Source organism: Psittacula echo (assembly GCF_963264785.1).
Source record: "Psittacula echo genome assembly, chromosome: 1".
NCBI classification, from domain to species: domain Eukaryota; kingdom Metazoa; phylum Chordata; class Aves; order Psittaciformes; family Psittacidae; genus Psittacula; species Psittacula echo.
In genome coordinates, this window is record NC_137735.1 from 47,962,775 (window position 1) to 48,106,953 (window position 144,179).

Genomic DNA, 144,179 nt, shown 5'->3' on the forward strand with positions numbered 1-144,179 from the left:
AGTCAGTTCACTGAAGAACATCTCATAAAACCCTCTTCCATTTATAGCCATGATTCTAAGATTTTAGCTCCTTTGCCCACCTCATCTCTAAAGCTTTCAGAGAGCAAGGGCCAGTCACAGGTACCACACTTCTGGCTCCCATAGGAGTGTGGCATGGAGAGAGAGCAGCATTCACTCTGTGCCTCTTCCCATGCACAGGTGCTCTGGCTTTTTAAAACCTGCTCAATAGGAACATATCTGTATTTCCAAGATTACCTAACCCACTGCACTGCAATCTGTTGAGACACCTCTCTCAAAGAGCAAACCTTGTATCATTTGCTGCACCCGGGCAGCACCACGCACACTGCGGGTATGACTCAAGAGAACAGTGCAGCAGCTAAAGTCCTTTCAAAAGGCTCCAGATTCACCTCCAAGGAGTGGGCACAGAGTTCACCGAGCCCGAATTTGGTGTTAGTGCCTGATGTCATCATGGTTGCAGCTCACTTCCTTAAAGACCTGCAAGCCAGAACAGCTAGTATTCATGGAGGCCATGCAAATAGTGCCCTTGGTGCTTCGGCTCTGGCTTGGGCCGTGCTCGGATCCACGCTTGCACTAACAAAGCAGCTGGTCTGGAAAAGGCAAAAAGCCTTTTATCTGATAGTTTCCATCTTACCTGCAAAATTATTACAGAGCTTCCCAGGTCACGCAGTGCATCCTGCAAGTGCAGAGGGATCCTTTGCTGCAGTTTAGCAGCCCTTTGCTTTTACCAGGGAAGCAGTCAGGCTGCCCCAGGAGGAACAAATGTTATAAACAGACTGGAAAGCTGAACGGAATGAGGAAAACATACCAGGCCAGTTTTCCCAGGTACTTTCAATATGGAGCCTGATACCTTTGAACTAGTGTGGTGCTGCGAACCACCACATTTAAACTCAGTTGAGATTTTCACAAGGATTTTCAGTGACACATGGCAACATTGGGCCTGGGGAAGGGAAAATTCGTGGATGTAACTGGAGGTGGGCTTGGTGGCACGGTCTGATGGTCTGTGGTGAAGAAGTCCCATCTGGGATCAGTTTCTTCAGCTTCTTCTCTCCTATCAGCACGTAGCCCAGTGATTTCATTTTCTAACCAGTGCTGTTAAATGTGGTTAGCCACCAACATACACCTAACAGAGCCAAAGAATTGAAAGCAGCTGACAAAATATTACTTTAGATATTGTCAGCACTATGCAATCAGCACTGACACATGGGGATGCCTTGCCCAGGAAGAAGTATAGTGGCTATTGCACTCACAGCTCAAGGAGCAAGTGCATGCAGGAGTTGGTCCCCACTGACTGCTCCTCACTGCAGCCCACTGGCTTCCTGCAGCCAGGGTGCGTGCCTCAGAGCCAGCAGCTGCAGCACCTTGAAGCCTCAGGGAGCTCTGGGATTAAGTTTTCTCCTCTTTCTCCTGAGGTCTGAGCTCTAGCTGCCAGCAACAGGGGCAAGGAACAGCTTTGAGGTGCTTCACTGTCACAGACACAAGTTCCAGCTTCATCAGGTCCACCCCACCAGCCTTTCTTAACAAACCATGAGCTAACTTTTCATGTCTGTAAAATTCTCAGTTTGGTACAATTTCAAGACAGTAAAAAAAAAAAATCTACAGATATCTGCACTGGTCTTGATTTTACAAGGTCACATATATTAAATAAGTAACTAGCACTTTTCGTAGCATTTGCAGATTTGTCTTAGGAGAAGTGAAAAGACCACTTGATGCCTGTTCAGAAACTGGCAACCTCTTCGAAATAATGACAAATCCAATGGACACAGAAAACAGTTGTGAATTTATTTTTTAGCAGAGGCAAAAGCCCTTGATTTCAGCGGGAGGTAACCTCTGTCAATCCTTCAGCTGGGTTTGGCGAGTCAGTTTGAACCATTATTGCAGTAACTGAGCTCCATGGGCAGGGCACGTTATGCAAAGATTACATCATCAGACTTCACGTTGTGATCACTCAGGATAGGCAATGCCACTCAGAAAATCATAAAAGTAAATGAAAACAGGCAATGCAAAGAGATATACTAAAACTAAGTCTTTTGTGGACCTTGTGCCGTATCATTCCTCCTTCCCTTACAGGTTTTGTTATGAAAGCCACCTCAGATTATTTGTGTGTATCTTGCAGTCTATTCCTTCCTTCCCTGCAAAAAGGATTTTTGCATGGTCTGGTACCATAACACTGAATCGCATGCCTGGTTAGGTCACCTACAAGCTCTTTGCTGTGATGCCATTTTCCCCGGCTCTGAGAGCAGAGCTCCACGTGACTTTATCCTTATTCACCCCAGCAGGCAATGAGATCATCCTTCTGGTGGCCCAGGAATTGCTGCAAGTCTTCTCAGGCTGCAGTGATTCACGTGGAAGCTGCCGGAGGTGACTTTGGTGGAGCATGGCACCCTTCCGTGACTCACTGCCGCCGTGCTGGATAAACACCTGCATCACAGCAAGCTGACAGGGTGCTGGAGTAGGGCTGGTCCTACACTGCAACTGCAGAGTCCTTCCTCCCTCCGCCCTGCTCCAGCTCCGAAGGCTACAGCTCCTTTGGTTGCCATAGCACAGGGCTCCACAATAACATCAATAAAGAAATATGACCCAGGAGGAGGCCATCTGTTTTATAGCCCCCTCGAGACATTGCAGCAAAGGTGTTGCACTCAATGGAGAGAGGCGTTTTGCTTCCACAGCACAGCAAGCACGAGCGACTGGGGAGTGGTGCAGCTCGTGCAGGCTCAGAAAGGAAAAGCCTGGGAAAAAAACTGAAAAAGAAATAAGAGTCTCCTCTTTCTAAAAGGAAGTTTTTACATAGAGAAAATGGTCAACAATGTCAAAAAATGGTCAACTGAGAAGTAAATGGCATCGTCACCATTTAATCTGTAGAATAGCTCCAGGCTCATCACCAGCCTTGGGTAAGGGAAGGAGGGAAGGAAACCCAGAAGAGGTGACAGTCTCAGAGCTCCCTTTTTAAAGGATGTCAGTAAATGAATCATTTGATGTTATCGCTGTTTGCTTAATTACAGAATGCTCAACACAGACCCAAGGGGGAAGGAAGAGAAGTTTACTAAAAAAAATGCATATTCCTAGCTTAAGGGACAGCAGGGCAAGGCCAAAGAGCTGCAGGCCAGCTGCAGAACACAACAAGGGGTGAGTCAATAGGGTTTGTCAGCATCCACATTGTCTCCATCAGGGAGAAAGGAACAGCCAGTAGAACGGGTGTGACCAAAGAGTCCTAGTGATTTCCAGCAGCATTAGGGCTCTGTAATTGGCCAGATATTGGATGTTAAAAATAAACATTTAAACACAACCGCCGTGTAGTTCTGAAACAAGTCCCTTTTGTTAGTCCCATTTTTAATGTGACAGAGGCTAAACTTGGGTTAGCAAGGGTGGTTTTGGGAAACCACTGCAGCCAACACAGGTCCAGCCTTCCAGAGCTTCCACTCTGTGTCACAATAAACTCTGAACAGGTTTCTGGATCACTCCTGGCGGTACAGATTGTATATCTACAGATGGACAGGCCAGAGGCCAAGAGCCAGCACCTGTGGGCAGGAAAACTGCCCCCAATGCCAGCAGTCACCATGGTCCACTAAGAACAAGGTACCCCCTGTCCCCACCTAGCAGTGGGAGCACACTGGGACACCCTCTCCCATGGTGCCATGTATTTATTTCTACACCCCATGCTGCCCCTACAACACTGGCTGGCCCCAGAGCTGCTACGGGTCTTCACTAGGGGAAATCACAGCTCCTTTCCTGCAAAGGCTTAATCCAAGAAGCAGAAATCCGATAATAAGAGCTTGCCAGTTTGGCACATAGCATTGTAACAGATCCAGTTACCAGCAATTAGACACTCCACCCCGATTAATTTGTGCTAGAAATACTATGACAGTTTTAAACAGAGAGCTTGATTATCTGTTCAAAGTATTTACCAAAGGTTGGGGTGACTTTGTCATTGAAAATGTCGTATATTGAGGCTGGAAATTTTATTCACAGATATTTACTGTACTTTAAATGAGACTTATTCAGAGAAGTATTTTCATTAAACAAGAGATTAGACTTGATCATACAATGGACCTCTGTGATTAGTCATGGACCCACTTTGCCAATTCATGCTGAATTTTCAAGCTACGCATTCTTGCAAATCTCTGCTTTATAGTCTTTTATAATACTGTTGGTTGCTTCTACAGTTACAAAATGTCTCCTGCTGTACTTCCACATGCCCTTCTCCCACGTGTTGCTTATGCCACGTTTCACACTACTTCAGATACTGACTTTGTGCAGGCTGAGGACACTATAGCCGCTGGGACTCCTAAGGCACATGGCTGCATGTGGTGGCCTCACTCCTTTTCTTGCTGCACAGGTGAAGAGCAGCCCATGATTTCAGGGATATTTCTCACCATTAGGAGCTCCCACTGCTAACTCCCTGCTCCCGGCCGCTCATCCCTCCCTCTGTGCTGGATCTTCAGATGGAAACTCATCTGTAGGCTTGCAGAGGTTTTGGTTTGGCTGGTTGTTTTATTTAGTTGTGTGTCCAAGTGGCTGGCAAAAATTGGTTACACCTCTACTGCAAGGTGCACGCAGGGAGGGCACTGGTTAAGATTTGGCTTGAGCATTCATGCTTTCCTTGCTCAGTATGAGGACCTTGGGAGCATGAGCTCTGATCTCCGCAGGGACTACCTCCATGGGGGCATGAAATGGTCTCAGATATTGCAGAGGCCACTAAAAGCACCAAAAGGTGCTGCCATGTGGTCCAGCCCACACTCCATCCAGTTGAGTTACAAGTAACAGATTGCATTGAATCCTTCAGAGCAAGCCAGGCAGCATTTTGGTGCAATGAAAAAATATTTGCTAGATTTGTAGGCTTAGCAGTTAGGTCCTGCTTTACACACTCTGTATGAGCAGTTGTATTACTTGGGAGGACCACAGTGGTGCTACTGGAAGTGTGGGGGTGCTGGCTTCTTTAGTAAAGTCACGTTGCAAGAGAAGACATGCATCAGAAGTATCAGATTTATCAGACTTGCTGCTTAGCTGCATCCACATAAGCAGGCACTCCATCCTGAGGGACACAAGCCAGTCATCGGGAATACTTACAGTAATTTACTATTCTATCTGGCCCTTAATTCCCTTAAGAAGAGGGTAAACAAACATCCTCCAGGAAGGGCTGAGCTGTTGAGCTTATGCAGGTCATTCCTCAGTGTCCCACAGATCAATGATGGCACCTCCAGCACCATAAACAATCTGTGCTCAGGTGAACAGTGCTGGGCCAATTCACAGCCTGGCTGATGAACATCTCTCACCTCTTTTTTCTCTTCATCCAAACTGCAGATGGCCTTTCCCAAACTGCACCCTTTCCCACAAGCCTCTGCAACCTGAAGTGGTTTTTTCCCCTCTGGTTTCTCTTAAGCCAAACTTCCTCCTTTCTTGCACCCAGCAGGTTCCCTCCTGCTTTTGAGGTTTCTCTCAAATTTCTTTCCTGACTCCTGCCTTTACTTACTTTACTGACTTGACATCACCATCGGCCACCTAAGGCAGACCAGCATTAAAAACTGCAATATATTCCTTGGACTAAGTCTTGAACATTTTTCAAGCCATAGCCTACAGAGGACCAGTGTTTCCTTAGTGGTTTTCCATCTTCAGTACCCTTATTTCAGTAGCAAAATCACATCTCCCTCTCATAACCACTTTGTGCTAAGAACAACACCCTACAGACCTCATCAAAGCAACCTAGGTGTGAAGTTAGCCTTTCTTGGAGCAGGAGGCTGGGCTGGGTAACTTCCTTCTCAGCTCAACTAGTCAATGGCTTAGGCTATAACCTCCTGAGAGGAAAGACTGTCTTAAACAGGATTCAGTTCTTGTTAGAAAGAACACATATGAACAGTGCATACCCTCTACTAATACACTATGCACACATTCTAAGTGCTGTCCAGTTTATCCAGTGGCCAGTCACTTCCAGCAGAAAGAAAATTGAGTACATATTCTACAAGAACCAACTCTGGGCTTCCAAGTGCTATCTCTTGTTGTAAAAAGGTCATGGTCCTTACCCTGTAAGAGGAAACCAAACTCTATGGAAGCCTTAACCTGTACCATGAAAAGCTACGTGCTAAGTTAAGAAACAATAATACAATTATTTTGCTCTGATGCACAGGAATCAGCACTGAACTGACTGCACAAATCTATTTTGCTTGTGGTACCATGATGACGGGCGGGGTCAGGAATCACTTCGCCAAACGGCTGTTTAAGCTGTCGTCGAGACTCTTTCATTAGGGCTTTTTAGACACCGCAAAGCTAAATTACTCACACCTTTATTTGAACAGACTTTCTCACCCACCTCTGCAAAATCACCCCATGCGCTCAGCTCTCCAGCTCTTCCCCCTGCCCCTGCGAAGGCTGCTTGGCGTAGGGGGTGAGAGACGTTCACAGAGAAAAGGTGCAAAGATGCACTTCTGCTTGGTGATAGCCTCCCCCAGCTACTCGCTCGCAGTGACAAGGCAAAGCTGCGAAGTACAGACACGTAAACCTTAAAAACTGAGTCCATTTTGTTGCTCTCTTCCCACATCTCACTGGAAGCTGGCAGCAAAAAGACTCAGCTTGCAGATTTTGCAGACGGGCTTTTGGGGAAAGACTCGCATTGGCAAAAAGAAGCAAGCAAGGGATGGAGCAAAACGGCCACTGGAGTCAAGAAACGGACAGAAAGGGGGATGAAGTGAATGGAAGAGCGCAGAAAACCTGCCATGTGAAAAGGAGATAAAGGAGAAGGATGAGTTATTAGCGGAGGTTGTAATATTTAAGAGGATGATGGAAAATTATAATAGAGGAAATAGGAGTGGGAGGAAGCAATCATGGGAAGTAAAGGGGCAAATACAGCTGTAAAAGGGTGGGGAAAATCAAAACCACATTTACACCCATTTTTCATCCCAAAAAAGGAGATTAAAGATTTGCATAGGGAATACGTCTGAATCAGTTTAAAATGCTGCGTGAGAGACACCAGAAACCAAAACACAAAGCTAGCAGCATGTCCTGTTCTTAGCCCCAGAACTGAAGTGATTCCAGCAGTTCTCAGTCAGATGCTTTCTTGCAGTGATTCAGAAGAATCCTGATTTCTCCTGGAGAATAAGGTTTAAACCCGGGCTTACCAGAAACAGCAGACACTCAGGGAAGCATGAGGATGCTAATGTCAGAGAGAAAAGTACCCATATGGCTTTTGAAAACTTGTCTCCAGTTGTGCTTATCTATTTGTCACCATCACATTTCCCCATAAGCACACATCCCTAATTTCCATAGGCACCATCAGCTACCAGGCTTCAGTAATTCGTAACACCTGTCATGCCTGTATCCATCTTATGGTATTCAGTTCCTTCCCAGAAGTTGTGCTAGCCCACCAGAAACAAGGAAAACCTTACTCTGTTGAAGAAACTATCAAACATGCACCTAGGAAGTTCATTTGTTTCCCTAAGGCTACAGGGCAGGGCCCTGAGGGCTAAGCATCAGGAGAAGCAAGGTAGCTGTGGAGTGTGTTTACACCCATCAGCCCTGCTTTACTGCTCTCTGTTGAAGGCAGCTTTTACTCCTAATGACAATGCAATGGGATAAGTAATGGGAAATAAAATTCATTGTAAACAGTAATTCAGAAGTGGTATCAATATTTTCTAGCCGGCCCCTTTTGGGTGCCTGAATGAACATCACCTGTGCTCAGTTGATAGGATTTATATTTCAAAGTAAAGAGGAAACAGTCATTTGGATGTGCTCTGGAACTAAACAGAGCTTTTGCTCTTGTGCATGCTTTTTAATTCTGGATCACTGCAGCCACTGAAAATATGTGGTGCCTCTGGGCAGCAGAGGGATATTTGAAGCTACCACCTCCATTTATCAGTCAAAATCCTATTGTTTAAAAAGAAAAGAAGAGTTCATGTATTTCCTCCACTTGACCCAAGAGGAGGCATCAAAGTGTTTTGCCTTTCTTTTTTTCTCCTCTTCCCAATAAATAAGGATGGAATAGGATAAAAAGGAGCTATTGTTCAGACCTGATCAAAAGCAAAGAGACATATCCCTGTTCAAAGGGAGCCTGTCCACAGCCTCTGCTTCAGATGGGGTCAACAGTCTCAGAAACACATGTAACCCTCTCCCCTCTGTGCAGACAAAGCCACCCTTGCTGAGCATTTGCTTGGCCACTGCAAACCTCACCCTGAACACCACCACTAAAACCAATATGCTCAGGTCCCCTCGGTGCTCCTTAATGGTTCAGTGCCAGCAGAAAGGACATCGGCAGCTGGAGAGTAATGAGGATTTTTCTTTCCCTTTTTTTTTGTTAATCAGCGCAAGCTGCAAGCTGCGACTGCACCCTCGGCCTTCAGCCTGAAAACACACAGAAACCAACCCCATGGCAAGGAGCAACCACTGGCTGGAAACAGCTTTCTCCAAGTGCAGGTAGTTGACGCTGGTGGTGGTGACCAAACGGTGGGAAGATAAACACGCTGTCCTTTAACAAGAACCTTCACACGTTCATTGCCTCAGTGCCACTTTCTTCCACAGTTGCAAGGATATTTGTGCAGATGCCAGTTTTGACAGTGTACAAGATTTCCAGAATGCATCTTTCAGCCAGGAGAACATGACATGTTTTTTAATACTGGCTTACGAGTAATGAAAAGGTAATGTATTTCTGGCTATTTGGACAGTGATGTGGCTAAAACAAACTCCTTTGTTTTCAGCAGCTGTTAACAATACCTGTAGGGAGCTGTTCCCAAGGCAGTTATCTCTGGCACTGGCGGCAGTAGGATGTAAACAGCATGGATCAGCTTAATGGAAAACACTGAGCAGCCAAATCTGAAAGGAGCCGTGTTTAGCTGGGCTTCTCTTGCAGGGATTACATTCTCATGTGTAGCAGCAGCAGCAGTGATAGCTTTTGGAGGGCAGGTCTTTCTTGGGGTCGGTGTGTGCTGAGCTGGAGGCAGCAAGCCTGGCTGAGGGTGTGCAGTTACAGTCACAGTATATGAGCTCAGGGTCAGCACCCAGCTAACGTGCCGCACACCTCCAGCATAGAGCTGGCCCAGGTCTGGTTAGGTCGGAGCCAACGTGTGGCTGTCTGCATCCGTCCACGCAGACATACCCTAAGATTAGAAAGATACAGATGGGTTATTTTGAATGACATAGTCCAGACTTGTACACTGTAGGAGGTGTGATGAGAACTCTTTCTGTCTTTCTTGATAATTTAATGAGCTGTTGTAATGAGGGATACATTGAGCCCCTCATTTGTATGCAGTTCCCACATGAGATGTGAATATTAAATTCCTCTAAGTATGAATCAGCACCTCTTACTCCCACAGTTCTTTCGCCTATCTCTCAATCTCCCCAAGCTCCACAGCTCCAGATCCCCTCGTGGTCCCCTGGACCCCCCTACTTCACTGCAACCTCAACAGCCACCAAAGGAGAGAGATGCGCCCCATCTGCCCCCAGTGACAGTCAGAAGCATCAGCCACATGGCAGAACAAAGCTGGAGAAAAGTCCTCTGTTGCTTCCTGAAAACTGACTGCAACTGGGCTAGCCCTGTGGCCTCTTAGTGTTTGAGAAACTTGCATGACATGGGAAATTAAACCTAGAGGGCATCGCTGCCTCTGACAGCTGGTAGTTTAAATAATGAATTGGTAATTATAAACCCTTTTGAAATAAAAATGAAGTTTAAAAAAACATAAACTCCTGAGACACACCTTTTGATGGTGAAGGGTTTTCCCACGTAGATTCCACCAGCAGCCATCACTCAGCACTGGCAGACAGCAGGTGCTTGCCACTCCATACGGGGAGACACACACTCACCAAACAAGAAAAGTCAGGAGCTAAACAAGCTTGCAATAGCAGCAATTCCAGTCCAAAAATCATTTCCATAGCAGAGGGGAGGAAGTGCTCCCTGAGGACAAGGAGGCTGGGCTGGCTTTCGCTTTTTTCCTGCTGAATAGATGTTCTTTTGTACACAGTAAAGAAGGAAAACTAATGGGAGAATTGGGTGAAAATGAGAAATTCAGAATTGCAGTGTAAAAGTCACCACCTGCTCCTGCAAAACAGGCTATTCTTTATTTCCAAAGTCCTGGGAGTTGTAAACCCAGATTTCTCAATCAAGTGTGCTAAGCTAAAAGGCATGAAGATAGCGACAGATCCAGACTTGTTAGTGCCATGAACATTTGTCTTGGCCACAACATACAATGTGTACACAGCGTGCTGCATCTACCAGTATAATACCTTCCATGTTTTACCCAAACCTGCACAGAAAGTCCCGCTCAGAAATGTTTGGAAACTGAAGTTAAACTGCATGTCTTAGTATAAAACCAAACCTCAAACCTAGCATTTGAAGAGCCAGGATTTCTGCTGTAAAGTCCTTCCTTTTGGGACTTTACCACAGTGACCTACACCCAGACTCCAGTTGTGTGAGATCTCCAGGATTAAAGCCAAGAGCATAACAGGAAAGAGAAAATACAAACCTCGTACCCAGTAAATGGGAACTTTATTAAACTACCGAGTTACTCCGAAATGTATAAATGCTCCATTAAATACATTCAGTTCTCTTTTACACAGATTTATAGAAATTTATTTACATGTTCCAAACACATTTAAATTATTTTTCAAGCTTGCTACCAATAAACTTTTTTTGTTGGTTTTTTTTCTTAAAAAAAAAAAAGGGAAAAAAGTCAATCATCTGCTCTTGCAGACGTGCATACATACACACAGATACAAATAAGGGAGATGCTTTTGTATCTAAGCCACAGGGGAGGCAGTATCCAAAAAGCTGATAGGGTTTCAAGCAAAGATTTGCTCTTGCCGAAAAGTGGGCTATGTAAGTTTTCCTTGTGGGACAGACTCAAAGAAGAGGCCCTGTGCAATTCTTAACAGGGTTTGGGTATGACGTCTGCATCCAAATTTGCTGGTATGTGGGAAAAGCTAAAGGCCCCTTAACAAATTCAAAACACAGAGTTAGCTGGGCCTGATACCAGTCCATGAGAAACATGTGAGCAATTAAATGGCTCATTCTCACTGAATTACGCTCTCCTGGACAGATCACCCACTAGTAAGTCAACGCCACTTGTCCGAAGAGATTTTCCTTTTATTTTCTATTTTATTCTTAAATGAGGCTTCATTCATAAGTGAATAAAAAAGCAACTCTTTAAGTAGGATGCTTGGGAGAACAGCAATCAGTTTCCCCGCCTACATATATTTCTCCTGGGAAGATGCACGGCATGCTGAACAAGTTTTCCCTCATTCTCTGTACCTTAGTCTGACTGGAGTTAAAATTTGTATCTGCAGGAAAAAAGAGGTGCTTTTATTTTGTAAAAAGCTTATCAAATACTAGCTTAATTCATCCCTTAGAGTCTTTAAAACATTAAAAACCACATTCAAAGCAACCAAGGAAGTCTACAAAAACATAGTCATGCATAAGCTCTGTGTTTCATGCTAAATATTCATGTTGACAGGGAGAGGGAGAGGAGGATGAGGAGGCAGGGAAACTCATGGCCCAATCAGAGCCATTGCAACATTCAAGTAATTTGGTAGTAGATAAACCAGTGGAAACATGGAACGGTAAGAAAGTGCTCAGCACTACATCGCAGCCTTCCAGAGTTGAACTGCAAACATCCTTGATATGTATCATAAATATATGGCACTTCTGTATGACCAAAAGCTGGCGAGTTTGCTTGTGACCAAAACAGGTCAGGAGTAGTCATCATCCCAATGGTTACTGATGGCCCTGCAATAGGCACAGCTTCCAGCCGTGCTACTTGATGCAGCACCAGCCGTATCTACTTGTGCATGCAAGACAATGCTGCCACATTCTTGGAGAATAAGCCTCCTGTCCAGCAGAAAGCCTTCTCCAGACACACATACATTCATACAACATGCTATAAATTCTTCAGTGAGGTTAAAGACAGCCACAAACAGCAAATGTTTTGTTTTACTATTTTTTGGCCAGCAGTTCTCAGTCTGTCCAATTGCCAGCAATGGACTTTGCAACAGGCAAAAAGAGTTCCTGAATCCAAGGAACTGAAAAGCAAAGGAAAGCACAATCACCTAAGTTCGTTTTCAGTACTGTTCCACAGGATTCACTTTGACATCGAATAAGGAACCAACCCGCACAAAAGCTTGAGTCCTAGCAATAATCTTATGTACACAAAAACTGGCCTTTATCCATGTTTCCTGTCACAAAGCGTTTCATCTTGTAGTGTAACTTCTTAAAAATTTTGGCTTTTGGTGACCTTCTGTATGACAAATATGCACAGATTTGCTGGTACGCTCGCGTTCCATCACAGTAGCTTCAAATACATTCAAATTCATAAAAAAGGATTTAGACCAGAACACAACTATTTGCCCTTTTCCAACGGTGTGCTGAATTTCAATGAGCACATGATGATGCTTAGCAACAGTGTTACTGTTTCAAGGAATTTCACCATACAGACATCCAGTGCTTGAACAAGTGTTCACATTCCAAGAGTCAAAAAAACCCTCTCCCTTATTTCAGTAATGGCTTCAATATTTTACCAATTGCAGTCCGGTTTGCATCTTTCAGTTTAAGAGAGGCCTTCTCCCCTGCTCCTTGCTCCTTTGGTGCAGGCTCTACTTTAGTGCTGACGGCTTCTCCCTGCAGGATGCTTCTTCCAACCACTCTGGCACTACTTGCTCTCTTTAAGGTACTCACACTGTTCTCTTTTGGACTTGGATCATCAGAGGTCGTTGCTGGCTTTGCTTTAGGCAGCCTCTGGGACACAGACCTTGTGATGGTTGGAGGTCTGGATGAGGTGGATAGATCCACTTTTGCACGCTTTGAAGAAGAAGCCACCGTATTCCTTGCAAAGTTTGGGACAGCAGATGGTGTTTTGGGAACACTGACTGTGGCAACCTTGGTGTCATCTGTAGGGGTCTGGGGTTTTACACTGGAGCGACACATCTTCATTTCATCTGTCTTTGATTTGACATTACTCCTAACAGGTTTAGAGCTTGGCTTCTTAAGAGAGACTCTGTCCCTCTCAAAATGGGCACTGCTCGAGGTGAAAGTGCCTCTCTGTAACCTTGGCTCTTCTACTGACATGCTGTGCCTGTAAGGACTTCTCGGCAGTGTGTCTGTTGTGCCTCGGACAGAGCTGCGGTGCGAGAGCCGGCTTTCCACCGTGCTAGTTTCACGAGGTGCTGGCTTGGCTTCTGGCTTTTTCACACTGCTCGGTGCCCTGTTTGACCGAGAAATGGGCACCACTTTCCTCATACTTTCATTCTCAGAGGCATTCAAAGTTCTTACAGGCCTGGAAGGAGCTGTGTGGTTAGAGCGAGTGCCACTGGATTTTGAGGAGCTTGGAGATCTGTCTTTCAGAGAGTTTCTCTTCGGTCCTGCTGAGTCTCTGTTTCTTATGGGCTTTTCTTTAGGAAGCGCATGCTTGCTATTGGTATCATCATTTGCCGAAGTGTGAAGATCCTTGGCAGAAGCAGAATTCAGGTTTGAGAAGAGTGTTCTAGCCCTGCATTGAGCGTTATTCCCAGGAGAGCGTGCTTTGCCAGCCCCACTTCTTATTTCATTGCCTGCAGATTTAAAGTCATTTCCCTCTTCAGAATCCAGTGTCAAAGAACAATCAGTTGTTGTGTCTGACACATAGAACATTGGCCCATCTTCCCTACTTCCTGAAATGCTTGTATCCATAGATACGGGGCTGCTACTGCTGGGCTCTGAAGCTTCACTCTTGCAACCCACTGCTTTGGCTTTATGGTCATGAGCCTCTCTGGAACTTCTGCAAGCTGGAAGCAGGTCATCATCAGCAGTGCTAAGGGAATGAAAGCTTAGATCATCTAGAGTCTCCAGGTCTGTTCCACCAGCATCCTCCAAATAGATTAAAGGTGTTTCCTCTGCAGGCTTTGCTCCTTGAATATCAAACTTATGTAATCCTTTAACAAGTTCACGCTCCTCAATTGCAAGAGCCAGAGCATTTATATCTGTGGACTCCTCACAGGACACATTGGCAGTGTGCACACTGTAGTCGGTGCTTCTTTGTGAGTAACGGGTACCAGGACCGGTTGAGCCACTGAAGTGACTGGGCTGAGCAGGAGGCACCTGCAGTAGGCCACCACTTTTCACTTTGATTTCAGACTGTTGGTCTAAGTGCAATGTATTTAGGTTGAGATCTCTTGTTTCTTTGGATTCAGTCCAGGCTACATTTGGTCTTGCTTGTCGGGTATTTGCACGGGGAAGGCTGTTAAACTTGTTTGGATCCTCATCTTTTGAGATTTCCAGGAAACTCTGCAACTCCCTGTCTGCAGTAATCCCCAAAGAAAGTCGAGAGCGTCTAGAATTGGGGTTTCTGTACGAAGGGCTTTGCGATCTCTGTTGCAGGAAGGGAAGAAATTCTTCAAGTCCTTTTTTGGCCAGCATCTCCACATCATTTTCACTGCTGCTCCTCCCAAAGCTCCCAAGCTCTCCAGCTGCCCAGGATCGACGCTTCTCCTCCAGCTCCTTTCGCCTCTGCAGATTATGAAGTTCCTGGATCTCTCGTTCCCTATTTTCCTGATGAGGAAAAGCATAAACACATCTCAGAAGAAGTGTCCCATGCATGAGAACAAGTCACGCTCCTTCATCTTCCTTTTTATTTCTTCCCATCAATGTTAGCTCTTATTGCTATCACACTGCCCCAATCCCTAACACATACACAGATGAAACTGCAGTGGCACCCACAGCCCACAACCATTAATTGTATGGAGAGCAGTTCCCTGTGTAAGTAACGCTGGCAACACATCAGCCTGGTCAGCGTCAGAAAAAAATGTGCAAGTGCCTGCAGAGACCAAGAACGTGACCTATCAAACCCAAGCAGATGGCAAGTCCAGACAGAGTTCCTGTTATAAAATGGAGAGTTTCAAGCCCCCAACAAGTTTAAAGTTAGCAGTTTTATCAGGTGAGTAAAGCTCTACCTAATCATTACATTCATATTTTAAGACAAACTTGTCTGACGAGCACACAGCCAATATGTTCCTTCCACCCTCCCTTATTACAATTGCAATTGTTCCTCAGCAAGTGCAGTGTCTACAGGGCGCTACTTATCTCTGACTTGAACATTATGGGTTGGAAATGTTGTGAAAAGACATTACTTAATTGCATATGAAAGCAAACAGAAGTTTACACAATGCCTTACAATCATTACTTAGACTGCAAGTGAACCCTTCAAGGACCATTAATCAATACTTCATTCCAGTTTTGGATCTCGTATTCACTGTTGGCTTCAAAAACTGGCAACTATTGCGTAGAAGTTGCCCAGGGCAAGCTGGAGTTTTTGGCAGCCAGGCTAAGGAGTTTGGTTCAGGATGCCATAGGAAGAGGTAGTTTGTGTTTGAAAGACAACACAGTATAACACCTGTTTACTAAAATCATTAACAGTAGATTACTGCAAATATCAACCTTTTAACTGTCACCTCTAGGCTTCAGATTTAATCTAGCTGAACCTTTGGTTGAACTTTCCAGGTTCTTGTCTGAAATGGAGAGCCTGGTTTTCTAAAGCCAGTATAAGCTGTAGCAAAAGAAAGAGGAGGGAGACCAGTCTTGACAGAGGATTCAAAAATCACATTATTTCCCAGCATGTTATTTAATCTGTTCAGAGCAATGACAGGCTGTTTAAAAACCCCACACCTATATTTGTTTGAAGCACTGTCTAGCTTGATCTTCCCATTGTTGTGACAACAGAAGAGTGCACAACTAGGAAAAGTTGCCTAAAAGCTTTCAGTAAACAAAAGCCTAATGCTGAAGCTCTTCTTGATGAATGGGTTAATCTATACCTCTTAAAGTGGATTTGAGACTACACTGGTCTCTGAAAGACAACATGCATTAAGATACCCAAGAAACCTGAACACCTAAGAAAGGATAAAGACAAAAGCTTGCAGGAAAAATGGCTGTGGCAGAGAGCTTTCTTTCAGGTATGGAATTACAGAATGAATTCTTGCCAAATGCTAAAGCTCAACTTTAAATATCCCATTGTGAAGAGAAATGGATAAAAATAGTTGTAGATATTATTCTTATATACCATATGAGACACAGAACATTTTAACCTCACCCAAAACATGTTTTGGGAGATCTTAGTCAAATGAAAAAAATCTATTTTAAGTATATAAAGACATGTTTAAGCATTTGAAATACATGCACATGGCCACTGCGTTATAAACCATCATTTGACTGCTGGCTGCGCAGTCCACACATCTCAGTCGTTTGTCAGAACTGTAATCTTTAGTGTGAATTGTTCTGTTAATATGTAGGGACAGAATTTAACCCCACAAAATACATAGTAAGCCAAACCTCTCAGTATTTGCAAATAAGAGACTAATTTGTCATTTTTATTGTAACTACTTACTACAGGAAGAGGAAGAAAAATTCCCATTGGACCTTAAAGTAGTATCTATCCGACAACCAATTGTAATGTGTGACTATGAATTAAATCCCCAATCCTAAATAATTGAACATATATGCACGAAGTCATCTCTCATTAAAATGCCTGCAATAGTTACCACTATTTGTATTTTATATGTTTGTATAATGTTCACACAGATGCATAACTATGTGCTGTCTTGGGTGGTAGAGGTTAGGCAAGCTAAGGGTACAACAAGCATGTTAGCTGAACATCCTGTCAGCTTGCTATAAATCAGGATTGTTCTCTCTTTTCTGAACTAAAGCTCTTACACAAAGTGCTGTCAAATGCAGATTGCATAAGGAGGAAAAATGAAGACGTGGATCAATCTAATTCATGCTTTTTATAAAGGCATAAAAAATATCTGTAACAATAGGCAGACTTTGCTGAGCCAAAACTGTTGCCAATGCCAATACTGCTCCTTCATCTTAATATATTTTGCAATATCTGGGACCAATTCAGGGTATATTGCAAATGAATGGTGATACTGGGGAAGAGGTATCTTGCTTCTGTATGCCTGTTTAATTTCTTAAGTTTTCACCCACAATAAGCATTTGAAAGAACAAAGTAGAATATTCAGTCCTGACTTTACATGGCCAAGTGTATCTAGTCATGTAAAGGAGGGCAGGGGAGAGCTCGAGCTACTGCTGATTCAGGCTGGTATGCCCATGCAATGGGGTGCCACATCTTAAGGTCTTTCCAGTGATCTAACACTACAAGTCCAAGGGCTGAACAGCAAGCACTAGTCAGGAAGTCTGTGCAATCTGTCTCACTGCTCAGCTAAGCAGTCACCAGCCTCCTCACCAGAAGAAGAGGAAGAAGCCCAGTTACAAGCCAGCCAATAGACTACCCTGAAGTATCATCTCAGTGGTCTAGTTTCCTGCAGCAGAAGATGCAGAGCAGTGAGGCTCCACAGAGTGCTGGGCACTGTGATCATTTCCCACCTGGTTTATGGCAAGAAATGCCTACAAGAGGGCAGTTTGCTGTAGCCATTTGAGCACGTATGTCAAATATCACATATAAAATGTCCCTTAAAGCAGGAAAACAACTTAATTCATGCGAGCAATGTGTGAGAATCTCATTCAGTGCTCTTACCTTAACAGCCTTGTTGAATCTTATGCAGAAATCCCTGAATATCTGGAAACATTCATCCAACTTCATAGTTTCTTTGTCTTCACAGAAAAAGTCAATAAGAGCATTTCCTTCCTTTTGTAATTCTAGTTTCTGGTGTTCAAGCTCCTTTAGATGTCTTACAGCAAACTGTAGCAAAAAAAAAAAAAACCAACAAAACAACATACATGACATGAACCAGACATAAAAATTAAAGTCACAACAGTCCATGTATATATTAGGAACTTGTAAAATTCATGTTCCAACCTAGGGTCTGTTTCACAGCCCAAGAAATTAACAATTTGAAGGATAACTCCTACTAACAAAAGAAAATGTGTCATTACAGGACAGTCAGATGGCAACGTGTATTTTAAGACATCCAGAAAACATCTCATAAGGTAGCACTTTGAATCGTAAGTGTAGAGCTATACAGTCATGGTTAGAGTAGATCAGTGGAAAAAGACTCACAAGGAAGAGAATAAGGCTGTGGTTAGACTTCAAGCAGCAGAACTGCTTAAAGCACTTTCAGCAGCTGCCCCTCTGTCTCCCCTATCTGCACCACCAGCCATTCACTCCTGCACAATCCCAGAGGTGAGACCACCTGTAGCTCAAAGTAACCCAGGGAGAAAAGTTAATCTGTTCTCTGACAACGTCTAACTCATGATCACCTAAATACGTTTGTCACTGCAGCACCAGGGTGGGAATATGCAGCTGGAGGCACTGGTGACCATTTAAGCCAATCTTGCTTAAGTTACTTGGCAAATGATGGCAGGAAGATAGAAACAAATCTTGTTAGTCTTAAAAAGAAATGCCCAATAAAAAGATGGACTGAAGATAAACTGGAAAATTGATAAAAGCATCCATAGAAAATTAGTCCCTCCCACTTATTTCAGTAATTTATTCACAAGGTTGAGATAATGAAAGCTGACTTTTAAATCAGCTTGGTTATCACCTGTAATTTAGAAGCAAAAACCGGAAGTGTTTATGTAAGGTATGCATTTGTAAAATGATTTTTTCCCCAATGCTTCTTTTGGAATGTGGCCTGAACAAGATTGTAGTGTTACATAAAACCAGCTATCGAATTGAAAAAAACCCAAAACATGTTAGAACAGAACATTAAAGAGTCTGGGTGCAAGGGATGAAAGCCAACAATTTGGAGTGCGTGAGGACAGGTATTTCAATCTTAACCTGCCCCTTTCTTCATCAACTTCTCATCTCCTGAAAAACTGCAGGGGCTATTAACTACATTTGCAAGTTGAAAATCAGGGCGGGTTAAATTCCAACACCTGCTTTCTTACTGTTAATAATTATCTATAGTGTGAAACAGAAAAATCATGTAACTGAAGTATAATATGTATTTCTTCAGGCATCGCCACACACTCAGAGAATACCAAGAACTCTGCTTCAAAGTTAAGTGCTATACACATTCACGTCTATAAAGCCACTGCAGTACTAAAAAAGAAAAGGAGAACCCACCCAGAACTAATGATATGGCTCAGAATACTGCACTCTGTGCTAAAGGTAAGTAAGTAGAGAAAATAGCCCCTTAACCTTCCAGCTTCTAACAATATTTCTTCAGTCACCCAACATCAGGATTCTTACGCATAGCACAGCCTCAGCTAAAACTGGCATGTTCCAGTATAACGTAACAGGCAGACACTGTGTTTTGGGCAGCTGTGAAGTACAAAACCAGTGACCAGTCCAAATTGTCTTCTATTTTAACCACTGATGTTCATCAGTCATTTCATAGGCATTAAACACACTTGCCTAACAAGCCTTGGGCAATGTACGCTCAATATCCCTCCCTGTAAAAACATAGTCCTTCCAACACTTACTTGACAAACAGCGCGTAGCTGGAACACCTTTGTACAACTGATAGGGTAGACATATTAAAACAATGCTTCTGTTTATTACTATGCCCACATGTTTATTACTATGCCCACAGAAATTATATTCAGCTGAGGAATACTCCTGTATTCAGGCAACAATATAACACATTAACACAGATATCCCACAAACCTGGAGAAAGCTTTCCATCTGGTGAAAGAGTTTTGGGTCTCTCCGAATGCTGTCTTTAACAGATCTTGCCTTGAAAGACAGTGAGTGGAGCTCTGCTTCTATATTATCAATGGATAACCTAAAAATAGCACATACAGAGAATGTTTATCAAGGGGGAAGGAGCTGCCTACAGGTTATCCACAATATGCTTCAAAAAATGGATGTTTAACATGAGGTGCAACCTGACTATCAAACAAGACCTGCTTGTTCAGGACATCTTTCCAGAGTAGACACTGAAAGTTAAGAGAGAGATAAGCAGATTTCTTCTTATTTGCAACCTGAAAAGATTCCCATGGGGTGTGGTTTCACCATTAAGTCCAGCCAGTCCTACCCCTTTACCATGAGAAAGGGGAATGCTGCTCTGCCTCTGACCAGGTGTTCCTTTTCTCTCCCTGGTGCTTCTGTTAGCACTCATTTCTAGACAGCCAGCCATATCTGTACACTGAAAATCAACGTAGGAAAGGGAAAAAACAATTTGCTCCCAGGTGGATCATTTGCTTGGTCCAGCTGATTACATGACTGTTCAAGTGCAGGAGTTGGCATAAAAAGGGGGTCACAAGGGATTGCCAGCCAGGACTACCCATTTTGGAAGCAGTGTCTGGCATCATGAAATTGCATGTTATGTTCTTCTAGGCAGCCTACACAGTCTCAACCCAGGAGCTGTAACATTCATCCTTGTACCACATACCAGCAGCAGAGCTGCTCCTGTGGAGAGTTAACTTGGAAATCGAAGACCACAGGAAAGAGCTCTGACCTGACATAATCTAAGCTTTATCCTGTGAGATCCACATGCCGTACAACAGGAGCTCCCACCCAAATCTCTCAGTCTGAGGGTTAAACGCTTCTAAATCTATGGCACTTCCTTCACAAAGCAAATGAGCTTTGCCTAGGAGTTGAAGAACTACAGCTTCTAAAATGATAAAAACTAAAACCATGCTCCTAACTCAGGTCATTTTACCAGCAACATGACTTAAAACAGTGAAGCTGAATAATAAGTGGCAGACTAACAAAGCGCACATAGCAGTGGATGGTGACAGCATGGTCAGTGCACACACAAAAGAATATAATGTGGGCTGTTTTCTTCTCTGCTTACTTCATCTGCAAGTTAGTTCCCTGTTCAGGACAGATCATGGGTGGTTTTGCAAATAAGAAAAGCAGTAGAAGATACATGCTATGTTTTTCTGCCTGTGAAGGAGAAAGAAGATAGCCTACAAGTAAAGAAGGCAAGACAGTAAGAAAATAAAGCACATAATGGTGGTTGTTTTAACATGATCTAATTGGAAGGATTTATGAGCAACTTGTGTATGACAGTTGTCTCTAATAAAGATCTTCCTCATGCCCAATGGTAAGACAAGCATTTAATTTTGTTTCGTTTTCCTGTACAGAGTGCATTCCCTGAACAGATTTCAGCGTGATTTACAACAGAAGTTGTTCAGCATTAACAAATGTGATCAAAGAACAAAGTGGCTAGCAAAAATATGGCCAGGTTTGGGATTCTGCCTGTTCCCCTGCTGTTTGCCAGGGGGCTTGCGTGCTGAGGGAAGCCACATTCCCCAGCAGGCCACAAGGCAGACTGCCAGAAAGGTGTGTGGGCTGGATGGCAGAGAGCCACACAGGTGGTCCCTCAAAAGTCTTCTGATTAACTCCATGACCACTCCTTCCCTCAGAAGATTTCAGTCTCCTTTGCAGACATTACTTAGCCCTGCATCGGATCTAAGAGATTGGATCCATTTAACAGCTGGGAGAAGAATGTAAATAGATTGCCCAAAGCTCAAGAGTTAAGGAAGTAGCAAAAATGGGAACAGAACTTCAGCACTGCTAGGTTCCAGTTCTAACAGAAGCCAGGGTCAGTACCTGTACCTGGTACCAGATCTGGGAAAGTACTGCAGCCTGCTCAGAGACACATGAAAATTGGTATAAAGAAAAACAGTAACATGCTTTTATTTCAATCCCTTAAAAATAGCACACATGTACATGTATTTGACAGAGACAAAACTACCAATAAACCATGGAGATCATTTCATAAAATCCCTCATACCTGAAGGCACATTGCAGGCATACTTCTGCTAGCAAATGGAAATGAAGCCCTCAAAGCTATAGTAAACCTCGGTAAAGATCTCGGGTTTTGTGCCAAGATTTCTCTGAATAAGCCTCACTGCTTCACAAATAAGAACACAAATAAGTCAGTTTTACCCCAAGTTCTCAGTTTTCTTTTGACTTACCTGGCAGCATCATGAACATCCCTAATTTTTTCTGAGAAGTTGAGAAGAGCAGCATCTTTCTTTTGGGCTTCCTGAAACAAACAGAACAAAACCAAAACACACACAATCCATTAACATTCCACCACCATGCCGAAGTCCCTAAGCCCAACAATTCTAAAGCCTCTGGAAGAGCACTTAAAAGTTTCTCTCCTGCACTGTTTTCCTTCCCATCCAATCCTAACACAATTGAGCAGACGACATCACTTAACAAGAGGGAAGGATCAGAACTGGAAACTTTAAACAACAGCTTCCACTTCCAGTGTACAATAATAGCTGATTCTGCCAGTGAATACAAGTCATGTATTAATAGGGAATGTTAGGGAAAGAACAATTTAGTGATGTCCATTGTTTCAGCCAATACTATGTTTCCTGCACAAACATCAATTAAAACCCTATTGTTAGATGACTGGAAATCTGTTAAGCCAGTTTGTACACAGATAACCAAGTCACAGATAGAGGCATTTAAATTCTCTCCCTTCTGAAATCCCCTTGTTTAAATTTTCCTTGAGAACGATGAAATTCTGAAAGTTTGAAAGGAAGGAAAAATAACTTGAAACTTGTCTGCAGCAGCTTTAAAAAGAAAAAAGTCAGTCACCGAGAGAGAGGAAAAACACCCACCCCTCTACCAGTAATGCTGCTCAAAAGACTCAAAAGGACACCTGAATGAGTATTTACCAAAATAAGCCACTTCCATGGTTTAAGAATTCAGGACAATAAAAACTATAATGAGGAAGTCAGATGAAGGCAAGTTTTTACATGATATAAAAAGCTTAAGTTTTCCATATGCTCCTGGGTAAGATGACCAGACATAGGTGAACTGGTGAATTTCATGGCAGGAGAAAAAAGGTGAAGACTTGGATCAAAGCTGTAAAAAAGCTGCTTTTTCTGAGGCACATGGCCCCTTCTACTGTCTATCACCTATGGCCCTACAATTGTAGCAGACACTTATACCAACAAAATAGCTTTTCTATACCAGAGCAACAAAATGGAGCAGACTCATCCCAGGTTTGTTTGCTTTTGTGTCCGCCAGCTTGAGCAGTGACGAGAGTTTAAATCCAACAGCGTTGCCAGCATAACCTCCCTAAAAAGAAAAGGGCAAACAGCTGAGGTGTGACATCAATGGACTGCAGTACTAACAAGGAAGTTTGGTCAACCAGCTATGTCCATTCTGGATGTCACTTACCGCATTCATAATATTCCCAGCCTGAAGGACCAAGTGCAATATGGAATGCAGTTCCTCACAAGTCATTAACTCTGTAAGGAACAAGAAAACTACTGTCTAACAATTGTTTGTTTAGAAATATACACAGTCAGTTACCAACTCCTCTTCATCTTCAGCTCTTAAAGGTGAAAACTTTCATTTTAACAGGAAACTACAACAAATGGAAAAGGTCATGGGGAAAAAAAATGGTACTATAAAATTCAAATTCACAGGCACAGTTGATAAACCTCAAGTACAGGTTCAGACTTCAACTTAGCAAGTGTAATATTTCCAAGGCAACCCCCTAACAGTAGCAGACAACCGCTAACAAACATTTTGGGCCTAACGCTGTCATGTGCAACGTGTCTTATGCAAGTGGTTAAGTATGCTCATCACCTACTAACTGCAGTGTGAGGTAAGCGTTCTGCACCCTGCAGGATCCATTTGCCATCTGCCAGGACTGGGCTTTTGAGCAATTATTCTCTTTTTGGGAGACTTAGCCATCAGTCCTGAAAAGATAACAGGCAATGTCTAAATTTTCCTTGCTTATGCCACTCCAACTATGAATCATAATTTTATTTCTGTATGCTCACCAGCTCAGAGCAACGTTTATTTCACCTCAATCGCGTCACAGGTGATTTAGCACAGTTGCATTCAGTGTGATGCTAGCAGTCCAATGGAACAAAACTACCTTTGAAAGCTTTTCCGTCACAGAAGCCTGTTTTTGTACATATTTCCATTTTTTTCCAAAATGCACAGTAGTGCTCTATCTGAATTCATACACCTTCTCACCCAGCCGCATCTGAACACAAACCAATACATGTGCTTAAAAGTCACCAGATGGATTGCCTTAGGAATAAGATACAGAAACGCAGAACTGTAAAGCATTAATGAATTGGCATTACACAAGTGGCAGAGCAAACCAAATAACTCCAAACTTGCAAGTGCTCATAGAGCAAGAAAAATAACATGAGCTGGTTTTAATGTAATCTAATTTACAGCCGGGGCTTAAACCACGACAGGTACTATAGTTTACACTAATGATAAAAGGTGAAATCCTTTTGATTGCAGTGTAAGTTCTTTTAAAAGCTATTTTGCTTCGAAATTCACATTCTATAATCTATCCTGCATTTGACTGTTCAGCAGCACAATATGCTAACCTATCATTCTGGAAGCAGACAGCCCTTGTATCTTCGGATTTCAGTATTATCAGCCTAAAAACATACAACTAATTAAATAACCTTTGATCTAACAAGCTGTAAGTGAGGAAGCAAGAAAGAAAAAGAGTACACAAGGGAACACCAGCTTCCACAAGGCCAAGAGGGCAACTTCTAAATATTTTGCATAGTGAAAGCCTGCTCAGCGTCACTAGGAGATACCTCCATTCCCAGGCTAGATGAGAATCCATCAGGTGATTTAGACCATCCTAACCCCTAGTGATTATCAGCTTTAGAATTTAAGTAAATATTCTCTCAGCTTAATTACAAGGAAAGAAACACAGGAGACGGGAATAGAAAAGTAGACATAATTCCTAAACAACTTCGGGCTATCAACAAACCCTGAAGTGGAAACACCAAATGGAGAAGAGCACATGACACAAGTGGACTGAAAACAGGGAAGCTCAGTCAGTCTGATTTGCATGACTGGCCTGATGCAGGAGCTGGAGACCAAAGTGTCTCCTCTGGATGGAATGAATTCATCAGTTCACAGATGTCCTGAGTGAAGGACATGAAGGACAACAGGGCGCGGTTGCTTTCATACATAACAGATCCCCTCACCTATGTCTGTTGCTCAAAACACAAAGAACGACGATTTGAAAGAGATCTCAATAAAGGCCAAACTCAAAACCTCAGCCTAAGCTAAGGCACATTTTTCTAAGTCCAGAAGGACCAGCTCAGTCCCCACTGGTGGGAAAAACACACCAGGCTTTTCGCCCTTTCCTTTCACTAGAAAGGACTGTCCTAAGCACCAGCACTCACAGTGGAATATTTTTACTACTGTATCTTTTTATACCACCAGAAACAGTTTAAACAGTGCTCTAGGAGCCTGCCAAAAAACCTGCCAGCATTAATAGGAATTTCATTTTGAGGAACAGGACAAATGTGCGCTCAGAGCATTTGAAAAAGCCAGCATTAATGTTTAACTGAAACCAGGAATGAACTGTTTTCCTGCGGAGTAAAAGACACCAGATTACCTTATGAATAATCAGCTGCAGCATTTCAAAACTTGTGAGATTTAGAGACAAGAAAGAAACGTAGAGAAACACAGATAACAAAAACAGAAAACAAAGGAATAGCACTAGGTCTCCACAACGAAGATTTCTGCCCAACAACACTGCCACCTCAAAAGGCAACGGCATACAGAGGAACTGGGAATGACATACAGTGATTTTCTGTATGGATCTCAGACAGACTGAACAGAGGGGTGTAACAACTGCATTCAATCACAGACACAGCAATGCATGAATGAGCAAACTGTACTCAAAAGATGATTTATCCTAATTTGGCCATGGACACCTTTGCTTCTGTCAGGTTTGGATAAGCTGCGTGTAGGCCTTGGTCATGAACTCGTTGCTAGTGTGTCCAAAGTCTCCAGATTTTTGACTGTGGAAGCAAAGATTTGCCAGGCACACCCTGATGGCCTCTGTCAGAGGGGAGTTAGCTTCTTTTTAATAGCTAAGGTACCTGAAATTCAAGCTCTAGTCTTCATAATGCAGACTAATTAACATGCTAACAAAAACAAGAGTATTATGCGTGTCTCAACATGCTTAATTACCGTTTGTTGCCCGTCTTATAATTTTCATGTCATCCTGTAGAGAAGCACAGGAGGGTGAGAACTCCCTCTCTAGCACCATGGCTTCAATCCTAAGAGCGTAGCTGGAGCAAACAAACAAACACGTTTAGAACTGTTTAGAACAGTTTAGAACTGACAGCCAAAACAGAACAATTATTGCTAACAGAATAAACCTATCTCCTTACTTTGGCACCTGGATTAGTAAATACATGAAGGAATCAGCTTGAGACAGTTTTGATACATCTCCACCAAAGGCTTTTAATTTCTTTACCTGGAAAAGAGAAAAAAACACATGAAAAGAATTTTATCAAAGGTCAAGATTAACTTGACTTCAGAAGGAAATACATCTTGACGAGCAGTGAATTTAACAGGAGGCATTAGAGAGTGCCCTCAGTAACCAGTTGGATGGCTTCACTGTCCAAGCTCCTGTAATTTGTGCACACCCCAATCACAAAAAAGTAAGAACAGTAACATCACTTTTCTCCCAAAAACCTAGCTACACATCCCAGTGGAAAAAATACAATGCCGTCGTTCTGATTGGTGATTCTGATCAATGTTTTCTGATTTCTGATTCATCATTCTGATTCATGATCAATGATTGGTCTCATCACTATGTTTAGGACACTGTTGTTTCAGTTTCCCCACGAGAACTCTTCTTTCTGACTGGTTGATCTGGTATTCTCTAGCTGTTTGCCCAGTAAATAGCTGCTTAAATGATGATCTGCACAAATGATCCTCGACTCTTCAAAACTGTGATATACACTTGGGCATAGCTTTCTGTGTGTTCAGCATTTCCAGCATAGGACTGCCTAGATCTCTCTGGCACAATGCAGCTAAGGTTTAAGTTACGGGTCTTCCAGATACTTGCATCAACCATTTCCTCTAAACCTCTCTTAAGGGGCAAACTTCATGATCTTGAGTTTGTATTTTCATTCATACAAAATATTTTAAAGATAAATGCAACCTTGCCTTTAAATTACCTATTTTCAGTACTTTGAGAAAGCCATTTACATGCAAAGAAAATATCACTGCATTAATTTTCACAGTCTTCCTTCCCAGCTCCACCAAAATCCATGTATTTGCATGATCTGGAAGCCACTGATCTGCCCACATACTTACTATTTGTTTATACAGAAGAACTGGAAAATACATGCACATATGTTTAAGTGTAACTGGAATTTCTTCCACATCTTCCAACACAGCAACTGTGTCCAAAAGCAGCACTCACTCTCAATTACAGTATTTCTTCATTCAACCAACAAGTTCACACCCAGTACCAGTTGTATGTTTCCACTGACTTACACACCAGTTATTATCCTTCCTTTTTGTAATGCTACACTTAAAACCCATTTGCAACCACTTCTACAGCCGTCAATTTTAGAAAGCATATTAAGCTATCTTGGAAAGAGCCACACTACATCAGAGCATCAACAGTTACGAGGTTGCCACGATTTAGCAGGATATCCAGAGGTTTTTAAAAGTATCAGGCTCTAAATTCATCACTTTTTTACTGTGAAAGCAGAAAAAGAACTGTTCTGTAGAGGAAAACAACAAATGCTATGCTAAATCAGGGACTTAAAATAAATTCTGGACTAGCAGAAGAAAAGGATTCTTTTCCTTATAAAAAACCAGACATGTTGAGAGCACATTAAGAGAAACCAAAATTAAAAATAAAACCTACAATAGAAATAAACTTGCTTTTCAAAACCAAACAAACAAACAAGCAAACAAAAGAACCCACCAAAACCAACAACTCACCTTATGACCCAGAAAGAGAATTCTATATCAAAGAGCAATCTTTATTCAGGCTATCTAACTCCTTTTCCTAACAGGCACACACACCCTCTTTTAACTCACGACACTCAGACAAAAGCTGCTTCTAAAGATAAACAGCATACCCATTTTTTGAGGCCTGAGAAAACTCCTAATTTAGAGTCATTCAAGACATCTGCCAACAAAAAAACAGGAAAGACCAGACTTGACATTTCTGGTATTTCTAAAATGTTAAATGACCAAAGAGCAAACCAAGACCAAGCACTTCTCCATACATCGTGAAGAGGGCAGGGGGAGATGCCTACTATCTGTCTTTGCAGGTGTTCTTTAACCTAGCTTCCAAAAAATAGTGGTCTACAACCTAAACAACAAAAATGGCAAGCTTTCCAACCTCATTGTAGTATGTTTTCAGTATCAAAGTTTGCCTGAACAGGAGAGAGGCATTCACATTTGGGGTGGGGGGAGGAGGGAAAAAAAAAAGGAAAGCAGCTCACCAAAAAAGCCACCCCAAGTTACCAAAATTAAGATCATATAAACCACAGGAAGATGCGATTTTAAGATTTAAATGCACAAAACAAGAGATCCTGAGATACTCACAGGAATATTAACTTACTTGTGCTACCTGTACTACTCTTAAATACACTTTTGACAGTAAGTAGCAATCAATGTTATCTATATGGAATGTTACTTTCACAGACACTGGATGAAATCCTCTTTCTCCTATGCTATTATATTAGGAAAAATGCCTGGAGTGGTACAAGGGAGTACTAAATCCCAGAATTCATCCAGAGGAGGAACTTTCCTATATACACACAACAGAAGACACTGATGGGGCTGCCTTCTGGTGGGTAGGATGGGGTGTGAATGTCACAATGCAAAAAGCTTTGGGCAGCAGTCAACCCAAAAGACAGCCAGTGTAATCAGCCTTAAAACAAAGATGTAGTCACTGTCATCTGGTTACGTCGTACCAGCCCGTATTAGCCATCTTACCCCCACTGTCTTTGCCTCAGGTGTCCAAAAGAAGTAGCACCTGACTAGCCTCAAACCCAAGCAAGGAGAAGGATAGTGACCCATTCCACAAATGGACAAAACAGAACACAAAAGACTTATAAGGTCCTTTTCATCCTGGAATTCAAGAGAACATTGCCTGGTTCTTCAAATGTGTCATATGTTTTTGGCACAGGAGACTAAATCCTCTGTTAACTTGGCCTTAAAATACTAAATGGTCTGGGGAATAGCTAATGTAAAGTTGGGACAACAATTTATTTTGGTTCCCTCTTTCTTACAGACTTCATCATTGGAAAATACCAGATATCTCACCATGAAGCAGAAAAAAAGGAATTATTTGACTTAACTGACACTACCTGCAAACTAAAACTGCTTCTGAATCCCAAAGCTAGAAATTACTGAAACACATTTTGGGTGGCTGCCCCTACGCATTCCAAGGGAGGCTAATCAAAAGCTGGTGGGATTGGCCTCCTCCCTCTGCAGCCAAGTTGTCCAGGTCTTCCCAAAGAGAACTAAGATTCTCTGATGGCTCCTAGATGTGGGGTCAAATTCAAACACCAAAAGCAGCCAGGAACTGCAAAGAAACCATGGGGATTGACAATAATGCTCATGATTAATCATGTTAACAGATAGAGTAGATAGGTTTATAATTAGTCTGAGAACAAAAGAGCTAAAAATTGTGCTTTATTTTAAAATCACAATAAGGCCTTGACCTCCTCTCCTCAAGCACAACAAAACCTTTTCCACAACAGTACACAGCCACGTACCAAGATATGGCAGTGTAATGTGTAGATGCAAGAGAGCATAATTACATCATACACTTAGTTCTGTATTACTCGAATTGGGCACAGAGCTACTAATTTAATTTTTCATTATATTTGTATATGGAATATGCACTGGCACTGCCCATGCATGCCCATGCACACTAAATCACATTTTAGATACAGAAGGTTCTCACATATGTAATTTGCTTCATTTTAAAAACAGCTATGAAACAGAGAAATATCTTTGATTTGGTTTGTGAACAATTGGAGTAGATATGCCTATTGCAAGTATCTTGTTATTCCCCACAGACAGGAAAGCTACTGCATTCCTGCCACGCCAGTTCTCAGTTATTTTTGAGCTACCAGTAGCACTTTCTTACAACTAGTGGGATTTTACGTTATGGCATCAAACAGGTATGTTGCACTACTGTGCAGGATCTTTGAAGAGTATAAATCCCTACACTACTCATCCTTATATATGCTAGTAACTAAGTATTTCCCTGCATTCTGGTTAAGTCAAGTATTCCCTTCGTTATAAATGAATAAGTAAAGCCAAGTGCAGTAGTCCAGAGGAATAAACATCACTGTGTTTTGGTGTTTGGTTTGGTTTTTCCACTATTTCCACACCACTGCAAACATTCTGGGAGAATTCACACTAAAGAAAAAGTTAAAAAATATCAAAATCCCAAAAGATTTCACAGTGGAATCCAACTACAAGAGCATGTGGGAAAGCAGCTAGAACATCAGGTGGGGAGGCACCATGGAGCACATGCCTGAGCGGTGGCAAACCTCCATCAGCAAATGATATGAAGGAAAGGAGAAAAACCTGCAGCTACCAAAGGGGTGAAGAAGGAAGCAGGAGATGAAAGCTGAGACAGATGCTCAGCCACATACAGCGCTAGCTAAGGAAAGGAGGGGGCAGTTAACTACAAAAACACGGTTTGATAAGGGTAGAGCTGACAGACAGAAACAATTCCAGTAAAGCAGGTGACAGATGACTAGGGTTTTAGAACAGAGTATATGAGCAAAGGACAGGCATGAGACATTATAAAGGAAGTTAAAACACTGTGTTGATAACCTGGGCGTACATGTGTGTGGGTGAGCTGATTAGCAGTGTGATATGCTCCTTTCTGTATGTATTTAAAGTACAAATTCTAGCTATTCTAGCTCATTAAACACTGGACTCTCTCAACTTTTACCAGTCCGGGCCTGCTCAAGAGTGCAATGATATACACATAAAAGCAAAATAAAGCTTCTCTGCTTTGGTCAGGATGTCAGTAAATGACAGCTGTCAGCCATTTTAACAGGGTATCATTAAGAAACACCTAGGAATCTTTTCAGAAGTGCTACAGCAGAGAAGGTCATTGCTTCAGTAAAGACAAAGGCTCCCTGACAAAAAAACATGAGCTTCAAAAGGGACGAGGCAGAGGAGATCCCAAGGAGGCTTTTCTTCCTCTTACAAAACTGCCAACCACAGTAAGGCACAAAGAGCAGGACTTCTAGCAAGGCTTACACTAAACCAGTGATCGTATCTTACTTATTAATGTATGGAGAATTTTTATACCTTTCCTTGGTCTGTTTTCTTTAACCACTGTATCACGGCTGGGCTGGTGCCACACTCACAGCCCTAAACAAAACATTGAGTGGAACCCTGCAGCAAGCTCCAGGTTTGCCAGCGTCAGGACCTTGTCAAGTTTCTCCAATGAAACATTTAAAAATACTCAGACATTTTCGGTTGACAAAAGACTTCGCAGCGGTGCCAGTATTTCGATAACGGTCTCATTCACTCCGGCAAAAACATCCAAAGAGCCAGCATTTGCCATTTATACACAAAAATCCCAACAGCTTTAACAGCTGCTGGGGTTTTTCATAGAACACAGCTAGAAAATTACTAGCACTGAGACCTATTCCTGCATATAAAGTCGCCACGTTACAGTACTCCAAAAAGGTAGTTTTAAAGACAACGGATTTTACATCTATTTGTTAGCCTGGGACTTAGCCTCTGCTGTTAAAAAGCTGATCCATTTCAAAGGTGTTCTAACATCCATCAGAAGCCTGAAATAATATAGGCTGAAATTATGTAAAATATGTCACATACATCAAACTGGTGACCGGGGCACATTCAGGTAACGTGACTATGTATCACACTTCTTGATAAGATAACACTGGAGTATAAAGCCAGTGTTTACTCACACTAGACAAACGGAAAAGGTTGCCTGTAAAGAAAGAAGAAACATGATGGCCCAGTTGCCCTTTCTAAAGCTATGACCAGGAATGGTGCTCCTCTCTTCCCATCCTTTAACTTTCACAGCCTAAGGATTTATGGTACTGTATAAAAGAGAAAGTAGATGACATTTCCAAACACTGGGGTGGGGCCCGTGCCTGGCAGGGGGTACTTGGCTCTCATTCCAACCTGCAAGACAACTATGCCATTGGGAAATGTGACTGTAAATACCGGAGCTGCTGAAAAGAAGTGTATACAAAGACACACTGCAGAAGCCCACCCATGGTCACACCACGAGTTAGCTCTGGTAACTGAATAACAATTAACCTTTTAGCATCTGACTGCTCAAGTCTCTGCTCAGAGTAATTCTCAACCCCTACAAAAACAAAGCAGGTCTTCAGGAAAACGGTAAGTATCCAAAGGTAATCCCAGGGAATCCTTGCTGAGGACAGGTACAATGTTCTGTAGGGACAGGCCAATGCAGTAACACTTTGCCAGTTATCTCTCGTGATACAACCACCACATCGGAAAGACATTAGAGACTATTAAACAGAATAGGGAACAGCAGAACAAATAACACCACCTCATCTGACATCTCTAGTGATTTTGGATTATTTATCTGTGGAGAGGGACTGTATAGTTCTGGTGGCTTCCCCTTAGTAAATAGTGAATCGCTATTCCAGGAGACAGGTATTCAGACTAGGAGACAGACAATAAACTAACAAAAAAGAAAAGAGAACAATGAACATACATTTAGGTCAAAAAAATGCTGGGAAAGATGAACAACAAAAGTTCTGAAGCTCCTAAGGAGAATGAGCGATTCTACCTGACTAAACTAAAATCTTAGGAGCCACAGCAGTAAATGGGTTATTGGACCCACTTATTCTTTGAAGCATGGAGGACATGAAGGCACTGACCTGTTTTTCCATACCTGCTGAAGCATCAGTACTTAACGCTCAGGGTCTTCTCCCTGTCCTGCCCCTCCACCCCAGCTCTTGAGAAGAAAGCTCAAGAAGTTAAACAATTACGGGGAGAATAACATAGGGAAAGGGGTTCTCTCCCTTTCCTGACAGTGAGCAATGAGATCTCTGAAGCACGGAACTAATTATATACATACAAATACCTGTACACTAGGAACAAGCCTCTTTCCAGCCTTCTCTTGGGCACACCAACAAATCTAACATCTAATGTACCTTAATTTCTAATACTCCTCTGCACCATAAGATTTATTCTATTAATTTCTCAAGTACCTTCTTAAAAACGTTTCTTAAGTGCTCTGGCTCCACTTGAGGGGGGACCCTGATGTCAAATCATCTAATGGGAAATAAATATTTTTATTTAATAAAATACTTTTGACTCTTAGCAGAAACTACTGGATATCTAAAGCATCTAGCCAAGTATTGCAGATAAAATTCTGACAAAATTCAGCAACTTCCCATGCTAGCTGAATTCCGTTTATATCACACACAAGTACTCTATTGGAAAGATTTTCTACTTGTTGCAAAATATCAACCAAGATCTAAAAGAGAAAGAGGAAAAGAAGAAAAAATACCTTTACTTCTAGTCTAATTTGCTGAATTTACACAAAGCTAGCTAGGAGCCACTTCCTTTTACTGTTCTCCTCCATATGACTCTTTCAGAGGAAGGAGATAAATTCCATTCAAATAGATGAATATGTACTGAAAGTCAAATAAAGACATAAGGGGGAATAGTTCTAAGCTCCCAGAACTGTCATCTTTTTTTTTTCTTTAGATTAATTACATTTCAGCTTGTTGATATTGTCCAACCTCAGAAAGTGTATTAATCAAATATAATAACACAACATCGCTTTTACAACATTCCCTGCAAAAGCAGCCCGATTTAGGATTATATATTTGACAGCAACATGATACATGTTTTGCTGTTGACTGGATCTGAGGTTTGCAGCTGCACAGAGGAAACAGACACAGAGGAAACAGAGTGCTTTGACAGTATGACCTTGAAGTGGTAAAGCAACGTGTGTTGAGGTTGATCTCTATGTGGACATTAACTAGCAATTTCCCAGGTTTCAGCCATCACTTTGATGTGAAGCACTCAAGCAATTCTAATGCTAATTTTGTCAAGTTTGTGGTATACATTTCTCTCAAGTACATACAAATGGGTCAGTGCAAGTATGTGAGCAGACAAGGAACTTTGCATCATTAAGCAGGGCTCTCAGGTCAATGAAGCTTCACATCTTTAGTCATGCGAATGGACTTGAAGGTTGGAGCTGGAAGGGGAGAAAGCAGCACTTGCATGTTGCTCATATGGTGAGTATGGAGATGTTGCAGAAGGTGCTGCTGGTAATTCTGTGCCTCCTAACACATCTTGTTTGGAACACTAAGCCATGTTAGCAAATTCTATGGGTGCTGCACAGTGGAGCAATCTTTCCTCCCTGTTGGAACCCAACAGCCCAGGCGAAGGAGCGGGCAGATCCCAGATCAACAAGTAGACAGCATGCCAGAAGGGAGAAAAGACAGTAGCATAGGACTACCAATACTCAATTTGCAGGCACTGCAATGGGAAAGCATGAGGCAGGTGCCAAGAAGTGAAACTTAATTTGCATTAGGATGTACTTTGATTCTGAGTTCTCTGACAACACCACCAGCCCACCCAGCAGAGTTATCTGCACACAGGAGGGTTCCAGGTCTTATTAAAATGTTTATGGGACAAAAGGTACATTGTAAGGAACATCAGAGAAACAAGAATACCTTTATCACTACTTTCATTAAGAAGCACCTTACAAGTAAGTGAAACTACTTGATGTGAAGGGAATGACTAGATTGTGACCTCAATACCACATATCAAATGAAGATGAAACCCTTGCACTCAGTGGTTTCCTACCCCTGGCCTCAGGAAGGCTTTGGGAATCCCAGGCAGGAGAACCCTACAAAACACAAGTTCCATGTAAAACCATTGTTTACCTCTTCTGCTTCTGGTAATAATTTAAGAAATTCATGCAGCAGTTCAGAACCATAGGGCTCACTTCTTCCATGATAAATATCTTCAATGATGGATTCAGCAGACCTTGAAAAAACAATTGAGCATACATATTTCTAACACTTGCAGCGTGAATAGTTAAAAAGAACCAAAAACCCATGCCAGGGCTACTCAAAAGAATTGAAATGAGGTTATGTATCGTTGTCCACAGCAGGACTGTTCTAGTACCACTTTCAGTGATGCCTTTACTGAAGGGCAACATTATCAGTGAATAAAGATAACACTGAAGCTGCTAGCTCTTAAAAAGGAATTCCCCACCTCACTCCTTTCTATTAATTCTTTATAAAAAAAGGAAGCCAGTGAAAAGCAGCTCTCACACAGTATTACATGAGATATAAGGATTCCCCTTAACTATACCTGAAAATTCACTTCAAACACTTCAGCAGCAAACTCTAAATGTTTGGAGCTAAGTCATAATGGCACTCAAAATTAAACATCTTAGAAAACAAATTATGACAAGTTACTTATGACAACCCTGCACAGAACTATAAACTCCACAAGGAACAGAGCACAATATACAATAAATTTAATGAGAACATCTATAATGAGAACATAAGAACTACTACTATAATTTTATACATCCATAGCTTGCACTAGCTGCGTGGAAAAAACGAAACTTACTTTTTGAACTGTTTGAGAAATATCCCAATGTTCATACTTCTTTTTGCATCCAAAATAGAAACCTGAGAGAGAAAGCAAGAGCGATTAATGTACCAGTACCTAACAAAATAGCATATAATGCAGGTATCATTTCTTAAATTGTTACAGATAATTGTTAGCAGTTGCCACCAAATCACAGGCCAAATGAATACACAGTCACTTCTTATCAACAATCATATATTACAGAACTATTTTTTACCAGGGAAATACGCAGCACGCCCACAAAAGCCTTTTCCAAGTGAAGAACAAAAACCATAGCAACATTCACAGAAGGAAGGAATCAAGATAAGTTTTATTTCATCACAAAGTAAAAACATTCTTCTTGCTTATGTGACAATGCTGCATCTGCAAAATGTTGCTTGTCAATCCACTGTATTGCATTTGAAGGCCACATGGTTAGTGAGCACCCCACTTCAAACCCCACTTATTTCAGAGGGTTTGTAACAAAGGTGGATGGGTGTTCTAAGCAGAGGTCAGTATGCACCACTGACTTCAGACATGCAAACTAACAGCCACGCTGATCCACAGGAAGGTAAGTCGATCTTGAATCGAAACCTGAGACAGATAATGCTCAAATCCACTTGCTCGCAAACAGAAACCCATAATAATAATAGTCTCCCCACACTTTATATGTTAAAGCTGATTTGCTGCATCATCTTGAGTGTACAATTCTGGAGGTTAAGAGACAAAAAAACCCCCACAACACTAATTTTTTCCCCCTAATTAATTTTGGAAAATAATACCTTTTATACCAGTTTTTGGGTTTTTGTTCCTGTAACAGCACGCAAGCTCAAACCTGAGACGTTTGCTCTGTTTCGGTGAATCGCATCCTAAGGGTTACAATTTTACCACAGCTATTTTGGTGATAACGGCTACAACACTCATGAGATTTACAAGGACAAGAGAATTGTTTCACATGAACAATGCCACCCAACTGCTACAATAAAACAAGTTGGTACACACAGATGTTCAAGACTGCTGTTGGACTCCTAATGTTTGAGGTTTTGGCAGCTGGAAAGGTGTCTTGACCTCTGTGGCAGCACACAAATTAGAAATACATATATAAACACAATGTTAGCATTGTCACAGAATTGACTTAGTCTGCAGTTAGCTGGTGACAGTGATTAATGCGCTATCCTCAACATGCACCCAGGAGACAGCCTCCTCAGCTACTGAAAAGAGAGAACCAAATTCAGGAGTTTTCTGAAATTTTGGACTTTCCTCTCTTCTGAAACCAGCAAAAAACTGGAAAACACAGGATCTATCTATCAGCATATTAGTTGTAGTTAGATGACGGCTAGCCTGAAGCCCTTCAGTTTTAGCATATGCCAAGATAAGCGGACAGATTGTGGTTTATTCTCCTGTTATCTCAGGAGTTGAGAGGCCCCCAACAGATCATTAAGGAAAAGCCCCTTAACATAGGACAGGTTATGCCTCTCTCTCCTCCCGCAGTATCTAATCTTTTCAAATGCTTTACTGCAGGGACCTCTCACTGACCTCTCAAACTGCAGCTCCAGTCTCCAATTGCTCTGGTCACTCCTAACTCTGATTTCCCTGCACTATAAGCTTTGCCATCTTGAGTTTGCTTTTGGTTTGTTGCGGTTTTTTTAAAGCGTATTCAACCTTCTGTACCTATTATTTTCAGGCACAGCAACTGTCACAATAAGACTGGTCATCAGCTGGGTAAGCCTTCGGTTTCCATGGCACAACTCAGATTTACAGTACAACCTCAGACAAAACTGGAGAATTTTTCTAACATCTTCCCTTGCAGAAAAACAACAGATGGCTACAGATCCAGCTGCAGCTGCCTTATCAGTACAACATAAAAATGTCATAGCTGTTCTTAAGTACAAGAACCTTACACACACTTCTTGCTCTGTATATGACTGTACTCTATTTTTCCCTCTGATTTCTTGTTCAAGCACACAATCAAAACACATGGCTCGGTTTTTGGTCACTCTCTGCTTGGCACCCACTTCAAGATTATCAGGAGTGTTTGAAAAAGCTGTCATTACTTAACCACCTTCAAGGTGTTTCTAGATAGGAGCATGAGGAGGAGAAAAGGGGAACCTGGCAGATACTCCATAACTACAACTCCTTGCACAAGAGTACAGTATCCTCCATCTCACATGCAGTTGCATATCAGATTCATAATCTTGGCCTTAACATCTGTCTGTAATGTCTACTCTTCTTTCTCACCAAGCTTTCATTTGATTTTGTCCTTGCAGAAAGCTGTCTGCATGACTTCCAAACAAGCTGTTGCTTTTTACCCTTTAAACATTACCCCAGCTTCTTATAGATTCTGCTCAGCTTGCTCCTATGTTCTATTCATGCACACTTTCAGCACTGGTGCCCATACAGCATGTTCCAAATCTCTGTTTCCCACCTAAGCAGATCTTTAAAGTGCTGCCCACCAATAATACCCTTGGACTTCTTGACTCAAAAAGTTACACTGGACTGTAATTAAAGATTGAGAACAGACTTTCCTAGTCTCACTGAATCTGCTTCTCCTCACCACAGTATTCAACTCAGCCTATTTCTGAAATCTGCAGCAGGCACAGATCATGTGGGGTAATAACAGCATCAGCTGGACCAGTGCTAACCCACCACTGAAACATTCACTGTTGCAGGTCTATCAAGGGACAGGGAAATTCAGCAAGAGTACTATGGTGAAGTTGTTATGACGGTAAAAGGAAAGCCGCTCCTGAACTCTGACACAAACTTGCAATCAACATGAAAGATCAAGGAGTGCTTTGGGAGATACATAAAGGCCCACATCAATATTGACTTTGTGGTGACTGCAGAAATGCCATAGAAGTTTCTTGCGATGAGATTGTCAATGAGGAACAAGAACATGACAAAGTGGATGACAGCTTTGTGAAAGCAAAACATTATGTGTATTCTTTGGATAAGAACAATGGAGTTTCACATGGTGCGATAGAGTAAAAATTACAGCAAGCATAGAACAGCCTGGTGGCACAGGCTCAGTGCTGGAGGTTAGGAAGGCTATGAACACCTTCCTGCTTCAGCTGCCACTTCACTTACAACACATCCTCGTTGCAGAGTTTAACACTTTGGCCTCTATTCTCAGAGCCACACACACTGCTTGGAGTGGTTGAGGAAAGGTGCACTTCCACAGCGTGGCAGCGCGAACACAGCAGCTTACTACAGGGCCATTCTGCTCCATGTCATCCTCTGTTGTCACATTCCTAGCCTGCTCTTTCCCTTAGGCAGGCACTGGTACTCATCTCATTGGTTTTTTGCTGTGCTAGTCCTTTGCTGGATTAACAGGTTGAATCAGCTCTCAAGAAGATGGAATGAGCACCAGAGCCAGCACAGGGAAAATAAGAGAGCGGGAATGGCTAGGAGAGGGCCAAAGAGACATCCTATTCGCCCCCTTCCATCTTCCTCTCTCCTCCTGTCACTAGCTCCTTGCACAGTGCTCTGGAATTCGCTGCACCCTTTCCCAAGCCATCAAAACTCACTAAAACACCGGAAAACTACTCCAGTAGAAAACAAACAAAACACCCCAAAAGCATTCTGCTGAGCTACTTAAATCTGTTTACAGAGGGTCCAGTGTCTGCCAGGGCCAGCGCTCAGACTGGGGGGAGGTGAGGGACAGGAGCAGAGGGGCAGCTCAAAGGAGAAAGCAAGACCAGCTCCCTTGGCTGGCAACAAGCTGTTCTGCCCACTCTGCTGCCAGGCCAGGTATAGCCTGGGTGAACGCATGTTGGGCTATACTGTGACACCACTAAAGGATGGGGAAAGTAAATCGGTGCATAAACTTAACTCTATACCCCTTATTTTTCAGAGGCTCAACTTAGATGAAAACATAGGGCAAACTGAGCCTTTAGTCAAGGAAACATGTTAATTAATCTCCTAAGGGTTTGGCAAGGGGTTGTTTACAGAAAGGAAAGCATTTGCTGTAGGAGCTTGACTCAGGTCTCCAAAGGGACTTCTGTTATAATGATGATGTTTAGTGCAACTAACCTGAGCTGAGCACCTAAATTCCCTGTATAAATCACAGGGACATGGAGTATTGTAAGCTCCTACATGAAGTGAGAGCTATTCCCCAAACTGTTCGGTGGGAACAGTTTTGCGATTGCATAATCAACAGCGATTTCTGGAGATCGCTAAACCCTTATCTCTACCACAGTCTTTGGGGAAGTGCCCTCAACACTGGCTAAAGGGTCACTCCTCACCACTTCCACTGAAGCTATGCCCTCGCACCCAGGAGCCCTGCTGAGCCAACAGGGCAGACACTCTCCAGCCACGCACTTCTGGACATGTGCTGGCTTTTTTCACATTTGGATCTAAGTGATTGCCTTGAATTTATGCACATGAATTTACCTTGAAAATTTGCTGTTAACATATCACACCGACGAGTCCAATTCCACTGTTTGAACTCCAAAGAACAATTTTCACCGCTAGACCACAAAGCGCTTTCTAAAGTCAGCTGTGTTTTACACGAAAGGAACAGAGATACTGACACACGAAGTGTCTTGTCCAGTTTCCGAACCTGGACAAGGGGGAAGCCAGGGCAATGACACAGCCAGGAGCAGAACCACAGCTTCCTCAGTCCCATGGTGACACGCTCTCCACAAGGTCACACAGATGTTGTGTACCTCAGCCCGCCCCAAACTCCTTTCAACCTCCTTAGGTACAGTGAGCTGAGTATAACCGTCATACATTAAAGTAAGTGAGCTGCACCTGACAGCACTGATGACGGAAATCACAAGCATTGCTTATGCTTCAAATGTCCATACTCCTGCTGAATGAGGTCTGCAGTAACGTTAAGCATGTGAGCTGTTGCTTATCTGTGCTTCCGCACTTCCAATAACGCATAGCTCTTGCGGATTATCTCCTTCCCTCCTTGCTAAGCAGCTAGTGCTGCAAAGACCATTAACACACACCAGAAATGGCTCACCGCTGTCTGACACACTGCTGCGGCATGCTCGGCACAGCTTAGCAACGGAGTCGCACATTTTGTCACTCAAGTAGCATAACTCGGAGGGAAGTCCTGCTGCCTCACTGCTGCCACGTGCTATGGAACTGCGTGCGCCCTGAGCCAGGGTGGACAAGCATCAAGCAGTGGAGATGCACTGGACCACCGTATCAGCTCCAGGCAGATACACAAAAACGTGAACTTGCAGCAAGGCAGGTTTTTGTTTCCAAGGCACTGAATCCTGGAGAAAACCTTATTTTGCAGGCCTGTGATCTTCATTTCCCAAAATCACTCTTAGGATGCCGATTTCCAAGCTCCACATGAAAATGCGTGAGTTCTGGAGGGAGCATGTTGGGGTCTTCTCTGCTACTGTACTAGGGGCCACGTTCAGTTTATGAACTGATCATCATTTTTACTGTAACTAGATCTTCACCACACATCAGTCCTGAAAGAGGGAGCTTCTAAGGAAACACATGGGGCTGGAGTTGTGTACATCTGTATGCCACACAGGAAGTCCACTCACTGCCATCCTGATTTGAAGATGAACACAGCCTGAAAACAGCACAGAGGTTAATGACTACCTCTGACGATGGCCCCAATTACTCCTTCCCAATGTCAGCATTTCAGAGTCTGCAATACACACACCTGTTTTAAACCCCTTATTTTAGTCTATGTACAATACGCACACTATCAGTACATTGGTTTCTCACCTAGTCCCTGCCGATCTTACTTTGACATCATCTCCAGGGTCCTGCAAGACAGCACCAACTTCAAGCTCCTATTTTCTTAGTAAAAACTAATGCATCATTACAAGTCTTAACTTTGTGCCCTCTGTATTTTGTTTACAAGCCAACATGTATGAAGAGGCACACCAGTGATTAAATCTACATTTCAACCCTCCAATTACTTCACAGAATGATCACTTGAGACAATTCAATTCAGGCTTCACAAAGAGGCTGTCTATAAACCAGGATCTAAGAACCAGACAAGCTACTTATCAGTTCACTGGGAAGCGTTTGAAGCTGAAAGTGCTTGGTATAGACCTTCCTGCCACCAGAACAGAAAGCAGGAACAACCTTCAGACCTTCCTGGAAGGTTATTTTAGTGTTCAGAAAAGCAGGGTAGATGACAAAGTTTTCATGAGCAGGAAAGCTACATTTATGAAAGTTGAAACTTTAAAATTATCTCAATTAAATAATAAATTCCCTTAGCCACTATATTACGCTTTATTTCCAAGCTGTCACACTGGTACTTCCCTTCCTTGACGCCTCCAAGGCATCATGGGTATATACAGCATTAACACTTGCAATATGCTTCTCTTCCCTCTTGCCTGCTTCATGTTTGCAGGTAGAACGTTTTGTTCGCACAACAGACACAGTGGAAGAGCTGAAAAGTTACAATACACCCATGTTTCCACTGAAGATTCAAGAGCTATCCAACATAAGTAAATACAAATGCTTTCGGCTCCCTTCACTTATTAACAGGTGATCAAATCACAGCACTTACCAAGTTAAAATAATAAAACGCTCCTTCAACAACAAATCTGTGCCACTAAGAATAAAGAGGTTCTCCGCTCCTTCAAATCAACACACATTTGCCATACGGATGAAACATGACAGAGAGGAGACAGATGCGAGTCAGAATTCACACCAATTCCCACAGCACGATGTAAGAGAGGTTAGACTTCAGTTCTTACCTCCTCTTTAGTCTCTTTAAATGAAGACTTTGAAGACCGACTCCGGACGTCCTGGGGCTTGGTTTCTTCCTGCTGCCCAAAAAGCTCCTCAATTGTCTTTGTGTCGATCTGATATTGCGGTCTTGCAGCAATCGTCCAGATATTGGTTTTGCCACGGACTTGCTCCTCAGGGATGGTTTTCCAGAAAAAGCTCCGCATCCGTTTCTTTTTGCCGTGGCTGTCGTGCCCGTTTATCAGCTGTGGAGGCAGAGGTACGTTTGGCCCAGGCAGTGGAGGAGGAGGTGGTGGTGGTGGTGGCATCCCCGGGGGGAGCGGAGGGGCTGCGGGTGCCCCTGCGAGGGGACATGGTGGAGGGGGCAGCGGTGCTGCAGGCTGAGAAAGCTGAGGTGCTGTTGTCGTATCCTCGTTCATTAATCCCGTTGCGACTGGAATAGCCCCATTTTCTTTATCATTGACCAAGGAGAGACAATTCATAACATGCATTTTATGGCCTCTCCAAAGAGGAGAGTGTTACTTCCTTGGATCGGTTTGCAACATTGAATAGTGAGTGCAGCAGCAACCGATCTCACGCACTTTCAAACTCTAGTCTGCCAGCAGCTGCAACGCAAGAGGGGACTGTACCATCTTCGCAACCTGCAACAAAGCACAATAGGAAACTCAGATCAGAGAGACTGGATCTTGTCCCTTGTGCTGAAAAGACACTAAAATTAAGGTATAACAGTTACCAAATGTTTAATCCGGAAGGGAAATCCAGTGAATCAAAAGTGTTTGCCAGAGCAACTGTATGAAATTTATCCATACTAAGACTTCAAATAGGTTTGGGTACCTAGATTTCAAAAACACATCTAAAAATAAGAATACCTCTCATATTACCCACAGTAGACACTGAAAACATCTGTTAATCTCAGTTTAGTTCAATTCTGTAAGAGAATATATCTCTAATTATTAAACCAAACAAATATCATTTCATTCCTAATTTTACACACACTGATTACACACAGTTAGAAAATATAAGTACTAACTAGGGTAGTGGATTAGCTGTATCAAACAGACCCTGTTTGAATCCGTTTAATTCATGGCTTAAATCCAAGCTGCATCAAAATAACGAACAATAAATATATTGATGATTTAACAATCCAGGCCAATGTACTGCTTTTTTGCCTTCATATTTTTCACACAGCTGTCAATAAGGGAAAAGCAGTGAGCAGTCCCTAAACAACCCATGTTCACTGAGAATAAACTTACAGTATTTGCATTGTACCATTTTTGGTCTGGTTACATTAACTCCCAAAATGCACTAAGAAAACAAAGACCACAGTTCAAGCTGCCCCTTAAAATTTACTTCAGTATCTAGGTTAACACAGCTGGTTCAATAAGTGGAAGAGACAGAGAAAGGACAGAGGAGCTGACAGAACAGTAACCTACACTGAAAGCTTTCATATTTAGGAGAGCTTTTAGATCTACACTACCTCATGAAGGAGCTCAACAGGAACCAAGACAGTTTTGAGGAATTTTTACTATACTGTCACCTCCTAAATGAAGATGCTGTTGTTGACAGCAAACCTTCAAGTAAGAGGATGACTTCAGCAAACCCCACGATTGGTAAGACCAATCCATTAGAACAAGTACACCTTCTAAGTCTCTGAGAAAACAAATCAAGGTGTTTCAAATACGGATCAATGAAGAATCCCACAGCTGTATGGACATTTGTAGGTTACCTCAAAAAAAAAAAAAACCCAGGGAATTCACAAATAAAGATCAAAGGTAGCACACAACAGAAATTTAGATAAAGACAGGCAGTCCCTCAGCAAAAACCAGTCGCAGGAAAGCTCGACAGAAAAAGCTGAAGTAATGCACTGGCACAAGAGCAGTATCAAATCAGAAATTTGGCACTGATTTAGTTGTCTGTCTCTTCAGCAGGGTTCACACAGAGCTAATAGCAACCCAGATCAATTTAACATTGTACAATAGTAATGAAAAACCTTCACTGTTTTTGCCAGAGATCCATCATTAGGATGTACTCAAACAGACCCAAGTCACAGAAACAAGCCTCAGGGCAAATTCTCTCTCGGTCTGCAAGGATGCAGCCACTCACAGCTTCACTGAAGTCAATGGAAACCAACCAAAATGATCCACTGTTACCTTTTCTTCTCAAAAGCTTGCATAGGTAGCAACAAACTCCTTTTTCCTGCTTCAGATTTTCTAACATCATATCCTACATTACCAAAGTGTTCACAAGAACAGAAAACATACATAAAAACCTGTATGAGGTTTAAGTCATGGGAATGATGGAAAATATTTTAATGGCAGGATGAGAAGGGGAAGAGCTACAAAGAAAGTGGGTTGGGACAGAGAGTTTCCAATTTAAGTCAGCATTAATACCCAGCTGCTATTACAGAGCTCTGTATGTTCGTGCCTCTCCTCCCAGGTTCATGATCATAGAAGCAGAGAGGCATAAAAAAAGCAGGTGCAAGGTGGTGGAAAGACATTAACCACTCAAAGCAATTAAGTGTTGCATTCATTTAAAGAAATACTCAACTAGGAAAAAAAGATTTCCCTCCCTACCGCTTATTTAAAAATGAAAAATGCATTAGCTGATTTTCCACCATCACAAAGCAGCGTCCAACAGTTATTATTTTCCCGCTTGGGTTCCCACAGATTTCAAGAAAGAAGGAAAATAAGAGACAGACAGAGTGACCGACCATGCCCCCAGGGCAACGTGCAAGAACCTCATTTTGAAACTTCCAATAAATTTAGATGCTTTAAGAAAAATGGGATCAAATCCTAGTGGAACAAAGTTGTAGACAATGAGTCATCGGAGTCCCAGTGCTAACACACGAGTGAAAAACGACTGATCTTAGACCTGAGCGCTTCCGAGTTAGATGAGGAACACTCCTAACAAAAGGAGTGGAGAACACAAGGGGAAGAAAACATCCCAGCCTAAGATGTAAAGATAGAAACATAGATAGGAAAAACTGTTTTCAAGCCAATGAGCCCTGTACCGCTTTGGATGAGGTAACCGTCACCCAGAACCAGGAAAGGGGAAGAATCAGCATTTGGAAGGCAGGCATGAAAGGAAAGGCACAGCGTAAAGGCTGCACATTCAGCTTTGTCTTCTGACAGGTAAGCACGATGCAGGTGACAGAGATCACCGGCTTGTAAGAGGATGGCAGGCTCCAGTTACCAGGAGACCGGTCAAAATTCCCTGCTCCTGCAGCCTCCTGGAGGAGCGGCTCCAAGACATTCCCAGCGCCCCTGCCATTACCGTGGGTGGGAGAGGAGAGAAGCTGGCAGCCGGGACAGGCGCTGGGCCGCTCGCTGCTATCAGCAGGTGCCTCCAAGCAGGAAGTACGGCAAGAGGAGGTGGGGAGCAACGCAGCCGTTCCAACTGTGAACTACAGATTACCGAGACACGGCGGGAATGGGATGCGTAATAAAAGCCAAGGAAAATTTTAACTCCTGAGGAGCCTCTCCGCACTTTTCAAAGGATTAAAGGGGAAAAAAAGAACAAACGCTTAAGGTGTCTCAATTGCACTTCATTATTGCATGTTTATCATCCAAAACAGCAGAAGTGCAAGAGCCATAAAGTAACATCTTCGCTGCACGTTTTAACTGTGTCCATATTCGGCATGAAAGAAATACCTTATTTCTTTGTCTCATTCATTGTCTTAGCCAACCTAATCATACTTGGAAATGCATTTCAAAGTTAGAGGGTGGCGACAACTTTCTCCCCCGGTAAGACGACGAACGCTCTAAAATAATTTGCTTCTTGCAAAAATGGTGTTGCCACCGAGATGGACATACATTATATTTGCATACCCAAATGAGCAGGTGAAACGCGCAATGCGTTGCGCTGAAGGGCATTTCATAATTCATACTGCAAGATATTACTGCCTTTCACTCACACCTTATGTTCTCTGCTGCCCACGTTTCTGTTCCAGGCACCCTCCAAATTCTCACGAGAACAACACCGATTTTGACACCAAAGCCCGACCACAGCATTTGGATGTCTGGGTCTCAACAGCAGCCGTACAGAAAAGGTAAAGTCCAGCTAAAGAAATTGCTACCATCACCTCCCTCACCTTGCCAAAGCACGTAGGTTACAAAGAACACACAACTCGCGCTATCGCTGCAACTCAGTGCTTAACCACTTAATTCATCCAATAAATCCCTCATGCGGCACGAGGTCCCAAGCTGGGAAGGGAACCCCAGGCAGGCTTACGACACGAGCCACATGGGCAGAGTACCCCGGGCCACCACCGTGAGGGTTTGGTCAGTGAGCTCGGTTCCAGCCATTTCCCCTTCCCTGCCGTAGGAAAGGGGACGCCAGGGCTCAGCCCTCACCTCACCGTCCTGCTCTCCGTCCGGTGCGGATGTGTGGCCGGGGTGCGCACGGAAGGCGGGCAGCGCGCCCAGGTGCCCGAGGAGACCCTTACCTAGTAGCTCCCCTCAAGCGCCGCCGCGGCTGCGGGCAGCTCGGCCGGACCCGGGGTACAGCCGCTGCCGTCTCATCTCAGGATCCCGCCTGCCGTCGGATCCCGGGCACCCGCAAGCGCCCCGCCCCAGCGGACGGGCCCCGCCCCGCCCGCAGGGGGCGCCATGGGGCCCGCTGCTCCGCGGCGGGAGCTGCCGGAGATCCCGTCGCGGGAGGCGGCCGGGCAGGGGTGAGGGTCGCGCTCACCCCGGCAGCAGCGGCCTCGCCGGGGGTCTCCGCCGAGGACACGCCCGCTGTGCGAGCGGAGCGGCGGCGGCTCCCGCCCGTTGACAGGGACGGCTGGAGAGGCGCCGGGGGACACCGGACCCCGCGGACCGGCTGGGGGAACGCGCTTCTCAGGAGCGCTCTCCGCGCTCCGCCGCCTCGGGAAGGTGCAGAAAGACCCGCGCAGGCGGCGGGGAACCCGCTGCGCTCCCTGGCCGCTCTCCCCAGACCCCCCCCCGCACCGGCAGCGCGGAGCCCCCGCCCGGCCAGGAGGAGACCCGCGCGCAGCCCATCACCACCCCCCCCCCCAATCTCCTCCGCGCCCCTCCCGCCGCCGCCGCCGCTCACCTCCGCGCCCGCGGGAGCACGCGGTGCCGCGCGCAGCAGGGCCCGGTGCCGCCACCGCCTCCTCCCATCGCGCCGCGGCCGCGCCGCCGGGGCTGGCGGGGGCGGGGCACCGCGCAGGCGCGGGCGCGGCAGGTGACAGCGGCGGTGGCACCGCGGAGCGCCCCGCGGGACGGCGGAGCCCCGCGCTCCTCCGCACCAGCACCGCCGAACCGGGACCCCTGCGCGGGAGGAGGGCGGCCCGCTGCCCAGCGCCGGGGCTGCCGGGGGTGTGCGTGGCGGCCGCGGGGGGCTTGGGCTGAGCGCGCTGCAGGTGAGGTGGGTGAGAGCTATACATACATATATATATATATCACATACGTATATACATGCTGTCACCAAAATCAATCACAGCAACTGCTTCTGTAGGAATAGAACAGTGGTATCAACCACGCTGCCCGTTAGAAGGAGAGGGTTCCCTTCCGTGGCTGAAGCCTTTCATCCTCTGCCCTCACCCCCAAGGCAAACATCCCCTTTTCCATCGTCTTCCCGCACCAGGCACTGCCAGCTGGCTCAGCACCACAGGTGGCAAGCCAGGCACACCAGCAGGCTGTGGGAGTCCCACGCATCAGCAGCAAGCTCAAAGGTCATCTCCAATGAAGACAGCATGAGAGAACTTAAGTCAAATGTAAGAGGTCATCACACCCTGGGTTATGTGGCACCAGGATTGTGGCACTGAAAGCCAAAGTGCCATCCACAGATGATCCAGCAAACAAATACATAGTTCTAAAATATTTTTGCAGAGAGATTGAGCCACATTTCAGAAATAAAACCATTTTCCCAGAAGAGTGAAGGCAAAGGACTTCATTCAAGTAAGTAAGCAGTCACAGCTGCAAGGAACACACACAGACCACACACCCCCAACACTGCTTCTTACAAGCGGCCGATTCCAAGGCAGAATTAGAAATGCTTCCTTTCCTGAGGAAGGAGGGAGAAACAAAAGCCTCACCTCCAGCCTTGCACAATCACCAACCAGAACTGCTGAGCTGAGCACGAGAGAGAAAATAACACCTTGGCATGGCCAGGGCTGGGAGGGCAGGTGCAGAAGGACAAGCGTGTCTCATCTGGTGTGGAGTGCCTAACCTGGGCTGCTGCTGCCTCTGCCTGGGGGTCAGCTGGCTGGACCAGGGGAAGAGCAGGAGGGCAGGCAGCCTCCTCTGTCCCCAGACCTGGAGCCCAGGCCCTGTGTCCCTGAGGTGACACCCTTCCAGCTTACAGTTCTGCAGCCAGAGATGGGACCTGCTGGTCTGGCAAGACAGCCTGCTTGACTCACTCAGTCTAAAAGGAAAAAATGCATTAGAACAAAGACAAATTTACAAAGTGCGATGTCAGAACCTGGTCATTTAAGCTCCAGATTCACTGAGCCAACAGTTCAGCTGCAGTGAGCGGCAGGCTCCGGTCACGCCACACATCCCCGCTTGGCACGGCTAGCGGCAGCTGGGGAGGGCAGCCTCAGCACAGAGCCAGCGTGGACATTCCTCGAGAGTGTCGGGTCGCCCCTGAGGTCACCCGCGAGGAAGCGCGCTGCCGCTTGGACTGTGGCTGCTTGTGTTGGAACCAAGGAGGCTTGTTTTCATTGCTGCCAGTCATGAGCACAAATGTTCGCTCCAAAACACGGAAAGAGCAAGCCAAACAGGAGACTTGCATAATGGCATTGTATTAAAAAAACCTCAAAACCGAACAGGGCAGCAGAGGAACCGGGAGCCAGCCCGGATATGAAGTTAAACTCTTAACTTTCCCTCACCCTGCGGGTTGGTTTTTTTCAGCAGAACTTTTCGGAAACACAATGTTAAATTAATTTTATGTTTTTATCTGATTCTTCCCTCTACCCCCAAAAAAGGTGAACACTCAGCAGGCAAAGATTTTGCCCACATGGTTAAAATTAATCCGAGTTACAAACAACTGAAAACAGGTCTTTACAGTAGGAATTATTAAGCAACTTTAATAATAGGTAGATCCAGCAGCCCCACCTATAACAAGCAACAAATGCACCTCCCTAGAACAGATAGCATTTACGTGAGTTGGTATGCTACAGAAACAAATCCTATCGTCAGTATTTCAAGGTTTCTAGTTAATTAAATGCTCGGGACAGTTTCAAGATTATTACTCTTTTAATGCATTTTCCAATGAGAGAAGGGGAAAAAAAGGTTTTTGTAAACTTTGCTTTTCTTTAGAGCACAAAGAGCTTCCAGTGCTTTAGGCTGAACATGGCTTTAATGACTGAACAGACCTAATATGAACAAAGCAACTTATACCACCTGAGCAAAAGGTGTCCTCATCTTTGTTACAAGCCCTCATCTCCACAGTGTTCGGACAAAGGCGGGAGAGAAAGTTAATTGTGGCACTCCAGTCACATTACAACCAATTTGGTTTCAAAATTAAGCATTGTGGTAGTTAACCTCCCAAAACACAACCCTGCAATTAATTACCTCTATCACATAAAACTAGCATGATGCATACACATATGTAAGAAAGGCAAATCAAGACCGAACAGGCAACACCAGGTTTTAGCATAATTTAACTCTCAAGTGCTTGAATTTACAGCCTTCAGTAGCCTTTGAAAGGCAGCGAGATGTATAATTATTTAATTAGCCCAGTAGGACATACCATTTGTTAAGCACCATTTACTGGGAACACGTTGCTGATAGCAGAACTGTTCCCGACTGAACCGATGGATTTATGCTGGCATGAACAGTAATAACAGGGTAAACCCAAACTAAAAATTTGTTTCAGGTAACTCTGTTCTGTATCGGATCTCTGCACTTAATTAAGAAATGTTATCATCCAACCACACCGGTACCCATCCAAGTTCTACCAACCAGGAACATGCAAGGGAACTCTGCAAAGATACTCTTTGATCTCTTTTTCTGCTTCTTCTGGAATATCAAATATTTCCATTCTTCTAATAGCTATTACCTTTAAAATGCATTCTCACGAAGAGATGAGATGGAGTGTATCTGCTGAGAAAACTTCTTTTACCTACAGCAATTATAAAAAGTTGAGCACACATTTTGCTGAGTACTTACCAGAAGGACACTACCAATAGTGGGCAGCACAGAACTGTCCCTGCTCCTGCCCTGTTCTGAAATTATTATTCAACTGTTTCTAGAAAGGCAGCTGAAGTGTAAAAGGCAATGCTTTTGTGCCAGTACTTCCAGCCATCGGAAACAAGGTCTGTGAACCAAAGATTGAGCTTTTATGCCCAAGGCCATTGCTCTGCAAAGGTTATACGCTGCTTCTCTGCATTTCGGTATAGGGACTCTGATGAAATAGCAACACATTGCTTTTCCTTCCCACTGCTCCTTTTACCAATATATGCCCTTCTGCTCCAAGGCAGCCACAAACCGTCCTAACTTGCCTCTCTTGTAATTCCTTAACACATATTGCCATGATGACAAAATGCGTAAGTGCACCACATCTACCTGGTTTCCATGTAAGACCGACAGAAATAAACAGGAAGAACCTTGGTGAAAAAAGGCAAATGGTAAGGTGAACAAGGCTGCTGTCACAGACACAGAACTGTGTTTTCTACACATCACTAGATTAAACTAACCAAAACAACCTGAAAGAACACAAAGATGTCAAACAGCCGCTAACAAGGCCAAGTAACAAGGATAGAAGATTAAAACATAAACCAAGCAACAGTCAACTCCTCTGTGGATCTTCTCATCAAAAAACCCCAAACTTTCAATTTCACAAACTTAGGTGCCAGTCGTTTGGTAAGTTTGGGGTGGGCAGCAATCACAAAGCATGAAAAGAATCACAAGTGATTAAAAAGATCTGTGACTAGTACAACCCCCACATCAGGCATGCAGCATGAAACGATATAACCAGACTAGAGAAAAAGCCTGAAGATAATTGCAGATGAGGAATGCTAAATAATTATAATACCTTATTATTCTTGTAATACCACAACAAGGAAAAAGAGCAGATAAGCAGAGAATACAAACTGAATATGCCCCCTGTTCAGTTCAAAATGGGGTAGAGGGGAACATTTAGCTTTCCTTTTATATTACTTTGATGATTTTTTGAAGCAGAGACAGAACAGAGATAAGCTTGCTGGGAAAACCAGTTGACAGAAGATTGGAATCAAGCTGTTAAGTTTAATGATACTGGTGTGTTACTGTGCTCTACTTGCATAGACCTCCCTTCAAATATAACCATAGATACATTTTGTAACCAAAAAGGTTCTTTGTAAGGACTTGACAAAACATGAAGTATGCCAAAGAGCATTTTTAGAGTAGAAGGGCTGTTTGTAGAATTCATAACAACAAAATAACAGGACCTACATGTTTCAAACAAGCCAGAAGCGTGGATAACTTACAGTATGGTCACCAAGAAAACAAACAGCTCCCTGCATCTCTGCTTGGTAGAGCAGCTACAACAGTGTATCTGAAACACTATAAACTGCTTTACATTCTTCTTCCTGAGAAACCTCACCGAACACTAGAAGCATTCATGTTGATAACTTGTAACAGAGATGAAATCTTTCACAGACAAGCCTCTACACTAAGTGGGTATGGCCCCCTCTTCAGACAAAATCCATCCTGACAACTGTCTTACCTAGATAAATGCCAGTATTACGACCTTAAGATATGTATGCAGCTTTTGTGTTAGTATCAGAAAGCCTGACAACTGTAATTACTTCCCACTAGAGACTTCAGAAGTGTCTTGCTCTCATGATCTCCAAAAGCAAAAGTTTCTAAATTTGGTGAGATCTAAAGGGCTAACTTTGAATATAAGACATGAGTTTGAATTATTTCATAAGCACATATATTTGAATGGCAGCAAAGAAAGAACGAACTAACAAAAAGGCAATCAGTTTAATATCCTATTGATCAGCTTAACACAGAACCCTCCTCCCTGAGGCCATCAATTAGAACAACTGCTTCTGTGAGTAAAATGGAAGTAATTCTCCTTGGTATTAAACAATACACACACAGATTTTAGCAGGTCATCTCTTTTGTCCCACCTTTCTTCACAGTGAAGAGACTCCAGCACTTTTAAGCCACTGCAAAAGCTTGACGGTTACACAATGCCACATGGGTCATTGCTGCATTAGGCAATTTCAGATTCAAATTCACTCTTACCATTTCTGACAGATCGGCTCCTCCTGCGCAGGGACTACTCTCAGCAGGAGATGCGTGAATTCGAGATAAAAACTGACAACACATGTTCCGTATGTATCCTTTTCCTGAAGCATTCTGAAAGCTAGCATTTCAATTGTAGTCAGCAGGTTTGCATTCTTCATCCCTGCTATAATGGTGCTATCTGCATTTCCTAGTTCAACTACAGTTATTATAGCTAATTTCTTTCTTGCACCATCATATCATACGCATGCCAAGATCTGGAATTCAGTGGCTCTGTAAGAGTTGTAAAGATAATGAAATTTCTCTGAAAGTTTAAGTCAAGAATTACACATACTAAAAGACTTGTTTCACTGTGAGTTTCACTGTGAGTTTCCATTCAGGTTGAACTTGCACACTATTTAATCATCCCAAAATAAAACAGCAGTGTTACCACCTACTACCTTTTTACCAAAAATTCTTGGGCAGAGGTGGTAACTCAGAAAAATAGGACTAAGCTTTCACTGCAGAAGCTGAGCTCTACTCTTAACCATGACAAGGCAAGGCAGTTTGACTGCAAACACCTTTAATATGAATACAAAATTCACATAAGATATACATTCTGAGGAACATAAATGAACTATTACAAGAGATTATGACAGAACAAAAACATAAAGAAGGCTCTGTCAGGCCCAGAATTTAATGAGGAATGATTACAAAGTTTGATTTACAGTTACATTACAGTTGTGTTAAGCACTGAAAACTTTAAGAATGTCAGCTGAAAGGCATTTGAACATACAGTACATAAATCATACAATCCACACCGCTGTAATTAACGTATTTGAAGTATTTCATTTTACTTAACAGAACACAAAGCAACATAACGTGCAAATGAGGACTCCAATATACTGAATTTAAAATGTCTATGATAAAACTGACATAAAATTTTACATTTAAGGACTACACGATCAATGGAGAAACTAAAAAAGTATCCTCCATCCCATTACCAAAGTATGCATTTCAACTAAACAGAAAAACCATACTGGCCCGATGTCCTCTCTCAAAATCACATCTGTCCATAAAGGTTAACCAGAGCTTTAACTCGCTCGAAGTGTATAACAAAACAGCATTTACACAGTCTCCTTCCCCTCACTGGGAACTGACTAAACATTACATGAAAGGGTTCTTGGATTATGTACACTGATGGAAAATATTATCTTATAAAAAGGCACATACCTGTGATTTAAGGCTAGTACGGTATTTGTTTCATACAGAAAGTAAAATTTTAAATGAGATTAGTACACTGAATGGTTGGCTTCACTCAGCAAACCACTTGGTGCAAAGCAAAAATGTGTGCTTAGAAGCCTCAGACTGGCAAGTGATTCTTGCTTTAGTGTTTTTCTGGGTTTCCCTGAACCTATAATGAAAAGTTAAATCTTTTAAAAATGCATTTGCCGCAATTCCACTAGTCAATGAGCCATCTGCTAGAGTTGCCTTACATGCAGATATCACATATAAGCCTCATATTATTAATCTGCAAAATACTCTTTTCTCTCCTTTTTAAAAGTCATATGAAAATTACTAAAGATGTTTTCTATATCATCTATAAAATACCAGATGTTGGTACAAATCATGTAAACCTCCATTTGCAAATATTTTGACTAGCCATCAAAATGACCAGAAATCACAAACACCATTTGTCAGTGCAAATCTATTATAGTTTTGCTTTCCCTCCCTCCCCCCCACCCCAGTTACAGAAACCACCAACCACCAACCTTTACATACAAAAGGAGTGCACATGAAATGACAGAAATCATGTTTGGTTACCTTTAAGTCACCCACTTTCCCACCAAATTCAGTTTTACAGTATTATAAAAGGGGTAAATAATTAAAGCTGTCTGTGCAAGAATCACTACAACAGTCCTTCAACCCCCAACCTTTGATTATTATCAGATTTAAAGATTTAGGTTAAACATTGGGTCCTCATCTCTGATCCAATTACTGTTCTTCAAGCCAGGATGGGGCATCTGCTCCAGGTGTTTTCAATTTGATGTGGAACTGTTTAAGTGTCTGTTCAAGCTGTTTTTGATTCCCAGCAAAGTACGCCGCAATGGCATTGTGGAACAGAACAAGCTGATTGTGCAATACCTTAACCTGCAGGCAAGGATACAGATACGTTAAGAAGAGGAGGCAGACGTCAACAGCAGCACAGGGCGGTTATAAAAATTAAATAAAAAATAGGTGTATTTGAGATGCTCAGGCTTCATACAGATTTATTTAATAGAAGTCTGAAGATATCAAATGGAAATACAAAATTCTTTAACCTGAGATTATGCATAACAGTCAATACCAACTCAGTACGTATGGACCAAAAGCAATTTATTAAACAGCATGTTATTTAATATTGAACTCTTGATTACAAGTACTTGATTCCTTGAAATTATATACCAAACCTCTGTTTAAGATACCTACCTGCAGGTCAAATGCACTTCCCTGACACAATACATAACAAATGCATTATCTAAGGATACAGTTCATTTATTTATCCCCCTTGCAGACAGTTGCTGTTTTCCAGCTCAGGTATAACTAAACCAAATGAAACTTCTGTTCTTTGCCCAGCGATATTTCTTGCCTATCTCCTGTAACACAGTATTATTTAAAGCACATTGGTCAATACCTTGACCATTAACATTTGTGCAAAGTAGTCATGAAACACGCAAGTCATAGCAGTAGTCAAAACCTGGGGAGGACACCACAAGAACAGCTGGAGGGCATCACTGTTATTCTCTTCCAGTCTAGTCCATGATTACAAGCTACAGCACTAATGAAGTCAAAGTTAAGTTTTCATTCTAGCACACCAGTAAACCTGAAGTTGTGAATGAACAACAATGGTATGACAAAGCATCTGACCAGTTTCTGCTGCAGCCAAAACCCATCCTTTTTATTCTTGAGTGTACTCTCAGTCCAACACAACCTCATTCTTGTATCAAGAGTCCAAATCCCTAAGGTGGTGGCCCTGTGCCTGTTTTCAGCCTAAAAGACCTCAAGCCCAATAGCATGTTGCCAGCACAGAAGAGAACAGAGGAACAGGGTGGCTGACAGAGCCCAAAGGAACGATGTGGTAGGTAGCAGATTAAACTTTCTCTAGTTGGATCATGGCCTCATCTCTCAGCAGAGTCCACAAAGGACAGTCTAATCCTGTCATGCTGGGAAGTAGAAGTGTCCTTGGACCAAGGTTGGCCTATGCCTACCAGTTGTCCATGCCTGTTCTAACAAGTTACTTGGCTAACATGCTTTTCTGAAATGCATACATTTCTGACTCAATACAGAAATACTTTATTGCCTTCATTTAAGAAAATATCTCAAATTAAAAAAAAAAACCAACATATATTAGACATGCTATTACACAAGTGTAATAGTTATATTATTACACAGAAATGTAATAATATACCTTTAAAACAAAATACTTCGATAAAAAAGGGCTGAGCATGTGTATGTATGTATGCATGCATGTAGGTGTATATAAAAGTTTCAGCACTAAAAGTTGAAATTTCTGAGTACACAATGTTTTTGAGGGGTTTGGTTGGTTTGGCTTTTTTCTGAATAGTCTCATTTCACAAATTAAGTTTTGCCCATAAACTGACAATTGTACGGAGCTCAGTATCCTACTTGTGATAACCTCTCTTTGGTGATCAAAGTTGCTCTGACAATTTGAAAACTGGTACCCCTATGTTTTACCTGCTAATAACGCAGGCTAACTTAATTAATATATGTCAAAGAGGAGGCTTTTTGCCTCATTAATGGTGTAATACAGGAAAAAAACCAACCCATGAGAGGTGTGTATGGTTAGAAAGGAGTTCACTGTGCACATCATATCTTGAGATTTTTTTCATTTATAACAGACATCATAAAATTCATCACATACCGATGTTTTAGCATTTAGGAGATACAGAATTTAGCTAGCTACACTTGTTCAACATAGTTCAGCTTTTCTGAGTCATAAAAGATGGCTTCTTTTTCAGTTTGTGTGGGAGCATGTGTCTATAAATACTCATTTTTTTAGACCTACAAAAATTTTCAGCCCCAAACCATTATGAAAATGTCACAAGTGGAAAATGCCACAGCAACATAAAGGGTTTGCTTTCAGAAGTTTAGAGTGCAAAAAAATTAGGAGGTACAGACTTTGCTTGAGCAAATTCCTTCATCTTTGACACGCAAGACTTCATGCAATCCAAGCCAGGAATTCTAGACAGAAGTACACTCACTGTTGTAGCATATTATTAAAATTCTGTAAGAGTTTTATTCATACTGTTTATAGGAACTCAAATAAAACAGGGGTAATTAATCCACCCTCTCAGCCCAAGTTCATCAATTTGAAACCAAAATTGGTACTTTGTTAGTAGCTTATAACACTAAGCTTCTGTGAACTGCCCTGAAGTCTCAGGTAACTGTATAAATTCAGTCAGATCTAGAGTCAGGTATGTGTGCGCACACACACACACACACACACACACACACACACACACACACACAAAAAGGCAGGAACTCACAGTGTAGAGACTAATGATTTGGACTGAAAAAATATGTTCTGTTTTGGTGGGGTTTTTTGAACTGCCAGAGCTACCCCATTGTATGAGGTTCTATCCTCAAGCCGGATCATTGTGATGTAGATTTTATGATTGTTATCAAATTTGTTGCAGAGGTAAAAGGTGTTACAACTTCTGCTCTCCTTCAGGAGCTGATTGCTAAGTGAATCCCAAAAGTCATGGTGGGATCTTATCCGTAACTTTATTCAGGTAACTAAGACTGAATTTCTAGAAAAAGACCACTTAAGCTGCCCGACACCGTACAAAGCTCTGCTGAGCTCTACTATGAAGTGCCAGCCAACTATGACAGAAAAAACTGCATCGCAAATCACCTGATGCCCACTGCAAAAACACCTGCAATCACAGCTGAGAACTGGACAAGTATTCACTTAAAGCCAAGTTCAAACCTAACCAGTTTTCCCACAAAAGAATCTCAGACTTACCCACTCCCATATCCAGCCATCGATTCCTACTTCCACACTATGTTCCACCTTAGCCCTCTGTTGGCAAAACATTCATGCAGTTATGTAGTCAGTTGGATCAGGGAACAGATCTAGATTAAAACTAACCAGACAACAACATACTTGCTTTAACCTGGATCAGTTCCCCAATCTGATTCTCTGCACAGCTACAAAAACACTTCTGTAAACGTAACAGAGGAGCCAATGTGGAGAAACGGGGATAGAGGGTGAAAGAACCACACTTTTTTGCAGCAAAGCTTGAAGTGACTGTTAGACTACAGTGCTAAAGGCCAACCCTTGAGGTCCATAGCACCTATTCCAGCAAAGGAGCATTGAAGATTTGCTTTTCAATCAAAGAACATTAGTGGTATGTTGCTAAAAATGGGTTCCAATGTATGACTAGCATGCCTGTCAAAAAGCCATCATGTTTTACACCTGGACAGCATTTAAAATAATTGTTCCTTGTTAATTAACTATATACACCTATTTGTTCCTAATTACAAGCAGAGTAAGCATTCTATAATAGACTAGGCAAACTTAAGTCTCAAAACAAAACTGAACTTGGTGGATAAGCATAAAAAAATGGGCATGCCCTAAACAGAAGATTAAAGTAGATACTATAGTTGGATTTAAGCTTTCACATTTCCTCTGGATGCTCTTCATATTTCACTCTTAAAGACTGTCCTCTTTCCCCCACCTCCCTCTGAACACCAGATTTTCTGTGGCACAGTAACTACAAATTTCTTTACAACCTCCTCATTCAGACTGTTTCACCCATCTCAACAACCAGAAAGACTACCCCATTCTAATCTCTGTACCTCCTCACAGCTATCATAATCCTTTCCCCTAGCTATCTTTACTTGAAGTTATTTGGTCTAAACAGTTACATCATCTGGGTTTCCACCACATTGTGCATTGCTTTCATTTGCAGAAGTAAGCATTTACACATCCAGCTCCAGAAGTATAACTCACAGCAGCTCATTCAACCTCCTTCTGTACACAGAATAATCAGTTCTGACCTCAGGATCAACTGCTATAATGAAAATTAACAGAAACCTTGTATACGGTGGTTTTGCAGACAGAAACTTGCAGCTTTACTTGCTGGAAGTAATGAAGTTCTCTGAACTTTTGGGGGCTTCTAACTGAAACATTAACATGTAAAACCTAGAAGGAAACAAGAAGACAGCACAAGGAGACTGCAACCACATGATGCATGTTTTCCTCTAAATGTAGGGCCCAACCAGAGCCCACCAGCCAGTTAAACTGGCTCTTTAGTTCCTTTGCAGTGACATCTTGAATCACCTCCCAGTTTTCCCTGCTCTCTTCATATGTCATGCTTAACCAAATATGGGACATACGTTTTGAGTGTGAATATAACCGAGGGCACCTAGCGGAGGTGCATTTACAAAAGAACATCTAGGATTCTGTTTTGACATAAATTTGTCAGACAAAAAAAAGATTCAATTTACTCTTTTTAAATGTTCAGTATTGGTCAGACTGTAATAGCATTTATTGGGAGGTAATAATGAACTGATTTATCTAATCTAAAATTAAACCCTAAATTACTTAATTGCTTAGCTCGGAAGGTTTCATTACACAATTCTGTTTTCAACACAGAAGCGATAACAACAACTAAGCTTGAGACTACACTGTACTACATCCTGCATCAATATTCACAGGACTTGAAGTTGAAAGGTTTACAATCTACAACAGAAAACTTATACAGCTACTGTACCATTTTCTTATCTAAAAAGACTTCTCTAATTTGACTCAGAACAAATATTAATTCACATCCGGATCCAGCACCATAACAGTATGTATTAATAAAGTTGATGATTAGAGATCTGCATGTTCTAGTATATAATAATATGAGTCTGGCAAGGCCATGCCTTGATACAGCTGCTTAAATACTAATCTTCTATTTGCCTTGCAATAAGCCTGCAACAATACAGGCTTTCTAATACAGGCTACAAAAAGGCTCTTTGTGAGCAACTGAGTAAACCCAGCATTTTGTCCATCTGACCTTCCTTTATTTTGATTCTATTAAATGGACACCAACATGGACCTGGGGATAGATACACAAAATGGCACGTTCCTGTTACTAGGAATATAGCATCAGTATAACTGGTATAATTCCCTCTCTGGGACTACTGTAACAGCTTCACAATACCAAAACTGCCCTTCCATTTGGGAGTTCAGCATCATCTAAGGTCATCAGCTTAAGCCATTTCCTAAACAGTGCACTACTCCCACAGCTGAAGTAGCTGTGTTGCAGACACACTCATAAGACTGTGCCCATTGTGTTCTTTCTTCTTTCTTCCTTCTCCTTCATGTTTTGCACATGCTGTATTTGTAGATGTTTAAATTATGATGGATTGTTATCATCAATACATGAACCCAGGACAGTATCTTTCAAAGAAGTAGACCATCTGAGATTATTAAATCTGAAATTAAAATCTAGTTCCTATACTGATCTTATACTTATTGAGTTAATAATCCTTTAAAATGTAGTAAGTAATTGACTTAAGAGAAGCCACATACACTTTCTATGCAGCTAAAAATCAAAAGTAATGTTTATAACAGTTATATAGTTGTCCGGCACATCAGTTGTGCATCCCAATTTCTTATTACTAGCTGTAGGACAAGTACGAGCTCTAACAGGACATCCCCTTCATTGACATTAAAGATAATAAAAAAAAAAAATCAGCTGACACCAGAAAAAGGAATAAAGATGTCAGATTAGTACGAACATCACCTCTCAGATAACCACCACCTCCCACTACATCCCAGGAAGCAGTCTGGGAACAGAAGAACGAAAACTACCAGAGACAAATGCAAGCTGGGGAGAAAAAGTGCTCCTGAAATGAAAATTTACAATCAGGATTAAGATTACATTTTGTATAGGACTCTCCATAGTAAACAACAAATAGAAAACACCGAAGTAAAGCATACCTGAGTAAAGCTCTCAGTAATTATATTTAAGCCAGTATCTGACTGTAAAGGAAGTCCTTTCTATGCCTTATTTGGGAAAAAAACTACATACACCCTTTAGTAAATATTTTGACATCTTTAGTGTCAAAACTGAGAAATGTCCATCAGTGATAAAAAGGCTTAAGCATGTGAAAGTTCCCTCTGTATTAATCTAAAAGAAAAGGCAGGAAGGAAAAAACAATTGCTTTCAGAAACAAAATTTGTAGGCTGTGACTGCTAACAGGATGCTTGGTCTAATTCAAGACTGTCACTACAAGCACAATCTCTTTAGTGTTCCCTAAATTATCATCTATTTTAGTTTTTTTAAAAAATATGGAAACTTTTTAATATGAGATGGAAATAAAATGTTTTCATTGTGCAGCTTTCCTATCTGCAGAAACATAAATTGATCAGTCTCCCATACAATTAATGCAAACCAAGAGGAAGCTGGGTTAAGTGCTATTTTCAACCAATCTGAACTTAAGCAACTGAATTCCTGTACAGGAATCAAACCATTTCAACAGAAGTACGTTGTATGAATAGCAAAGTACTTAGTAGAAAATAAAAACAAAGCGGGGGGGGGCGGGAGAGATGGGGAGAAGACACACCTTCGGTATACCCGTTTTCAACCTAGCACTGTTTTAAAAATCAGTTCTTATGAGTGTTTTCTAATTCAAGCATAAATATCAACATTTAAATTAGACTTCAGCTTGTTCGAGAAAATTAATTTCAATATGGATTTTTTCAATTTGAAAGTTAATGGGCTACAAGATCTGCAAGAAACATACATGAGAAGTCAGTTTTCAATCATCTAATGATCTGGTTCATCAGCTCTTAATTGGCTATGTGGTTCCAGAACCCCCAGTCCTAATGCAAATGCCCATATGAAGTATCAGTGCTCACGAGCTACATTTTTAGCATGTATTGTTTTGGAAACCAAAAGGTTTGTTGATTTTCTCCACTTTTTTCTTCTTCTGATCTGTTGACAATTCATGAGTCTTCCATTGTCATTTGGGGCCACTCCTATATTCTCTGACAGGCAGCTGTTACCTACATACAGATAGAATCATAGAATAGTTAGGGTTGGAAAGGACCTGAAGATCATCTAGTTCCAACCCCCCTGCCATGGGCAGGGACACCTCACACTAAACCATGTCATCCAATGCTCTGTCCAACCTGGCCTTGAACACTGCCAGGGATGGAGCATTCACAACTTCCTTGGGCAACCCATTCCAGTGCCTCACCACCCTCACAGTAAAGAACTTCTTCCTTATATCCAATCTAAATTTCCCCTGTTTAAGTTTTAACCCGTTACCCCTTGTCCTATCACTACAGTCCCTAATGAATAGTCCATCCCCAGCATCCTTATAAGCTCCCTTCAGATACTGGAAAGCTGCTATGAGATCTCCATGCAGCCTTCTCTTCTCCAGGCTGAACAGTCCCAACTTTCTCAGCCTGTCTTCATATGGGAGGTGCTCCAGTCCCCTGGTCATCTTCATGGCCCTCCTCTGGAGTTGTTCCAACAGTTCCATGTCCTTTTTATGTTGAAGACACCAGAACGGCACACAATACTGCAAGTGAGGTCTCACAAGAGCAGAGTAGAGGGGCAGGATCACTTCCTTCGACCTGCTGGTCACGCTCCTTTTGGTGCAGCCCAGGATACGGTTGGCTTTCTGGGCTGCGAGTGCACACTAAAGCCAGCTCATGTTCATTTTCTCATTGACCAAAACCCCCAAGTCCTTCTCCACAGGGCTGCTCTGAATCTCTTCTCTGCCCAACCTGTAGCTGTGCCTGGGATTGCTCCGACCCAGGTGTAGGACCTTGCACTTGGCATGGTTAAACTTCATAAGGTTGGCATCAGCCCACCTCAAGAATTAACTCACGCTGAAAATGTTAATCCACTGCTAGACATGAACAAACTGAGAAACTACGATCTTTTATGTAAGTTTTGACCATATTTTCCTTCCTCCGAAGACACAGGAAATATAGTCAGAGATTATTATAACCATTCCACTTACTATGAGTATGAGCAAAAATGAGATCTTGAAAACCTATCATTTTTACATCTAATTAGAAACAATTTAGAAGGACTTGTTTATCAAAGAAAGCACAATTTAAAGGTGTGTTCCGTCTGGCTAGTCTATTTTTGGCTGGTAGACAGAATAAGAGGGGTAAGAATCCTATCATTAAGTGGATATAAATGAAATGGTACAGTTGGAATAAACACATATGGGAAAAACCCTTCAAACCAACAGTTCAAAAGCCCTGTTTAGAATTAAAACTATAAAAGGCATTAATTACAGAAAGTTGTATTTCTCAGTTCAGGCTTAGTTCAGGTTATCAGTTTAAAGAAAGCTTAATTTTGAAGAAGCCTACTCACAGTTCTCTTACTTTCTCTGTGCATATCCTCCATGTCAGTGTTGACAAATACAAGTTTTAACTCTGAATCTTAAATCAGTAGTTATATGACTCATTTAACCGTTAAATGCAATAAACTAGAAAAAGAATGCTTTTCCAAACTTGAAAATTAACACCTTAGTGCCATGTTTGCCATTTGTGGCTAGAACAGCTTGTTAAGGGACTTCTAGGGCTGCCTGCTCTAATAATGTGTCCTCCAGCAAGAAGTCAGAAGATGCAGCTTATTTTCTTTGCTCATTCTACTTTTCAATTCAGATACACTTTAAGATATAACAACTAAATTATTTCCCAAAAAGCAGAAACTTACAGGACAAAACTCCTAAACATACAACCAGAAGTTGTAGCCTACCTTATTTTCTTCCAAAAATTTCAATTTGATAGATACATCATTACGCATTTTGTCGTATTTCTCTTTATGCGCTTGAAACAGTTGCTGTGATTGCTCAATCTTTGGCAGAGTGTTTGCATCACGAGGGCCAAGATTCAGCTCTTCTAGGTCTGTTCGATAGGCATCATATTCAATCCTGAGAAGAAAGAGGAGGAGGTAAAAACAAAAATTATAAAAATCTAAAGGTAATGTCTTCAAAACAGACCTCAGATACAGGGCCAAATACAACAGAAGATAAACAAAACAGTCAAGTACAGAAGAAATAAAAAACCTGGCCAAGTTTTTTTCCCCCTCCTCCTATTCATCAAGCAAAACCACCACTGTATAAAACTGCCTCAAAAAGTATCCTCCCTCTTCTGTTCCTGCCTTGGTCACATGCTCCCAACCCTCTGTTTTATGCTGGCTTCAGTGGTCAGAGCCTTTTCTGCAACATCTCGAATTATTAGCCCAGATAAAGGTTATTATTCTGCTGTTGAATTAGTACAGTGAAAAGTTTGTATTGAGAACAAGAGAAGCACCAAGAGCAGGACAGCCCCTTCAAGCAGATGTTTTGAGCAATGGCTCACTTATACGAAACTCTGCACTGAGGCTTTCTCAACATGCTCTAGGCTTCTCTGTATGCATTAACTGGAACAGTTTTATAGTTCTTCAACAGTTAGTTTTGTGAGAACTTGTCTGCCCTATGGATAAACAGGCTGCAAAGAGATGATGCATTATTTATACTCTATTGAGGGCACATCTTATTTTCCTAGGGAAGTCAGACTCTACAGATCAGTACCACCACTGAAAGAGATAAGGGAAAAGAAGAACAGGAGGTTAAGAGTAACAGCTGAATAAGTATTAAAGCTAACTCTGCACCAAAGGTATATATCCTACTTCCAGATAAGACAGCTTAAAAGTATTTTCTAGTTCACTCTTGCCCTCTCCAAATTACCTATCCTGCATACTGCTAGCAAAACCAGAATTAATGTTACAGTATGGGCTCTTGCCTGCAGATACCTGTCAACTTCTTAATTGAACCAGCTAGTCTTCATATACTACTATTTATTTTAAAAAGTTAAAAATGTCCTTGATATGCTTCCATATATTAGACTGTACCACTTCACTGCATCACTAGAGATGAACCAGCCATATCTTCTTCTCATTTTAATGGAAAAAATGAAAATGTCTTTAAAGCATGTTTGAATATTCAGTTTGGTTTTCGAAAACAACTTTTTTTCCCCAAGACAATTTAAGTTAAGCTTTCCATTAATCAACATCTAGCATTTGTAAGTGGGAAAATGTTAGTAGTTTAATGATTGTATCACTAAATTAATCTTCTGTTTCCCAGTGTTACATATAAGCCTATGGAATACTGGATCCTTGCCACAAACTATTTTTATATTTTAAAAGATCATCGCAAGTGGATGAGACAAATGTAGTAACAGCTTCCAACCTTTTTCTTCTTCCCCTTATACAACATGTGCTCCCTTGTTCACAGCCACCTAGCACTTGACCAGGTAAAGCAACAGACAATAACCAGAAATGACTCCAAGGTCTTGGGCAGCCTAAAGCTGCACTCTTCCTTCCATGTTTCTTTGCAGCTTTCAACTAATGGAACCTGGCATCTCAGCGTACGATACATGCCAACTTTAATGGAACAAAACCAACCTATTTCTAGCTTTTCTAATACACTTTCTCACAGACACACCTAAAACTGGAAGCAAATCAGGATTAAAAACTGCTTAGAAAAAACAACTTTTCAGTTGGTGTAACTGCTCCAAAGTAAAATGTAACATTTTCAGAGGTAAAAGGAACAATTATTCACAGGGCTCTTACTGATTCTCATCGCCACTATGATTCAGGCTTTATTTAAAGAGCTTATGACTTAATTCCAAAAAAGTAACAAATAGGGAGTTGATAAGAGGAGAACAGATGAATGCTGAAGTACAAGTGAGGACAGGGAAGAAGAGACATAGAAATGACCTATTTTCACATTGCCTATCTAAATATCAAAACAATAAGTTACTATTTTGCTTAAAAATGGGCATTAGAACAGAACAGTTAAAAAGAGGAGGAAGAACTTAAACTCAATGCAGTTTGCATTTCTTTTTTACTTGAAAAGAAAAATCACAAAATATTATAAGCTACAACCTTCGGCAAATCAACACATTTTATCCTATTAAGTCAAAGAAAGACAGAATGGAACCAAGCATCAGAAAGGACAAGTCCAAACCCAGGCTTTAGAGTACTTACTCTGCCACATTCAAAAGTGACCTTCTTCAGAGCAGGAAACCCATTATCTACTGCTACGTGTTATTCACTAAGAATTTTCTTCTTTATTTTCCCTTTTCTGACTAAGCCTGCAACTTCAGCGTTAAAACTGAAGCATGAACTGCACATTTTGAGCATCAACAGGAGAACAAGATTAAATGTTTTTCAGTCAAAGAGATTATTTTATCTACTACAATGTAGCTGGATAAAACGGTTAATCTTGCATGGTCACGCTGCTTAGAAAGCTACCTTAATGTAGCACAAGGGACTAAAATAGATATAATTACTCCTAGAGCTAACAAGTAAAATTAAGTCTACAACAGAATATTTACAGAACATTTGAAGATATGTGCAATGAGGCATTTAACTGTAAATCCTAATTATATGTGAGCTGTATTATAAGGTTTTTATCTGACAGGTTAGTCACTCAAATACAAGGAATAAGATGATGCAAAGCCTGTAGTTTCCTGAAGATTAGTTTGCAATGAAAACAGCTAAACATAGAATAGCTACCTGGCACTTTCATACTGTTTCACAGTCAATAATGTATCCTCAATTGTTTTATTCACCAATGTATTCACACTGGCAATAAAAAAGTTAATAGCCCCAAGAAGAGTTTCTCCATTTTTAGCTAGAAGTTTCTGCGTATCTGCATTGTAGCCAAACTCCTCCTATAAACAAAGAGCAGAGAAAACAAAACTGTGTATCATTGAAAATCATAACATTCATCAGCAACTATATTAAAAAATATAAACACAGAGATGCAGCAGTTTTTTCATGTCTGTTTCGGTATGGTTATGATTAAGCAGGTATGATTTCAATACAATATTCAGTTCACAGGTTTTTTTATGAAATCTAACATCAGTAAACCCTGGTTTACAATTCTGTTACCACACATGATGTTAAATCCTATTTTATAATGTGATTTTTCTGCACTTGGAAGTCTTGAATGTTGCGTAAAAGTAAGCGGTAATGTAATCTTTACATTGTCATTCATCAGGGTTTCAATCCAGCATCTCCCACATTAGGTAATACTTTAATACCCACAGAGACACTACTACATTAAATACAGTAATATGACTAAATTCACAGGGGCATACTGCATTAAATTAGCTATTAACTTTTGTTCTTCCATTCTGCAAAAGACCATTATAAAAAAACCCCAACATCTATCACAGTTTAATAGGCTGTAAATAATTGAAGGGCAGAGCATTATAATGAATAGCAAATAAAAATCATAATGTAGCTAAGCCATAAATTTCAAAGGGACAAGGGTGAAATTATTTCCAAGGCATTTCAATCACATTTAGATATGTTTGTTCATGTCTTTTCGTTAACAGCAGTGTAAGCCTTGACCAAGTCTGCAAAGATTTTCCTAATGCACGGATGCCAAATGAGCCCAATTATTATATTTATGTCATCCATATGGCATCTCCATACTCTGCAGATGGGAGTTCTCACAAGAGTACAATCTCTGGCTGCAATGGCTGTAAAACACTAGGTTCATCATATTTGGAACTTGGTCTTCTTAGGCTTGCACACTGCCAACAACTGACTCAGAAGTGCCTTATTCTCTCAGGTTCCTTTAATCTGCCTAGAACACGAACACCAAAGCTAAACATATTTCATGTTAACATTAACGGCCTCATGAAGGTAAGAGTAGTGGGCAGTAGTAAGGGGAGAATCCTCTAGAACAGGAAGCACAGTGGTAGTGAGCAATCCGAAGCAGAAGAAAAAAGGAAAAGAACGTGGGGTGAGTGTTCATAAGCTAAACCCTGTCACCTTTGCTTTGCTTTTTGCTGGGGTGACAAAAGCAGTCAGCCCAATCGCTATAGATCTTGCTGAAATACAAAAAAAAAAAAAAAAGCCAGTCTTTTTCAGCTGGTTTTGTTCTAATGTTACTATGTAGCTGGCAATGTAAGTGTTAGCACAGGAAAGAAACAGGATACAGGAAGAGACAACAGCAGTAGGACCACCCTTTTCAGCCGTGTTTAGTCCCATCGCTTCTCCCTCCCATAGGCATGACTGCAATTAGTTTTCCAGCTGGTCCTCCTACACTACAGACCCAAGTGAGCAACATTACCAATTTAAAGGAGAGGGTTAAGGATGGGACTGCAGTGGCCTCCACACTAGACACAAAAACTGTCCTTCTGCTGGTTTGTACAGCTTCATATAAAAGCTTTTGAGTTACGTCCATCACTTCTGCAGATACCTCTTACAAAACAGACAGGAAATCCTTTCCGTATCAAAAGTTCACACTCAGTTCATCCTCTATGCACAGGTCAATTAAAATCAGAATTCATATGTCTATATAATTAGAAGCACATAAGCCTGGAATCAGGAGTTATCTTTATATCCAGAAGAGAAACAGCAAAACATTTGCATTAAGTAATGCCTCTGCAGATATCACTCTGAGATCTCATTTTGTAATCATGTATAAAGTAAGAAATATTACATTAAGAATTGGTGTGGGTTTTTTTGGTTGGTTTGTTCTGTTTTGTTTTTTAAGGCTTATTTGTTTGGTTCGTTTTTGTTTGTTTGTTTTAAAAAACTTACATACTGTTACCACATTAAACATCGAGGACTAACTGTTCAAAAATTTTACTTTTAGCCTTGCACAAGTTTTAGAGGCAACAATGCTATCCAAACATCCGAGAAGAAGAGGCCAGGCTACAGATGGTAATACAGTACAGATTAAACAAAGGAGAAACACAAAGAGGAAAGAGACAAACATCAGGCAAGTCTCCAAGAGGCAAAGGTTAGATAACTTTTATTACAGCAGCAGAAACCTTTATTTGATTTTCATCAACAGCCCCATTCAATAATCTACACAAGAGATGAATGAGTGAAACAAATTCCAATACCAGTACAAGATGCTGAAAGAACCTGGAAGAACAGATTCCCACTAGAAGTTACAAGCTATTCATGGAAAAAACCCCAAACAACCCACATTGATTAAACAAGAGCATGATGCCAGATTTAATCCAAATTTCAGAAAAAAAATATCCAGCTTCAGCAAATACTTCATAATAATCACTCAGTTCTGCCACAAACCACATGCCCACATTTGTGTCAACAGTAAACTGCTGATTAAAAACTTTTTAGCAGATTTAATTTCCTAGCTGCTAAAAGCACTCTACTGTCACAGATTTTCATCTGTCAGACTAATATTAAAAATTCCTGTACTCCAGTGCAGGAGTCTCAATTTTTTTCAGATAGCTATCAATTAAAAGCTCCTCTATGCAAGCATGAACTCTACCTCCTCCCTTAAAATTCAATGGGAATGGACAATCATGAAAAGGGAAAAAATAGAGACAGTAGTTTTAAGTTTAATCATCACAAAGATAATTCGGGCTGTTTCAGCATCTATGTTTTAGGGAATCATTAAACCCCTTCAAACTGTTTTTCCAAAGGATCAGCAGCAGTATCAAAATGCTTTAACTTTGGAAGTACAGAACAATCAATGTAGAAGCAAGCCAGCTACTATGCTTTGCATGCAACATCTATCTTCTCTCTTTACAGTAGACAGTTTTATTATCAGCAACAAATATGCCAGTGTTACCTAAACTTCCATACCAAGGATTCGTAACAACCCAAGTGCAGATAGATATCTAAAGATTGCCTCTCTTCTCAGAAGCTCCAAACGTTATGAATACAGATTAGTCCTATTAGCAGCAAAATTCTGATTAGAAAAGGGCTTTGAGATGAAATCTCAGTGCTTAAATATGCTACAGAAAAATAATTTACTCACATTCAATGTTCACAAGTGAAGTAATGTGCCCTATTCTACTTACTCCCAGGCATATTCCTCAAAGACATCCTGTAATTGAAATGACGTAACACTCTGGAACACTTTGATGACATTTCATTAGAAGCAAAATTAATAGTAAAATGCATCTTCCATACACAGGAAAGTTATCAAGTTCTTGCGTCCGACCATCAACTAAAGGCATTTAAGAAACAATAATGAACTACAGTAATTTCAATAATTTCCTATAGTCTTAAGTGAATTACATGAGCTTTTAACACAAAGAATATGTAATATATTGTTAACTATAATGTTTAGAAAAGTAACTGCTAACTACTATGTACCCTGCACAAGTCAATTAAGGCTTATCTTCATCTCTGCCATTTCATTTTTTAACACTATAAAAGTCTTACATGAAGTTCCAATGATTTCAAACTCAGGTCAGCAAACGCGTCTCCAAGTTGCCTTTGGGTATGTACCATCTGGAAGAGCTGTGTGGACAGCGTCTGTGCCAGTCTCAAGATATTTTCGTATTTCTTTTTGTTATCTCTCAGTATATCTATTTGAGCTTCTAGTTCCAGATCTACTGTTCTTGAGCCACGACCCAATTTTTCAGAGATGATCTGCCGTGTACACTGGGGGGGGGGGGGGAGGAGAGAGAAGAAAAAAATTAAAGAATCAAGTATATTCAACACAACACAGTATACACCCATTTTCAGCTTCAAGGGACGTATAATTACACACAATTCTTTCACAATCACCCCTCCCAATGGAAGTTTGCACAACAAACCGAAAAAACAACACACTCTTTAGAAGTTTATCAGGACTCAGCAAGAACAGTTGGACAAGTCTCAACTCCTACTAAGATGAATATTCAAGTTAGCAAATCAAGAGCATAACTAATTGTTTCTCAAGTAAAAGAACACTTATCTCTTTTTAGGTTTGGTGAATCTCATTAAGTTAAAAGAAGCTACGCAGTCCACTGAATTAAAGTCAGTTAATGAGAGTATTACCAGTTTTGCTTAAAAATATCTAGTTAGTGATCTTCTGCACTTTTTCTACCAACCATTCAATTCCAAATAATCCATTATATGTTTCCAAAAGCTGTTATTTTGTTGGGTTTTCTTGGGGAGGGGGAAGGCGGATGTAAGGAGATGATGGTTTACAGCACGCTTTTTAAAGCTGACTACGAAACTGGGAACTCCTACTGAGAAATACTCAGTATTTCTATTACTATTAAATAGTAATTAAATAGTATTACTATTAATTTGTCATTATTAACACATCTTTAAAATGGAACTGATCGTGTCAGAAAGACCTAATATTTCTTTTCACAAGTCTAATTCTGAACAGATTTGCAGTTCATTAACACAGACAGCAGAAAACATGCTTTTACAAGGCTGTAGACACTTACACCCAGCCAATGGCTGGGACAGCTCAGGCTACTACCACATTCCACTTATCTGTGACACCTTCTCTGCCAGAGATTTGAGTCCAACTTGGCAGCAAGCCTCCCAAGATACACATTGGGGTTTCCATAGACTTGGACATATGAGAAGCCATTTGCAAAGCAGATGTGCCATAAAATTTCGCTATGGAAAGCAGGAAATATTTACTGTTACAGTAAGTCACTTGAAGTTAATCCGTGGTCCCAAGAGTTGAAGAGATAACCAGGTTACACATACAAAGAATTACTGCTAGAAACAGAATTACAAGGAAACGAAGTTAGTAGTGAATGCCAGAACTGCTCTGAAGAGGCTTAACCTAAGTGCAAAGCTGCTATTTTGTTAGGTGAAATAATGCTCAAGTCTGTCTTATATCACATTCCCCTAATATATTCCATCACTGCATTTCCCAGGGTTTCCAAATTTGAGGACTTCAGTTAAAACCAGTCCTTACTTACACCCAAAGGAGATACACATTTGATCTCCTAGAACTTTTATGCCCTTTCTAAATTTAATACACAAACACATGAGAGGCTCAAAAATGATCAAACACAACAAATTGGTCATAATCACAAGTTTTAGATGGGAAGGTACAGACTATTTGGGCTACTTCTTTAGATTCAACCAACTAACAAGAAAGAGCACAGCTCATCTTGTCTGTCAAGAATCAGAAATTTGGGAGAGCAAACAAATCACATCAAGACACAATACAACACTACTACTAAAGCCTGCAACAGAAATTGCAAAATACAGCTTAGCAATAAGTGTGGTCGGAGCATAAATAAGCATTTCACTAGAAACTATGGAATCACTGGACAAATTTGATTATTTTCCATAAAAGATGGAAAATACCTCAACCCTCCCTATGGAAATGCAAGAGAAAAATCTTAATCATGGAAGGCATAATTTTTGGAAGCAAAAATAAATTACAAAGGAAAGACTCATTTTCAACAAAGGAGTATCTGCTTCAGAAGCTACAGCAAAACACTGAAAAAAACCCCAGCAGTGATAAGTAAGAAAAAACAGTACTTGGAAAGACTTACACTGAATGCTTTGTTAAATTGAGACGTAGCTGAACACTGAGACTGAAAAAGAGCAATTGACAAAGATGCACCTATCTGTTTTGATTTACTCTAATTCTAAGCAGACTAGTACAGACCCACAAGTTGCTATATATTCTCACTACCAAATGGAGAGAATTTCGTATGTGAATTCCATTTTGCATTGGCTTAAAGAACATTTTCCTGAGTAAGACTACACTCCTCAAAAAGAAGTCACACAAGACCAAGTTTAAGAAAAAACTACTTCAAAGAAAAAAGCCCCAAAGTACACGTACAAGAATTATATTTTAAATTGCATGTTAAAAGGCAGACAGATGTTACTGAATTTGTCTCAGAAATAAATGTTCCACTAGTAGCCCAGTATTAGAGAGAGGCTTGTAAAACAAGTATATTGGTTTTCCTCCTTAAAAGTTTAAGAAATGGTGTGAAAAACAAGATATGCTTTTCATTAGAATTGCTGAAAAACAAGAGGAGTCACAACTTTCCTATGCCTATCCTATGTTTTTGCTAAACTGAAAACACCTTTTCATCCAAAGGGGAGACAGGAGAAGGAGAAAGAACAGAACAAGCTCTTGCCATTAGATTATGGGAAGAAAAGCAATTTCATTTAATGCAAAGTCACAATTACTAGAAACCATAAGACTGGAGACAGTAAGGATGGACAGTAGTTGCAAATGCAACAGAATAATTCTACCAAGTCATAAGTTACGTGAAAAAACAGTCTGAAAATTCATGGTTAGGCTAGACAGAAGAGCAGCTTTAACCTCCTGTGATTTTTCAATTGGAAGCAGTTTCTTAAAAACAAAAGTGGGAGATAACAAAAGCAATTGTCTCATTCACATAAACACATATGGAACAAAAAACAAGGTACCCAAAATAAAGGCATACTTAATCATCTCTTCACAGATGGGTATAACTTCTGAATGTATCCAATAACACAGATTTCACAACTCCCAGTACACTTTGACAGAGGAACTGCTGTCAGATTCCTTAAGAACTTTCTAACAGCAACTTTACCCACTAACTCCACTTGCAGATTAACAATTGGTACGTTGAATAGCATGAATTTCAGCTCAGAAGGGTTCAACTGCTGACTCTCTCCACTTACGATTTACTCTTGCCCTCTATTTCTGCATCTTCTAATCTATGATCAGTTAGCGATTATGAAATAAGGAGCAGAATTCTTCTTACCTTAAAAGAACCAAAACAAGCCAGTACATTCACAAACTGAAATACTGTCCCTAATCAAATTAAATAGGCTTTTTTAATGTAGCCTACATATAAAGCGTTTTCAAATGTATGGCATCTCCAGGGACATAACATCTGCCCCTCAACTCAGAATGTATTCATAAGCTCTCTGAACAATCCTATTCCTCAAAAAAACCTGTATGGAAGCCAGTATGGGACTCCAGAAAGACAATAACTGATCTATCTCCTTAGGCATATTTGGGAAACAAGAACAAGCTTATAGATTTCAAGAAAACAGATTAATTTAGTTTCCTGAAAGTGCTGGTCTTTGTTTGCTATGCCATAACTTGTGGGATTCTGGATTTAGGGAGGGGGAGGTTTAAGCCAAGAAAGAAATCTAAAAATCTGGACTTTGCAAAGACTACTGCCCAAAAATAATGTTCTAAACAAAAACATGAGACCACTTTTCCCCAGCATTTTTCACCAGTCCTCTGCTATTGCTTCATGTGTGTTTTCAATCATTCTGTGATTGAGACATGGGGATTTTTTTAGGGTTTTTTTCTAAATAAAGGCACAAAAAAGAGAGAATAAGGTCAAGTCCTCCCTATTTAGTTTGTGGTACAGCAGATTCAATCTCAAGAGTCAATGTTTCTTAAACAGACAGAGAATTTTAAAGAATAGCTTCAGCTGAATTGCATGTATTCTGATCAGGCCACAGCATGCTCCCCAAGTAGCTGACAGCCTTCTGCAGTTGCCACAAGATTTAGATTATCAGAAAAGCAGAATTTTTAAAAACCATTTAATTAGACATAAAGATGCAAACTTCTAACACAAAGAACAGCATAAGCATTTACTACTGGGTAAAATGTCTCCATTCCTGCTTCCCATCCTCACTAGGAAGTACCTATCAGGACTTAAGAACACAGGAGGCATTGAGGCCTGTGTTCTCCGAAGAAGGTTTTTTTTCCACAGGTTCCTTTTTTCATGGTTTGATGTAGGCCCCACTGATGCACAACCCACCTGCCCACACTTCTGTCACCAAAGTTGCAGGCATAACAAAAAGTTATTTTTCAAAACTGGTCTTTGCTTAAAACTCCTGACAGTAATGTATTCCCTGAAAATTGTTCCTTACCTTATGGTTTTTTAATGAGTCACTTCTAGCAAACTGCTGTGCTTAAAGCACCTTCTCTTTTTTCTTTTGTTATTATTTTAACTTCATCAAATCCCAACTGATCACAAGGAAGCACCATATACAAAGCACACACAATTGAAGCAACAATTCCAACACTAAGAAAAAACAAAACCAGCAGAATAGCAATTAACAAGTGCTGAAATCTGTACATTCCGTATGTTGAAGGGGACATTAGAAATGCAATATTCTTAACCTTGTTAAATCAATAAATACCTATGAAAGGTTTTCCACTTAAACCCAGCGATTTGAAAAGGATGCTACACTTGGAAGAAAACTAAGCCTTCTCTATGCATTCTCACTTATGCTCACTGTAACAACAGATTACTTTCATCTAGTAGTACAATACTTGGGAAGCTTTTCTCCAATCTAGTAGCAAACTCATTTCTAGAAAACACACACACACACAAATCTGTCTGCTTACCTTGTAAGTGTTAAGGCTCCACCTTCTCACCAATTCCAGTTTCTCCATTGCTGGATTCTTTACTTCATCTGCTAACACAACTGGTCCGCTCTTCTGTTGGGCTCTGCTCCCTATGTCAGATAAAGCAAATCTTCAAGGCCTTGCTTTTTGCTTGTTTGTTTTAGAGGGGTTAATAGCAGGTATGGAAGATTTGTGCAATTTCACATGCAAAAGCAGAGCAAGGTGATAGAAAGAACTTCGGATGAATATGCAGATTTTCAAAATCAGCTCCAGAAAGAAAGAATTATTTAAAAACTAATAGAAAACCTGCATGTATATCTCAATATTTCATCTAATAATAGGCTGAATAAAGCTTACCTGAATGCATAGAATTTTACTAACCAACCTTAAATCAGCTTTTTAGACATGTTTATTACCTTAATCTATGTTTTAAAATTCCAACAGTTGGACACCCTCTTGGATTTAGCCAATGTAAAAGTCTGTTTACAACCTGCAGACCATTACATGAAAATTACTGGCATATAAAAACTGTTGACACAAAGTACAACTAATAAATTTCAAAGCAGATTTTTTTAATCTTTTCCAATGAACATCATCCTTTCCAGAAGATGTATCCAGCCAATACTTATTTATTTCAGCTTTATTAGCTCAGTGCATTAGGAATAATTCATTCTATAAGCCACCAGCATAAAAACAGCAGTGAAGATTTACAGTCATAAAATATCTAGGGCAAATTACCACACATTAATTGCCAATACTTAGCATTTTCATGCTAGTATGGGATATCATGGGATTCTAAGTTTTAATTTTGCAAAAATATTTCCTAGTGTCCTGAACAGCAAAAACTGCAAAGCACTACCACTTTTTAAGCAGTATTTTTATTTATTCTTGCACAATTTTGACTACTCCTGCTGCTACTTAAAGCCACCTTAGCCTTGCCAGGTGACTGTATTATTTATGTAAATAGGTGTTGGAAAAAGGTCTATACAGATGCCTCAAAATATTCCTTTAGCATCAAGCTCTACTATGTTCTTTACATCTTCAAAATGCTGTGCAAACATTAAGTAATTAATCCTCTCAACACCCTTATAAGGTGACTGAATAGGTTTTCTCCTTTTATATAGGAGGAAACAAAGATGTTAAGTAATTTGCCCATAGGCACAAATGAGTCAAGTGGCAAAGGGTGTTGTGAATTCCTAATGGCCACCTCATATTCAATTCCACTGGAATATGTGATCATTTTTAGCAAAAAAACAGCCAAAAATTTCAGCTTAAATCTTAACGAAAAATTTTAGTTATTCCCATTTTAGCTACCGTTTGTTATTATTAATATTTGGTAATTATAGAGCAAAAAGCAGCATACAGGAAGGAAAGCAGAAGTTACTTAGTGAACTGTTAAAGCCAGAGATGAGAGCCATCAAAAAACCCCGCAAGTTTTATTTCCAACTAACAGTAAATCAAATTATTAGAGACATGAAGGACTTAGTACAGTGTCAGCAGAGACAAAGGCGTTATCCATCCAGGGCTATGATACCTGTGGGAATAATTAAATCACAACCTTGTCCAGCCAGTCTGCTAGCTGCTGCACTGCTAGGAGATATAACAGATGATTTGGGTGATGCTGAGGAACCTGAAAAGGGGACATATTTAACCATGAAAATCCATCTCTTGCCTTAGAAGGTAACGTACACTTTCACACAGACAGATTTGGGGTTTATTTGGGGTGTGGGGAGGGCTGCTGTTTTGTTTGCTTGTCTTATTTTGGGGAAAAAAACCCACAAAAACATTTGCTTCAGCAACACACTAAATAGAAGCGCTCAAAGAAAAGTTGCTAGAATTTGATGGAAATGCTTTTTAAGAGGTACAGCTGTTCACATGAACTACTCCAAGTTTTCATGACTTAATCTTTTCCTCTAGGTCATTATTGTCAAACTTTTTTGTTAACAGTAATCAAAATACAACTGACAGCTTCATCAGTGAAGTATGTACTATCAACAGAAAATTCCATGGAACATTGTTATATAGAGGTACCACAGCTAAAACCTCCTTTTTCAGTTCTAGATAGATTTCACTCTGCACTGTCACTGAATGGTAGATCACAGCATTAAGGGGTGAAGTAGGCTCTGAAATCTATGCCAATTTCAGATATACTTGATTAACATCTGCTCTTAAGTCTGTGTAAATACACACCAATAAGCTACCCTGAAGATCATACAAACCATTAGCTGTTAAGGCGTGTAATCCCCTTCCCAAAAGAAAGATTCTACAGCATTTGTTTGTTCTCTTTCAAAAAGAAAAAACAAGCCAAAGTGACCTGCTCCACATGTGTGCTCTCTAAGCTGTTCCAGCATTATGCTTTTCAGAGCTTTGCCTTCTTTCCTATCACATAAATGTGAAGTAACATTCTTCTAAAATTTTCAGGACTTATAAAACCAAACAACCAAATCAGCTTTTCCTCTGTAGTGATGCGTAGGCTTTTATTACTTTTGCTGAGAGATTCTGAGATACGTCAGGGCTGACAGCATGCTGGAGGAAAGGAAATCAAACCTAAACTCTAGCAGTTTCAGCAAAATTTAAGTTACCAGTAATACAAAAAAATATCACTCAATGTAACTGAATCAAGAATCAGCTTCTGCCTTTTAAACATACTACAGAGCACTACTAACATGGGGTACGTGACTCCAGTAGCGCAGAAAAGATGAGACCGAAAGATAGCTCACTTGCTGTGTCCTTCTGCAGTGATACATTGCATAAGAGCTGCAACTGGATTCATCCAGGCATAAACATTTAACTGCAAGATCCTGCTAAAGGCCTAAAGACTGAATCACTTCAGCAAGCGAGCCAAGACAAGCAGTTAAAAAAAAATCCTTATAATTTGACAGAGTATTTATTAATGCAGCCTATGCATGCTTCATCATTCAACATCCCCCAAATCTTAAAGGCCCTTCCCCTCCAGTATTGCCTGCTTTGCATTCAAAAACAAAGCCCTAAAAAGGACACTGAAACAGAAAACAGAATTTTTAGAAATAGGGCAATCATTTTACTTTTGCCTATCGATTCATAAGAAGTCTGTGATTCTACCACTTCTCTCTCTCCAATTTAGAGCATTAGGAAAACATATCCTTGGAGGAAAACTGAGATATTGTTAAAAATTACATGTCCAAAGCTCATCGTTTGTATACACAGCTTTCTACAGAACATTTGAATAAATGTATTAGTGTAGCCTCAAACATATCTTCAGACACTTTTTCCTTTACAGGCTAATGCACTTGACAGATACAGAAGTTATCCTGCTAATATAGAATGCAAAAAGGGAAGAATGGCAAGCAGTTTACCATCTGCCCAGTTTTTAGCTAAATATTTTGCTAATTTCGAAGACTTAGAGAAACCACAGCATTCACTTTGTAATATATGCAAAGTGCAACATGTAAATCACTGTTTTCAGAAGCACAGAATTTTAACAAACAGGAAATGAAACAACATGTAAATTCAATCTATGACTACAAAGAGACTTATTTTCACAGCTGCTCATTAGAGATCATTTCAAACCTTTCAAATTCAGAAATGGTCAAAGCTACATAATTCCTTAAAATACCACTTTCACATACTCTATCATGGCACTCTACTGTTTTTAGACAGGTGGGAAACATTGACATTACTGGCTTGTTTGTCATTTTGTATTTCTCATTGTTTTATACTAACTTAGATTCTATGAAATATACATTAATACTTGCATAGTGAATTAAATATTAATTATCTAAAATCCTTCTGCTATAAACAACCACAACTCTGTGCTAAGAAAATGAGAACAGACACTTTTTCATTAGTTAATGCCTGGAAAAACAAACCAGAAGCATTATTACTCCTAACAACCATAAAGTAATATACGCACTATAACAAAGGCAGACAAGTCTCAGGGGCAAAGAAGAATTCCATTCATTAATCTCCAAGTGAACTGTGTTATCAAGAAATAAATAACTCCCCAGTCATGTTTCAAATCACAATACCTGCAACATTTAAATAAAACATCAATGCAATGTAATAGCAAAATTCTCCTGTCTGACACCATTTCAAGGTGCTCAATGACCTCCCTTCCTGTAAATGTGGACCAACTTAACACTGAGTAGTTTCCACTAGTCCCCTGACAGACACTACAAGTGCAACCTATGTCCTCTATTTTAACAACCCAGCTACTAGAGAAGATAAACCAAGTTGTCACTAATGCACGTCTCAATGTGTTCACTTAACACCAAGATGCTCAAAGCAGCTAAAGGGCATTGTCCTCCGGTCAATATGAAAATACGCCTAAAGATTTTAAATCGAAAAACAAAGACAAAAAAAACCCCAGTTACCTTTTCCTGGAAACGGTCCTGCCTCAACCACTCCCTCTTTGGTGCTGTCAAAGCCGTGAGATGTTATTTTGGTTTCAGAAAGTCCAAGTTCAACTGGTAATGAATGTTTCAAGTCCTTGGAAATACATGAATGGAAAAGTTAATGTTTAAGAAAGATAAAAGTGACTCAAAAGTATTATAATGCAATTCCAGCAGCTATCAGACAGGCACTTTTTGCCTTTAGCCTGGAACATCTTCACTGGTGTCACAGCATTCTACTGCAATGCACAAATAGAATATAAATGAACAAGAAACAATAATTATAGCCTGTGTATTTATTCTGGAATTTTTTTTTATTGATGAACAACCAGAATACCATCTCTTAGAGCAGCAGTTACCAAAAATAGGGCCCAAAACATTTTTATGTAGTCTGAAGCTGGTTCAAACAACCACATCAGTTTAATAGCATTAACCATTACAGAATGACCCAAAACTAAGTGCAGATAACATCTTACAAACCAAAAATGTGTAAGCAATTATCATAATGTTAAAGCTAAAACAAACAAACAAAAGGCATCGAGCAAGAAATAGCTTTAAAATTCACAGCAGCCTTCATTTCTACAAATAGCACACAAAATCTCTCTAATATTTGATATGGGAGAAACATCTAAAAGGCACCATCATTTCAACAGCTTCCTTCTGAGCACTTAGTCCACATCTCACAGCACAAAGTTGCCATTTGCTTCTGTTTGCTTTTGAAACCCGTGGATCTAAAATTGCCCGAGATCACCTTGTGATTAAACAGTACAACCAACTTTCAGGCAACTGAAGTCTTCACAAAAACCCAAGCCAGGCCTAGTACTGAACTATGAATTCATACACCATAATTCACATACCATCCTAATGCCCAGTTCTGCTATCTTGCCCACCTCTACAAATGACTCTCAAAGGTTTCCTTGACTATTATTTCCAGCCATCTGATTGAAGTTTAAGCCTCTGGTGTTATGGAATGTACTCAGAGCTTTAAAAAAGTTCAGATATTCAAAGCATTTTAAAACCACTAATTAATAAAAGCAAAAGCTGAGTGAAATACTACTTGAGGTGAAAGCAAAATGGTAAAACAGACTTCAAAATTATTAAGCATCAAAAAATTGGAAAACTGGCAGTTTCTGGAGTCACGTACTCTTCTGCACCCCCTCTGCTTCCATACAGAGGTAAAAAGATGACAAAGCAATAGTGAAATTTGCAGAGAAAAACTGTATGTAGCTTTAAGATGTCAGTGCCTGGACACGTGCAGTAACTATTTATGATATATTCAATGCTTCTAATTACAAAGAAAACACAAGCTTTAAAATCCAATTCATGTTTGACATAGTTGCTCCATGCACAAATCAGAAGCAAGCTAGTGCCTACGAATGATACTGCCTAGAGGCTCAGATTGTCAAGAAGTGACTTTGGATCACATCCCCACAGACTCAGTTAGTTGCCTTTAGTTTAAGACAAACTCCTGGCAGGAAGAGAAAAGGAAGAGCTACAAACATGAATTCCAGCAGAACAGAAATCTTGTTGACATCAAAAACCCAGGATGTTACTGCAATCACAGCACCTACGCCTATAGCCGTACTTTCACTCACATGGAATACCTATTTAAGAATAATTAAGCTGTATTTATGTATCCGAAACATTATACCAAAAAAATCCAAACAAACAAACAAGCAAAAGCACACTGAAAACCCTCAGCATGAATAACAAATAATAGTCACATACAGAACCTGATCTCACAAATTTAAGCGTATCACAACACTGGATACATTACTGTTTTCAGTCTTCACAACTGACTTTAACACTGGTGCTTCCATTTAAGTATTCGCAGTTGGTGGTATGCCTTTGCTTCAACTTTGTTTAGCTAACAGACGGAGTCCACTTAACTCAAAACGTAGCAAGTCACTAGTAGCTGAAAAAGCAGAGAGATTTCAAAGAGGATAACCAGACTGCAGAGGAGAAGATGCATTGAGTATTGATTTAACAAAAAGGATAAGGCATCAACTCTTTTTTCCTGAAGGCACCTTGGCACGTTGTAGAGCTTTTGAAAATATCTAAATCTGTAGCCAAATAAACATAGACAGCTAACCTGCTGAAGCACGTTTGCAATAGGAATCTAAGCAATCATCTGTATTTAAGGTTAAAATGCAGAACATCTGCTTTGTAAAGACAAAAGTTTACATCTAAACTGAAGCATTTTTACTACTTCTGTACGTTCCACTTAATTCTAATTTCAAGCTAAACACAGGCTGAACAAACTACAGTTAAATAAAACAGAATATTCTAACACATCCATCTCTTAAATAAAACCCTGATATTTGGAGCATGGAAATTATTAAGAACTACAGTTGTGTTTATACACACATCACAGTATTTACATAAATAGATACATATGTATGTACCTGTACACAAACATACTTGTTTGAAGAGAGCTATACTTTGTTCATTGGCAAAAAAGCAAAGTCCAATGTAAAGAACTGGTTTCAAACCCATTTTAAACACTTATATTAACCAATTGAAATACACTCTGCTGAAGAAACATAGCCTTGCATATGAATTTAAAAGAAAGATTTACCATTTGTTGATTTATACATGACCAGAATTGTCATAAAAAAGTCAGTGATCATCAAAACACTACCTTTTTGTTGTTTATAAACATACAGGTTACTGTTCAGTGGAGACACACTTCTGCATGTAAGCTTCAAATTTTAGCACGTCATTCTTGCAACATGCTTGCTTTTTTATTTTTTTACACAAGTTAGATAAACAAAAAGAGCTACCTAAAAATCTGCAATCATTCTGACAAAGTAGTCTATCCCTTCAATAATTTATAAAGGATAACTCGGAAACAGCCTTAGATTAAGAAAGGACGTGCACAAAACTTCACATTCAAGAGAAGGCATGACAGTACTTAAGGAGATTTTAGAGCAGTTAGAAGGCAACATAAAGCTGTCTTTGTTCCCACCAAATGTAGGTTTGCTGTTGCAACAGGGAAAGTGAAGACAGATTCCCCTACTATAAGGTGACTATACTTTTGACTACATACTGCTTTTCTAGTTAAGAAGAAGAGTTTGATGATCACAAGATCTGCTTTCAAACTCTAAGTGACTTCTCCCCTTCTTCATAAAAGGGAAATAAAGTCTTTAGAATTCACCAGAATTTGCTGATACATTTCAAAGTCACAAATCTGTTAAGGGATCACCACCACCTCCTCCCCTCCCCCAGCTTAATTCATAATTTCCATTTTTATGAGGCTGAAAGCCATTGCACATTCATGCAATTATCAGCTAGCAGAAGTATTTTTAATATGGTAACTTCACTGAGATCCAGAGCTAGAGGTATAAAAATTTTACAACTCAGAGTTCCAAGAAGTCAAAAGGTTTAACTAGCTGCCCTATTCTTAAGTCCTTCAGCACACTAAGCGCTCAAAGCAGCAAAAGCATAAGATAAAGGGACACAGAACAGCTGTACTAGCTTAGTTAGGTCTACTCAAGACTGTGCAAACCTATATTGCACAGAGCATTTAAACCACTTTAACCCTTTGTTAAAATCCCATTTTAATTAGTTCAAGTCACCATATTAAACTAAACATATTTTAGTAAAGTTAGCCTTGTTTACATTACTCACAGGTATAGTCATCAGTTTATTATACAGATCACCTAGATGAACCAGTAAGGATTCTTGATATATCAACCCTGTTAAGACAGCAGACACAGCAAAGGAGTCATTCAGAATGCATGCTTATAAAGAAATGTGGGTTGGGTTACAGTACTATTATTCAAAAGATACTTCCCATCCATGCTACCCATAATAAGCTAAAATGAAGAGGGGAAAGATAACAGAATTGCATTGCTTCTTTATCTGTAGAAACTTACTTTGCAGATACTTACTGGAAACTAAGGCAGAAGTAAGCAAACAACACTGTAGTAATTTCTTAGTTTTGTCAGTCCATCATAATGCATGACTAAGCAGGATCTATTGCTTAGTACCAACAGGAAGTTTTACAGATATGGTTTTGCTTGCCCTTATTACCTTGAATAGAAGTGGTTTAGAACCTCCACACCACTAGCTAGTTCAAGTAGTCTATTAAAAGTGCAGCAACTAAACTGGGAACAACATACACTTGTTTATTTTTAAATGATCAATGACACTTTAAATAAAACTATTCAAGTCACCTTCAAGAAAAATTTGTACCACATCTGATTGTAAAGCTTACAGTTTAAAGTTTTAAAGATTACAAGTGCCATGAAACCAAGTGTTATGTAGCTAGACGTAACATCTATCCAGTAAGATAACTGGCCCTCAACTTATTACCTAATTTGTAGAGCTGCATGTATGTATTCAGCATTTTTTTCTTCTCTTTGCCCTATTAGGTCACTCAGCTCCTATTTTACATGAATTCAACTACTAAATCCTCACATCAATACATATGCAAGCATAAGAATAAATGGGAGGAGAGCTTCAGCTTTATTCTATGCTGAAGTGGCAAACAAGATGGGCTGACAGATTTCTTCTGCTCTCCAATACATTGCTCTTCACTCAGAACCCTTCTACTTTATCCCATTTGACTTACCTAACGTACTATGAAGTTTTAAATTAGCATCCCTTTTACTTTCATCATTTACATTCATGTCTTTGGTTTTTAAGACTGTACGAAGCAGACTGTGAAGAAGACTGTGTATTTTGTTTTGTTTCATCTTCTAGAAAGAGTTTTGTAGAACTGACACACAGAAATATACTTTAAATATCTCTACATTAATTAAAATATCATTTCCCAGTGTAAAAATCTAACCACGTTAAAAACCTAAGAGATGAACTCGCATGATTCAGATAAAATGTGAGTGACAAGGCTTGGCATTTTTTTCAGAAGGCAAAAGACAAAAAAGAATTCACCTTATATATTTGTGCAGCCTGGCAGTACAATCACAGAACAAGATATTGAACACATGCACTCAAAGTCATCAGATCCCAGAGCTTATTTCATAATTCTAAGAAGATCAATTAAAGACTCACAACAAAGTTAATTTCTCTTTTGCAGCCTGAAGTTTATTATTGGTATTACATACAAACGTTTAGTAGCAGTTTTGTCCCCATAAGAGTACAAAAAGAGCTAAGAGAAGAGAGTCTATACTGAAACTAAAAGGAAACACTGGAACAACAATTTCAGAGAGTCAGAAGAACTTCATATTGATTTTGTACAATAGTTTAAACATAATAGCTTACAGCTGCCCAAATACCTTTGCAGGCACACCGAACAGTTTTCTGATTAATTTAATTTATTCCTATACAGCTTTCACACTATATGGCACTGTATTGAATTAGGAATAATACACTTCCTCACTCCTTCCCACAGTCCTCAGCTCCCAATCCCCTCAGCAACATTAAAACCCCACTATTTTAATCACATAATTATAATAGCATGTGAGGAAAACTGTTCTCAAAGTCAAGGGTAAAAGAAATAAACCAGTGAAGAACATAAACCAATGAGACTTCTTTGTATGTTGAGTTTTCTTGTACAAAGTAGTAAGAAAAGCACATTTGATTAGGAAATGCTGAAGTCCTCTGTTAAGACTAACAAACACGCAAACATTGGCAAACACTTGTATACACCAAGTTTTTAATGTTTAAGTGAGTTTCAACAGAGCTTGGAGAGCTGAAAAGCACCAGGTCAAGCTTTTTTGTAATGAAAGGACATCAGATATTTCATTCAATGATGTTAGAAGCTACACCCTTTTTTAGTTAAAAAAGCTTTCATCCATCATACAGGCAGGTCAAAACTGGTCAGAATTCCACAGGCATCTCTTATTATTACAAATAAGACAGAATTAGAATGTAGCGGCATATTTCTGAACCAGACTTCACAGTTAGGCAAATGCTCATTTAAATATGCTTTTGATTCTTTTTCTTAAGCATAAGGAACCAAGATGATGCATCACGTAGTGCTACATCGCATTCCCACAAGACTGGAACTAATATGCTTCCTTCTGAAATGACATTACGGCAATCTGTGCTGTCTGATGCTCTGCAAAAATAATGGCACTTTTCTTCAAAGAAGGAGCAACCCTACTTGCTATTTCCAGGTTCAAAAAGAGAAATCTGCACTGCATTGCCTCGCAAAATTAAATACTTCTCATGCTTGAGTGTATATAAATACCTCATTTAGCAGAAAATAAATGTGTCTTTTCATGCCTGAGCAGCTTATGGATGAGATTCTGACGGAAGTGCTAAATAGAATGTGAGAATAGAGAAAAGTTTAGTTTTGTAATTAGAGAACTCCGAAGAAGAGGTTGTACAACTATCTCTTTACTCAGTCTATCAAAAACATACAATCAAAGCTGCTTAAGTGTTTGTCGCAAAATAGGTGAAGAAGACCTAATTAAAAAATAGAGAAGAAATCATGTTTCATTGCTTACATCTGAACTGTACACCATCTCGATGAATGCCTCCCTGATGACAGCAATAAGAAAACAAGAAACTAAGACAACTTTGTTGCCCAGCTTCCCAAGAAGGTAACTGACGTCAGTATATTGGAGTTAAGTGTTCTAAACTCTACTGTGCTCACATACTCTTCCCAAGCACTGTGGTAACAGCACAATACCAAGAGGTAATGGTTTCTTGCCTCTTTCTTAAGCTACCTCTTAAAAATCAGTACTTGGCTTGCCATTTCCATAAGTCAACAGGAAACAAGACCCTTGAAAACTTGGCACAGAAGCTCTGTGGTGCAGTGCATACTGCTTTAGGTTAAAACAAAAAATTACCTGGCAGTGAAAAAAAGAAAATTGTAGCATTAAGGATTAGAAATAACAAACACAAAGCAAGACGAATAGAAGCTAAATATTAGAATTTGAGACTACCAGATTAGTAAACAGACCTAGATGTTAATTCCAAGAAGTTTGTTTTCTGTGTTTTGTTTATAAGCAGCCTTGATTATCACATATTCTGAGTTTAGGTCGCACATGCAGGTGTTAATTTGTACATGACAGTTAAAATAATTAAAGTGCACTTCACCTTCACTGATCTCAAAATAAGCATAGTGAAAATAATTACAGAAGGAAAGTCAAATATGGTTGCATAGCATAAATTTTCTGCAACTCCACCAAGTATTTGGCCCATTTTTGTGAAAGCGGCAGTCTCAAAATATAGTTGACTCCAAGCCAGCCAAATTATTGGCATGCCAGCAAAAACCTACTTCAACTTTTACATGTGGCCATAGACAAAAATTACCTAACATTTCAACTTGCTGTAGAAAATTGTGATTATATTTTGACTGAACAAGGGCTCTGACACAGTCAACAAGAGCACAAGTTTAATCTACTGTAACTAAGAAATAAGCACTACACTGACGAAGCAATTATTATGTAAGGAAAAGTTAACTTAGCAGCATCAAGCCATGGCAGCATCACGGTCATCAGGCTTAGAAATAGTAAACCTGTTTCTCTACTTGGAGGCGAACCCAAATTCCTTACCACTTCGAGGTGTACTTCTGTTGTCCCCCTAGACACAGGTCCATCTTTATCGACATTCAGTTTTAACTTTATTTCATTAAACATTTGTGCATTATGTTACTGGTAGATCTTAGTTAAATGACAAATCTTAAGACACATAAGCTTTCCCTCACTGAAGTGGTATTTATAAAATAATCATGGGCAATTCAGAAGAAGCAGAAAAACTGCCTACTGGTAAGTGCAGTATTTTCCAGTAAGAGCTCTAATACAGATGCATTTCCATCTCATCAAGTTTTATACTTTACAGCCATACTCACTATACAGCTACCCTGAAAGCATAATCAAACGGCCTTTGATGTTATTTTCAGAATGTAATTTTATTTTTAATATTTTAAATACATATTTCTACATATTTAAATTAATTTTAGTTATAGAGATAATATCAAACATGTTTAAAACTATACTTTTAATATATATTTAAATGCTTGTTTTTCTGCTTTATGAATAAAACTTCTGGTTTAAAAATCAGTATCCTCAAGGCTTAGAATCAATAATTATAAATGTATACACTGGATTGTGCATTACAGAGCACCCAAAACTTTACACTACTTAACTTTAAAAAAATTGTCACTATTAACACAGCTTTCAGACAAAAAAGTTATTGCAATGTGCAATATCTGCTTTGGTTTTTTTAGCAAGCTTTAACAACTGATCAGCTTTGAAGGAGTTTTTCCATTAAAGCTAAAACCAGAAGACAAAATTAGGTAGATGCTTAGTTCACCAATATTCAGGACGTTTATGTCATTTGTTTTCAAACCGATGAAGTTCCCCTCCCTCTCATCAGGATTTTAGTAGGACAGAATAAAATGTTGAAGCTCTGATTAGTATTTCTTTTAGAAATAATCCTTCACTGCAAGTCACTAAGGAACTGTTAAAGGTTAGAGATTTCCTTAAAATCTAAGTCTCAGCAGGTACCAAATATATGTGGACAATTAGCTTGCCTTCACATTTCCAACTGAAATACAAAATAAAAAGAAAACCAATCCCAAATTCCATAAACTGTACCACAGCACCCTCTGCTGGACAGCAAACACGAGAAGAACTGATAGTAAATATATCGATGTTCAGGGAAAGAACTCAAAATTGCATACAGATGATTATGGAAGTATAACTTCTTTTTCTAACATACAGCAAATAAGATGTAATCTATACAGCATACAGAAATACTGTAATAATTTTTCAGTTTCAACCCAAGTTGCTTCTTTCCTATTTACAACCTCAAATCAGAATGTGACTAACTTGCTCTACTTTCAGGCATGTTGCATCCAAACCTAATAAAACTTAGAAGTAGCTTGCCTTGAACAATTTGATATTTATTCATAAAAAATTTAGGCTTTAACAAGTCCTGTGAATTCAGACTATCGAGTCTCTCATTTTAAAAATGCTTGTTGTCCTGTTTATGACTAAAATTTTCTGATTAAAAATCAGTATCCTCAAGGATCAGAGACAAGAATGTAGCAGCATTCTTGATTGTGCATTACAGGGCACCCAATTCTTTACACTATTTCATGCTCAGAAATACCTGCCACTGCTAGCATGCCTTGTACAAAACTGCAATGTACAATCACATTATGCAATTTTAATAATAATTTGTGAGCTTCAAAGGAGTTTTGCCATTAAAGCTCTAGAAAACTACATCAAGTGCAGCCTGCTATGTAACTTTAGCATTTCTGATAATGGTACCTTGTTAGACAGCAAACAAAATTCTTACCCTGTTAAAGCTGTGCTCATGAGAATCTTCCAGCTGTCCATTGCTAGTCACAGGAATTTCTGCTGCTGAGTTTTTGGGAGACTCTTGAGCCATTGCACCTTCCTACAGTATATGAAGAAACAGGTTAGCATTTGTCTTTAATTTCCAGTGAGTGACCTGTATGAAAATACTTGATGCATAGGTTTCATGACAGCTGATTTTATTTCAAACTCCTATTTGTAATATTCTGATACGCTAGGTCTGCATATATTCATTTAACCACATGCCCAAATCACATTCATGTGCTAGCACAACTCAGAGAGAAGCTTCAAGATCCAAGAGAAAAGAAACACTAAAATTTAACCCATTGATAAGGGAGTGAGGGGGTGCCAAACACAAATGGGACACGTGGGGCCAGACAAATATTTTCTACGCATACTTGACACTTAAGAGTATTTTATGTACCTCAAGCTGTAAAAAGATGAACTTGGCTAAACAAAAAAACCCCTCAAAAAAACCCAAGAAAAATGAAAAAAAAAAATCCCCCAAGATTGTACTAGCTAAAACTATAAAAAGAAAGTAATGATTCCAAACTTCAAAATAGTTTAACTTGCTCATTTTAGCATGATATAGTGCCACCTTCTGACTGAACTGTTAGTATACAACTCTCATTCAGCCAACAGCAGTAAATCTGAAGTGAAATGCAGAAACAAGAGCTTAAAAGCACTGATGCAATTCAAGAATCAAAGTTAGTTTCAAAATGCAGCTGCATTATGAACAGTAGCAGCAGCTGTGAAGCCACTGCTTTCAAGAATGACCTAAGGTGTTTACAGGCACCTAAAGAGGGAATGGCACCCTAACACTCTCCAGAACTAAGAAACCAAGAATTTCCAAATGTTCATGCTTACATAAAAGTCACCTGCAGTGTTCAAACCAGCCCCTACACCTGTGCCAGACTGACAAGTTACACCATCAACAAGTACCTGAGAAAAGGTTTTTTTTTTTCCCTTAAAAGCCCTAAAAAGGGAACAAGCTCTTTTCAAAGGGTCAGGAAGAGACCAAGTGTCTGAGATCACAGCTTTTAAAAAATTTCTACACACACAGAGAACAGATTTCAAAACACTTAAGAGAAAATCAGTGTGCTGTGAATTCAAGAAGTGACTTTAACACTCAGACTTACCCCACCAATCACTGTCATTTAGGATTTAGTCAGCACCTTCTTTCAGCACTGGGAAGGAATAGCTCACATGCCACATATTAAACATTGGCCTAGCATACCAAATCGCTCAGATAGCCCAGTCTTCACCCACCCAACACGAAGCAGCTTTTTTGGGGGTCATCCTTCATACAACAGAACAAACTCAGAACTCATAGCCTTTAAGTAAATGAAAATACTGAAACACACCAAAAAGATATATGCTTATTTTCTGAGTACCTTTAAAGTAGCAATTTGCTTCATTTAATAGGACATCTCAAGTTGGAAGGGACCCATAAGGATTGAGTCCAAATCCCTGTTGCTATACACCACCATTAGATCAAATGTTCTAGTTATCTGTCATATTAGATATTAATTCAGAAAATCTGTCCCATAGGTTAAGCTCCTTAAGACTGCTCTAAATCTCACACCTGCTTGAACTCCCCGACTGCCAGGAACTATGCTTGTACTTGACACAGACAAGTGGGGTGTTTTTCTAAATGCCTGGCCTGTCACAGCTACCTGCACAATACTTAAACGTCAGCACAGGCTTACACAGCTATTTTTGTTCTTTTTTCTGCAGATTATCGGGGAAGTCCTGTACAGTTACAGGATATACTTCATTTGGCAGGGATCACAAAGCTGCATCTCCAAATTTAATTAAAGGCAAAACAAATATTTGGCTTGGATCCTTTCCATCAAGAATCTCAAATAATTTCACTAATATTGTACACTGATGTATGTTTACGCATTTATTTAGAGATATACATGCTCACACACACGTATACATTTCTGTAGTAAATATTTACATTAGAAAGCAAAAATTCATCAAGCTTCTCTGGACAACTCCTAAAATCTGAGACAAGAAGCAATGCACATTTTTTTAGGCATTCTTACCCAAGACCTATGTACCAAGTTCAGAGAAAGCAAAAAACAACTTGCTAACTTCAGTTTCAAGTTAGGTATGCACTAAAACATCATTTTCCATTGTTAAAAGAAGGACATTTCACTACTCTGCTTTCCCAGTCCCTACTGTGAGCTACAGTGTCCCATCTCCCAGCCACTCACCTGGCTGCACTGTAAACACATCCAACTCACTAGCCTGGCAACAGACCTTTCCACCAGGTTATTTTTCCCACAGTTTCAGTGAGTTGATTCAGTTTGCAATGAGGTCAGACAAGCACCAAAGACATGAAATGAGCAGCTGAAAAACGGACAGGATAGGATAAACTGCTAATTTGGTGCAGTCATAACAAGAAATCATCACCTGCATTTTAGTCAACAACCAAAGCTAACACTGCTGTCAAGAACAATTCCTTGCCCTTTTTTCTGCCCTTTAACACTAACTCTTCCCCCCAATAGCCTTCCCCATTCCCCTAACCTGCTCCCTGAGCCAGAACAACGTATTTGTACAGAAAACAAGATTGCAGAAACACCGCAGGTTAAAAGAAGGTGCCCAAGGCTCAAAGAGGATAGGTAATATTTCCATTCAAAACACACAGCTCTAACGCTTACACCTATGAAACAGAAGGTGTGACAATGCAGCAAGAAACTCAAAATGAAAGACTGCTCTCAGCCACAGCATCAGCTTACTTCTGCAGTGCAGCATCTCACAGAATCGTAGAATAGTTTGGGTTGGAAAGGACTTTAGGATCATCCAGTTCCAACCCCCCTGCCATGGGCAGAGATGCCTCACACTAGACCATGTCACCCAAATCTCTGTCCAACCTGGCCTTGACCAAATACTCTAACTGTAGTCTACTGCCAAAACCAGCAGCCATTTCTCTTTGCCTCTGGATGCATGTTCCTGCAACCTCACACAACAATGGAAAGATTACTGATCTGAGAGGAAACTAAACCACCAAACCACAACAGTACTTCTGTTGAAACACTGAGTATGATTGCTGAATCAAGTGCCCTGTGGTAAGTGGAGCCCACAGCTGATTTAAACTAAGTATATTAAAAAAAAAAAACCAACCCTGAATCCTCAGGGGGAAAAAAAAAAAAAAAAGATAAAAAAGGTAGAAGAGCCTAAAGTAAATCTAAGGAAGTTCCTAAATTTGTACTGATGTATTAGGCATGACTGACTAATGCACAAAAGAAAATCCCCCCAATAGAGTCACCATTCTAGAGGCAGATCCAATGCCTTATTACAGTGAAGTTGCACAAAGATCGCCGCCTTTTAAATATCAACCCTTTCTTCCTACAGTACTTGCATATTTCAGACTCTACCACACCTAAATCTATTCAACTTACAAAGCAAATACTGCAGCACACCAATAAACTACTGGTTGAAGTAATCCTCTGTTATGAACTAATTGTTCTTCATAATGTCTCAAAAGCAACCCCACCCATTCAAGATAATGTGCATGGACTCATACCCCCATACTAACTTCCCTGTGCTCTGTATGTCAGAAGTTTTGGCCTGAAACTGTTGCTGGGAATGGTTGATTGCACACTAATATAATGATCATCTTGGTCAGACTGAACCTCTTCTGCAGCTGGATGAGACTCATCAAGCGTTGTGGATTCACTGCTGTTTTCTGACATACCCGAACATAAGACAGGTTTGGCATGCACTGATAGATCCTGAAAGGAGACTGATGCTGCACCTTACAGAAACCAAAGCAGACTTTCAGAAAGCATTTATTTTACAAGTTCTTCTAAGACAAACAGAAACCTCCCTCTTTCGATGGTGAACAGGTCTTTAGCTCTCCAAAATCTAACCGACTAAGAATACAGTCTAGCACAAGCTTCCACTGGCAAAGCAACCTTCCCCACACAGCCAGCTTGCAACATAAAACCCAAGAAGTCAAACAAGGTTCTTCAGCTGATATTTACTGACACCTGCAACAATACATTAATTGTATCCTACCATTACAAAGATCACAATTTTATTAAGACATGAGATTTACCCAAACATTGAGTTTATATTCATGCTAAGCCACTGGAACCTAGTAAGCTGTTAAGTCTGTTACGTCTAACTAGAAACAGAATCCCTTTCATTTTATTCTCAAAAAAATAACCCCCTCACCTACACAAGGCAAAGAAAGTCAGTAACATTGAGCACACATGCAAGAAATCAGCTCTGCGAGTACAGCGATCATGAAAGGTAAGTTATGTACCTAAAAGAGCTTCAGTAAGAAGCTAAATTTCATTTCAAATAGCTGGTAACTACAGGTGACACTGCAACTCAGCTGTTTGAGAGGAGGAGACAACCAATCATCAAAAATTGAACAGTCTATCAGAATTGAGCATAATTCACACATGGCTTCATTAAGTCTTGCACCACTTTATACATGCTCAGCCACATACTAGATTAAGGAAAACTATGATGAGATCATTATTTTTATTGATGTTGTGTTTCCTAAGCTACAAAGCATTTCAATTAAAGCAAATAATTAATAAGGTAAGCAGCTCACATGACAAGGGAAATAAGGACACAAAGGCTGAGAAACTGAATCATCTAGATCATCTAGATAATAGTACACCAGATAACCTATTACTTTACTTTGGAAAACCAAACACACAAAACAAGACATTTTTTCCCCAGAAAAACAATTCATTCAGGGCTACCACTGAATAAAGTTGGATTTTTCTCCAACCAATACAGAATCCCTTGAAGTAATTAAAAAACAAGTATAATTTCTGTATGTATCTGTTTTAATTTTCTATAATTCTTCTCAATATGAAAGACTGCACAGCGGACGTGCTGTTTTCCGCCCAGAGTCCTGTCCAAACTCAGCTTGTAGTTGAAAACAACCTAGATGCTCAACAGCTTATTTCTGAGCAGTTAACACACCTGTATTATGGACTAGATGAGTGCCATTTCTTTGCTTTGCTGGTTAAACAAGAAGCTCAATTCATCTTGTAGTGCAGTCTTGGTTAAGCCAATTTGTACCTCAGTTTTACCACATTAGTGATCCTGGACTTATGTTTGTACCTCATCAACTTATGTACCATGGTAACGATGTTTAAAACTATGAAATAAGCAGCAAAAAAGATTTTCTTGATTGCCTTAAGAATTCTTAACAAGGCACAAATCACATCATAAACCCTTGCAGAAGACACTGCATAATGACAAGTCTGTAAAATCCAAATTAATTCACTATTTGTGTTACAGCCCCACACACACACACAATTTTTTGTATAGTATTCTTCTCCCGAGAGCAGTAGCAACACCTTCAACACAGCTCTGCAGAATCACACGGACCAACTTTAGAACATGAGAAGGGAAAAACTGTAGATCAAAAGTGGCTTTTGTTATAAGTTTAACTGCACATTCTAGTTTAAGTACAGAATCTGCTGACGACTGCTTCAGTGGCAAAAAAGAAAAGGGCATGTAAACATCAAATGCTGGATGTAAGGGTAAAGAAATTTCTACATGTCTATAAAGACTCAGAAGGCAAGATATTCATGTGAAGTTGTGCAAACACGGTATCTGCATACATGTATTACCTATATTTAAGGTTCCATTAAAAAATGCATAGAGACTTTTGTATCTCAGTGCTCTTGTAGGTATGAGAGAAAGGCTCTTTGTAAGAGCTTGCTGATCTTCAATGCAGAGTGAATTCTGCATTATCAATTACCTTTTCACTAAAGCAGCCATGACTTTAAAACATAATAGGTGTTCAGTGTACCAGGACATTTTTTACTATCACCTGCAATTACAAGAAATCAAAGATCTCCTATTTGGAAAAAAGATGCCTGATCCATACTCTTGACATTGATCTAAGACCAAACCCTGTCCTCATCACTCGTGTCTCTCTGGATTTTCTGGTTTTTCCCACTAGACCAATCCTGCAACTCCACATGACTACCGCACCAGAGTAAAACAGAGGGACAGAACAGACTGAAAATCTCCCCCCATGGCAAAGCCACTTTAAATGCATAGCTGACTACAACCTCAGTTATAGCCCACCATAACTAAAAGTGAAAAATTTTAAAGTTCTGGGGATTTATATATATAATTTCTTCAAAGTACAAAGTAAAATGGAAAGCAAAGCAAAAACTTATAAACAACAAGTCTCCTTCAGGATGATGACTTCAGAGACATTTAACCAGTTATAGTTAGTGGTTATAAGAGCACACGTGTACTTTTCATAAAAAAAGGCAAATTCTTATTTGCTTATCCATGCAACTGTGAATTAAATCTCATCACCAGTAAGTTTGCTTTGAATAAAGAATTTATTCTTCACACAGTTACATTACTTAAGTAAATGACTTACGAGGACCATGGGATCCTCATCAATTACACCTGCTTTTCTGAGCAGGATGCACTGGCTTCTTCACATAAGTTCTTATCTTAAATTAATTGCCAATAAAGCAAAAGCAAGATATCTTTTGTCCAAATAAAGTTAATTACACTTTTATTACTCCACTGCATAGACAAACAATGAATGTTTTTGTAACACCACACTAAATGCAAGCGCTGGTGGAAAATAATGATAACACATTTCCTTAATTTCAATTTCTATGACCACTTATCACTAATTCTTGTCAAGATTAAGATTAACTGTTTTTTAAGAAGAATTTAAAGAACTGTATCAAACAGTTTCTGCTGCAATCACACCACAGTTTCCGCCTTATGCTCTTGAATTCCCTGGCTGCTCCACTTGCATGATCTAATTATGCTTGAAAGTTACAAGACATGATGGAGGCAGGGACTGAAGCACTGGGCTGCCACTAACTTCCACACTCCCTACTCTAGGTCAACCTGCCCCTAAATGCCTTAACACTCTGCTCATCTCCGCATTCGCTAAGGCACGGGCTCCCATTATGGTTTCAACGACTTCCAAAACAGAAAGCAGCGGCTGATCAAGATGTTGCCTCTGCTTCCAGTTTTTCCCATCTAATGTTCTTCTGTATTAGTTACTCCTTACATTTTAACCATGCGTACATACATACATACATGCATAAAGATATGTAAGAGTCAGACAGCCATTTAGAGTTGCACTGATCAAACGACATCCTCCTTCAGGCTTGAAAAAAACCTCTTCTGTTATCGTTTCTAGAAAATCGACACTTAGATAACAAAGCAAGGGCAAACTCCTTGTTATCAGTTCCACCAAGCATAAAAACCACGTTAGACACTGATATGACATCAGGGGATGAAAGATGAAAGGCTATGAAGGGGTTTCAGTGAAAAATGATAGATCGGAGATGTTGTATAAGCAACACCAGAAGAATTGCTTCTGGTTTGTAAACAATACCAAATGTAACAACTGCTTGTCACAGAACACGACGGTGTTTCCATGTTTTAAGAACAGAAAGCCAGCTGCAAGAAGACAAATTGAAACGCTTAAACCAGTAATCGTCAGGATGTGGAGTAAGTCCCAAGGGCATGAAATTTACTCAGCATCTGAAGTTTGCTTGCCCCACTAACAAACAGGTGCCCTTTCCCTCTCGTGAAAGCCACCTTCTGCCTGCCCCCTCCGGGTGCCCACCACCAACCGAAGCGGAGATCCCGTCATAAACAGGCAAGGAGATGGGCACACCGTAAACCGCCCCGCGCACCCGACCCCAGCCGCCAGAACTTGTGGCGACGGGCAGGGCAAGGCGGCCGGGGGCAGCCCTCTGTGGGCCCCGCTACCGGCTGCGGGCTCCCCCCGCTCCGCCGACAGGCCCAGCTGCCCGCTGCCAGCACCAAGAGATTGCTGAGGAAGCGGAGACCACTCCCGCGGTGGGACACGTAGTACCGGACGGAGCGGGAGGTGCGGTACAACCCCGCTGCTGCGACTCCCGCGCCAGGCCAGGCCCGACCAGACCCCGGGGCCCAAAGGCCTCGCTCCAGCCTGTCCCTCACCTGCCGGCGGCACTGCTGCGACCCCGGAGGTGTTGTGCCGAGGGGGAAGGGACAAAGGTAGGGGGGGAGGAGGAAGCTGGGCAGGGCGGCTCCGGTGCCCCTTCTCCAGCTTTATTTTCTTCCTCCTCCGGTACCAGGAGGAGCCGGAAACACTTGGCCGGAAAGGCCGCTGACGGGGGCAGGCTACGGCCTCTCTAGGCTGCTGCCTGTGTGTCTATGGTTGCTATCCCTCCGAGCCGGAGCCATAGCAACCAGAGTCGGGGCCTCACCGGCCAGCAGCGCCACCTGCCTTGCCCGCTCTGCTCTGGCCTGCCCTGCCCTGCCCTGCCCCGCCCGGTCGCCCTCTCCTCCTGCCGGCGCTTTAGTTTCACTCCCTCCGGCAGTTGCTTCTGCAAGGGCGGCCCTGGTTTGGAGGCCCAGAGGCGGTAGCAGTGAGGAGCGTACCCCCCCCCGGTGCTGCCGGCGCGACGGGAGGCAGTGGCTCCTTTCCTGTGGGTCGGGTGTGGGTACACTGGTCCCAGCCGTGGTACCGGCCCTGACTAGCCCTGGGCGTGAGGCGCGGCTCTGGGCCGGCTCTGCAGGCGAGGCGCTGTGTGAGTGTCAGCTGTAACGGGGAGGCTGCCGCAGCCCCTGCCAACTGCCCTGCCCCTGAGGTCAGAGCAGGGAACTGGACACCGGCTTCATCCAAGGCGCCCTGTAGCCGAAAGCAGCAGAGCCCCAGTGTGCCTGCCCGGGTGCGCGGCTCTCGAGTTCGGCCCTGGCACCATGGCTGAGGCTTCGGGGAGTCCCCTATCCCAACCCACAGTGAGGAGGAAAAAAAGCATATCTATCGAGGAGAAAATTGACATCATAAGCGCGGTGGAGAGTGGCGAAAAGAAGGCAGACATTGCAGCCAAGTATGGCATAAAGAAGAACTCCTTGTCTTCAATCATGAAGAATAAAGAAAAAGTTTTGGAAGCCTTTGAATCTTTACGATTTGATCCTAAAAGGAAAAGGCTAAGGACTGCTTTTTACACCGACCTGGAGGAGGCATTGGTGAAGTGGTACCGAATTGCTCAGTGCTTGAATGTGCCAGTAAACGGTCCTATGTTGCGCCTCAAGGCTAACGATTTTGCCCAGAAGCTCGGACATAGTGATTTTAAATGCAGTAATGGCTGGCTTGATCGTTTCAAGTCAAGGTATGGATTAGTTTTCAAAGCTCAGCCTGCAGAAGCAGCTGCTACTACTGCAGTAGATGCTTCAACACTTTGGTACCAAAATGTTCTTCCTTATTATTTAAATGAATATCAGCCAAAAAACGTGTTTTACATTCAGGAGACTGGATTGTTGTATCAGATGTTACCACATAACACGTTTGCGTTTAAAGGGGAAACTTGTTCTGTAGGTGAACTAAGCAAAGAGAGAATAACTGTAGTGGTGGGTACAAACATGGATGGCTCTGAGAAACTTCCTTTGCTTATTATAGGTAAAAGCAAAAGTCCACGTTTTTCCAAAGATGTGGAGTCACTACCTGTGGATTATGTAGGAAATGATATGGCATGGATGACTTCAGAAGTGTTTGAACAGTGGATGCACAAACTTGATGACAAATTTCAAGCACAGCAGCGACGAGTAGTTATTCTTGTTGATTCTCTCCCAGCTCACACAGAAGTAAAGAACCTGAAGTCTGTCAAATTAATGTTCTTTCCTCCAGACCCTTCTTCATGTACAACTGTGAAACAAAGGGTTATCAGAAGTCTAAAGGTTAAATACAGGCACTATCTTATCAAGAGATTTGTTGACTGTGTAGAAGGTAATGAAGAGTTTATGCTGCTTCTTCATGATGCAATTGAGATGTTGCACCTGTGCTGGAGGGAAGTAACACCAGAGACCATTGTAAAACATTATAAAGAAGCAGGATTCAAATTAGAAACCAAGGCAAACGGTGACGACACAGAGGCTGAAAGTGATTTTAATTTGCTTGCACATGCACAGGCAGCTGGAGTGGAGTTTCCAGAAGGTTTATCTTTGGAGGAATATGCAGCTGTAGATGATGGCTTGGTAACTTACGAAATACCCACAAATAACGAAGGGGTGCATGCCAAAGAAAGTGAATCAGATAAAGCTGGGACATTTCTTTGCGATGAAGGTGAAGATGAAGGTGATCAATTTCAGGGAGCTGAACAGCCTTTACCATCAAAATCTGAGGCTATAAATGCTTTAGATACCCTTCGAAAATTTCTCAGAAGTCAAGACACGGATGATTCTCTTCACAATTCCCTAGCTGACCTGGAGAATTTTATTCAACATGTAGTATGTAAATAAATAATTTTAGCAAAGTGTGAAAGCATGTAGTTGGAGAAAAAAAAAAAAAGGGAATTATATAAAGAATTGTATAAACATAGAAATATATAAAAAGGAATGATACAAGTAAACATAAATAGTTTAATAACAAGTGTTGCTGCAATGTTTTCTAGTGTACTTTTCTTAGGTGCCCAGATGTACATAATGAAAGAAATTTGAACTTATGAAAAAGGGCTGTGAACTGGAGTTTTCCACAAAATCAGGAGGAAAGAACACAAAATTTAGGGTTGAGAGAGGAAATAAGTTGAACCTTTAAAATGATAACTGTAGTAAGTACGGTGGAGGCAAAAGCAATTCTCTGAGCAGTTCAGTGCACTCAGGATGAAACGGTGCCCAATTGGAATTCTTTCTTCAGGAAGAGATTTAACACTTCTTCACAGTGATAGCATCACTGGTGTCTTTGGTATTGTTGACAGTAGAACAGTAAATATTTATCAGCTTGGTGCTTTTGATACTTAAACAAAAAAATGGAGTAACACAGACAATCCATGCTGAAGTTCTGAGAACTAAGGGTTGTTTAATTTTATTTTTTTTGTCCTTGTTCAAGAATTCTGGTCATAGTTTATTCTTGCAGCAGATGATAAACAGCAGAAAGTTAGCGGTTTGGGATGGGTGTTGTTTTCTTAAAGCTGCTCATGTGTGTATACACAGGAATGGCATAATCATTTATCTGAGAGTCAAAAGACAAACAAACCTTTACTTGGTCTTTGAAGAGGTCAAAAGGGAAGGTCATTCTGTCCCCTTCAGCCTCTCTGGTATTTGGATTTGATGTAGGTCCTTCTGTGCAACTCCATGAATTTTTACAGTAAATACAGAACACAACCAGCTGATGCAGTATCTGCAAACCCTTACCAACTCTTGTTTTATTTACTATACTTGATGGTTGTGCTGTAGGATTCAATGCACGGATGTGGTTTATTATTATAACTGCCATGAGCAGGGGTGCTGTTTGTGTGAGTGCAGTGTTGAGTAAATCACAGTACATTTACACGTCTTCAAGTATGCATTTCAAGCAATGTAATCATACCAGAGCCAAAAATCTCAATTTATATGAGACATAGTGCTCCTGACTTTTTTCAAAACCCATTTAAATATTTTCCATATCTATGAATTTTAATCTTTTCAAAAGTTAGAGATAATTTTTCTAATTTAGAGGAAAAAGAAAATATTTCATGGAAGCCCTTTTAGGGTACCTGTTTAATAAAGAATCTGTTATGGTGCCTATAAACCATGAGAAACAATCTCTTGCTTATTTGAATCTTCAGTTTTCAATAAATAGTATGGCTGAAGTTTTTTTGACCGTTCTTTCTGGTGGGGACAGTTTATCCACTTGTAAAAGCATTTCAGAAAATGAATCAAATTGTTGGAAAACTGTGAAAATATGGGAGGGGGGACGCTCGTGAGAAAATGCCTATGGCTAAACTGTATGGAAGTTTTACTAGAACCCCTACAAAAAACCCTTTTGTTATGAAATATCTGATGTGAATTCCATCCAAAGGATATTCTGATAAAACAAGAATTATCTGTTGAAATTCCAATAAATAAAATCCCATCCAGAGATGTATAGATTCTGTGAAAGCGGTACCCCTCTGCATTATCTGTTTTATTATTATTTTAAAGTACAGATGCAAAGCCTTTTAAATCCAGAAGCTGTATCAGATAAATCAATACATTTTCCCTGCTCACATACTTTAGAACAAGCTTATGAAAAGTACTTTTTATTTTGGCTAAGCTTATTTGAAGTTCATATAAATCACACAGAGCCCTATGGATAATTTTCCTATAGTAATCTTCTATTTAAAATATGTGGTTTTCTTTGCAACAGCCCCTGCTAAGGGCAAGTTTAGAAAAAGACATCTAGAATACATACAGTACATGTGTTTATTCTTTAAGATTTTACTTCACATAGACCTCATTGGCCTGGGATCCAGATAAGGAGACTCTCTGTCCCTTCTAAGAGAATTCTGAGTGTGAAAGTGTTGGATCTGAGTGAGAAAGACTTTTATAAATAAGCAGTAAAATTGGTTAAACAAGGGTTCAATCTACCAGAAGTGTAATCATTGCAAGATCAGGCTTAGAAAATCAGGAGGTAGGAAATAATGTTGGTAGCTGATAATGAAGGAAGTAAATTACTGAGTATTGTCATACTCCCTCATAAAAACTACAGAAAGGATTTACTAATTTGGCCTGTACTTTGAAGCTGAATTGTGTAACTTGCTTTACAAATCATAGAACCTGTTAAAATCCCATCTCTTTAGAGAACATATGATTTTTTCCTAGCCACCTAGTTCATTCTGAGAAACAAAAATGAATTCACTGAAATAGTTTTTTTCTTAGGTCAGACACTTTATATTCTAATGCTATAGCTTTCAAAATTATCGAGGCGGCCAAGAGTTTCTTTTCACCTGGAATTTGGTCACATTTATAGTCAAACAGAGAATGTGAAATCCATTCTGAAGCTTGTTGCTCTTTCAGGTGTTTGTTCACAGGGAAATGCAGACTCCTTAGATCCAAAGTGCTAGCAGCAAAAAAGGAAGTGGTACGCTATGTAAATGTTAGTCATTTTAGCCCGTGTACACAGTTAGAGCTAGAGATTTTTTCACAGTGTCTAGGTAAACCACCAGGACACTGGCTTTTTATATCTGGGGCAGGATCTTTGGGTGTGAGAGGAAAAACATTGCTTTAGACTGCGCCATGTTTAAAAAGAAGAACCTTTTCTACAAAAGGCAGGTTACTAAGGCTGCCATTTACTCTGATACTTCAGATATTAGTTTGGACAACTATGTGCTTTTTGCTGTATGCTTTTCCACTTAGATAATAATTGTGTGCTTTGGCATCTAGTCAGTGAGGTCGCTTTCAGTAACCCAAGGTGACTTCTAGAAGCATGAACTCAAAGCATGAAGCTTCAAAAATATAACTGACTTCCAAACAAGGCCAGAATAGAAAAAAAGATATTTGGAAAGTATGTTTGATATAATTAAAAGCATCCTCAAAGTAATTTTTGTATCATGCATACAAGGAGACACCTTACTGAAACCACTGCTTTCTTCTAGTGGGGTCAGTGCCTTGTACTTCTAAGCTGTATAAATGATGGACTATGATATTCCACTATTTAAAATTATATTTCTTTCCTCTTCCACATTTTTTTTAACTATTGCCTTCTATCATTTGATATTCTAGTGTCAGTGTTAGGATCATTGGCACAACCTTTTGGCAAGCTGCTTTTCTCCGTACTCTCCTTATTTCTAATATTATCTTTTGCAGGTGGTATTTTTGAATCATAATATTTATCAGCTGCTGTCACCCTCTTGGTACACATGCTTGTGATCTCAGGCCCGAATTTCTCCACTGCTGTATTAAGTGGTCTTCCCAAATGTTTGCTTCATTTAGCTGAGAATATTTAGTATGTCCATATTTCTTTTTGTATTTTCTTTTTGTAGAGGAGGGTGAGGAGTGCTTTTTCCAGCAGTCATCCAGGATGTTTGAAAGAATTGGTTATAAACCACGTAATCTTTCTCTCCCTTAAGGTGTCTCCATTTTTTCCTTCTGTCAGTGGTCCCTTCTGAACTGTACTTCTGAGATTCTCAATTTGACATTTAGTATCTTCACCTAAACCATTCCCTTTTCTCTTTCATCTCGTTCACCCTTATCTGCCTGTACAGCATCCTCGCCATAGTTCACTTTAAATTTGCATTTCTAAATATCACACCCCTAACCTCAGCTATTTGGATCTTTCTTCCTTCCTCTTTTACTGGCTACATCTAATGTTTAAACTACATATCAAAGTCTCTTTTTCTCCTTTCCACGATTTGATGTCTATTTCTCTTCTCCAAAACCAAATAATCAACTCTTTCTGGAGACAGCCAGTTTTTTACTTTCTATTTTACTTGGCATATTTTCATGATACCCTTAGGCCAAAGATTACATAATGATTAAAACTACGTTGCTTTCTCTAAATATACCTCTTTGCATTTTGTTTTCTCCCATTGTTCTGTATTCTTAGTACTTTCAAGTCTTTCCTTCGTTTGAGCCTTACTGTTGCACTCCTGCTCACGAGCATGGATTTGATTTTCTTATTTTTAAGCCTTTTATTAAAAAATAAACCCACAAACAAAACCTTGTTACAATGTTGCATAAAATAAACCTGATTGAAAGCCAGCTCAGACATTAGCTAGTTTCTATCATACAATCATAGAATCGTGCAGGTTGGAAAAGACCTTTAAAGATCATCAAGTCCAACCATATCAAGTTTTTTAATTTGAATTTACATTTTTGTTGTTTAATTTCACTCTGATTTTTCCTCTTTCAGTAGTTGCTTGTGAGATTTTGGATATTTATGCCCTGTTTGGATTTGTACCCAGCCCATATGGCCTGAGATCATGGAGAAAAGTAGGTATAAAAAAAGAGGAGTTAAAAAGTGAGGTCCTGGTCCATTGAGATTTCCCTGCAGGAACTCAAGAAGAACTTGTAAGTCAGGTTAAGCAGAACTTTTATTCAAAATCAATATTCAGAGTCCTCTGAAAGTCCACATCCATACAGAAATTAGCCACAGAAATTGGTACAAGAGATAACACCACAGGTTATCTGAATGTAGGCTGGCAAGAAACGGCCACCTATAATTCAGTTCCACTTCAAAATTAATTGATGGATATCAATTTTAGTGCTCTAAGAAAAAGTGGCAAGGAACATTACATATACAACATATGGCACAGACAAACTTTACAATTCAAATTCTAGCAGAGAGAAACCCTCAATTTCCTGTGAGCTGAGGATGAGCAGACTCAGTGCATTATATGGCAAGTATATGCAGAGGAGTAGATGTGGTATAGACTGTAGACATGTAACAGTGAGACAGAAAAGACAAGTTACAGGCAGACAGAGCTACAGGCTCTCAGCTCAGCTTGTTGAGTGACTCTAAAGAACTGTCTATGCCTCACCAGAAGGGCTTTCCCTATGTGACCCTTTACCAACCGCTTTTTCCAAAATGCACAAGAAATCCTCTTATGAACTGAAATTTAAGGTTTGATAATTTGTTTCCAATTTGGCAATGTTGTGCTTCATACCTTTTGTAGCACTTGGCAGCAGAAACCAGAACTAAAAAAGGTAAAGCATAATGCATAAATAAATGCATAATGAAGCTTGTAGGTATTTATGCCCCATCCTCACCTGGTATTCACTCAGCCCATGTAGAGTTAGGTGCCCTAAATCATACAGCACCTTCAAAGATACCACAAAATCTAATTTAAAGCCAGCAACTTGCCCACTACAGCTAGCAAGAGAGTATTAGGCAAACTTAATGAAACCACCTTGCAATTTCATCCTAAATATTCAAGGTTAAACAGCTTTAGGGGACTAAAAGGACTTTATCATTCCCTAACAATACCTATGCCATTATCTATACCCAGTCATAATACACATGAGCAATTCCAAACCTATATTCCTTTTTAAATGCCTGTATTCTCAGTGTTGATCTGTTGATGACTACTACTAGGATGGCAGATAGCACCCTGGACAATGAGATTATGTGAAATTTACATTAATGTAAGCTTCCTAAGGGATTATTTAGAATGGGGATTAGGGAGCTTTATGAATTTAAAATTTCGTTCGATTTCTTCATCCTCTCACCTCATCACACAGAGAGGAGAACCCAGTGGCTCATAGGGGGTAGCATGATCATTTTGAACAGCCTTCTTTGTGGGGAGCTCTGCTATGCTCACCAGCATATTAGTCTGCAAGAATTAGGAGGAAATTTTGCAGTTTATGGAAAACAGCCCTTATGCTCCAGCCAGCGGGAGGTGTAACTGCTGCTCTGCCTCCCCAGTGGGTTGAGCCAGCCTCTTACTGGGATGACGATTCCTTGGGCAAGGTATGTATTTGTGAGATTACATCTTCCAAAAGCAGAAGTGCAGGTACTGGTTTGCTTTTCATTATTCACCTCCACTCTCCTTCCTGTCTGCCATGCCAGCTCCTCAGAGATTACACATGCTCTGTCAGCTGCCTACCTGATCCAATCAGTTCCCCAGTTTGGAAAACTGGGATAGCTCTGTGCCATTCACCTGCCTGGTTCATAGGCTTTAAATATAGGCATCTTTTTGCTTTTTTTTGAGTACCAGATATTTGCATTCTTTAAAAGCATTTCCAGCTCAATGGGAAAAGAATGAGTTGTGGATCTCAAATGAACCCCATGTTTCTCTCTCTCTGTGGTGATAGAATTGAAAGAATTTATATGATGCTGAGATCTGCTCTTACTGACTTCCCAGGGGGGTTGTAGACTCAGACTGTGTGTGCACTGACCTTTGCAGACATGGTAGAAGACTTAAACTTCAAAGTTAAGTACTTAGAACCAAAATGGATTAACAGAGGAATATACATTCACTTCCAGGAAGCCTCTATTTCGTGTAGCATCATATCTACAATTCTTTCCATTGTGGATTTCGTTACCAGTCATTAGCATTGATTGACCTCTTTTACTCCTGATGCATTTGCCTTTAACTGGATGAATGCCAATTCTCACATGAGTTTAATATTGCTTACCTCCTACACAGGGTACACCCAAGTGTAAAAATGGTGCCTTCTGACAGTAGATCGATCTTCAGAGAGCAGCATATAGGCAATGTAGCTGCCTGCCTGACCCAGGAACTTCTTACTTCACACCACACTTGGTGCACCTACGCTTTGGCATGGGGGTGCGACTGTGGCATGGATAGGTACACAGAAAAGGAGCCATAGGAATCAAAGGGTGTCATTTTTTATTCTGCTATTAGGATATGCCACTGGGCTGCTAGCCCATGCTGAAGTGTATTTCACTGTTGCAGCTCCCTACAGCAAGCAAACAAAAAATATCTAATAAGGCAGGCTGACTTGCACTGCTATCACAGATACTGCTCAAAACATGGATTCACCTAAAGATCAGCTTCAGCTCATCTAACTCAGCTGTTTTGAAAGGATTTCTCCCCATGCCAGACTCAAGCAGGCTGAAGAAAACATAGACAGTTGCTTGTATTTTGGCAAACTCAACATTTCTACAATTTATACAAATTCATGAAGTTTCAGTAAGTGACATTTTGGCAAGCTTAGCACTTGTACAACTTACAGTCTTAAGGCTTCACTAAGTGATAGCTATATTGCTACTTAAATAGGAAGCCGTTCATGTATATTCAGACAAAATTAAGTGAATAAACACATAAACTTACTTTAACCATGTAATAAAATGGCATCGTTTCTCATGGGGAATGAAGAAAGGCATATCTCAGAGAGAAAAAAACAAACATAAAGTAGCAGAAAAGCCACAAGGCAAAATTTCTGATCACTTTTTTTCTTTGAGGTAGCTTTGCAGCACTACGCTCAGCTCTACTGAGCTGAAAATTTGATTTAAACTCAGGGTGCTGAGAAGTGGGGCTTCCTGCCACATAGCCCAGCATATCCCTCTGTGGGTTGTAACTGATGGCATTTTGGATTAATGAAATATCACGCAAAAAATGTTATTACTTGCATAAAGACCTGTCAGTGGCTGAATACACCACGTGTTGGGACAGGACACTGTTTTCAGAGAGAGAAGAATTGTAGGCTAGATGCTACTCACATTGCCTCCTGAAAATAAGGGTGCAGGCACGTGATTCTCAGGTTTCAGCGTGGTATCTGAATGATTTCAGATACTAGGCAGAAGTTTCAAATTCCTGAAATAGTGTCCATGGTATTGCAAAGACTGTAGAGAACGCATAGCGTTAGCTATCTCTGGGCTTAATACAATCACACTGACAAAGAGGTATACCTCATATTAGCATCTGTGGTGGTCAAACCAGTATTAACAACATAGCACCATAGAAAATACTTTAATTGCATTTTTTTTAATTGTGTTTCAGAAATATGTCTAGGTCCATTTTAAAACAACCACCTGTGCTTCATTGCCTCAGCCCTAGTTTCCACTGGCATAGAAGAACAGGAAAAGTGCCTTCAGGAGCATCAACAACTTTCTGTACAGGAGCCTGTAGTTAAAAAAGCACATGCTCTAAATGCACGCTGAAAGCCATGCAAACAGCCTTAATTTAGCCTCTTGTTTGAATACACATTATGAACACAGTCTCTCTACAGACTATCACACTTTTTTCTTTTAATATCTGTCTGGTTTTCAGCCGGACGCTGTCTCTTCGGTTCTACTGGGAGTATTTACATGCTTAAATATGTGCACAACTTCTGCAGAGCTGGATCAAGACAGGACTGGAGGCAACCTCCATGATTTTAAAGGGTGGCTTATAATGCTGGACTAGAACTGGGCACTTGGGTTAGATCCTTTAAAGCTATTTAAATGACCAACAAGGAAAACACACTTTTCAAAGTATCTAGGAACCAAACTTGCCCCAGATCAGATATCCGTACTCTTAAAAGTAGTTAGTGCTTATTTGCATCTTAAGGTATCTAAGTAGCTTTTAAAAAGCTCATCTTTGATAATTCTTTAGAGTCTGGGATCTATATTAACTATTTCTGAAGTAAAGTTCAGTAATTGCAGTGAAAATATGCAGAGAAAAAAGAACATTTTAATTCAAGAATAGAGAAAGGGACTTATATGGGAGGATCAAATGAGAGCTGCCACAGCCTAAAAAAGTATCAAGCAACATTTAAGCAGCATTATTTTAGGACATCAAAGTTTATCTTCAGATACTTAAGGTGTGGCTGGAAAAATCCAAGTACTCACATTACAGTTTGGATGTTCTGGTGGGTTTTTTATAGTCGAGTATTACCAAAGGAATGTGTTTTTCAGATTTTATTCTCTTCGTATGAATTGTTCACAGCTGAGAAAATACCTTCAAACAGTCAGCTGAAGCACCCTAGAAATAAAAATAAGGTGGGTTTAAAAAAGCCAGTTTACTTTCCCTCAAGTACCTTGTTTCTCTACTCTTTATTTTACCAATTCACCAATTATTACACCCGAGACAGATTTATGTTTGTTTTTCAGTCCTTTTCTTCATCAATCTCACTTTTTATTATCTGTTTAAAAGAAATGTTTCAATTTCTATAGAGCACTGTGGGTTTCTTTCAGGCCAGATCTTAAGCTCACATTGACTTGAAAGCGACAACTAATGAGTAGGCACCTCCATGTAGGACACACAGTACTGATGTTTCATGTAAAGATAATTCACCAGCCGACAGCTTTCCCCCTATTTAAGTTGCTGACTGCACATGTATTAACTTGAGCTGGCACATGAAAGCCTGTGGCCAGAAAAGGCTCTGATCCTTGTGCCGGGCACCCGGGCAGTGTTACTTCTCTTGTTCCCAGGAGCATTCACACAAAATTTCCGTTCTCTGACGTGTTTTTCTGAATTGGAGATACTCTTTTTAGCATTACACTTATATTGTCCACCCTGTATCTGCCTGGGCTGCTAGGTCTGCTCCTCTCCTGTGCCTGCCCAGTCATTTCCATACAAAAAGGCTTTGTTGCAGATACTGGAGACTGCAGTCAGCTCCTGTTCTGAGCAGGCATTTAAGCATACTCACATCCCACTGCAAGGCATTTCAGGCAATTAATTCCTCCTAGCTTATTACATGACTCTACTCTTTTGGGGTCTAATTCTGGTCAGACATCTTCCCAAATCTCTGATGTGGAGTGGAAGGTACCCTACCCTGTCAACAGAACTGCAGTGCCCTGATAAGCCACTTGTTCCTTAAATTAGATTATCTTGGACTATTTACACCGAATATGCGTGTACAGTACAAGTCTGTTGTACATTGCAACCCTGCAGAAACCTTATATGCAAATAATTTCCATCTCTAATTCCAGTTTAGAATCTAAGCATTGTAATGTGACATTTACATAATTATTTTCAAAGAATGAGACAGATCTTTAGCTAATAATTCCCTGTGCTGCTCTGCAAAGAAACATGCAAAATTTATAATCCATGTACCACATTCCAATAAAACAAATAGAAACTAAGTGTTCAGCTACACTTCAGTGTAAGTCTGCCAGCACCCTAGGTACTTCCCGTGGCCTTTGTCATTTCATAGGAGTCTCTCTTTGTATCCCTTTTTCATTTTGGTAAAGGAAACTTAGATACAAATATCTGGATATTTCCAAGTACAGTTTCGTGTTTTCTTTCTGTTCCTATTTAAGTCTCAAAAATATTACAGACATGATTTAACAGCCTGTGTTGTGTGTAAGGAGGAAAATAAAGTAAAAGACCATAACAGAAAGCAGTAATTTACAAGTCCGGTTAGGCAAAAAGGTACTTAAAACTGGCAGGTATGGGGGCTTATGCTTTTATTGTCGCTCTCATTTTTGTTATGTTATGACACCCAGCTAGGGACAACATCTCATTGTTCTAAGCATTGTTCTAATTCACACTGGTGGCATTGGTTTCAGAAAGGTACAACTTTTTCTTGACTACCTCTGCAGCTGAAATAAAATGTAACTTCTCTTTTCCTATAATCCATAATTGAGAGTTTACTGAAGAAAGAGCTTTACCTTCTGCAACTCACCCAGGAAAAGCTTGCTTTGAAACAAGTGCAACCACGGATGTGGTTTGAGATCCACATGAGGTTCCTACACAAGGATGCTGTGGATTTTATCCTTGATTCTGGAACTCTTACTTACCTTGGCAGTCTGCAGGAGCACCATTGCAGCCGGTGCTTGGGCTGGCTTGAGAAGATCCCTGTGGACCTTCCTTTGCTTTGGGGCATTTATTTATTACGTTGCAGTGAATTGCAGTGCAGTGCAATTTCCTGTTCTTTCACAGTGACCTGTGAGAAAAGTTTATCTGTCCTTTCCCAGCATATGTCAGAGGCAGAAATAAGTCATTAAGGGACTAGCAGAACTCGACTGGCTCTAGCCTCTGCCTCCAGTTGAGAGAGCAAGCACATTAGCTGCTGACATCTGTAGCAGACAAGCTGCACTTGCAGGAGTTTGTAATACAAGCCCTATAACTAACCAGCAAGTTGCTCCATCACTCTCAAAGGTTTAGCTGTTGTTGTTATTGTAGTTTTCATAGGAAGAAGGAACAAGAAAAACATGAGCCAAGAGGCTGCAGTGTTACAAAACATTTCTGTTTTTCTGAAAATGTCACACTGGTGACATCCTGTAATCTCAGTGATGCAAACCCTTCTCTGATTAGGGAAGAACATTAGCAAACAGCCTAGCTAAGTGGTCAGAGATGCCCATTATAACATAAAAATCGATGAAACAGGAATGAAAGCATTCACAACTGGGTAATGTATGCTGAAAGTACCCAGGAAACTTAGTTGTCTTACCTGTGAAAAGACATTTCTTTTTGCAAAGCTATGTTGTGGATCCTAGTAAATACACTAAGGCCTATGAAATTATCAGATACAATCTACCCCTCTTACAAAATCATCGGTGGCTGAAGCCACCTGGTTTTCCAAATGCACAAGTTTGTTTGCAGCAAGGTTGTCACTGTAGCATTTGGGTTCCGTATTTCTGCTGTGAAGAGAGGCAAAGGTACTAACCTTGCTTCCCAGACAGGCAAAAGGGAGCCAGCTGGGAGTGCTTCAGGGCAGCACAGCCATGATGGTGGTGGGGGTGGACTGAGGTGACAGCCCTCTGTGACATTGTGGCTTGTCCGCATCCAAAACATCTCGCTCCTCTTTCTCTACATTTTTAAAAATTGAACTAGTCAAAAGCCTGCCAGGCTGCCTTTGCATCACTCGGAAGTCTCAATGGAAACGTGATGTAGCACAAAGTCATGCTTCCTGAACTTTAATTTGCCTAAGAAGTCATTAATTTGGTACACACCAGGAGGGGCTATCTTGATTTCAAGGGTCAGTGATGAGTTGTTACCCAAACGTGTGTCAAAAATAGTTGATAGAAATCCGGGTGGGGAATGCTACAACCTATGTAGACAAGACTGGAAAGAACCAGGTTTTGGAAAAGGGAAAAGGAAAGGACCTGGTTTTGTTTTTTATCTTTGCTACAAGACTATATCCTTTCCTCTTTTCCCTTCCGGTCTTTCTGTCTAGGTTTATGTTTCAGTAAGGGATGAGTGAGCTGGGCCAAGTCTACAGAATGGGATAAAATAGCCAAATATGCAGGGCAGGATAAATGGGAGAGAATGTTTGGAGCCCATGTGGTATTAGAAAGGCTGAGAGTGGTAGACTTGGAAGGAGATGGGTAAGAAACGAAAAGAAGGATAGCATATCCTTTATACCATTGACTAAAGTCAAAGAAAAGCTGAGGCTGGACAATAGTAACAGCCCTAGCAGCTGAGTCACATGAACCCCAGGTTCCAGTATAGGTTGGGGAACGACCTGTTAGAGAGTAGTGTAGGGGAGAGGGACCTGGGGGTCCTAGTGGACAGCAGGATGACCATGAGCCAACACTGTGCCCTTGTGGCCAGGAAGGCCAATGGCATCCTGGGGTGTATTAGAAGGGGGGTGGTCAGTAGGTCGAGAGAGGTCCTCCTTCCCCTCTACTCGGCCCTGGTGAGACCGCATCTGGAATATTGTGTCCAGTTCTGGGCCCCTCAGTTCAAGAAGGACAGGGACCTGCTGGAGAGAGTCCAGCGCAGGGCGACTAAGATGATTAAGGGAGTGGAGCATCTCCCTTATGAGGAAAGGCTGAGGGAGCTGGGTCTCTATAGTTTGGAGAAGAGGAGACTGCGGGGGGACCTTATTAGTGTATATAAATATATAAAGGGGGAGTGTCATGAGGATGGAGCCAGGCTCTTCTCAATGGCAAACTATGATAAGACAAGGGGTAATGGGTATAAACTGGAACACAAGAGGTTCCACTTAAACTTGAGAAGAAACTTCTTCTCAGTGAGGGTGACAGAACACTGGAACAGGCTGCCCAGGGAGGTTGTGGAGTCTCCTTCTTTGGAGACATTCAAAACCCGCCTGGACACATTCCTGTGTAACCTTATCTAGGTGTTCCTGCTCTGGCAGGGGGATTGGACTAGATGATCTCTTGAGGTCCCTTCCAATCTCTAACATACTGTGATACTGTGATACTGTGATAAAGCACACTCTGCACTTGCTGGCTCCCTGGCTGGTTACAGTTTTCCTATCACCTGCCCAGACAAAGCCACTGTGCCTCTGAGCACATACGAGATGCCTGGGTAGCCTCTATTTCTGGACTTTCATAACTGAAAGCATCTGTATCAATTAGACACTATTACTAATACTTGGAACTTCTGTCATTTTTAAATGGGAAAACCTTAAAAGCATTTGCGAGTCTCACCTCTGACACTTCTATTAAGTGTTATCATGTATGGTTATGACATCGTATTAAAGAATATCTCCAGGAAATATTTAATTAGTGAGTCAGCAGTTTCATAACTCAGAGCTCCTCTCTGTTTTCTTGTAGCTGCAATGTTGTAACTTTGCTTTTGCTTTGCTTTTTCCCCCACATAAAGTGCATAAATGTACATTGCCAATACTGAGCAACCAGTTCAGATTTTTAGTTAGCTAAATCATTCAAGTGTTTTAAACCTATTAATAAGTTGGTCATTAATTGAATCACTGATGTATTTCTTGGGTACTCAAGCTAAGAAACTATAACTGATGATCCATAAAAGCATCAGTGTGTTAAGAAAAATTAGCTGGAGAAGAGCAGCAATTGGTCACTTCAGCAGCGCCCACAAACTTGAACAGAAAGATTCACCAATGCCAGCTTCAACTAAATTACCAGAAATCAGATTTTGACACAGACTAATGTCTAGGGGAAGTACCACGAAACTGCTACACAGGCAGCATACATCTCTTCTTCCTTAAGTTATTACTGGGAGATTTTATAGAAGTATTTAAAATGGGTCAAATTTGGGATGCTCCAGAGCAAAATCTGGGGTGCACACTCTTCTGGACTCAGAGGGATGAATTTTACACCTAGCACTTATTTGTACAATGGAAAAAAGCAAACCTATGGTCCAACCACTCTGCCTTCTTGGGGAAAAGTATACTTTAGATCGAGGTCCAAATTCTGAGCCCTAGCTGGGCCCACCCCCTATAGCAAGAGGGTTGAAAATGTTAGGTTTAATGTTGAGCTCCTCCATTGCTCTTATCCAGTGACAGGCGATGCGTGGAAGCCCCTGGTGTGTTTCTGGGTGGGAAGCGGTGGGACAGTGGGGACACAGGATGGGGCAGCATGGGGTGGGGCACACACCCAGCCAGAGACTGCTGGGGGGAAGTGAAATGAAGAGAAGGCAAAAAGGGAGGCAGGAGTTACCTCATGACCTCCATCAACCATAGCACTGTGGACCCTTGCCCCAGGCACTGCATCTTGGTTGGGCTTGAGACACTCTGTTCCCTGTCATCTACAGCCAGCATCAGACTGGTGTCTAAGTGCTCTCTAGCTAAGCCACCTGCTCTTAACAAATTTTGTGTTTTTTCTGCTTTTTCCTCTTTCCTGGCTCAAACCAGCCCATAATACTCAGCTGCAGGCTGCTGAGCGAACTGGACATTTTTCACATTCGCTGGAGACAGCCCCACGCAGGGGTTGTCTGTTGGAGTCATAAATGCACAGTGTCCCACCACACTGGGGGAGAATTAAAGCTTGAAAATCAAGGCACTGTTGAAATTTGCTTGCTCAACCACCCTGTAAAGCAATCTAAAACCTTCCTGTTAACACACATAAATGAAATTTCTGTCTGACTTGTATTTGTGTGACATTTGTCCCCATGACACGGCATGAAGATGAAGATAGATGGTAGTGAAGTCAGGAGTCAAAGAAGTAGAGGAGAGTAGGAGTGTGCTCACCTACAGCATGAAGGTGCTTCAGCGAGGGAGTGCTTGAAGAGCAACTTCTTTTTTTGCCTCCTCCTTTCTGTTGCAATCATTGCTTGCTTGACAGGCCCAGACAGAATTACATCACTTCCTAAAACCCATCAAAGAGAGTCCATCTCCTCAAGAAATGCAGCTCAGATGCACCCCGGCAGGAAACAGGAAATGTAAATGTTTGGGTGAAGCAGGGAGCCAGCCGAAGCGCCCCTCGGGTGGGAGCACCGCCAAGGTAACATGCGAAAGCAAAACCTCATCGTGTTGCTTTCTGCCCTGTCACTGGCTGGAGGATCTGCTGGGAATGGTGAGTAAGGAAGCGCCTTTTTCCTCTGAGGTGGGACCGTGTTTCGTGCCTGCAGTTCTGAGACCGAGGTGGAGGGCAACACCCTCCAAACAGAGAGCGAGGAGATCTGTGGGGACTTGCTCTCTGCTGCTTTTCGCTGTATTTACCTGCTCTGTTTTCAGTTCCCTGACTCTTTCCAAGCTTTGACTTTTCCCCCTTAGATCTAACTGAATTTCCGTGCTGGCCCACCATGCATTTTGGTTCTAATTTTAATTATTTGTTGTACTTGTTTAACCTCACACCCATACTGTCAGCGTTTAATAGCAAAGTTAGGGACAGAGTATGGATTCCATTCAAAAACTGTCTGCCGCTTTCCATGCTCTCAGTGCACTGAAACCGGTTTAACAAAACATCAGCTGGTTCTGGAGATAAATACTTTGAATTCTTGGCCCCAGAACAAAGTGGTCAGCACCGTGGGTTTAGGTACTGACCTTCTGAAGGGAAGAACCATGAATGGGAAAGCCGCTTGCAATAAAACGCTGAAGCATTGGGGTGTCGTTGCAGAGGCTCTCAGCTGTTTGCAGGGGGTAGTTTGTTCCACTGGCATTTTGGCAGCCAGTGACTGAACAAGACAGGCAGCTCTTTTAGTAAAACCTTGCCAGGTGGTGTTTATATGCCTTTCGGTGTCAAGCAAATCACTGCCTTAGTGCCTCAGCATGGACTACAAGTGTTTGCTGCCTCTATGCTGCTGCAGTGAGCGGGAGCTCTCCAGAAAGCAGGGAGAGGAGAGGACCACTCTCAGCTATCACTGGACTTCCTCTATTAAGGGTTTAAAATGCATTGGTGAAATAGGTAGTTTGGTATGGGTAGTTTTGCCCTGAAAACCAGTAACATAAGCAGGGTGTAAAACTGTGCTGCTGGCTCCAGGTATGATGCTGAGCTGCTTGCAGTCAGCTTTAGGATTCTTGCTTAGCTATAAGGGTGAGCTAAATGAGGTATGAAATGGCTTGGTCTTGTCTGCATTACTACAGCCCTGCTGCATTACAGACATGTCAGGAAAATACTCTGCAAGCATTGAATGTAGCTCAGAATCAAAGTGGTATGAGGAAAAAATCCTGCCATGGACAGAGCAAACTGGAGGTCCCAGGGAAACAGAGGGGCATGATGCAAGCAATGCAGAGTGATCAGGTTCTGGCTTCCTTTGCTCATTTGCAGTGTACTGATCACTAGTACTTCATCCCCATCTCCACTGGGAAGAGGAACACCTTAGTCCCCGACTCCCCCAGCCCACAACTGGACCCCCCTTGTCCTTCTTTACAATGGGCATTAAAGGCTACATAAAACACTGGGCAGATAGCACGTACCAGGTGCCCCAACCCACTGGCTTTAGAGGCTTCCTAGTGGTAGGTCCACCCATAAATTCTAGCTGATTTTGAAATGTTTCCTCCATGAAAGTGAGTCAGTCCTGACAGAGCTCTCCCTGAGCCCTGTCAGCCCAGGCTCTCCCGAGTCAGTCCGCAGCTGCTGGGGAAAGGGAGGAGAGGACCCATCAGGAGAAGAGCAGTGTCACTTCCCCCCATACAAAGGCAGCTCTCGGTTGTGCAACCAGCTCCCAAAAGTACCTGGGGCTTACGCTGACTGCAAGAGTGGGAGAGATGAAATTGTGAACTTGGGCTTTGAGGGGGAAAATTGAACTGGAGAGGGAAGAGTTTATGTAGAGGCTTATGTGTCCCACAGGCACTGGTGGGTTGGGAGCCCCCCTGCTGAGGGCAGCCTCCCAGAGGGATCCTTTGCTCTCCCCCCTCCTCATTTACAAATCAACAGGGCAGGACCTTTAAAAGAGTTTTATTCCTTCTTCTTCCAGTCCCAGACACAGCCCTCAACTTTAAAGCAGTCTGCTGTCTAGAAGCCACTTACTCTTATTGCCTATTTTGTATGATTAAATCTTGCAGCATAGACAGATTGAAGCCTTTATAAGTCCTGTTCCTATACCATGCTGGAGCCTTGTAAAACCCTAGCCTTGCCATTTGGATTATGATTAACAGATGGTTTTCTCCCGGCTACGCTATAATTACTCTAAGCCAGCAGCTCTTAGAGCATGCCTGAGGTCTCAGCTCCAGGTGATGGTGTTCACTGCTCAGCCTCACAGCAGCCCTAAAAACCTACCTAGGTATGTGCTGACCCTAGGAACAAGTATTCAGGCCCTTACTATAGCTTACAGGAAAAGGCTGTGACCCTGTGGCCATTTCCCAGGATATGCCATGTCCTGCAGTGTTTGGTGAAACATGCAGAAACTTGCAGCGTAAGTGGTCTGACATGAGGAGCAAGAAAACATGTGCAGGAGAGGAGCAGCAAAACGTGTGAGATTGTTCAGTGGGAGAGGGGGGATGGTTGCAGGTAGTGCTTTATTTTGGCTGTGTCTCTGAGCTGTCATTTAGAGCTGTTGTTCAAAGAAACATTGCTATCAAAGATCCAGACTTTCGGCAGCTTTTACCATAAGCACAGGCAGCCATTCTGTCTTCAGTAGAGAAGTGCCCTTTAGGTTAAGTTCCTTACAAAGCCAAGGTCTCTTAGGGAGTGATATTTTTGACCTGTTACCCCTAGAGTAAATAACTTGCGAATGGGTTTGAACCCATCAGAGTCACCTTGCTTCTAACAAAGCAACAACATGAGAAATAAGGATTTGCTACATCTCTTTCCAAAGCACAGCCCCCTAAAAGCAGATTAAAACCCCTTTCTACTGAACACATCAATTCCTTGTACATATTTACTCCTATTTCTCCCTTTATCCACACACACAAGCTTCCACTGTGTTTATTCAAGTGCTTCATGGATACTTCAGAAAATCTCTCCCTTACATCAGCAAGATTGTATACTAAATTTCAGTCAGTGACACCAGTCTATTTTCCTTCAAGAGATTTTATGATAGCTGGAGAGCCTCTGGAGCTTTTGAATCTTTAATTTCAGGGTCCTCCTGAGAGTAAGGAGCACTGAGAGATCTGCATCACGGTGAAGTCACACGGGTATCACTGGTGCAGAGCTAGAAGGCCATGAGATTAAGTAGATGCGACTAAATGAATAAATTTGTCTGGAAAACCTTTAGTACTGGGGGTGAGAAATGAGGCTACAGGTTCACATTTTGACTCTAAAACACATAACTGAATTTGCAATACCAGCATTTAACACAGCACTTAAGCTGGATGGCAGGACAGTGAGGAGAAAGCAGTTTCCACTATCTGTGAGTGAGCTTAAGCAGTTATTTCCTCTTTCAGCGCATATCTAGATAACACTTTCTAAGCACCCCATTTTAATAGGATCTTGTCTACAGATTAGCCATCCTGAAACGTTTGTGCTCCTCGTCAGAAGGGCGTACGCACCCGACAGCTAGCCTGCAGGCTTTTAAGGATTCCTCTTCTAGCCAGACTGACATGCAGGACCTGCAGCAACAGGCAGCTGGGCAAGCCCTGGCTACGGCAGGAACAGCCCTTCTTACAGCAACAAATGTAAGGAGAGGAACAGAACAGGGATGAGTCAAGCAATAAGGAAAGAGGCTCATACAGACCACGTGGAGTGGTATGACTGATACCATCAGAGGAATGTGTGTATGGAGCAGAGTGATACGGGACGTGGTAACTTTACATATACAGCTTTATAGCCTTTTCTGTTTTGTCACCCTCTTGTGAGCCTTCCTTTCACTGCACTTTTATAGCTTATAGGAGAAACAAAAAAATCTTTCAAACTGGTAAGCTTGACTATACCATTGACTTAGCTCTTGCTTTTTCTCTATACCATTCTTTCTTTTTTCTATAAGTAGGTACTATAGTGTGATTTAAAAGATTCCCTATAGAGACACTTTCCTCGAGTCTGATGAGGAGGCAGCAGGGAGACTGATGATTTTACACAGAACCAAATGTGCTGACTGCTGGCTATTTTGCCTTGCCTCCCATCCAGCTGAAATCAGAAACCTGTTTGCCCGCTTACTTCAGCAGGAAGCTCATATCACCACCTCTGAGTGCTATGGCACAAACCTCAGAGGAAGAAATGCTGCAACAGCAGAAATACTGTTTGTTTGTTTGAGATGCAATTGTCTGGACTGCAATCTGTAAAGCTGGGTAGACTCAACTCCCTCTGTTTCCTTTGAAAGGCAGGCTTGGGAGCGACAGGCAGAAGAGCTAGAGGGAGGTGTGTTGAGGCAGCAGGTGAAAAGCAGGAAATAACAGCAATATCCTTGCAAGAACATTGTGCAATTGACTGCCCTTCTGCTGAAAGACTTATTTAATTCACTTGCAGAAAAGATCTCTGTAAGAGGAAATGGCGTTCACAGAAGAGATGCTGTCTTGTTCCTGAAATTACGCAAAGTGAACAAAAATATGTGGCAGCAAGGTCACTCCCTGTGATTTGCCATTTTCTTTGCCTAGAGACTAGAAAAGATAATTCTGTTTCACACAAAGACAAATTATTTGAAACCTGCTTCACAGCCCAAACCCAGGCAAATAAAAAGTACCAGAGACACTGGAAAAGCCTCTCTTGGAAATCAAACGCGGCAAACACTGCAGCTGAAAGTTCAGCACTGCAGTTAATGAGGTGTGACTGGTTGCTTTTGCTTTCAAGTCACACCACACTTTAGACATTTGAAAAATCCATTTTAGCTCTAAGAGTAAATGAAAAATAAAGGTATTTTCCCCACAAACTTTCCTATTTGTATTATTTTAAGCAATGGATTTGTCAGTATATCAAGTGCAGCAGGTGATAGGTTTCAAGGGCAATGGCTAAAGAAGGAAAATGAAGCAAGGTCATTGATGCAGTTTGGTGGGGCTGTGGTGGTCTATCATGCCATGATCTGTGGTGTGGACATCTCTAGTAATATCTCCCTGGTTCATGCAACAGCAACAGAAACAGAGCAGCTGCGGGCACTGGGGACCTTGATAAACTACCTTGGGAAAGGAAAGTCAAGTGGCCAGAATGGAGAGGAGCGCTCCCTCTCATTCTCTGGAATAGGATTAAGGACTGCCATCAAATCATGGGAAAAGGTGGAGAAGCACACACATAAAGGGGTCATTACCTGCAAGGGAGGCAGAAATTATGTTTTGCTCTTGACTGAAATACTAAATACAGAAGAAAATGACAGAGGGACTACCGATATGAAGTGCTTTGCCACTGAACACCTGACATTTTCATTGTTGTATTATGGTGAAAGAGTCTTGTGATGGTTGCAGTATTAAATACTATATTCGAACATTAGGTATTATTTATTAAGTATTAAAATCCTTTACTAGCTTTTAGGAAAGGATGAAACAATCATGTGCCTAAGTGATAAGCGTGGCTTAAAAATCTAGATAAATTATTGCTATCATACTCAAATAATTTTATTCATTCGAAATTGGGTTTCCTGGAATATGATCTCATGAGATACTCATCTCCTCTGAGACAAATCTGTCAGGAGAGGAGATGCTGCAGAGTGGATTAAGCAAGAGCTCGCACTCTAATCCCAGTTTTTCAGTTGGCGTCCCTGAGAAGGACAGCATCCATGTCCTTCTGATTTCTCATTTGTAAAACGGAGATAACTGCTCATCTCTCAGGGCCATTATGAAGATTAATGTGTTTACAAAAGCATTTAAAATGCTAAGTACTGTTGGTTCCAGTCCTGTGAGATTGAAAATGCCAGCACTGAAATGCTGAAAACCTTAAGCTCTTGCTAACTCTAGTGGAAACTACGGCTGCCCAGCATTTTATGAGAACAGGGAGAAACAGGTCATTGCAAAAGTCATGAAATCCCATCCTGCTTTATTGCATAAAATGAGAGACACAATACACCAGCATTGTATCTGAAAGGGCAGATAACAAAAAAATCCTCATTTAATTTCATGCTAAGAAAATTACTGAAGGCTTTGCATTTGGAAACATGCTCGTGTAATTTACCTAAGGACTGATTCCTGCACTTTTGGCTACAACAGGATTTTTAGCATCAGTATAGATTACAGTATAAGCCCAGAATTTGCTGTACTTGTTTTGAACTTTAAATTCCGTGACAGTCAGCAGACTTTTAATTAGCCTCAGAAAAAGGCTTGTTTCACTATTACTAATATAGCAAATTTTAGCCATTTTTCTTGCAAAATTCATGGTAAATAAGACCAAAACCCAAATCAAGGTTCAAAACCCCCAGTCTTAGCATCTGTGAAGCATAACCAGCACTGACTCTTTACCCTACGCTCCTTTGGCCAGCCCCTAGGATTAGACAGAGGAACAGTTAATTGCACCTGTATCCGGTAAAGTCCCCATGTTACTACCACCTCTTCACATCCATGCAGAAATGAAAGTCAACAGCTTCTGCAGGCTTCAGACTTCTTTTCACCAGTTCTGTTTTTCACAGTGAAACTATTCGAATTTGAGAAAGAATCGGGGAGATGACTCAGCTGGAGGTATTGGTGAACCAGAGATCATGTTCTCCCTGAAGAGAGTACTAACTCCTTGGGTAAGGGGAAGGATGAAAGAGGTTGTGGCTGTACATGGCACGGCTGAGGCACAAAGCAGGATAGTGTAGTTTACTGAGAAGTAGAAGATCTATGTGAGAGCAAAACCAGATGCCAACCTGCAGGGAAAAAAAACTCTATTTGTGCAAGACAGCTGCATGCAGACAGACCACACACTCTGACATGTCCCAGTAAAACATGTGAAGAACGTGTCAGGACTGTAAGATTTTGTGACGAACTTGCAATTTAATTTTACATCTGATGCCTCAGACTCCAAATATGATGTCTGTGGAGCACCTGCTGATTTTAAGAAATCAAATATTTACTTTTCATCAAATGATGTATTCTTTGACTCACTGATAATGCTAATAAAATCCACAAAATACTAAGTTGTCCTCATATATTTGGCAGGCTTTGAAAATGATGGTTCAGGAGATGGATCACCAATATTACCCACTGTTACAGTAACGCCTCCTGCTACATATTCTTCAACTGCAGATGACCACGAGCCAGTACTTGGCACTGCAGGCACTACTGAAAGCGGCTCTGAAGCAAGAAGTATTCCAAGTACTGAACTGGATACCGTAAATGATCAGGACAGCCTAGAAGCAGCAGAACAATCTATCTTGATATACGTTGTCCCTGTCGTGCTGCTGGTCCTGCTGATTTTGCTCATCGTATTTTTTGTAATACATCATAAAAGGAAAAAGTCTAAGCAAGGTAAATTTGTCTTCTCATGCATCAGAATGATATTTTAGGACACACTTGACCTTAACAAAATGTTATTTGGAGGCCTGGAATGCCACATTTTTAGGATGTACTTCTCTGGTTGTAGCTGCATGTTTGACAGATAGGAAAGGGATCCACCGACAGCCGGCAGCACCTGGGCACACATCCTTCCTTGACTAGGAGCTAGTTCTGCTCCTGCTCACACTGCACACTCATGGGAGCCATAGCACTGAGCTCCAGCTCCTGGCAATGCCAGGAATGGTGTATGGATGCAACCATGTTGGCTACAGCAGCTTATTCTGTCTTTATACTTGATAACTTCATGCAAGCTGAATTTAATGCTTCTATTCCCTATATTGCCCACAAGGTAAAGCTGCATCAGTAAAATAAGAACAAGCAATACCATTTTAAAGAACACATTTAAGGGCTTCTGTGGGGTGGTGGCAGCTATGAAGATACAACAAAATGAGTTAGGAATCCCATGGTCAGAGTGCCTGGGTGCTATGATAGGGTGAGCAGTGCTTCCAGAAGGTACCTGTATCTGTTAGCAAAGAAATTGGTAACTTGGAGTGTCAAGCCACAGAAAACAAACTGAGGATTAAAACCACATAGTTGGTAAGTGAAGTCCTGAAATGATCATATCAGTGTCTCTACAGAACAAGAGTGCAGCTATAAGCTCCTCAGCCTGCAGTGACATACGTTCAACATGTATTTAAAGTCCATTTTTCAGGGCATATTTAGGCTTCACATGCCTTATCACTGGGTTACCCTCTGTCGTTGAACCCAGGACACCCTCATAGCAAACTCTGAATTCACAACCAGGTACCTAGTTGCCTGCCTGTTTCTGGATGACCTGAAATGCAGGTACAACCTTCAGAGGGATGGGAAACCACAGTGCCTTCCAGGAGCACAATCCTTAGACCTGTTGCCCTGTGCCTGCTTGCTCAGAGCTGGGATTTTGGGCATCCTCAAAGCAGGGGCAGAGAGGTCTGTGGCCCTGGGATGGCTCTGCAGTCTGTGAACGTGCTGGAACAAGCGGGAGGCAGCAGCAGCCCAGCAACAATGAATTAAAAATAAGCCGATTTAACACAGTATACAATGGGAAACCTATATGGAGTTCTTAATTCTTTTTTGAGAGCACTTAATTCCTGGAGGGGAAATTATTTGTCTGAATAATTGCTGTAACACTATTCCCTCTCCACCCCCATCTTTACTTTGTCATAGGGTTGTAACAAACTTGGGATCCCTTATGACATCTGGCTAGTTCAGCTTCATTTGACTAACTGAGCTTTAATCTACCATGCAAGTCCATCCCCCCATCTTCTCTCCATGAGCAGCTCCCAGAATCTCCAGACAGAGCCGGATTGTCTGCATGTCATCTGCAGCAAAATGTCCCAGCACTTCAAGTAAATAATTTTGCAGCAGCGGTTTCTTTCCAAGACACCATTTCTCTCATGACATCTGTTTTGCTCAGGGAAGTGAGCATCTGCCCACTGCGGTGCTAACAGTTGGTTTCCTCCCAGCACGACTGAGCTAAATAAACTGAGCACTGCTTTTAGTATGTTCAAGATTAAAAATAATGGGTTCCTCTGATAATTACAAACAGGATGAGATGTTTTTTCTTTCATCTATAACTATTACACCTTCTGAAAATGCAACCTGTTTTACATGACACTATTCAAGGCTTGCTTGCAGTCTGGACAATTTACATACAAAAGGAGAACTATGAACACTGGGTTTTTTCTTTTCCAGATGAGCTGGGAAGCGAAAATGTGAAAAGGTAAAGTTTATGACCATCATTTTTATTTTTACTATAACAGTGTATTACGATTTTCAGCTCCTTCACCTCCTGTTTTAATTTAACCGTACGCTAAACACCATTACCTTTTGCCATCAATTACTCCAGTAAACTATCGCTAGAAGTGGCTGAAGTGTGACTTCATTATCTAGCTGAAAGTGTATGACTAGAGCAGGAGAACAGGAGTTATGTTGGCCAAGGTGAGCACTGCCTGCAGTCACCCAGTGCCTGCCTTGGACACTCCCAGCTCCACCAGCCGCAAGACACCACCAGACATGCAAGGTGCCCCACAAGCAAAAGGGATCAGTTCCCAGGCTCAGCACAGGCTTTTACTAGTCAGAATAAGCTCTGTGTCTTGCTCCCCTGTTTTTCAAGTTTGCCTTCTCACTCTGAGTTGAGGTAGAAAGGCTCACCCAGCTCCCATGGAAGCAATGCCTTCACTGCTCGGAAAACAAGCCAAAGGCTGCGTGGTTCTTAGAATGATAATTTTTACTGGTACCTTCTATTTAGCAAGATGGAGCTCACTAACGCTGGAAGTTATTAAATTGGCTTGACAGGGCAGGGCTGGGGTGCTAAAATCATTTTTAATACCATGTGACTCCAGGAATGATCAGCAAAGAGGAGCTAAACAGAAGCATTTAAATAAATGCAGAGTTACTGTAGTCATGACCTTTCCTTATGAAGTTGCTGCCAACAGTCACAGCTAGGGCAAAACTCCAAACAACAGGACTTTTGCCGCATGTTCCAGCAGATCAAACTGTTTCAGTTTTCTATTTACAGAAGGGACAGTTCTCAAGTAGCTGCAGTGGTCCTGGGCTCTGCCATACCCTGGGCTGCACCTTTTGAGTCCCTCTGTATGCAATGTCCCACCCAGCCCTGCCTCGGCCCGAGACTGGCATCTCACCCCTGCTCTTTTGCATCTATGTGCAGCCATTTCATTCACACCCATTGGGATGACATCTTCTCAGACTACTAGGCTAGGACAGCTTTCCAGATTTTATTTGTGTGTCTGGAATTATGAAAGGCTCATACAAAATTAACTACGTTGTAAGCAGTTGGAATTAAGCATTTCATGTAATGCCTTTTTTCCCCTCTCCCTCCTTTCAAGTCCTATTTTTGAAGAAGACACACCCTCTGTTATGGAGATAGAAATGGAAGAGCTTGACAAATGGATGAACAGCATGAACAAAAACGGTACACGGTAACCCCTCTACTCCATTACCCTTCTCATTCAAGCTGACATAGATCCCATGCATACAAAATACCTTACATTGATTTTCTATGTGTGTCACTGCTTTTCCTATAGCATTTTTAGTTGTGTTCTTGGCTCCCTGCTACTAAAATAGCAGTACAAATGTCAGGGGTAGAATTCTTGAGAGTAATACTTTAGTTTGTGTGGGAGCTTATTTTTAACATATGATAGAATATCATAAATGTTTTGAGTTTCCAGTAGACACTTCTATTAAACATGTGTAGCTGTGAATAGTATTTATATTTTTATACACATTTTAAGTACTAAGCACTAGTTTCTTTGAAGCATCTAGTCCTTTCAGTCTTCAGAGTTCCTACACTTTTGTGCTCCACATTCTGCTATTGTAGATGCATTTACTCATAGTTCAGAACACCATTTATTTAAAACTGCTGCCTGGATCCTATGAATGCATCCCTCCCCTGTTTGAGACTTTTCCCTTCCTTGCTATCTCTACTGCATGAAGCACAAGCCCCTCTTTACTGCCAGCACCATTCATCATCTGCATCCTCTCTGGCAAATTTGTCAGCCCATGAAGCAATTAGCACCTGAGGTAACTAACACCAGCAGCATCTTCAGCTCCTTCTTAACTTGAAGTATCTTTTCTTCTCCCCCCTGCCCCCATTTTCCTCCCAACTGAAATCTCCTGGTCAAAATCTCCAAAATCTGCATCCTCCTTCAAGGTTCTCCTCAGAAATCTCAGGTCTTTGGTGTGAGTTAAGAAGCCTGATTTTGAACTGCTAACAGCTTTTTACTGCCTAGGAAATGCTGAAATGCTGCTTTATTTATTTATTTATTTATCATTCTTGGTTTCTTGCCTTATATCCAAACGACTCATTGGCCTGACCTCCTAGGGATGCTTTGTTTTTCAGGACATAAAACACTTTGGAGCATTTCTTTGCATCAGCAGAGTGCTCTATGTGATAGGGTTTTAACCTTCACGGTCCGTAAGCTCTAGCAGAAAACATGTGCTAAGTGGCAGTAGTGGACTAGAGGCATTAAGTATAGTACATGCAGAACCAATGCTGTAAATTAATTTTTTTTAAAAGTTCTGTGGACAGAAGGGAGAAAACAGTTTACATATGTGAGGGGTTTTTTTGTTAGAGTTCCCTAAACCTCATCCCCAAATTCCCAGCTGGACTATAAAGCATAGGTGCAACTATAAGCAGTAGAAGGTTAACAAATAGTCCTCCCCATGGCTGTTTATAGGAAATAGTGCTCAGAAGTAGTCAATTTGTATAGGTGTGCATAAACAATTGAAATATATATATAATAAAAAAACTATGGCAGCACCTATCAAAGGGTAAGGAAGATTTAAACTTTATCATTTATGCTACAGGAACCATACTACTTTGCAGATAAAAAGGTGCAGAAAAGAATTTACAATTTTACATTCTAGAGAGACTGCATGCTAGAGCTGACACAAATTTGAAATGTATGTGGAAGAACCACAAGGAATAACCATAGTCTTGTTTCTTACCCTCTTACAGCTGACTGTGAATGCTTGCCTACCGTAAGAGAAGAAGAAAAAGAATCCATTGCCAACCCAAGGTACTTTTACTTCGTTATATAATTTGAAGAAATACAGTCAATGTCATTTCAAAATAATATATTTTTTAATATATAATTATATACAGATAAATTTAAGTTTTTATAGAGAGACTTTGATTTCAGTTTATAAGGTTTGACACTCTTATTTCTAAACCAGTCTCTGCCTGCAAATTGCACAGCTAAATAATCTTGCGGTTGTAAACCTGTGTGAGACAGACAACCAGATGGCACAGATGGAGTTTCACTTGCTGATCAGACTTTAGTCACAGCTTCTCAAGGTGTTAATACAAGCATTCAGCATAGCTTCCTTGACATTCCTCTTTGGCATGGACACCCAGCCCCCTCTGCTACTGGGCACCTGTAGGTCGCCAAGAACCACTGTCAGGTGTTTTGGCTGGAGTTGTGACCTGTTGGACAGGGGCTTGTCTGACCCAAAGAGAAACCCAAAGGATCTTCCCAGTGCCAACATGCAGCACTCCCCCAGAGCTGGCTCACGGTTCAAACAGAGATCCCAGAGAGATGCAAAGCCACAATCCTGACAGCTTGCAGACTTAAAAACTTTCTGGCTGGTTTCCCCAGGATTTTGGCCACAACCCCTAAACTCCTCTCAAGCTCCCATTTTCTCTAATTAAAAATTCTGGTTCCAGCTGGAAGCAAGGGACTGTACATCACCCTTTCCTGCACACTCGTGTTGCAGCTGCATTCTGGGGAGTGGGTAAAGCAGCTGCTCTGTGCCAGGTCACAATAACAAACAATTAGACCATCCTGTGTGCCAAGAAAATCCCTGGTGCAGTAGAAGCAACAGATGCAAGCAGGCAAGGCTGGAAGCAAGCAGGGTTGGAAGGAGGAGGACACAAGTCTTCCCCTTCCCGTGGCACCAGCTCAACATGCCTCTATTAGAGCTGCACCTCCCACTGCACACTATCACAGTAACTCAGAAAAGAGGAGAATTGGGATTTCTTGATTAGGAATGGAATAGCAGTGATTTTAAATCACCACTGATGGAGAGCCTGCAACTCTAAAGCTGCAGTTTCAGGGTAGCTTTTCGATGGGGCTGCACCACTGCACCTATTTGTATTTAAAAGGTTTCTGGTTATGCATATTGCAAGAGAAAACTGATGGGGTGTGTGGATTATTTAATTTTTTCAAGACTTAGGTCCTAGGTTCCAGATGCAACCAAGCACAGTAATTTTACCCTAAGCAGCTGGAAAAGATGCAGGATTCACTAGCCATCTGGGTCTTTCCCTCCAGCTCCTAAATGGGAACTCAGAGTGTGGGAATTATTAAGGGGAGGCAGCTGCACAGTGGTTCTCTAAAAACAGATTTGCTGAGCATACCACTAACTATAGTAGGGAGTATAGGACAAAGTGTGCTTCAGTCATGTGTTAACACAGAAGTTAGTCATACTATGAAAGGCTTTTTAGTCACACCACCACCCTGAGCACTGTTTACTTCTACTAAACAGTTTTCACAAAAAAATCCCATCATGACGTACCAGCTTTACTGACATTTTAGATACCATCCTTGCTAAAGCACTTTTACACTGTATTTGCATTAACCCCATCAGAAGGCAAGGTTTCTGCTCTTCACTGGTAAAAGGTAACTTTGGGCTACATCCTGCCTCAAGTTCCTCATCTGTGAAATAGAGATATTGTCACTTCAAAGTGCTATAGTGAGGCTTAAGCCTTGATGCAAGAAAGCAGCCCTGTTCAGATAAGTATGCCTCAGAGTGAAGGTACACACATAATTTCAGCATATTTTCTTATGCCTGGTATCTTAGGATCAGACTGCAGAGAAATTTATGCTTCTGAGTTGTAGGAAGGCAAACAAATGCAAATAAAAAGAGATTTATCTCTTAAATATTCAGAGCTGCTAGACAAAGGATATTAGTTGAATACAAAGTACTAAATTATTAGCTTCAATTTCAGATTCTGAAAGACTCCTTTGTTTGAGCAAATTTCTTCCTAAATTATGGTAATTCCTCTTTTAGATTTTATTGATTATATTCAACATGGGAAACATCTCAAGGCCTCACTGAACACAGCTGGCTGAGTGTTTTTTTCTGCCTCATAAATATGCTGGGGGGAGTTCATCAACAACCGAATGTTTGAACTGTGAATTGATTTTGATATCATTTTGAAAATATCCAAGACTAAACATTTCAATAATGACATTTTGACATTTTCAGAATGCAACTTGTTCCAAAACTACTTTTCAGAGTAAGTGACTTTTTAATATAAAATTTAAAAAGTTTAAAGAACAGAATCCTGTGGTGGTGACATATTTCTAAGATAAGCGTTTCTCTTAACTCAAAGCTACATTTTCAAATTTCATTTTACATGAAAATTTGAAACATGCTTCCTTTCAAAGAGAAAGGTATCTGAAATGGTGGGATGTCATGGTAAACACAAAAATTTATTCTCATTTCTGCAATTGAACCTAATCAGACCAAGACCTTCTGCTTTTCCTGACCAAACTCTTAGCTGAGTAAGAAATGTCAGAATAAGAACTACATGCAAATAAATGGCTGTTTGCAGCAGCTCTTTTGAGAAAAGTGAAGTAAAATGAAAGAAAACTATTATTATGGGGAAAATTTGCACTCATGAGCATCAAGGCTGCAGATTTGTGCACAAGAGGCAAGATATGACTGCCTGAGCTCCTTTGTAGGTTGAGGTCATCCGCCTTGCACATAAACTAAGTTAAAAATATATACATATATTATTTTAAATATATATTAAAAAAATGTATATTCATCTTGCCTTTGAAACCTAGTGCTAAAATCCTGTTTGTGCCTGACCAGAAAGCCACGAAATCTCCCCAGCCTCAAGGGAGTTCCCATCCTGTGCGTGCAGGAAGGAGCTGGCAGGTGGGCACAGGCAGGGGTTGACACTCCTGTGCTGTGCAAGTGAGTGCAAGACCAATCTCTTCTCCAGGGACCTTTACTCCCCTGGCAAAACAGAAGCACAGCCTGTCCCTTTCAAAGCACAAGACTTTGTAGGCTGCTGAGTACCATGAACCAATCCCCCCTCGCTTTATCATACCTCCTGAGGGAGTTCGGTTTTCCTTGGGCACTGCTGGGCACCCTCCTAATCGTTCTATCTGAAAAAGCGTGACTTTCTTATGGAGAGATGTTCTGGATAGGGAATAAGTCAGTACAGAAAAATACTCTTTTCCTAACTGTGCTTTAGTTTGTCAAGGTACTTCAAACCCACGTGAAGTATTGAGATTATGAGTGGCCCTTTTAACTTCAGAGGTGGTTTAAAACCCTGCTGTTAATGCTGACTGAAATCTGACCGTCTGATAAAAAAGTCACGTTTGAACGTTGGCATGAACCAAATATTATTAATAAAGCACTAGGGAGCAAGTTAGCTCGACAGAAACCAGTGAGATAAAGAAAATTCACCTGTTACAAAGCCAGATCTAGTACAAAAAATTCCATCTGTAAAATACTACCCTCCCCTGTGGAAAGAGGGCAATTTTATTGCTCAGTCCTCACCTGTGAGCAGGAGAAAGGGGGCACCAGGTAGCACCTAACCAGCAGAGAAATAAGACCAGTCCATGCTGCCAGCATCTAGCACCACGGATGGGGTCATTGGAAGCACTGCATGGCTGACATATTTGTTTTGATAACACATTCTCATGGACTCCAGAGATACTTTTGCATATTATTTCCTGCTGAGAAAACTAACCCAACAGCATGACACTGGTATGTTTCTTTCTTTTCCATGTACATGCAGTGATGGTGAATCATGAAGTCACAACAGCAAAGAACTGGTTAAAGTGAAGCAGTGCACAAGCTAACTATCCTCCAGATATTGGATGGACTGGATTTACATAGAATTCATCTCAAAAGGCCAGAGAAGCAAATGCTTTTGTTGTGTTCTGCTACATAGTCTTCAGAAAGGAAACATCACCAAAGGGAAGGAAATAGAAAAAGGACTACAGTAAGATCAGGGGCTGATTTAAATTTCTTCTGCAATGAGAATCATCTCACATCAAGATAAGCCTTTTTCCCCCTAAAAGTTCTCAAAATAGTTCCTGTTTCTGTCTAGTTCTTCAGTTGTGTATTGTGTGGCACTTAAAACCACTTCTGTTCCAAGTTTGGTGGGTTTGTTTTTTTTTTTTTTTTGTGGGTGGTTGTTTTTATATATTAACAGCAGCCATAATTCTGGACTGCCCTGGTTTGGCGGATGTGATGCTCATGCCTATGCAATGTTTGGTTTTCAATTTGCTGTTTGGTAATGGTGCACTGATTTGCACAGGGCATCTGCTGGGGAGGTACTAGACTAGGACTGACAGACCAGCTCTGAGAACAGAGCAGCTGAAAAGACTCTCAAAGGATTTGCCACAGGTGACTGCAGCCCAGTAAGGGCATGGTTTGTGTAGCATGCTTTTTGGTTTTCAAATTAAAAGCATTGGAGAAGTGAAAAATACTATTTTGAGATTGCCTTTCAGTTCACTATCTTCACAGATTAGTACCTTGGGCTACCTCTCACCATTTAACCCTCCTCCATGGCCAGTGCAGTTCCTTTAACAGCCACTTGCTTCAGGAATATTCAACTTGAAAACATTTTTTTTTTTTTCTTTTTCAAAAATGAGAGGTTGAAAAGTTGAACACTACAGTACTTAGAGCAAACAAGTTCAGGTAAGTACAAGTTATGCGTAACTACTTGGTCAAGGTATTAAGATGCAGTAAGATCTCTGCTTCTTCTGGTTTTGAATACTGAGGTTGCAATATCTGAAAGACATGAACTCCTGAGTGTGCCTGGTCATCTTTAATTACACTGAAAAAAAGGACTCCTTAGATGGTGAGATTGTATGTTGTAATTGCATCCACTGATGTTTAGGTGGCATGTCTCTTACGGGTGTAGTTTAAACATTTAACACACATGAAAGTGAATCCTTGTCTGTGCAAAGCTTACCCCACCTTATTTAGAATATTAAATTCATATCCTACTGTATCTCATATCCTACCCTATCACATCCTACCTGTCCTCATCTATTTAAATACATAATTTCTTCCCACTCAATGCATGTTTAATATGATTGGGTTTGTTTTGCCTGCAAATATTTCACTGCTGTGGTATCATGCATAGGTTGGTTAAAGACAGAAAACAAGCACCTCAAGCCTCTGGGATGACAGCTAAGTGTCACTAGCAGCTGACATACACAGGAGGGTTCAGCTTTGAGTAACTGAGAATGTGTCAAAATATAAAATGAAAAAATATTTACAGCTACCCATATTCATTCATTGCTATGACTTGATTAGTAATTTCCTCAAAGAGTAAACGATTTATTCCTTGTTCCAAAAGAATTTATTGCAAATATTGGATTTAATATATGAGTGAGGGTAAAATAATCTTCCCTGCTTAGATGATTAAGTTTGAAAAAGTTTAAGGTCATATTTCACAATTTTTTCTTTAAAAACATTTCCACAAGTTCCTGACAGTAAACTCATTTTCTAGAACATTGATTTAAAATAATGCAATGACAAGAGGAAAAAAATGAAAGACTAAAATTTAGAAAATTAAAAAAATGGAAGTTAGTATTTTCTGGTAGCAGCCTTGTTAGCAACTTCTTTCCAACAAAGATGTTATGCTCAGACTTCCTGCAGTTTGCAAAGCAGTAACCTGAAGACACCCAAAACAGAGGATGTTTTCTTTAACAGTACAAGGTGAAAAGATTTGAGACCATTAACTGCTGTGAGGCTGGTGGGCAGTCAGTGGTGACTCAGCAGTCTCACCCCACCTTATCCTAGCCTATGCAGCTCTGCAGCCAGCAGCCACCACCTTCTTCCTAAAGGGATCTGAAGCACAGGTGGGACCTGAAGAATTGGAGTCCTTGTCTTTATTTTATTACTTCTGAAAAACAATCACCCCCCCCAAAGTGACATTGTATGGAATAACTCACTTCTGACATGCTGATGATTCTTCACCCTGTCCTAGCCACCGTCTATGACAGTGCGAATCACTAACAGTCTGCTACTGCCATTTGAAAAGAAGATGTGTCATGCATGTTGTTGGTTTGGGATTAATGGTAATTCTGCAAAGTCCTTCTGCCACATAAAATGCTGTACAATGTCAAGTAAGATTCTCAGATTTAGTTTCACATAAAAAAACCACAAACAAATGTTTAAGTGAATGTGTATTCTGTAAACTCATGTTAATAAGCATTGATTCTTATTCCAGAGTCAATGATAGATCAATCTCTGTATCAACCCTTAAAATCAGTTTTGTCCAGAAACTAAGGTCTAAGTTAGACCTTTATAATTATCTAGATTATGCCATTTACCCTTTCTAAAATCTGGCATGCCAGGAAATTTCTTTTCCTCTTCAGGAACTTCCTAAGCATTTAAAAAAAACCACAAAGTAATGCTTTGGGCACTATCTTGGCAAATTCTGGATATAAATTACCTGTATCTTCTGCTTTTTAAAAGTACAAATCTCATAGTTGTTGAGTTACTATTGAAAAATACGGCATTTCATCAAATCGTAGCTGGCATCAAATCCTGTCCTCCTTGTGTGAAAGAGACCAAGTGGTAAATAATTTGCATTCCAGTATAGTTATGAATATTTCTAATAGCTTGCCTTTGTACTAGACAAATATAATTTTTAGTATTTCTATTTTCCTCCAAACATTTTTACATCATTGTTACTCTCCCCCTCTGAACAGAAACGCTACGGAGAGGGATCACTCACTCATCCCACACCTCACCCTGGCTCTGCACTTTCCCATTTCACCCTTCTGGTGTCTTCCTTTGATCTTCACTTTTACACCAACTTCTGCATTTGCCACAGCCATCACCCACCATGTACTCACTCAGGTGACAACCAAGTTGCTGTGGACCCCGGGTTCATGGCCACAGCATCAGCCAGCATGGTCACTGCCTTGGCTGCTCTCCTCTCTCACCCTATTTGGCATTTCCCGTTCCTGCTCACTTGTGTGCCTCTTGCACACTTGTTTGGTTTACACTTGCCATCTGTTCCTGGTCATTTCCTTTTGCACAGTTTTATCACAATATTTTATTCTTGTAGGTGGATTGAATTACAGGGGATTTAGGCCATTTTACTTCTACTTTAGTACAGCCAAAACATTATAATATTCCAGTTTACAAGTATTACCTTTAAGTCATCGCTTGATGCACCATAATTTTCCCTAAATGATGCACAGAGTCAGGTTCCCTAACCCACAGAAGAAAAAAGGAGGACAGCCAGACAGCAGATAAGATACTAGCAGACTTATTGCAATATTATCATGCACTATACAGTGTTTATGCCTCTGCTGTAATATCCTCACCACCAGCCTGATCTGAACTAACCTAATCTCACCAGTTTGCAACATATAGCACCAACTGTTAAGTCATTAACCCTCAGTAGATATTGAAAGTATGCAAAGTCACTCGTACAAAGCATTGCTCAAAAGACAGCGAATGCAATGATCCCCAGAACTGTTACCCCCTCTTCCATTTTCTTCAAGTATTTCAGTAGTTATCCAGCACTTCAAGATAATTTGACATTTAATTTACAGCGTGATCACTTTTTGTCCTACAGAAGGCAGAAAAGCTATGGACTGAAAGAAGGAATTGTTGGAGAAAGATGTGCACAGAAGGAAGAATAATGAAGTACCAATATCTCTCCTACATATGCTAAAACAGTATCTTAACAGAGAATTAAAAAACACCAAACACCACACCACAGAAATAGCTCCTCCATAAAGTTAAAAACAAGGTTATTGGCATTGCCAGCAGTTAACCAAAACCACAGTAGTCCTGCACTTGTAACTCTAAAATTAACCTTGGCGAAAAAGAATGGGGTTTTTAGTTTCTAGGTAGTCACAAGTCATGGATCCACAGGAGACTCTTGATCCAAAATAAAAAAATTGTTTTGTAATGCTAAACCTGATGTAGATCTATAAAAACCCCACTTTTGTTTACTTCCTATATAGGAAATTGCTGTATGTGCAACTTTCATCAAATAGCTGTTTCAAATTATTTTGTAATGTACATATTTCAAAGTCATAATATTTCTTAATTATATATGAACTTGAGATTTTTAAAGAACTTCTAATAAAGGTTTACAACAGTTTTCAGTCTCTACAGGTTCTCTTCTCTCCATAGTCCTGCCAATCCATTCAAGTCAATGGGTGCTAATTATGTGTTATTGATGTCAAGATTACTCAGGCCTTAGAAGATGTACAAACATATATGTGGAACATAGATATGTTACTCATCTGCTCTCAAATTCAACCTAAGAAAATGCTAGTGCACTGGCTTGTTCAACTACAGAAGTGCTTTGAAATTAATTTTACCGAAGGAAGAAAGCTGCTTTTATTTTATTATATTTTTGTTGGGATATTCCAGATTGTCTTTATCAACAATCAGATTCTGGCTCTAATGAAACTGGTGATTTCTCCTTGGATGAAACATCTCCTGGATGAAACTCCCATGATTTCTCCTTGGGTGACTGTAGACATCTATCAACATCAACAATTTCCCAGGTCATTCCCGTTAAGCACCAAAATAGGAGTCTCTAGATTAATAAAACTAGTAAAGTGATTTTCAGTGGATTTAAGGGGGAAAAGAACAACCAACCAAACAAAAACCAACCAAAAAATCCAAAAAAAACCCAAACAAAAAAGATATGTATTTCCAGATACAGATGTATAAAAGACTAATAAAGCAGAACATTACTTTCATCAATTTTTGCAACAGACAGTTTCATTAGAGGGGAGCAGAATGGCCCAGTAGTATCCAGAAAGTTGAAATCAGTCTTAATTCTGTTTAATGCTTTTCATGTTCAAGCTATCTCAATACGAGACCATCATAGCAATGACCAGGCAGAAACCAGTTATCTACCCAACCCCAGCTCCCTCTACCTTCCCCGCCCGCCCTAAACCCCCCAAACATCACATGAGCAAGAAATTTGTCTTTGGCACAGGTATAGACTCAAGAAAGTCCTTACTTACGGGGCAACACTTCTCTAATTCTCTAGGGAGGTGCAAGAGAGGACTTTACAACAGAGCCCCAGAAGTAACACAGAGTTACTCCCCATCCCCAAGCACTCGCTCATGCCCCACTCTGACCCTATTAGTACCTTCATGCTGCCCCACAGAGCAGGTGCTCCTCCGATGTGCACTAAAAGGAGGCTGAAAGGCTTCATGGGGGAAAACTGGTTTGGCAAGAGGAGACAAGATAGTCAAGTGTGTAGAGAAGGTGTCCTTGCCCATTGTGATCTTTAAGGCCCTTTCCAACCCAAACCATTCCATGATTCTATGACAGATGAGCAAAGGACAAATCCTGCACCACATTATCAACATACATGGTAATGCGTCCCAAGCATTTATTTTGTGCTTAGGTCTTAATAAAGGCTTAAGCCATGCTTTCTGTGATCATTAGTGAAGAGAAAATAGCAGCAGTATGACATGACAACGTAAGGCAGCACCAGTCACTCTCCCACAGGCTGCTATGCCCTTCCAGCACATGGTTGCTTCAGGTCTGGTTTTGCACTGGATCAGTTTCCTGGCCTGATTTTGGGTGGGATCCCACATGCTGTGGACTGGGAGTACTTTCTTACTATTAAACAACCCTCCAAGCAGACATTGCAGAGGGGTGCATGGAGGGGACAGGCAGTATCATCATCCCTCTCTGCAATACGACACACAGTCCTGGGGCAGTTGGTTTGTGCAATTACATAATTGGTCAAACACAAGATACTTTATACATATGCTAGTGCCATTGCTATCATCTGCTCTGTGGGAAATCATCTTTCTCTGCTAACGAAGGCTAGAAGCATACCTGAAATAAAACACTAAAAGAAGAAAGGTTAGAAACAGCACAGCTCTGGAAACACACTGACCCTCATTTCCACATCCAGGCCCCTGAGCAGCAGCAATGCACTGGTACAAAGAATCACAGTCACACCAACGCACGAGTTGGGGATTATTTTAGTGCATTACTGCAGCCCAGTTTGCACTCCTACAGGTTTAATAGCCTTTTTTGATTATCAGATTTCCAATGGTTATTTTCATACCAGCAATACATAATTGTAGCTTGAGAATTGTCAGATTGGCTCTGGCAACTGGAGAAAAAAAATTGCTAATTTGAGCACCTGAAAGACACAGGAAGCCATTTGACACACACTAAGAGGACTTTGGCATAAAGATGAGGTTTCTTTCCTTCGCTCAATTTTTAAGAGATTAGATGTGCTAGAACCGTCAAAGAGAAGGGGAACAAAACAAATGTATCTAGCTCTTATTCAGCTAATTTTGACTTTTTTCTCTTTTTTTTTCTTTAAGTCTTCCAATAGAAGGCTCAGGACATCTTTCATCTAGCTGCTTTTTCATGAGAGGGATGAGTTCTCAAATCCAAGCATTTCTAAATATAGATGTTTCAGTGGTTTTCAATTTTTCAATAATCTTAAATTTGCAAAAGGGACTTTAACGTATTTTAGAAGAAAGTTCTGAAACAAAAGCATTTTTCCAAATACAATAGTAACATCAAGTCCAGAAGTGGAGTGAAACTCATTAGTTCAATTAACTTCCCCCCCCAAATCAAGATTTTTTTAATTTATTCTTACTTCAATTCATAGATGAGACTAATGTTTGAGACTTGCGTTTTTTAAAATACATGAAGGAAAATGTAGTACATAAATACCCACCCAGAAATTACTGCTAGAAGTACCAGGACAGAAAACTAAACCTGAGTTTGAACTTGTATATGTAATTTTGGGAAGTAATGCCCAGTGCTGATGCATACACTACTATCAGCACCGGGAAGGCAGTATTATCTCAATTTTTATTTCCTTCATAAGCTGAAAAGACTTACACACTTGTGTAATGTGAACACGGATGGAGTAGAAGTTGAAGATTTGCTTTATAATCTCTGATGTTTACCAGATTTGATAGGTTTTATGAATATACTTGGGATTTACTTGTAATCAGACTTCCGTTCTGATTCTGTTCTTTTACAACCTGAAATAAGGAGCAAATGGTATACGCTCTGCTGCTGTCACTGGGATTTGTATGACAAGGTATCAAAATGAGCAGGTTTCTCCAATGAGAAGCAGTCCTGCTAATTCCTCATTCAACTAATTCCAGCAGATTCACCCCCACTCCCTTTTTTAATAAGCATAGTACTTGAGTTTCGTTGGCTTTCTACTCTCAGGGATGCTAGTTGGGCTTTTTGTTGAAACAAGTCGCAGAAATATCCAGTAAAAAAACCCCAACCAAAACCTCCCCACAGTCTCTCCAACTTCTGTAGCAAATGCATTCAGGCAGCAGATGCAATTTTAGCAACAATTTATCTGCCTTATTACCATTTGCCATAGATCAGCTCTAACCTCCATTATTCAGTTTACTGTAGCCAGATTGCAGCTATCAAAAATAAGCACACACCCTCATTAAAGTGTCTATGCACTTGTCCAGCTTTACATTTTTCCTGCAGAACACAGCAAGCCCCACTCACCACAGGGAAAATGTCCAGTAAACTATTAGAAATGAGTGAATTGTGCACACAGTGGGATAATATTATCAAAACCCCTTGTCCAGATTTTCTTAATATATATTTGGACATGGTATTGCTGTGAACCAGTGTCTTTTTGGCAAGTGGCTGGAGGTGTCCTGTGCAGCCCTCAGCTACCAGCAGAGGAGCATTTTTGGTTCTAGTTGCACTGCTGGGGACTCTCACAGCCGTACCTTGGCTTTGATGCGCCCAGCTCTAGTTCAAAATGATACTCTGCCACCCCCAGGAGAGAACCCCAACCTGCAGCTGCAAAGCGCTTTTTGCCACAGTGCATATTCTACATCAAACCGCAATTTGAATTTCTGAAGGGAGCCCAGGGTTTGTGGGTAGTTTGCCTTGGCAGCAGCTTCCTGAAGCTTGCGGGGGGGGATTGTTCTTTCCCTCAGACACACTGGCTTGCCTGCTTTGCTCTCCAGGCTTTGGGCCGGGCTGGTAACAAGCTGATTGCTCTGTCCCCAGCAAAAGGGTGCCCAGCATTTGCTGAAGGGCACTGCTGACCCCACTTATCTGCCCCACACTCTGAGGCTCACTGCAGCTGTGGGGCTGTGAGATACTCACTGTGCTGATGCAATCAGCTGTAATGGTATGACCTCAGGGGATGAAGCCATGTTGGTCAGTGCCACAGCCAGAGGAAAACTCTTCAAGAGAGGGTCACCCACAACCAACACTTCTTCCACAGAAAAATGTGGGTTTGGCTCCCACAGCACACCAGAGCAGGATGATATTCAACCAGACCTTTTGTCTTATCTGATGCCAGTCATGCAGACCAATCCAAATGGTACAAAAATACTCTTGTTAAAGTACTGAAAATTATACTTACAGTCTGTATTTTGACCATTTTCCCCAAACAGGACTTCTCTCAAGTAAGAACTGCAAGGTTGACCCTGGTTGCTTAAGAGCAGCATTTACTTTCCCAACGTATACAATTATTTTCAACAAATCTTAAGAGTATTTGTAGCAAAATAGGGGCAGTTTAAGAAAGAACAAAACTAGATAACATTGTTCCGTCCCTTCCTCTCCCTCTCTCCTCAAATAAGCACAAGCATTTTCTTCGGGGAAAATAGATACTTCTTATCCACTAGATTGTGTGGTGTTTGTGGACAGAGTTAATGCAGAAGAAATCAGACAGCAACTTCCAAGACCAGGTTAATTTAAGAAATCTAGTTTCTTTTAGTCACTATACAGCCAGATCTGTCAAAGGATTTAATGCTTTATTTACAAAGAGTAAAGAGAAAATAGGACTCATGGAGATAGCAAAGCGGAATCTTTCTGAAGATGGTTCATCTTCACTAAGCACTAAGCTGGGAGGAGCGGCACTGACACTAAGCTGGGAGGAGTGGCTGACACGCCAGAAGGCTGTGCTGCCATCCAGCGGGACCTGGACAGGCTGGAGAGTTGGGCAGGGAGAAACTTGATGAAATATAACAAGGGAAAGTGTAGAGTCCTGCATCTGGGCAGGAACAACCCCAGGTTCCAATATAGGTTGGGGAACGACCTGTTAGAGAGCAGTGTAGGGGAGAGGGACCTGGGGGTCCTGGTGGACAGCAGGATGACCATGAGCCAACACTGTACCCTTGTGGCCAGGAAGGCCAATGGCATCCTGGGGTGTATTAGAAGGGGGGTGGTCAGTAGGTCGAGAGAGGTCCTCCTTCCCCTCTACTCTGCCCTGGTGAGACCACATCTGGAATATTGTGTCCAGTTCTGGGCCCCTCAGTTCAAGAAGGACAGGGACCTGCTGGAGAGAGTCCAGCGCAGGGCAACTAAGATGATTAAGAGAGTGGAGCATCTCCCTTATGAGGAAAGGCTGAGGGAGCTGGGTCTCTATAGTTTGGAGAAGAGGAGACTGAGGGGTGACCTTATTAGTGTATATAAATATATAAAGGGGGAGTGTCATGAGGATGGAGCCAGGCTCTTCTCAGTGGCAAACAATGATAGGACAAGAGGTAATGGGTACAAACTGGAACACAAGAGGTTCCAGTTAAACTTGAGAAGAAACTTCTTCTCAGTGAGGGTGACAGAACACTGGAACAGGCTGCCCAGGGAGGTTGTGGAGTCTCCTTCTCTGGAGACATTCAAAACCCGCCTGGACACATTCCTGTGTAACCTTATCTAGGTGTTCCTGCTCCGGCGGGGGGATTGGACTAGATGATCTTTTGAGGTCCCTTCCAATTCCTAATATTCTGTGATTCTGTGATCTTCAGATGGTTTGAGTGACAATGCTATAGGGATAAGTGCAGAGCATCACTATCCATGGGACAGTGAATGTTAGAGTACACAGATAAAAGGAGTAACCAAGGAGAAATAATTGAGTGGATATAAAATAAGGAGCCCAAAACCCTAGCAGAAAAACAAGGATTTGTATAGCCATGCATTAGTTGGATTCACAGAAGAGATTTATTTTTAGAAAACACATGAACAATGAAAGGCCTCTGCTCTAATTTAAATACTTCAGGTTAAACATACTACTAGCACTTAAAAACTCAAAAGAATTATCTATGATTAAATTTAGCCTTGTGAAGAGCTTTATAGGAAACCTTAAAAATATAAGAGCAGAGCTAGTCCACTCCTAAAAGACTGTAGTCTAAAAAGAGCAGATCTTTGTGTTACCTCACTTGAGCCAAATTACTGAACTGAAAGCAAAAACCAGGAGGCATGAATTGAAGTATTATCCTTGTGCATTCCAGTAGCACGGGAAGAGATGTGGTCTGAGGGTGGACTCGTAGGTCCAGGCAGGCAGCACTGAAATGGCTCCTCTCCATTCTATTTATTTTGCACAGAGTGCATCTATTCTGAGAGCACAAGATTTGTCAGAGGAGACTCAAGTTAATACTATTTATGGATATACATATTAGCACAAAATAACACCAGCCCTAAACTACTCAGTTTTTGTCATGTTACTTATTAATAAATAGGTTTAATGCTCCCATACGCTAGACCTCTGAACTTGTTTACAACACTTTGTGCCAAAGCTCCAATGAATTAAAGGGGAAATTAATTATTTTTTATTTATTTATAATCTTCTGTGACAAGAAAGATCTTAGACAAGAGCAGAAGAGAGAGGGAAATGATCTACTCATTCTGTTTATGCACCTTCTACAAAGAGGCATGTGATGGTTTTGGCCTCAGTCCAGCTACCATTCGTCTCTATAGGACTCTTTCTATAACTCCCATACAAGTATCATGAAGCTCTTTTCAACCTTGAAATAACTCAGGTATAGACAGGCCATTGCTCTCAGTCGACAAAGATCCCAAGCTGGTGCCTTATGGTTGATGAACTATCAAGTGACAGAACAAAAAAAATCTGTTGATATATGGCATTATTGTTCTCCTGCAGATAAATTTTCCTGTATCCTCAGTGATTCACTTTCCTCCCATCCCCATGTCATTAACTATCAACTGGGAAACTCAGCTACATTTGTGTAGTTCTGGGAAACCTAGGGCAAAAAAACAACCAGCCAAAACTCTTATTTAAAATCAATAACACTTGACACTTCAGTGACGTCAGCTCTGGAGCCACATTGTTCCCCAACACAACCCCTGTGCAGCAAGCAGGAGTGCCCCAGTGGCAGCCTGCCTTGTTCCCTCCTCATACCCTGGCAGGGCTGCTTCGAGGGCTCGGCAACTTGGAGGGCTTTGGCAAGTGCCTCTACACCAAAGTCAGTCCCAGGCCCCTCCTCAGGATCTACCTCTGCAGTGCTGTGGCAAATAGGACTTGTCAAGCAAAGCTCGCCAAGTCCCCTGCCCAGCTCACTGTATCCCATCTCTGCAGTCCCCTGTCCATTAAACCTCACAAAGGCATGTAGCAGTGGGGGGTTTAACCCCACAGGAGACACCTTTGTTGGACATCTACAGTTTTATTATTAGGGTCTTTTCCACATTACATTGGGGAACTGAAATACTACATTTTGAAATTTTATAGCCATCTCATCTTTGGCCTATTCAGTATCTTATGCCTTTTTTCCCTCCACCCAGTCTATTCAAAATGCCAAATATAAAACCCTAATGATTTCTTTCTCTCTTCTAGAAATCCTTGTCAGGGTTTTGCCCACATCCATACACATAGACATTTTATTCCCAGTAGCTCCTCCTTTCATTACCCTTGTCTTTCCTTGGACCCTGAATTTATGGCTTTGTTTGCTGTTTTCTTGCATGTAATTCCATGCCTTATATATTGTCTTGATGTTTCTCTGCCTGCTTTCCTAACACAATCCTTGATCCTATACAGACATGGCTTGTGTCTTTTCGCTAAAGAAGATAAAAAGAACTCACTTCCTTAGTGATCCTTCCAGCAATAAACCACTAACCTCTTTCAGATTAATATGAGAAGTCACACATATTGTTTTTACTTTCAGTCTGCATGTTCCTGCATTTGTGCATAAGATGTTTTATACTTCAATATAAAGCTGAAATTAAAAATAATAAAACAAATTAATTACTTTCATCCTGCCACCCATTCTAAACTGCATTTATAGAATCTATTCCATTGCCACATAAGCATCTCACTCCTTGGCCCCCAGCCTGGCTGCCTTATAAATATAATGAGTTCCTCCTGGCACAATATGCTGCTCTGTTTTTCTTCCCCTTTAACCTCACTCTGCACCCATGTTTTCCATACAGGAGTGGTACAGAGCTAAAGCAGGGAGCTTTAACTATCTCTGCTGGGAGCAGGAGATAACTCAGAGCAGGACTTAGTCCATGCCAGGTTGTACTGGAGTCTGGTTTTACTCCTCCTAGGTCTGAGCTGGGGAGAAGCAAAAATATGGCTTAAAGCTCTCTTTCACTCCACCCATATAAAGGATACTGCAACTGCTATCCATCTGGAAATTCAATTCTTTACTTTGTCTGAGACAAAGGCAATTGAGGCATTACACCATCCACCTTGCCCAAGGCAGGCTCCCCTCCCATAATTGCCAGGGTGGGTAGTCATGCAGCTTGCAGAGGAGAGCTACACAGCTCCTCTCACTCTCAACCCAACAGCTTCAGCACCTAATCTGTCAGTGCTTTGAATTACTGACAGCATTCACACTTAGCAGGGCTGCTAAGAGTGGCAAGGAGCACATTTCAACTTTGCAGCATCAGCAAAGTCTGAAAGAGACCCACTGGATGTCTGTAAGGGAGCAGAAGATGATATTTTTACACAGATTGCACAAGCATATTTAGGCCTGTATTCATCATTCATTTTGAGATAAAGTCAAGCTGTTATTCTTTTGACAGTTAAATATATACTTTCTCAATCCTAAGATCATGCCTAAACTGATGTACCTTAGGTAGAAGCAGATGTACTACTACTACCTCTGCTGTTAAAGGCAGTTAACCCAAGGGTCATATTGGGATAGGGAGGAGTGGGAAGTCAGTTATGAAAATGCCTCCCATGCACGGTCTTCAATACACTTGGAAAAAAGCCTGGGTTTTGAGGACACATGGGTATGGCTGGAAGATATTGATAGAGGTGAAAATCCAGGATCTGGGAGTTAGACGACAAACTCATTCCTTCTCTCCCACTTATCTTTGGACTATCTGGAAGTCAGTATATTAAGAGGATTTGAATTGTGAACCAGATTTTTTACTTTTTTTTTTTAATTAGTGTTTCTCATACTTGTGATCCCTCAGCATACATCACTGGATTACCTGAGTGATGAACCTCTTGCTGAGGCATTCCCCATCACCAAGCTGCTCCACAACCACCTGGTGGGTTGTACTATAGCACATTCCAGCCAGCAGCTCCTCCTCAACAGCTCAGACCACAGCAAACTGTTACTGCACTTCTTGCACGCCCATTGGGAATAAGTACTGTAAAGGGTTTTGTTTGGTTCCTAGCTGTGCAAAGGCAACATCTTTGCTTCTCTGGCCACAGACACCTATCAAAACAAGAACCTAAACATTTCCAGAGTTTGCTGCCTTCAGCCTCCTTCCTACATAGGCAGAAGAAACTACCAAATTTTTGCCCATATCCTGCTGCTTGCCAACATGTCTAACTGACATGCTGTTAGACATCCCAGCTGTGCTGCTCATTTACTGCCACTGTGTTAGTTTACAAGAAAACCCACAGAGATCAGTTTGAAGTGTCTTTCTTGTTTGGTGGTTTGGGCTTTTTTTTCATTACTGAAATCTTCCTTCCAAGTATTTCTTAACCTGCAGCAGTTCTGGGTTTTTTGCTTGCCTACGGCGGGTGGTAGCTCCTCAGTTACCATGACACCCACTACTGTGTAGAAGATTAGAGCCTAAGAACAGAAAACAGCCCAGTCACATGAGAAAGTGGTCAAGTTGTCAGCAGATAAGGCTAAAAAGCACATCGAGACCCCTTAGTTAACGCAATTCAGTGCAGCGCCATTGAAGTCAGAATTACAAATCTCTCCCTCTGATTCAGTAAATACCTTCAGGGATCAGAGAGGTGTACCTGCAGATCTGCAGTGCTGGAACAAGTGTTTTGCTTATAGATACCTTTTCACCAATATAGATAACATTTCAGGCTGCACAAATCAGAACACAATTGATTTTAGGTATACACTTGAAATTGGTTTTCTTCCCATCTTTTGCATCTCCAGACATACTGAAATACCTGAAAATCCCTGATTTCAAGTAGTACCAGGCAGCTAGAAACATTTACTAACAATAATGGGTAACAACAATATCATATACTTACTATTTGTCAAATTACAACTCTGACCATCACTGTGAAGCACTAGTAACTTAGCCAATGGAACATCTGTTGCCCAATACCTTCCTTTTGTGATTTCTCTTTGGTCACATTACACACTGCCTGCCTCCTAGAGAGGCTTCTGAACAACAGTACAGAACACTTCCATGCTGAGCCAGAAGCTGCTGAGAACCCTCAGCACAGGGGAATGTTCAATTTCCTATTTAACTCTTCATTACATTAACACAAAAGCAGGCCAACTCAAAAAAAGCAGGAAAAATAGAGATTTCATACAAAGCCTCTATCTTTAGCATTCACATGTAATAGCTACTTTCAAATCCAACATACCATTTATTAAGAGCAGTCTCCAAGGCATCTGTTGCCTTCTGGCACCACACAAGATCAACACACCTAATTCAAAGCTCTAATACAAGTTTCAACAGATTCATTAAAAAAAGCATTATTTAGGGTCTAGCCTGCCTAAGACTCTCCAGTATGCATCTTCCCTTAAAAACAGAAGAACTAGCATTATGCTACCTACTTCCCCTAACAAAAACCCCCAGGCAATCAGCCTTGCTTTTATTTCCATGCTTATCTTGACTCTTAAGCCACAGCTGTGAGCCAGGAACACGAAGTTGTAGTACTGCTGCTTGAAATCTACAGCATAAGAGGACCACACCAAAGCAAATTGGTGGGTAAGGTCACTCCAGGTAATACCCATTCCTGAGGCTGGGCTGAATTGCTCCTGGGGCTGAGATGTAAGGGCTTCCGTGTAGGTGGCTGTTGATGGTTGGCTCAGGTGGAGGATGGTTTGAAGGGGTAGGCTTTGATGTCAGTGCAGATAAAGCTTCAAAGGTTGGTCATTGCCTTACCAAGATTTCAGGTATCTGAATTCTTTAGTGGCTCTAGCATCAAACTAAAACTATCTTGGAAGCTTATAACTGATAAGAAAGTAGAGAGCGAGAGAGATTTCAAGTAGTCACTGTTGTCAGATATCGGTGGTTTTCTTTGTATTTGGTTTGGCAGGAATCTTTTCTTTTACAACCTAAAAGGCAGAAATATCTCACACTTCAGTGCTGGTCTTCCCTTAAGCAGAGATTATGAATTGTGGTCATGAGAAACCAGATTTA

The 144,179-nt window shown here is 41.0% G+C and overlaps 4 protein-coding genes across 6 annotated transcripts; 2 read left to right on the forward strand and 2 right to left on the reverse strand.

Moving 5' to 3' along the window:
• Positions 1-12,478: 12,478 nt before the first annotated feature.
• FHDC1 (FH2 domain containing 1) lies at positions 12,479-42,388 on the reverse strand (the record flags this gene model as incomplete). The annotated part of the gene is made up of 11 exons (XM_080635608.1): positions 12,479-14,512; positions 17,490-17,654; positions 19,524-19,641; positions 21,785-21,855; positions 22,797-22,904; positions 23,007-23,077; positions 25,800-25,900; positions 26,003-26,088; positions 34,529-34,631; positions 35,226-35,287; positions 41,906-42,388. 11 exons carry the CDS (start codon positions 42,386-42,388, stop codon positions 12,479-12,481), a joined length of 3,402 nt encoding a protein of 1,133 aa, XP_080491734.1.
• Positions 42,389-54,052: 11,664 nt separating this feature from the next.
• ARFIP1 (ARF interacting protein 1) lies at positions 54,053-91,498 on the reverse strand (the record flags this gene model as incomplete). 2 transcript variants are annotated; one of them, XM_080624235.1, is made up of 9 exons in its annotated part: positions 54,053-54,208; positions 62,839-63,013; positions 65,644-65,801; positions 69,292-69,513; positions 74,186-74,295; positions 75,720-75,815; positions 78,538-78,652; positions 87,775-87,876; positions 91,421-91,498. In XM_080624235.1, 9 exons carry the CDS (start codon positions 91,496-91,498, stop codon positions 54,053-54,055), a joined length of 1,212 nt encoding a protein of 403 aa, XP_080480361.1. The 2 variants fall into 2 exon arrangements, with proteins under 2 accessions (XP_080480361.1, XP_080480360.1); XM_080624234.1 differs by having other exon boundaries at positions 91,406-91,498.
• A 5,020-nt stretch (positions 91,499-96,518) lies between these two features.
• Positions 96,519-98,057, forward strand: TIGD4 (tigger transposable element derived 4; the record flags this gene model as incomplete). The annotated part of the gene is made up of 1 exon (XM_080634514.1): positions 96,519-98,057. The coding sequence occupies one exon, from the start codon at positions 96,519-96,521 to the stop codon at positions 98,055-98,057; it is 1,539 nt and encodes a 512-aa protein (XP_080490640.1).
• A 14,927-nt stretch (positions 98,058-112,984) lies between these two features.
• Positions 112,985-129,879, forward strand: TMEM154 (transmembrane protein 154). Of its 2 annotated transcripts, XM_080620222.1 has the most exons (6): positions 112,985-113,118; positions 119,979-120,287; positions 122,049-122,076; positions 123,203-123,288; positions 124,834-124,894; positions 128,632-129,879. In XM_080620222.1, exons 1-6 carry the CDS (start codon positions 113,052-113,054, stop codon positions 128,645-128,647), a joined length of 567 nt encoding a protein of 188 aa, XP_080476348.1. In that variant the 5' UTR covers positions 112,985-113,051; the 3' UTR covers positions 128,648-129,879. The 2 variants fall into 2 exon arrangements, with proteins under 2 accessions (XP_080476348.1, XP_080476347.1); XM_080620221.1 differs by lacking the exon at positions 128,632-129,879 and having other exon boundaries at positions 124,834-124,928.
• Positions 129,880-144,179: the final 14,300 nt, after the last annotated feature.

What these genes read in the sequence shown, in the direction of transcription:
- TMEM154 (XM_080620221.1), top strand. Translation starts at nt 113,052, where the DNA reads ATGCGAAAGCAAAACCTCATCGTGTTGCTTTCTGCCCTGTCACTGGCT. An exon ending in TGGAGGATCTGCTGGGAATG is followed by an intron (nt 113,119 to 119,978) that starts GTGAGTAAGGAA and finishes TATATTTGGCAG; the next exon opens with GCTTTGAAAATGATGGTTCA. An exon ending in AAGGAAAAAGTCTAAGCAAG is followed by an intron (nt 120,288 to 122,048) that starts GTAAATTTGTCT and finishes TTTCTTTTCCAG; the next exon opens with ATGAGCTGGGAAGCGAAAAT.